This window comes from Taudactylus pleione, unplaced genomic scaffold (genome assembly GCF_031769625.1).
Source record: "Taudactylus pleione unplaced genomic scaffold, aTauple2 ptg000352l, whole genome shotgun sequence".
Taxonomy (NCBI): domain Eukaryota; kingdom Metazoa; phylum Chordata; class Amphibia; order Anura; family Myobatrachidae; genus Taudactylus; species Taudactylus pleione.
In genome coordinates this window covers 12,308,481-12,452,659 of record NW_028284753.1, presented here as the reverse complement: position 1 = coordinate 12,452,659, position 144,179 = coordinate 12,308,481, and the positions used below count along the sequence as shown (strand labels likewise).

Here is a 144,179-nt window from a genome sequence, read left to right as displayed (position 1 = left end):
AGATGCGTGCTGTAGTGTGGTATAAAGTCAGTAAGCTGCGTGCAGTAGTGTGGTATAGAGTCAGTGAGCTGCGTGCAGTAGTGTGGTATAGAGTCAGTGAGCTGTGTGCAGTAGTGTGGTATAGAGTCAGTGAGCTGCGTGCAGTAGTGTGGGTGAAGAGAGAGACAGAAGGGGGTTTAAAAACAGCAATAGAGCCCTTGGGGTGCATGAAGCAGTGTCAGCTACTCCAGGGGAGTCTATCACAAACATTTAATACTTCCACAAGTTAGTAGTAGGGTTAGGGGTTAGAGTTAGGCACTAGGGGGAGGGTTAGGTTTAGAGTGCGGGGAGGGGAGGTTAGGTTCAGGTACTGGGGAGGGAGGATCAGGACACCGGCGAAAGGTGTCATTATCCTAAACCTGTCGGGATGCTGGGATCCCGTACTCATCCAAAATAAATACATAATATCTAGATACTTACAAGTTGGATCCGTGCAGGGCCTCTCCCTACAGCAACCAGCGCCGGACGTCTCAGGTCTCTGGAAATGCAGCAGCTGTCACTGATCCTGAAATGAGGGACAGGTTTTACTTGTGGCTGCAGGGGCATATAATAGTTCTAAAAGACTTAAATAAATAAAAGGGTTACGTTCAATATCTTTTGTGTGCTCATTGGAATACACACATGCAGTCTATGCAACTGAGGTTTGAGCAGTTATGTGGCTCCCACATCCCACTCAGTGCACACAATCTTCCCATTTGATCACCAAAACAATCTCACTGGCTTCCAACATCCTTCTCACTGCATACATTTATCTCATCTCATTCATTATACACGTTCAGCTCCCTTATTTTTAAAAATATCATACTCTGTCTATGCATGTACACTTTCTTCCCCTATATGCCTCCATGCTGCTATATATTCCCCAATCCCTACTGCTATGTGGTTTCCCAACTGTGATAGTCTGTGTTCCCTCATCCGCACCAATATTTTTCCCCAGCCGCACCGCCCTGCTGAATCTGCAGTTAACCACAGAGTGTGATGGCATACCATATCTGTATTGCGCAAGGAATACGTCCATTAAGGCGTCAGCCTTAATGATCGTAATTTTATTGCTTTTTGAAGTTTGAGTGGCAGAAAATCAATAGGTTTTGTGAATTTTCAGATCATGTCTAAGCAGCCTTAGTGGGACATGTGAAACTGTAAGTTTTTTTGTCTATGGAATTTCATAGCTTTTTTAAAATGTATTAACTATCAGGGTTTGGATGAGCAAACCGGGCCACCTGCAGGGGAGAAGGGCAACAAAATGGTACTCTAACACAGGTGGAAGAGGGGACAGCACACAGGAGGTTGGTTTGGGAGGTGCAGAGTGCGAGATGGCTGTAGGCGTGCGGGATAGCGGCAGCAGCGGTGGTGCAGAGCAGTAGCAGCGGTGCAGTGCAAAGGGGGCATCAGGGGGCTCATTGGTAGTGTGTATGCACCTGAGAAAATCAAATCAATAAGTCACAGATGCACGAATGCAGCAGTGAGATCCATCTACGCATCTGTTAAAAATTGAGTGTAAAAAAAACAACAACTTAGCCCCGCCCCCTAAAGGACAACCAGCATCGGGCTTTGGAGCCGCAGTGCTGGTTGTGCTACATACAAGGGACAAATTATGTAGGGGTCCCCCGTATTAAGAACAACCAGCACCAGGCTTTTCAGAACCTGTCCTGGTTGCCGAAATACGGGGGACAAATGACGTAGGGATCCCCCGTATTTGGTGCAACCAGCACAGGGCTCTGAGCCGGTCCTGGTTCTGGAAATACAGGGGAAAAAAAATGCATAGGGCCCTGCTGTATTTCCCAGAACCAGCACCGGACTCCTTCTAGCGGGGGGGGGTGATGCCACAGCCAGGGGAGCCCTTTCACTGGGCCCCCCAGCCGAAGCATCACCCCTGACCACTAGTCAGCCCAGGCCGGGGATCCCTGGGGAGTTGGGGACCCTCAATAAAGAGGTCCCCCCCTCCTCAGGGCACCCCAGGCCCAGGTTGATATCCCGGGGCTATCCCCAGCACCCCTGGGCGGTGGGTGCTGGGTTGATTATGTTAAGTGTGGTGAATTTGAAAATATAAATATTGGCTTTTGCTGTGGAACTACATTTCCCAGCAAGCCTCCCCCGCATGCTGGTACTTGGAGAACCACAAGTACCAGCATGCGGGGCATTATGAGCATGCTGGTAGCTGTAGTTCCACAACAAAAGCAATATTAAAAAAATACACAACACACACCGTAGAAAAGTATTATTAAAACATACATGCACACACACATGTACTCACACATGCACACACTATCTCACATACTCACCTAGTATTCCTGAAGCTAATCTGTCCTCTTCTCCAGTAGGTAATCCTATGGTGTACCTGTAATAAAAAATGTCACACTCACCTCCTGCTGTGCGTAGATCTGTCCTCTACGTTCCAAAGTAGGCAAATCCTGAGTCCTGGCAAAATAAAAAAATTAATTACCCGGTCCCACGGACATTAGTAGTGTCCTCTAAGGAAAAACACACACACACAAGGGTAGGGGGTACAGGGTGACACACACACACACCCCCCCAGGGGTAGGGGGTACAGGGCGTCACACACACAGAAGTAGTGGGTACAGGGTGTCACACACACAGGGGTAGGGGGTACAGGGTGTCACACACACAGAAGTAATGGGTACAGGGTGTCACACACACAGGGGTAGGGGGTACAGGGTGTCACACACACACAGGGGTAGGGGGTACAGGGTGTCACACACACACAGGGGTAGGGGGTACAGGGTGTCACACACACACAGGGGTAGGGGGTACAGGGTGTCACACACACACAGGGGTAGGGGGTACAGGGTACAGAGCAAGGTTGAAGTGGAAGAGCAGGGGGAGGGAGAAACAGAGGGTAAAAGTGGAAAAGCAGGGGAAGGGTGTGAGAGAGCAGGGGAAGGGTGTGAGAGAGCAGGGGAGAGCAGGTATAGGGTGGGAGAGAGGGTGAGAGTGGTAGAACAGGGTGAGGGTGGTAGAACAGGGTGAGGAGGGGGAGGAGGGTAAAGTGGGAAAGCAGGAGTCTTTCTACCTTGAGGGGAAGTAGGATCTCCTGTAGCCTCTCCTGCCTGTCTGTGCACTCTCTCTTCACAGCGGCTGTAGCAGGTAGGTCTCCCCTCACCACTGCTGCTTCCTCCCCCGCTGCTGCTCCTTCTGGCTGCTTTTCTCCCAGCCAGCCTCTTCCCGCTGGCTGCTGTCAGACTGGCTGCCGCTCACAGTCTCATCCGGACAAAGTCAGAGCTGTGGGGATGGGTGTTATAACATGTTAATCTATAATATGAGGGTAAAAGTGAGAGAGCACGGTGAGAGGAGGGTGAGTGTGTGAAAGCAATGTAAAAGTGGGAGAGAGCAAGGTAGACGTGAGAGAATGGGGAGGGTGGGAGAGAGGGTAAAAGTGAGAGAACATGCTGGGTGGGCGACAGGAGGGTGGGTATTAATGCAAGGGGTGGGCGACAGGAGGGTGGGTATTAATGCAGGTTTGGCGACAGGAGGGAGGATATTAATGCAGGGGGTGGGCGACAGGAGGGAGGGTATTAATGTAACCCTGGTTAGGGTTACGGAGATAATTCATATATACAATTGAAACAGGTATATATTTTCATTCATCTATCTACAGCAAAATGCCATTTATGAGGTAAATGTTAAATATACTGTAGGGATATATGTGATGTGATGTAAATATGTGGAAATGTATGTACCCTGTGCATGTTAGATATCTATGATGTCAGTGGACTTTAGTGCTTCATGCTGCAGATATACATTTCACAGACATTGGTGATAGTTGCAGAAGGGGGCGGAGTAATATAGATGGGAGTGAATTGGTTCCTGTCAGGAAAATAGGATCCGGTGAGAGGGAGGAGATATAACAGCTGTTAGTAGCAGCTGGGAGGCAGTCTCCTGATCCCTCCCTCCAGTGCCTGCCCTCCTGTGACCCGGGCAGCCAGTGAGCGGCTATATGCTGCTGGGCGCAGGGGGGCAGAGCCGGAGATGCAGCCCAGCCGGAGCTGGGGAAGAAGCTGGGACAGTGGCACCCACCCTGTCTACCTGATGATGCCAGAGAGGCAGCGTCGTGGGAGGTGGACCAGGCAGCGTGAGTGGAAGTGGCTAGGAGCCACTCAGGAAGTCCCGGCGTCAGCGGGGAGGCAGCTCCGGAAGTTCTGGCTACTGTCCAGTGACAGGAGGGCTGCCTGCTTGGTGGCAGGCTATGACAGAGCCCAGGGAGAGGGAGACACTGCAGCGGCGGGGGTGAGGCTATCAGTAGTCATCCCTGCACAAGCAGCTGGAGACCCTGTGTGCACACAGCCCCTGTCAGTGAAGCAGACTAGTGTCCTGCCGGGGCAGGCACTGAACGCTGACATGTGGTCATAAGGCCATCTATCTCCCTGGAAAGCACCAGTCATCTGCTGTGAGTAAACATAACTTGTGCCCTTACAGGATGCAGGACAGCTTATAGGCAGGCCAGTGTTAACGTGATATAAGTGGAGGAAGGAGCCGGGGAGTGTATTTACAACAGCAAGACATCACTTTAGGAGGAATCAGAAGTAATTGAAAGAGAGAGTAGCTGTACCTTGTATTAATTACCCAGGGATGCATACTGTATCCTTCTACATAAACTTGTGTCTGGAATAAAAAGTAACTAAAACAGCATATACCAAGTCCTACTCTGGCTTCTGCTGTATTTTAAAGTGACAGCTTAAATGCAGGTTTTGTTATAAATCATATTGCCTTGGCAAACTCTGGGCTAAAAGTTATCTCTGATATCCTAATATCTATTTATTGGTAATAACCTGCATTGAAGGAAACATCAGACCAGGAGATACTTCTAAAAAGTGGTATACGACTCTAATTATAATACAAACTGGAGGTCACCACTGGACAGCAACTAATAAACTTTATATCAGCCTGAAGGCATAAGAACTTGGACATTTCATCTTAGGACATACTACTTTCAGTAGGTGATATATAGTAGCATATATAAGAAGAGGTTATACCAGTTAATTGCATTATTTCATGTACACGTATGTAATGCATTGTATTGTGTGATCTGTAAGTGTTATGTATGTAATTTAACTGCAACTTTGCAGGATAAAATAAGAAAATATATGTGTACTGTATGTGACTTTACTTATCAGGAGGAGTGTCATTAGAAATCCTGAGCTGACCGGACCTGTGGAGAGGAGGAAAGTTGCTATACCATTATAAGGTGTATAGTAGATATTTATGCATTGGGAGTTGAGTTGTAAAACAATTGAATCATATATACCACCTATTTTAGAAACCGCACTAAGTTTAGGCTTACCCAAGCAAGCCTACCTACACAATAGCATAATTCATCATAATATAAGCTTGGGTGGAGGCACTGACAATGGAAAGGTACCGTACACCACCAATAGAGGGTAAGGGTGGGTACATTAGGAGTAACAAATGTGGTAGTAACCTGGTGACCCTTTAGTGGTAAAAAAGGGGGTTACATTAATGCAAGGGGTGGGCGACAGGAAAGTGGGTATTAATGCAAGGGGTGGGTGACAGGAGGGAGGGTATTAATGCAGGGTGGGCGACAGGAAGGAGGGTATTAATGCAGGGTTGGCGACAGGAGGGAGGATATTAATGCAGGGGGTGGGCGACAGGAGGGAGGGTATTAATGCAGGGGGTGGGCGACAGGAGGGAGGGTATTAATGCAAGGGGTGGGCGACAGGAGGGAGGGTATTAATGCAGGGTGGGCGACAGGAGGGTGGGTATTAATGCAGGGTTGGCGACAGGAGGGAGGATATTAATGGAAGGTGGGCAACAGGAGGGAGGGTATTAATGCAAGGGGTGGGCGACAGGAGGGAGGGTATTAATGCAAGGGGTGGGCGACGGGAGGGTATTAATGCAGGGTGGGCGACAGGAGGGTGGGTATTAATGCAGGGTTGGCGACAGGAGGGAGGATATTAATGCAGGGGGGTGACAGGAGGGAGGGTATTAATGCAGGGTGGGCGACAGGAAGGAGGGTATTAATGCAGGGTGGGCGACAGGAGGGAGGGTATTAATGCAAGGGGTGGGCGACAGGAGGGAGGGTATTAATGCAGGGTGGGCGACAGGAGGGAGGGTATTAATGCAGGGGGGCAACAGGAAGGAGGGTATTAATGCAAGGGGTGGGCGACAGGAGGGAGGGTATTAATGCAGGCCGGACATCTGGAAGGAGGGTATTTATGCAAGGTGGGCGACTGGAAGGAGGGTATTTATGCAGGGCGGGCGTCTGGAAGGAGGGTATTTATGCAGGGCGGGCGACTGGAAGGAGGGTATTTATGCATGGCGGGCGACAGGAGGGAGGGTATTTATGCATGGCGTGCATCTGGAAGGAGGGTATTTATGCAAGGTGGACGACTGGAAGGAGGGTATTTATGCAGGGCGGGTGACAGGAGGGATGGTATTTATGCAGGACGGGCATCTGGAAGGAGGGTATTTATGCAAGGTGGGCGACTGGAAGGAGGGTATTTATGCAGGGCGGGCGACTGGAAGGAGGGTATTTATGCAGGGCGGGCGACTGGAAGGAGGGTATTTATGCATGGCGGGCGACAGGAGGGAGGGTATTTATGCATGGCGTGCATCTGGAAGGAGGGTATTTATGCAAGGTGGGCGACTGGAAGGAGGGTATTTATGCAGGGCGGGCGACAGGAGGGAGAGTATTTATGCAGGGCGGGCGACTGGAAGGAGGGTATTTATGCAGGGCGGGCGACTGGAAGGAGGGTATTTATGCAGGGCGGGCGACTGGAGGGAGGGTATTTATGCAGGGCGGGCGACTGGAAGGAGGGTATTTAAGCAGGGTGGGCGACAGGAGGGAGGGTATTTATGCAAGGCGGGCGACTGGAAGGAGGGTATTTAAGCAGGGTGGGCGACAGGAGGGAGAGTATTGAGGTAAGAAAACTGACTAATAAAACAAGCTAGTGGCAGGGTAAGCAGAGACAGCAGCATGGAAGAGCAGGAGACCAATGCCGGCTGCAGGGATAGAGGTGAGTGTGGGCAGTGCTGCACTTACACACTGAAATACTGCATCCAGGCTGGCTCCTCCCAGCACTGTTGCTCTGAAGGCCCAGGGTCAATGCACTTACTGAGGCCCCAGTGGTGGGGTGCTGCTCCTGCCGGGTCTCTCTCCTCCAGCGCGGCGGGTCTCCCTCCTCCAGCGCGGCCGGGTCTCCCTCCTCCAGCGCTGCCGGGTCTCTCTCCTTCAGCGCTGCCGGGTCTCTCTCCTTCAGCGCGGCCGGGTCTCCCTCCTCCAGCGCCGCTGGGTCTCTCTCCTCCAGTCGGGGTCAACCCTGTCCAGCGCCGCCGCCGAGCAAGGTTACAGCGCTACACAGCGCATGCGCAGTAAAGAAGTGTAGATATCGTGATTGCGATGATGAAAGGAGACAGATTCGCCGGGACACAGCTTATTCGCAGGCTCAGTCCCGGTTTGAGAATTTTAATACATTCCTGTGAAAAGAACATAACTCGCAATGCGAGTTAAATCGTTATATTCGCAAAACACAACCACAATTGAAATGCGGATTGTGATAAATAGAGCCCAATGTCTTGGGCCTTTTACTCTAAAGACTAGAGGCAAATTTACACTTTAGATTATCTAATTTTTTTAAAACTACTTTATCACACAGTTCAGGGAAATTGTTCAGAGTTTCATTGAGTTTTAATAGGGGAAACTTTCTCTTAATAGTTCTTTTAATCCTATACAGTACGTTTAACTGTTATACTTAGTTATAAACAACATAGATCTATCTTTGCTCTCTCGCTTATCCTGCCTATTATCACTAAAGCAATATACTCCAATCTATATCTTTGATCTCTTCTAATGCCTTGTCCAACACCTTTGTCGGGTAATCCTGTTGTCAGGTTTCAGCCTAATATTGACCGTTAACTCACCACAGTGCCGACTTCCCCTGACTTCTCGTGCGGTCAGACATCAGTTGGTATGGTGGCGAGTGAAGCGCTGAGGATTATGCCTTAGGTGCACTGGAACATCCATGTGCTGCTCCGTGACTTGGTTACCAAGGTTGCCACCATGGGCGCAGCCATGACAGTCTTCATCACCTGACTGACTCTTCATCCAATGGTAGCATGGTTGTTGTCAGCTGACGCTGTCCTCCAATTGACTGCTACCTTGGGGTATATTACTGGGCTCTGGACAACAGGAAGTTGCCTGTACAATGTTGTTGCAACCATTTACACTGCATGGTTTCACGGGTTATTCCCGTGTTAATCCCTGCAAGTTACTAGGGTTGGATTGCTGGGTCACTCCACCCGAGAATCCAACCCTGTCCCCTTTTACACCAAGGAGCTACCCGGGTTAACCCTGCAATAACCCGGGTTTTAGCTCTGGCGTAAAATGGGTATTACTTTGCTTACTGGGGACTTGGACTGTGTTTTGTTCAGCTATTATAAGGAGCCTGTCAGAGATTGTTGTATATGACAGACTGAATGAAGTTTTAGAAAGTTACTAGATATATATATATATATATATATCTAACAAGTTGTGAAAAGGATCCTATTAACCAACTGAAATCTTTACGTTATACTACTTTTAGACCTTAATCCTGGGTCTGATCCGAGTTTTGGAACTCCAAAACAGGTCAGACCCAGGACATACCTTTTCTACTGCGGTGCCGTTCATACTGCACACGAGAGCAGCGGATCACTTCTCCCGGCGATAGGAGATTACATCAACTCCAGGCGCCGAGAAGCCCGGAAGCCCCCATGCTGTAAACGGGAACCCATTTACTGCAGGATTTCACGGGTTGATCCTCGTGTAAAATCCTGCAAGTTACCTGGGTTGGATTGCCAGGTCATTCGACCTGGGAATCCAACCCTGGCCCCTTTTACACCAAGGAGCTACCCGGGTTAACCTTTCAATAACCTGGGTTTTAGCTCCGTAAAAAGGGTATTACTAAGTGACTGTGTATAAAGGATTTTTTTATGAAACCCAAATAAGACCTTATTACTGTACTTGTTGTTTAATCAGAATGCTGTCAAGGTCAAAGCTTCTGAAATAACAAGTGTTTTTTATAAATGACAAATTGGCTGCTGGCTGCATACTAATAATTTATGCATGATTAACAAGTTGTGAAAAGTAATTAACAACCAACATGTTGTACTGTATAGTGAAATTGTCAGAAAGCAATTGCCTGCAAGAAAAATCTTTTTATTAAAAGGTTTATTGATTAATTATTGTGAAGTACTGTTTGTATATTGGATTCTGGAGGATTGCATTCAGAGTTGAATCTATTAATTATTGCTGATGTTTATGATTATTTTTATATATTTATTATGTATTATTATTTTTAATAAATTGAATTTTTTAATTCCAACTAATTGAATGGCACTTTCTTTTTATTGAAGTTTTTTTTATAAAGTTACTTCCTGCTGAAATAGATTGACCTTTAGCCAAATATGAAAGGTAGTGGTAGATTCTGCATACAGCAGCTTTCATGTAAAACACATTCGTATTCTGATTGCAGGACAAAATCATGCTCAATGTCCCCAGTACAGTACAGTACAGTGCATGTCTCTATACAATATATACTCAACATTATGTTCTTCATTTAGCTGTGAATGGGTTACTTACTTGCCACAATTGCAGAAAAGCGAATTTATAGAAATTTAATCTGGTTAATCTAATTCCTCTGTACTAGTAGCCCTCACAGCATCTGCCTGTTCTCTCTCAATCCTATAAAAGGTTTACAAAGTCAGAAGCTGTAGATGTCTCAGGAAACATAACTGACCTCTGTCATATGACATGATGTCAATGAAGTTGATTAGAAATGCCTTCCATTTACAGATTGGAGGCGTCATACTTATTTTTCTGTTATTATGACTGACTTTAAAATTTAATTTAGATTTTACAATATAGTATGTAGATATGACTTTCATTATTCTTAAAAGTATGTTTTGTAACGCTCTTTAAAGGTCAATAAGATAAGTGCACAATGTGTACTATTGAGCCAATAGCCCCAATCACAGGTGTACACCCTGATACTGCTTTTTGGGCTGCCTCTGGCAAAATGATTCTGCTCATAGATTTGCAGGCTTGCCAGATTGATTATAAAAGCACAATTGTAAATAGAGGGAAATCATCTCTATAAAGTCCTCCCTACTCCCACTGGATATCTACTGATACTAATTCCATAGCTGGAGATTGAACATGACATAAGCAAATAGCAAGATGAAACAATGGTTGCAAGCAGTGGTCATAGGTTTGGGAGGTCACTTCTAGGATTCCTGTGTAAGATTAAATATCATTAATTAAATATCATTAAGCGGATAATGAGTTTACCCAAGTGAAGAGTTCTGGCCATAAAGTCCACTGGAAGATTTTCCAATGGGGTCACCAGGTGCATGTTTTTATTTGGTCCTTTCTTCTTTTCTTTTGTCTCCTCCCATAGCAACCAATCATATAGTAGCTATCATTTATTTACTACATTATTTAAAATGATAGCAAGCATCTGATTTGTTGCCTTGGGCAACACCTCCACTTGTCCCCTTTAAAAAGTTTGATAAATCTCCCCCTGAGTCTGTTCTCAGGCCTCCTGACTGACATACAATAGCTTCACTGGCAAGCCCAGTGCTATCATTAGACAGCTGCCTAGTGCGCCAGGCTTTGGCATCACTGGGGTGGCTATCCCTCTCCCTCTCCCCCTTGCTCCTTGACCCTAATGATCCTGCAGGCTCCAGGTCAGCTCGCCTTGCTCTGTCTGCTGTAACTCTGAGGAGTGCCTTGAGTCAGATTACACAGCCTTTGTTGTGCTCTGATTAACTGAGTCCTACTACACAGTGACTCAGGAAATCGGAGCACAGACACCCCACCACCTACACTGCCAGGGGAAGGACTCAAAAAGTAGGAAGCTGAAGGCTACACAGGCAGCAGTACAGCAAGAAGAGGTACAGTAAATGTGTGTCATGTATGTCAGAGGCAGTGTGCATGTATATAGTATAAGAGGAAGGTAGTGTGTATCAATGTGGGAAGGAGAGGGGTTAAATTAGGAGAATCGAGTCAACAAGACAAACTTTGTTACATTTGAAATGAGATAACAGAAACATTGGTTTCACAGAGTCAGATCTTGACCCCCTGATACCCTAATAGTCCCGACTAATATTCCTGGTTTACCACTGTATGGCAATGCATTATCTATACCTTTTGCTCATCATTCACCCGCAACAAATTTTAACTGTCAAATTAAAAGGCACCATTCACTTCTACTCAGGTCATGGACGTGTAGCTGAAGCTCCATGCGATTCTGAGTCGTGTCTATGGAGAAGGGTGTTTTAGATGGATCATTATTATTACACACTTACTACTACTAGTATAGTGAAGACTGAATCTCGTTTCTTGCTCCCTTACCACTCCCAGGTAAGTGTGCAATGCCGGTGCACACTGTCTCAGTCACTTAGCTGTGGCTGGCTACACCAGGGCCTAGCCCGCCGCTTGGACTTTACACAGGCAACCATATTCCATTTAGTACACTGGGTCTGATTCAGAGGCGCTCGCAAATAGCGAGCGCTCGCGCTGAATCAGGGAGGCCTGGTTGCTCGCTAAGCTGTGGGTGACCACCCACAGCTTTAGCGGGCGGCCAGGTGAAGGTCGCGATGGTCGCGACCATCGGGCTTGCGACGAGACCCTTGTGGTAGGGTCTCTTCCACTGCAAGCCCCAGTGAACTCCCTGCTCTAATAGAGCAGGAAGTTCACTACTGACATGTGTGATGTCAGTAGGGCCGCCCCCAAACGGCAGGTGTCCATCGGGAACACCTCCGTTTGGGCAGCCATCCCCCGACCCGCCTACAAAATGGGGCAAGCTGTCGATCAACATCGACAGCCGCCCCGTTTTGTTGCGAGCCCTGAGCGAGTGAAGTTCTCACTCGCTCCGGGGCTCGTGCGTGCGCACTGCCCGGCCATCGACCCACTTGCGAGCGGGTCTGAATCAGGCCCACTGTACACAACACAAGGCCATTTATGGGTGGCCTAAAGCATGGCACTGCACCAACCATGGGCCTGGTGCAAGTGCTGATACTAATGATGACGGTTGCAGCAGTTGGAGTAAAATCAATGGGCAACATAGGTTTCCACTTACAGACGCAGGAACCCCAGCATTAGTCATACTGATTCTCGCATTAACATAAGGCAGTAGATCAGGCTTACATGGCTGGCCGCAGCTACAGCCATTTTGTGTGTGACTCAGAATCAGACCCAATGTGTGGCTATCTGGACAATGGCTTATAGTTGGGTTATGTAAATATAGAGGCATTGACTTTCAGCATGTTTAGTGGGTGATAGGTATAGATATATTGTAGACATCATATAGGGTTGTATAGCAGTGTTGTAGATTGTGTGAAGTTATGTTGTCATATTGATATTGGTATCTTGCATTGTTACATACACTGTAATGAAGATACCCTTGTTGCTTCCCTGCTGTTTTGTCTGTGTAATCCTGAACCCCAAGGTACCCAAGGTTACTTAGTGAGCCTTGCTCTAAATCTCAGATACCCTACCTATTATAAATATTCTGTTACACATTTGTGGGACCCTCACCCCATTCTCCTAACACTTTCTTCTTCAAATAGCCAGAATTCTTTATATTGCCGACACTCAAAACAGGTTACAAAAAATTAACCCACCAAATTCCCCACTTAGGGGGGTTTCCAATTACCTGCGATCAGTGAAAAATTGGGATTTTTCGCCTATTATCGCAGTTTCTCGACAATGTTTTTTTCCCCTAACTTATTATTTCTCCTGAGGGGGCGCCGCCAGCTGCAGTCCAGGGCACATGCGGTCTGCGGCTCTACACATTAAAACAAACACGACGGCGGTGTTTGTTTTAGCACTGCAGCCAATAAGAGTCAGACAGACTTTTATTGGCTGCTACACTCAGGGTCGAAGCTGCTCTGGAGCTCACTCATGAGCTCCGCCTTCTGGCTCTCACACTGGGTGAAGGGAAAGACATCAAGACGTCTCTCCCATGGTGCAGAGCGGGACAGGAGCAGCAGGCAGCGGGGGGCGCAGGAGCAGGAATTCTGGTAAGTATAATTTTGTCTGTCTGTGTGTCTCTGCGTGTTTTATGTGTAAAAGGCACTACTATTGGCCCGGGGGCACTGTATATTGGACACTAAATAGGGGGCACTATATAAGGGGCACTGTATAAGGGACACTATATATTGGGCACTACTGGGGGCACTGCATAAGGGCCACTGTATAAGGGGCACTACTGGAGCACTGTATAAGGGGCAATACTGGGGGCACTGCATTAGAGGCACTACTTGGGGCACTGTATAAGGAGCACTATACATTGGACCCTACTGGGGGCACTGTATAATGGGCACTACTGGGGCACTGTATAAAGGGCACTACTGGGGGCACTGTATAAGGGGCACTTTATAATGGGTATTACAATAGGGGCACTACTACTGGGGGCACTGCATAATGTGCACTACAACTTATGCAATGCACAATGTGCATTGCATAAGGGGCACTACTACTGGGGGCACTGCATAATGAGCACTGCTACTGAGTTATTTTGGAATATATACAGTATACATTTTTCATATAACTAATTGAAGTCCACTTTATGAAATTAACGTCAGCTTTATTTACTACATCAAAATCTCTTTTGAGATCCTTCAGTGTTCCTGAAACAATGTAGTGAGTTTTTAATATATCAGATCTATTTGGTTTTAGACCTTTTGACAAGGCATATATTCAGATCATATAAGGCATTCATAAAAATTTTTAGTCTCTCTTGAATATTTGCTCATGGGACATCAAGCAGAGCCGTATCTAGACTTTTGGGTGCCCTGTGCCAGAGAGAGCATTGGTGCCCTCCCTCCCCCAATTTTTAAATAAGCATATAAGATTCTGCACCTGAAAAAGGGCCATGGTCTCATGGGGAACAGCCAGGGAAGAGATAGGGGAGGCTAGGAGATGCTGGGGATAAGAGAAGAGGAAGCTACAAGTGAGAATGATAATAAACAGGAAAATTGATAGGCCCAAACAGCGCCCCCTGTCTTGCGGTGCCCTGTGACATGGCACTGATCGCACTACCCTAGTTACGGCCCTGACACCAAGGTCAATGTACAAAGCAGAATCAGATTTTGCAAATATGCAAGTACTGTACATTTGTTACTGTTGCAACTTTAGATAAGCAGTGAGTTTCACATATCAGTCTTTGAAGGTAAGGAACCAGACTGACTTACATAGAAATACTGCAACATTATTCATAGGGGCAAATGTATCAATCTGGTTTCAGACCCGATAACTGAAATCTCTTATAGCCACTATTCACCACAATCAGAAGTTTACATTGAATGTATCAAAACACACACGTAGCGGCAAGGAGATCATCACCGCAATGTGTTAGAAGTGAAGTGATCGCATTGCCCTCCGCAGCTCTACAGCACATGCGAGGTCTACTGACCATTCATGTGCATCGGTCATTGCTGGGGAGGAATCCGGAGGATTCCTTTACTGGTAATATTTGCAAAATATAGCCCATAGGCTACAGCGGCTAACGCCATCAGATGGTGTTAGCTGCTGCGGCCAAATGATCTTGAATGATTCGCATTCTGGAGCTGGTAAATCTGACAGCTTTGCAGCCATGAAGGAAATGATGTCGGAATTGAGCACAGCAGATATTGGAGATATCTGCTGCGACCCCTCCTTCATCGTACATTCGAGTGAAACTTAATATTTGAGGATATCCCCCTAAATATGCCACAAGTATTGAATGATAAATAGGCCCCTAAGTGTGAAAATGTATCCTGATACTGCCTGAAACATCAAGGAGAATGGTGGCTAGAGGAGACTGAAGTGGCTATACATCATCTACAGTCAGAAGTCCAACAACATTTGTCGGTTGGGGGGCTAAGATATAATTTCATTTTAGCACCCCTAATACGCTGAATGTCACCCCCTCAGGGGCAGTTGGAGTAACCCGCAGATGGAAAATTGCAGTACAGCTGCAGGTTGTCACATCTCAGTCACTCTATATACACCATAGAGGCAGCAGTATAGGGGTGAGCTGAGCTGCTGGACACCAGGTATGGATTCAGAATCAGACCCCCACAAATGTACTGTCACACTGAGTCTGGCACTAATGTAGTGTGCTGCAACAACTCTATCCCCAGTCAGATCACTGTGCACCGCACGGTGCCGGCCATCCCTGCCCCTGCCACTCATGGATGAATGATGGGGTGTGTAGTAGAAGCCGGAGACTGCAGCAAGGAGTATGTAACACCCAACCCTGGCCCATGCTGCTGCTGGGAGGCTGAATGAATGGGGGTGTAGTAGAACGAGACTGCAGCAGCAGTGTCTAATGTATGTGACACCCGGCTTCCACCCTCTCACTACTATCTCTGCTGCACACACCCTCACCCCTAGTGCCTTTACACTGTAAAGGCTGCTGTTGGCTGTATACCCATAGCACTTGCAGGGAGCCAGCATGCTCTGCGGTGGTAGCTCCAGACGGGGTATACAGCAGCAGCTCTATGTGCCCTGTGCTATCTCCAGCTCCCAAGTTCTGGTGCCCCAGTACAATGGCGCCTCTTTCAAATGTTGCAGGGAGGGCAACATTACACCCACCCAGTCGCAAGTGGTTCTATCTCCACTTGCGACATGGTGGGTGTAACTGGACTGCAAAGAAATAGATTTGCTATGACATGCTGATGGAATTGCAGGCAATGCTGACTGAAAGTGTTACTTATCATTAAGTAGTCCTTATTTCTTTATGGATTTGTTCACTTTGTAATTTATTGTTTCTGTAGTGGGAGAGAGTTCTATATAAGATCTTTCAGCTCCAGGTCATTAAGAAAAGGTATTTATTGTATGAACGGATCAGTGTAATATCTTGCCTAGGGCCCGGTGAAGTCTTAATGCGGCTCTACACATAGCAGACGACTTAACAAGGGTATAGGTGTATTACCCAGGTAGTGCAGATAGCATAAGACACAGGGTTAACACAGGCATAAGTAATCGAGATAAGGCACAATACCTCCGTATGCAAAGTCCCTCTTTCCTGGCCGGTCCAGCAGCCCACTGGTTACCGTTACAGCTTGAAAAAAGGGGTATCAGTGACAGCCGGACCGGAACAGATTCCTGCAGTGACCTCTGCCGCTGAGGAGCTGTCATCTGTGTAATGCACATCCCCGACTCCCCGTCCAGGGGGTATGTCAGGCTATCACTGGGGAGGGATAGAACACAGTGGCTCTCTGCTGGACCATAAGCCAGAATGACGGACCGGGAAGTGTGTTAGTGATATGCTGTTACTGGGGAGCTGGGTAGGGGGAGATTATAGCTGGCTCCCCACACCCTGCTGTTGCTGCTGCTGATCCCAGACTGCCAGCCCTGCACAGTGGCCATTCCGGGTGCTGGAACGGGATGCAGATCACATAAGATAGCCGGTTTGGGTGCCTGAATGGGACGCAGACCAAGATAGATATCCATTCCGGGTGCTGGAATGGGGCTCAGCAGTAAGTGGGTATTTTTAGAGAAAGAGGGTCAGGTGAGTGATGAAGGCTGAGGAGTAGGGGTGAGCGGGTTCGGATTTCTGAAATCCGAACCCCCCCGAGCCCCCCCGATCCGAGTCCGATCCGAGTCAGGCTCGACTTTTCCCGCCTGACTCGGATCTGACATCGAGGCAAAACGTCATCATCCCGCCTTCCGAGTCTCGCGGGTTTTGGATCCTATATAAGGTACCCGCGTCGGCGCCATTTTCTCACTCGGCTGTGGACAGTGAAGAGGGAGGGTGGGAGTTAGTGCTGTGTAGTGTAGTGTAGTGTAGTGCTGCTGTTGTCCACTACTTCAAAGTCCATAGGGGCTGGCTGTGTTGTGCTGTGCTGCTGTTGTTAATAGGGGCTGTGTCCACTACTTCAAAGTCCATAGGGGCTGGCTGGACTGTGTTGTGCAGTCAGTTCCAAAGTCCTGTGCAGTGTCCCAGTCCTAAAGGGGTGCTGTAGTGTTGTCCAGGGGGTGCTCTGTCCATCAGGGGTGCTCCCCCCAAGTGCTAAAAAAATAATATATTTTCTGTGTTTGTGAATTGTGTGCGCAGTAGCCGCACGTGCATCAACAAAGTAGTGCCAAGCGTGCGCCTGTGTCATAAGTAAAGGGCCGGCTGGCTTGACCGTTAAGGGTGCTGTAACCCCCGAAAGTACACTCCAGTCCAAACCAAAGAAAAAATTATTTTCTGTGTTTGTGAATTGTGTGCGCAGTAGCCGCACGTGCATCAACAAAGTAGTGCCAAGCGTGCGCCTGTGTCATAAGTAAAGGGCCGGCTGGCTTGACCGTTAAGGGTGCTGTAACCCCCGAAAGTACACTCCAGTCCAAACCTAAAAAAAAATTATTTTCTGTGTTTGTGAATTGTGTGCGCAGTAGCCGCACGTGCATCAACAAAGTAGTGCCAAGCGTGCGCCTGTGTCATAAGTAAAGGGCCGGCTGGCTTGACCGTTAAAGGGTGCTGTAACCCCCGAAAGTACACTCCAGTCCAAACCAAAAAAAAATTATTTTCTGTGTTTGTGAATTGTGTGCGCAGTAGCCGCACGTGCATCAACAAAGTAGTGCCAAGCGTGCGCCTGTGTCATAAGTAAAGGGCCGGCTGGCTTGACCGTTAAGGGTGCTGTAACCCCCGAAAGTACACTCCAGTCCAAACCTAAAAAAAAATTATTTTCTGTGTTTGTGAATTGTGTGCGCAGTAGCCGCACGTGCATCAACAAAGTAGTGCCAAGAGTGCCCCTGTGTCATAAGTAAAGGGCCGGCTGGCTTGACCGTTAAAGGGTGCTGTAACCCCCGAAAGTACACTCCAGTCCAAACCAAAAAAAAATTATTTTCTGTGTTTGTGAATTGTGTGCGCAGTAGCCGCACGTGCATCAACAAAGTAGTGCCAAGCGTGCGCCTGTGTCATAAGTAAAGGGCCGGCTGGCTTGACCGTTAAAGGGTGCTGTAACCCCTGAAAGTACACTCCAGTCCAAACCAAAAAAAAATTATTTTCTGTGTTTGTGAATTGTGTGCGCAGTAGCCGCACGTGCATCAACAAAGTAGTGTCAAGCGTTCGCCTGTGTCATAAGTAAAGGGCCGGCTGGCTTGACCGTTAAGGGTGCTGTAACCCCCGAAAGTACACTCCAGTCCAAACCAAAAAAAAAATTATTTTCTGTGTTTGTGAATTGTGTGCGCAGTAGCCGCACGTGCATCAACAAAGTAGTGCCAAGCGTGCGCCTGTGTCATAAGTAAAGGGCCGGCTGGCTTGACCGTTAAGGGTGCTGTAACCCCCGAAAGTACACTCCAGTCCAAACCAAAAAAAAAATTATTTTCTGTGTTTGTGAATTGTGTGCGCAGTAGCCGCACGTGCATCAACAAAGTAGTGCCAAGCGTGCGCCTGTGTCATAAGTAAAGGGCCGGCTGGCTTGACCGTTAAGGGTGCTGTAACCCCCGAAAGTACACTCCAGTCCAAACCTAAAAAAAAATTATTTTCTGTGTTTGTGAATTGTGTGCGCAGTAGCCGCACGTGCATCAACAAAGTAGTGCCAAGCGTGCGCCTGTGTCATAAGTAAAGGGCCGGCTGGCTTGACCGTTAAAGGGTGCTGTAACCCCCGAAAGTACACTCCAGTCCAAACCAAAAAAAAATTATTTTCTGTGTTTGTGAATTGTGTGCGCAGTAGCCGCACGTGCATCAACAAAGTAGTGCCAAGCGTGCGCCTGTGTCATAAGTAAAGGGCCGGCTGGCTTGACCGTTAAGGGTGCTGTAACCCCCGAAAGTACACTCCAGTCCAAACCTAAAAAAAAATTATTTTCTGTGTTTGTGAATTGTGTGCGCAGTAGCCGCACGTGCATCAACAAAGTAGTGCCAAGAGTGCGCCTGTGTCATAAGTAAAGGGCCGGCTGGCTTGACCGTTAAAGGGTGCTGTAACCCCCGAAAGTACACTCCAGTCCAAACCAAAAAAAAATTATTTTCTGTGTTTGTGAATTGTGTGCGCAGTAGCCGCACGTGCATCAACAAAGTAGTGCCAAGCGTGCGCCTGTGTCATAAGTAAAGGGCCGGCTGGCTTGACCGTTAAAGGGTGCTGTAACCCCTGAAAGTACACTCCAGTCCAAACCAAAAAAAAATTATTTTCTGTGTTTGTGAATTGTGTGCGCAGTAGCCGCACGTGCATCAACAAAGTAGTGCCAAGCGTGCGCCTGTGTCATAAGTAAAGGGCCGGCTGGCTTGACCGTTAAGGGTGCTGTAACCCCCGAAAGTACACTCCAGTCCAAACCAAAAAAAAAATTATTTTCTGTGTTTGTGAATTGTGTGCGCAGTAGCCGCACGTGCATCAACAAAGTAGTGCCAAGCGTGCGCCTGTGTCATAAGTAAAGGGCCGGCTGGCTTGACCGTTAAGGGTGCTGTAACCCCCGAAAGTACACTCCAGTCCAAACCTAAAAAAAAATTATTTTCTGTGTTTGTGAATTGTGTGCGCAGTAGCCGCACGTGCATCAACAAAGTAGTGCCAAGCGTGCGCCTGTGTCATAAGTAAAGGGCCGGCTGGCTTGACCGTTAAAGGGTGCTGTAACCCCCGAAAGTACACTCCAGTCCAAACCAAAAAAAAATTATTTTCTGTGTTTGTGAATTGTGTGCGCAGTAGCCGCACGTGCATCAACAAAGTAGTGCCAAGCGTGCGCCTGTGTCATAAGTAAAGGGCCGGCTGGCTTGACCGTTAAGGGTGCTGTAACCCCCGAAAGTACACTCCAGTCCAAACCTAAAAAAAAATTATTTTCTGTGTTTGTGAATTGTGTGCGCAGTAGCCGCACGTGCATCAACAAAGTAGTGCCAAGAGTGCGCCTGTGTCATAAGTAAAGGGCCGGCTGGCTTGACCGTTAAAGGGTGCTGTAACCCCCGAAAGTACACTCCAGTCCAAACCAAAAAAAAATTATTTTCTGTGTTTGTGAATTGTGTGCGCAGTAGCCGCACGTGCATCAACAAAGTAGTGCCAAGCGTGCGCCTGTGTCATAAGTAAAGGGCCGGCTGGCTTGACCGTTAAAGGGTGCTGTAACCCCTGAAAGTACACTCCAGTCCAAACCAAAAAAAAATTATTTTCTGTGTTTGTGAATTGTGTGCGCAGTAGCCGCACGTGCATCAACAAAGTAGTGCCAAGCGTGCGCCTGTGTCATAAGTAAAGGGCCGGCTGGCTTGACCGTTAAGGGTGCTGTAACCCCCGAAAGTACACTCCAGTCCAAACCAAAAAAAAAATTATTTTCTGTGTTTGTGAATTGTGTGCGCAGTAGCCGCACGTGCATCAACAAAGTAGTGCCAAGCGTGCGCCTGTGTCATAAGTAAAGGGCCGGCTGGCTTGACCGTTAAGGGTGCTGTAACCCCCGAAAGTACACTCCAGTCCAAACCTAAAAAAAAATTATTTTCTGTGTTTGTGAATTGTGTGCGCAGTAGCCGCACGTGCATCAACAAAGTAGTGCCAAGCGTGCGCCTGTGTCATAAGTAAAGGGCCGGCTGGCTTGACCGTTAAAGGGTGCTGTAACCCCCGAAAGTACACTCCAGTCCAAACCAAAAAAAAATTATTTTCTGTGTTTGTGAATTGTGTGCGCAGTAGCCGCACGTGCATCAACAAAGTAGTGCCAAGCGTGCGCCTGTGTCATAAGTAAAGGGCCGGCTGGCTTGACCGTTAAAGGGTGCTGTAACCCCCAAAGTACACTCCAGTCCAAACCAAAAAAAAATTATTTTCTGTGTTTGTGAATTGTGTGCGCAGTAGCCGCACGTGCATCAACAAAGTAGTGCCAAGAGTGCGCCTGTGTCATAAGTAAAGGGCCGGCTGGCTTGACCGTTAAAGGGTGCTGTAACCCACAAAGTACACTCCAGTCCGAACCAAAAAAAAATTTATTTTCTGTGTTTAGCCGCACGTATATATCAAATCGATATAACATAAATGGAGGACCAAACTTTCTCCGATAAAAATAAAATAGAGAAAGATCAAGAACCACTTCCTCCTAGTGCTGAAGCTGCTGCCACTAGTCATACCATAGACGATAACATGCCATCAACGTCGTCTGCCAAGGCCGATGCCCAATGTCATAGTAGAGGGCACATACAATCCCAAATGGCAAAGTTCAGGAAAATGACCTTGAAAAAGACATTTAAATCAGCTGAAGAGAAACGTAAACTTGCCAATATGCCATTTACGACACGGAGTGGCAAGGAACGGCTAAGGTCGATCCCTAGTATGTTCATGACTAGTGGTTCAGCTTCACATGACGATGGAAGCACTCCTCCCACTAAAAAAATCAAAAGAGTTAAGCTGGCAAAAGCACAGCGAAGAACTGTGCTTTCTAAGAAGATATCACAAATCCCCAAAGAGAGTCCAAGTGTGGTGGTGGTTGCGATGCCTGACCTTCCCAGCACTGGACGGGAAGAGGTGGCTCTTTCCACCATTTGCACGCCCCCTGCAAGTGCTGAAAGGAGCACCCACAGTCCACTTGCTGATATGCAAATTGAAGATGTCACTGTTGAAGTACAACAGGATGAGGATACTGGTGTAGCTGGCGCTGAGGAGGAAGTTGGCGAGGAGGATTCTGATGGTGATGTGGTTTGTTTAAATCAGGCTCCGGGGGAGACAGTTGTTGTCCGTGGGATGAAAAAGCCCATCACGGTCATGCCTGGGCAGAAGACCAAACATTCCACCTCTTTGGTCTGGCAATATTTCTATCCAAATCCGGACAACAACTGTCTTGCCATATGTACCATATGTAAAGGTGAAATAAGTAGGGGTAGGGACGTCAACCACCTAGGAACATCCTCCCTTATACGGCACCTGCAGCGCGTTCATAAAAAGTTACTGTCAAGTTCAGAAACTTTGGCTCAGACCGTAAGCAGTCCAGGGACACCTAAATCCCGTTGTCCTGTTGTATCCAAGCGCCTGCAAACCACACCGTCAACTCCCTCCTCGTCAATTTCCTCCTTAGTCAGGATCGGAAGTAGTCCTGCAGGCCATATCACTGGCATGACTGACTCTCCTATCCGGGATTCCTCCGGAGGATCCTGCATTGCTACGCCTACTGCTGCCGCTGCTGCTGTTGCTGCTGCTGCTGGGAGTCGTTCATCATCCCAGAGAGGAAGTAGGAACACCACTACTTTTACTAAACAATTGACCCTCCAACAGTCCTTAGCGAGGAGGATGAAGTACGACAGCAGTCATCCTGAAGCAAAACGTATAACTGAGGCCTTGACTGCTATGTTGGTGTTAGACGTGCGTCCGGTATCCGCCATTAGTGCAGTGGGATTTAGACAATTGATGGAGGTAGTGTGTCCCCGGTTCCAAATCCCGTCTAGATTCCACTTCACTAGGCAGGCGATACCGAGACTGTACAGAAACGTCAGAAAAAGTGTCCTCAGTGTCCTGAAAAATGCCGTTGTACACAATGTCCACTTAACCACGGACATGTGGACAAGTGGAACAGGGCAGACTAAGGACTATATGACTGTGACAGCCCACTGGGTAGATGTATCACCTTACGCAGCAACAGCAGCAGCGTCACCAGTAGCAGCATCTCAGAAACGCCAGCTCGTTACAAGGCAGGCTACGCTGTGTATCACTGGTTTCAGTAAGAGGCACACCGCCGACAACCTCTTAGAGAAACTGAGGGAAATCATCGCCCAGTGGCTTACCCCACTTAGACTCTCCTGGGGATTTGTGATATCTGACAACGCCACCAATATTGTGCGGGCATTACATCTGGGCAAATTCCAGCACGTCCCATGTTTTGCTCACACAATAAACTTGGTGGTGCAGAATTTTCTGAAAAGCGACAGGGGCGTGCAGGAGACGCTTTGGGTGGCCCGAAAAATTTCTGGCCACTTTCGCCATTCAGCGACTGCGTGCCGAAGACTGGAGCGCCAGCAAACACTCTTGAACCTGCCCCGCCATCACCTGAAGCAAGAGGTTGTGACGCGGTGGAACTCAACCCTCTATATGCTTCAGAGGATGGAGGAGCAGCAAAAGGCCATACAAGCCTATACATCCACCTATGACATAGGCAAAGGAGGGGGTATGCACCTGACTCAAGCGCAGTGGAGAATGATTTCCGTGTTGTGCAAGGTTCTTCAGCCCTTCGAACTTGCCACACGTGAAGTCAGTTCAGACACTGCCAGCTTGAGTCAGGTCATTCCCCTCATCAGGCTTTTGCAGAAGCAGCTGGAGAAAGTGAAGGAGGAGCTAAGACGGAGCGATTCCGCTCGGCATGTGGGACTTGTGGATGAAGCCCTTCATTCGCTTTGCCAGGATTCCAGGGTGGTCAATCTGTTGAAATCAGACCACTACATTTTGGCCACCGTGCTCGATCCTAGGTTTAAAGCCTATGTGGTGTCTCTCTTTCCGGCCGACACAAGCCTGCAGAGGTGCAAAGACCTGCTGGTGAACACACTGTCAGCTGAAGCGGAACGTGACACGTCAACGGCTCCTTCTTCATTTTCTCCCGCAACTGGGGCTGCCAGGAAAAAACTTAGGTATCCTAAGCAACCCGCTGGCGGTGATGCAGGGCAGGCAGGACCAAGTTTGGACATCTGGTCCGGACTGAAGGACCTGGCAACAATTTCTGACATGTCTACTGTCACTGCATATGATACTGTCACCATTGACAGAATGGTGGAGGATTACATCGGTGACAGCATCCAAGTAGGCATGTCAGACAGTCCATACCTGTACTGGCAGGAAAAAGAGGCAATTTGGAGGCCCCTGTACAAACTGGCTCTATTTTACCTGAGTTGCCCCCCCTCCAGTGTGTACTCCGAAAGAGTGTTTAGTGCAGCCGGGAACCTTGTCAGCGAAAGGCGTAGGAGGTTGCTTCCACAGAATGTGGAGAAGATGATGTTCATCAAAATGAATTATCAGCTCTTCCAGGGAGACCAGCCTCCAGAAGGTACAGAGGGACCTGTGGTGGTGGATTCAAGTGGGGACGAGTTAATACTTTGTGAGGATGAGGATGTACACACTGAAGAGGGTGAGGAATCGGTGGATGAGGAGGATGAGGATGACATCTTGCCTCCGTAGAGCCAGTTTGTGCAGGGACACATTAATTGCCAGCTTGTTTTGTGGGGGCCCAAACGAACCAATGATTTCAGCCACAGTTGTGTGGCAGACCCTGGCGCTGAAATGATTGATTTGTTAAAGTGTGCATGTCCTGTTTATACAACATAAGGGTGGGTGGGAGGGCCCAAGGACAATTCCATCTTGCACCTCTTTTTTTCTTTGCATTATGTACAGTTTGGGGCCTAGTTTTTCTAACTGCCATCCTGCCTGCCACTGCAGTGTCACTCCTAGATGGGTCACGTGTTTGTGCCGCCCACTCGTGTCGCTTAGCATAGTCATCCAGCTACCTCGGTGCAACCTTTTGGACATAAAAACACTATTGTGAGGTGTGAGGTGTTCAGAATAGACTGGAAATGAGTGGAAATTAAGGTTATTGAGGTTAATAATAGCATAGGAGCAGAAAAACCTACAAATTCTGTGATTTTAGCTGTTTTTATGCTTTTTTTCAAAAAAATACAGATCCAAAACACAAAACCCAGAACCCAAAACACGGAAGGGTGGTTTTGGCAAAACCAATCCAGATCCAAAACACGAAGAAAGATCCAGATCCAAAACCAAAACACAAAACACGAAAAGTGGCCGGTGCACACCCCTACTGAGGAGAGGATCATCATGCATTAATAGTGACAGCCGTTGCTGTAGAGTCAAGGACAGAGGAAAGGGCTTGGCCATAGCGGGTAGACAGCTTGGTCTGACAGAAGAGAGTGGAGACTGTGGAGAGAAGAGAGACTAATGCTGGGTACACATTAGACGATCATGGATTGTGGCCAATGGGATAACCGATGTAACGATACATCGCCGGTACACACAAGTGATATGTTACGCGACCGCGCGATATATCGTTCAGTGGCTGCATCCAAAAGCATGTCGTCTCACATCTGCTGTGCAGAACAGCAGATGTGACAATGTCGCTGACAAACCGTGGTAGCGCAATCGAGGGTACACATTAGACGATGTGCCAAATATATTGTTCCGATCTACGTCAAAACGTTATATCGGAAGATATATTGTCTAATGTGTACCCAGCATAAGGATAAGGTAAAAATATATATTTGTCTTGCACTTGTATATATAAAAGGTAGCAGTTCATATATATATAATATCATAAATGTGTGAGAAAATGAGCGCTTATATGTATAGTTTATATAGCATAATAATCATACAATAAAATACAAAAAAAATGCAATGTTTATAGTCCTTTTTGGACAAGTTAGGAATGGTGATTGCAGCGGTGGCACCCTGGTGTGACCCGCAGATGTCTATAGTCCATGGAACAGTCCCCTCTCCCTAGCTATCCCTACCTCTACGGTTGTGGCCTCCTAGCCAGCCGTCTCCTCCTCAGCCTGATGAGTTCTGGCTAGTATTGGGTGCGGCGCTGTAAGATGACGTCAGACGCCGGCTGTATCCACAGACTTAGCGGTGGGTCTTCTCAGCTAGCAATACACTTCTCTTCCACTCTCCAATGTGTTTCGGACCTCCTCAGGCGCTGATTATGTAGATGACGCCAGCAGCTGCTGGGGCTCCGATGACCGGCGGGGACTGTTCCATGGACTATTGACATCTGCAGGTCACACCAGGATGCCACCGCTGCAATCACCATTCCTAACTTGTCCAAAAAGGACTATAAACATTGTGATATTTTTTGTATTTTATTGTATGATTATTATGCTATATAAACTATACATATAAGCGCTCATTTTCTCACACATTAATGATAAGGTAAAATTAGAGTGATCAATATTGCTGCTAATGAGATTAGTCTTAGAGGAGGTGTGGGGGGCAGAGTGAGGGAAGAGAAATGCTGAAGAAGTGGAGGTGGTGGTCAGAGGACCTGATTCACTACGGATCGCTATTGCAATTGCAGCTGCGATCAGGCACGCAGGTCTGCTGCCAAAAAAAGGTTATGTTTGCAATAGCAAAGATAGAGATTCCCACTTCCCCTATGTCACATCCGTAATACCTTGCAGTGCTGCGTTTACATCGGGAACATAAAGTAACATCGGAGCCTCATGCACAATTACAGCAGGTCAGACCTTACTCGGAAATTGCTAACCTCGTCGCATGCAGTAAGTACTCAAGCTGTGTATGCCGTCACAGTGGCTAATTTATGCACACCCATGTAACGGCATTCAAACAGACTGGCACGCTTGCATTGCTGCGACCCTCCCCTTCTTCACACTGAAATGCTGACTACCTGTCACTTACTCTGTGATGGCTTTCCATAGTCTGCTTGATCGCAATGTGAATGCAATGCTGCCATTGCACACTGTAGTGCATACGCAGTACTCAACAATCGTCCGTCTGTGTACACTGTTGTAGTTGCGATCCGTGCTGAATCAGGCCCAGATGAGGGAGAGGATGTTATAGATAGAACAAAGGTAAGTGAAAAACAAGTAGAGGGATTGGTTATTGTTATGGGAGGGGGTAGAAGCCCATTGAGAGAGGCCAAATGAGGAAGGGAGTGTGAGAAGTTTGAAGGTAGTAGGATTGGCGAAATCATCAATTGGAATATTAAAGTCACCTAGCATGAGGCCGGAGAGATTAGAAGAGAGAAAGTGGGGAGCCAGGTAGATAACTGGGAAATGGGAGACGGAAACAGGGGTACGACAGATAGTGGGTACAAGGAGATGGGCAAGATGGAAGAGGTGGATGGTGTACATAACTATAGCTACAGAATGTTGTACAAAAAATGAAAGGCCTGATTCAGAGATGTACACACTAACCCAATGGTTAGTGCACATATCCTATGGTGAGTGGTCTGTGCATGCCTTGGACTCATTCTGTGTATGTGCAGAATGGGTCCTGTGATACCACACGGAGTTCCCCATAGCCTCTGCATAATTGACAGGAAGCATTTTGGGGGCAGTGCGGGGGTGGGGACAGCATGTGTTACTGGAAATGGGAGTGTTTCTGGTAGGGCTGAGGCCATGGACACAGACTTCCTGGCCTTGCAAGCTGCAAGGAGCCAGACAGCCTGCAAAAGCTGAAGCTTATATAGCTGCGAACTTCCAGGCTGCAACCTCGGTCGCAGCTCTGGGATCGCAGATGCTGACAGGAGGCTTCTCTTAAGGCATCTCCTGCAACATTAGCATTTTAGATGGACGGTATTGCTTATGTGCAGCTCTGCAATTCCATCCATCTCTGAATCAGGTCCTAAATAAAAAAATACAGCCTCACATATATTAAACCACTTTGTTTATGTGTAATAATAATTGCATTTGCTATACAGCATTCATATATCTAAAACCTCTTTAATACTGTACAACAGAAACATATCCCGTCTTGTGGGCCTGATTCAGTGGTGGATGGAAATTGCAGAGCCGCACACTAGCGGCTGTGCAATTCCGTCCATCTAAAATGCTAATGCAGCAGGAGGTGTCTGTAGGGGATGTAGTTAATAGACTGGTGCACTACAGGCCGCCGGTCTGTATACCGACAACTAAAGCCTGATGGGGAACTTAAGATATTTGTTGAAATACAAATGCCTATCTTAATCCCGACTCCGGAATACAGAAGGATGCCGGACTGATCGAGGTAAGTCCAGGCATCTTAACACTTAGCCGTGGGGAAGGGGTGGTTTAGGGACTCCCGGGGGGATTTAGGGTTAGGCACCCTCCGGGCAGGGTTGGTAGGGGAAGGGTGGATTAGGCTTTGTGTACGGGAAGGGAGGGTTTGGTTTAGGCACCCCCTAGGGGGGATTTAGTGTGCGATGACATGCTCCTGCTACTGAACAATATATCACGCGGTCGCACAACATATCACTTTGTGTGTACCGGAGACCAATGTATCGTTACATCGGTTATCCCGTTGGTCACAATCTGTAATCGTCTAATGTGTACCCAGCATTAGTCTCTCTTCTCTCCACAATCTCCACTCTCTTTTGTCAGACCAAGCTGTCTACTCGCTATTAATGCCATCTAGTCGCTTATGAAAAATAATTGCTTTCCAATCTAGTCTTGTGGTCCCAAGCTAATCTTGTGGTCCCAAAAAGTTATTTTATATGAAAAGGGGTAACAAATAAAGTAGTTTAACAATTCAGATAAAATAACATAGAAAAATATATAGTACAGCCCATACATACGCTAGCGCACTGAATCCAGCATGCAGTCATTCAGTCCTGAAGAATGCAGTCACAAAATGGAGATGACTGAGTGCTGGACCCAGGACACAGGTATATATACAATTCAGTTTACATTGGAAACAAAGGAGACAGTTGGCAGGTTTTCATTGATCCCGGCTTTAAGTCATCTGGTACTATGCAGGTCATTGGTCAGTACATATGGTGTCATCAGGGGTATGGGTCAGTTCTCCAACAGTCTCTATTGTGCGTTTTCCCACCAAAGAATGAGTTTAAACTGGCTACAACACTACCTACAGAAAATGGCATTCTAATCAGTAACTCCCTATTATCCATAACTAGTATATGCATGATGCGATCTCTTTGCTGATAGAAATGGATGTCTGCAAATAAATAGGGATTTAGTATGATACCAAATATGACATGTCCACTGTATTCTGAACCTTAGATCTCTTTTAAATACATCTTACATCGTATTTATTAGCTAACAATACCTTTAATAACTCTGGTTATTAACTATAATGTATGGGAAACATTTTATAAGTGTGTGTGTGGGTGCTTATATGTGTGTGCATTCGCCTGTAATTGTGTTAAATTCGCACCAGCACGCAGTAGCGTGCCATTCACATACTATTAGACAAGGGATGATAGTGTCGACAGATAATAATTGTAAAAAATGATCCCATCCAATCATCTGACTTTGACAGTCCACCCTTTGATAGCAAACAAAACACTATCATATTCTGTTCTTATCATATTTTAGTCACACATAATAAATTATTATCTAATGTTCTATACGGTATAACACAAATAGGTAATTGAACCGTCAATAATGCGCCTCAGGAAAGGGTAGAACAACCTTTATACGCAATCTGCGGATCTATAGGGGACCATTGGTAGGATGTTTGGGGAAATTGAGACTACATTATCTATGATGTTTGATGTAACATTTGCAATACCTATAAGTATATATGACATTATTATCTGATGGTACTTTCAATTTCAGGATTATACTGCAGTTTATCATCATATTAGCGTATGTGTTATATATGTTGATCGTACAGGTGGTAAAAGAGAAAATTCAGTTTGGAGAGAATCATAACAATGTAATTTTCACAGTTCGAAATAAAAAGTAATGAAAGGGCAGAGAAGTAATGGTCCTCTCCTGCTTCGCATATGTAGATGGATAAAAACCTTGTTTGTGTGTATGTAAGGATAAATTAAAATCTTTCATATGTGAACCAAACCCTTTCCTAATTTTTTTAACATTTGGAATCAAAAGCCTATAGTTGTTCCCATGATGTTATCTTCGCCAACTGGGGTGAGGGCGCGCTTCTGGAGTGTTGTCATCTTGGACATCTGTTTTGGATGATCTGTATCTCATCCTCCCAATCTGTGTCCCATCCAATCATCTTAGGGTTTGTGTAGTCATCTGCCAGGAATATCGTCTGTCTGCAGTTAGGCCTCATCAGCACCTAAATAAGAAATTGGGAGATATCAGTACTTTTGAATGTCTCCATCTTTCCTACCAAATCTGACGTCTTGTCTTCCATCCGATCAGTCTGAAGTCCTGCTGTTGACTTGATTTGCCTATATGGATTAAAAACAGATTCTCCATGCGTTAGCGGGCCCTCCCCACCCATTGTGATAATTTAGAATTTTGTCTACTCCATATTGAAGCTTCCAAAAATCACATATTATTAATATTGACGAGTGTTACAGACTCAACTTTACATTGTTTCCTCCACTAGGTGGCATCCAAGATCCTACAACGCCTTTGTTTTTCTCATTTTCAATGAAAATCTCCAAAAAAAATATCCCTAATCTGGGAAATTCGAATTTTCCAACCTTCAAATACCCGTATAACACCCCCCCTTTTCTCCTGACAATAATCTGTGCATTAATTGTTGAGGAGAATCGGAGAAATCCTGGGCTCTTTGATACACTTTGACCTGCATTCCGATGTTCCAAAAAAAAAATTTGAAAGAAATGTTAGTATACATAATACAGGCATGTCAATATGTAACTAATTCCTATCCATTCTCAACATACAAACTGTTAATAGATATACCCAATTAATTTAGTAATAACAGAAAATCATCATGTGGAACCTGTTTAAATATAAGACCATCTTAAAACAATCTTAAATCTATTTTTTTTTTCTTTGAAAACCATAGTAATTCCATAGTAATTCCAGGCATTACCACCTCTGCTGGGAAATGGAAGTGTATTTCCCCTTCTACTACTCCTAGGACCTGTGAGTGTCCCTATGCCAGTGTTGGCTAACCTTGACACTCCAGCTGTTGTGGAACTATATATCCCAGCATGCCCTGCCACAGTTTCAGCATGCCCTAATAGCAAAACTGTAGCAGTGCATGCTGGGTTATGTAGTTCCATAACAGCTGGAGTGTCAAGGTTAGCCAACACTGCCCTATGCATATTTTTATGATCTATGTCAACCCCCCTGTTCTGGTGAATGAAACCTCCACCATTGGGTTATCCATAATACCTACATCACAATTTAACTAGATTTTACAGGGATTTATAAACACAAAAATATCACGTTTGTGCCTGTTACTAACAATCACTTGGGATCTTTAAAAACTATTTCTTATGAACTGTTGCCACTTACAACAGTTCCGATGTCATTTCACATACGTCACTTCATAGGATATACACAGTATTTTCATCTATATTTCCAAGATCCTACAAAAAAGACCTTGTACACCCATCTTCCAATTCCTATGAACTTGGTCAGGGGTTGCAATACTTACTTTCTACCACTAGGGGAATTTTGAATCCTTTACTCCGATATAAATATTTATACTATTATAGTTTACCTGTATACACCTGGGATTTTAAAATGAGCAGGATTTTATATCACCTGTCTGTTTTTAACCCATATTAAACCATATACAGTCTTAAGAACAATTGCATATACCATAAACATTGCTATAAGCATAAAGGCTAAACCCATTATCACCTGTAATCATAAGGACATCTCCTTATTTACTGCAGTAATGACAAACCTAGATTTCCTTATTCCTGCTTTTCATATGATATCCCTCCTTCTAAGGAATATCTCATGTCCAACGTTCTGAGTATTACATATATCACATTGTTCTTAATATCTATAATGTAATGTATATCGCTGTCTAAAATCATATTTCCTGCAGTTATATATATACTTACCACATGACCAGTTTACCTAAAGGAAAACAATTATTCAGACATCATAACATCTGTGGCATCTTAAATTAAATGATCCATTTTTACATTTATTACAGACTTCACCAATCTGTGATTCAGTTTTTATCAACCATTCTGCTTATCAGTATATATAGAACGATTATTACAGGACTCATTGCGAACCTGCTATATGATCCAATTAATCAAACCCTGCTTAGTAATACTGCACCTGATTCTAAGCTTCACCTTGGTGTTACCTATATAACTGTTGCAGAATTGAATAGCTGGGTCAAACACAAATACCTCCCTTTGCGAGTTCCTTAATCTATTTACAGAAATCAATATCTATCTGAGTTATGACTAGTATACAGGGTCAGACTGGGCCATAGGGGTATAGGAAGCCTGCGGAGGGTCCCACTGTTCCAGTCTGACACTGCTGGTGTATTACTTTTTCCAGTCTGTACCACTACAGACCCCAGACACCGGGTCATCATCGCTATTCTATATATGTATAGTGACTGAAGCTACATGTGAGCTAAACATGCCAGCTTTTGCAGGGCTAATATTGCCCTAAAATTCCTTGACAAAACACATCAAGTCCCTGATTATCTTAAACAATGTATTATGCATGTTACGCAAACCTTCAAATCATTCTCAGTTATAACTGCAATATTATATGTGGTTTACATGCGATCTAATACACAGATAATACAGTATAACACACCACATGTTATAACTTACTCAGAATTGAATTTCATAACTTAAAATAAATCTATAAATTGCTATACTGCAAGGATTTTTCAGAAGTATATACAAACTACACACAGAAATTATCGTATGCAGCACATACAAACTGCACACAGATGAGTACCTACAAACTATACACAGAAAACCAAGATCATGTGTATAGCACAAATACCTCAAAACTTCTGTATTGCAGCCATGTGTGTTCAGTAATGCTCATATGACACAGATCCCTGTTTTCTGAGATTGTGTGTAAACCTTCCCTTTGTGCACAACCAGACATTGAGAACAACGGAGAGTAATAAATGCAAATCATGATTCATATTTGGGTTTGCTGCGATTAATTATGAATTCTCTAGTACTTTAAAACATGCACTGTACAGGTGCCAATGTGTAATATGTGACCTTAATGCACAAGTTTCACTGCAGATATGCTGCAGGGTGAATTAAACAGAATAAATGGAGTGATATACCATGAATATATGTGTGGGAAGTGTACATGCATGTGTGTATGGGGGGATATATGATATGATGATATGTATCTTTAAGGGAATGTTAATTATTCACTTGCACTTCCAGCCCGACTACTGGTCTAGAGATAAATTGTGAAAAGCAATCTTATCAGAGAAAATAATTATTTGTGTATGTATGTGCATGTGTGGGTTGTTTGATTTGTGTTGTTTTGAATTGGGATGGTAGGGCCTCATGGTAATGCAGCCATGACAGTATAAACACATCTATTTTACCAAGTGTGAGTGTGTTTACATATTTTTTTATGGTTATGTAGTGTGTTATTGCAGATATGATATAGGCAGCACAGAAAGGGTTAACACAGGGTACCTTGAATAACCAGGAGCTACAATTTATTCAACAATAGAGCCTGCTGTTCAGTGTGACTTCAGTCTTGTAAAATACTCTTTTTGGAAAGAAAACTTAAAATTCATTGCTGGATTGCCTTTCTATTGAGACACCACCTTATAACCAAGTTAACATTCCATCTATTGTAACCTAGAATCCTAATTTTGGTCAATACCTGATCAAAGTGAACAAATGAATCTATTGTCTAAACCTCCAAGTAGACTAAAGAAAAACCTGTTCTTATTAACATATCCTATTTTCAATATTTACTGTAAACAAGGACACCTGATCTTCCCAAAATGCACAGTGACTAAAGCTGCATACACTTTACATATATAGTACATTCAAAATTGTTTCTGTGAAGTATTATGTATGTAAAACATCCACTGTGGTCAGAATCCTAACATTCCAAAATTATGACTAATTACCTAAATATCTAAAATTTTAACAATTGCCCCTTTATGGCCATGGTAAATTATTTTGATTGACAACACATTACACTAACGTAATTGTTCTCAATACTTTTTTAAATATTTCTTCAAACCATTACTTTCTACACTAATCTCACCAATTTCAGCCGCTGCTCCTGCTGGTGGGACCACCCCTTCCTTGCCTGCATGGTACTTCTTGCATGTTAATAGTATGGGGAATGGCTGAAATTACAGTGGGTTCATTATCTTCTTCAGAAACATTACCTTAAAAATGCCTTAACACAGGATATGAATTACTTATTACATTTTTTTGGGTTTTTGGTATCGGCTGTACTTCAACCTCCAACTGCATAGGGCGGCGGGAGGGCGCTTGCGCTCCCTTCTTTTTGCATAGTAGTGCTACCTTCCAGTGTGCGTTGGCTACCTTCCCACGTGTTCCCCTCGTGTTGCCACAGTTTTAAACAGTTATTATTCTTAACCCTTTTGTTCAGTGATTTAATTAATCATATGTTATCTCTAACATTACTTAAGACCTCTGAATCGAAACTGCCAACCTTGGGAAATGGTCTCATGCATCCTTTGGTCATCTTGACCCATATGTCGCAGTACGCCGTAGCGTACGCACCATGCTTCATTTACATTATATACCTTGCCAAACTAGTTGGCCCTTGCTTAAGCAGCACCTCATCGACCATCTCTAGCGTTTGCTTACCACCCATCTGGAAAAAGATTTTTTTCCAATGCTTTGCAACTCACCTCCTGCTAGAGATTTTGTTCACCCTACTTTGAGTAACCTACACTGGTAGAATTTAAATGTTTACCACACTTACCCTTGCCAGTGATTTACTCTCACACAACCCCAAGTCACAATCACAGTTTTATACGCAACCATGCGGTGTGTACACAACCGTGCGGTCCAATCACATTGCCTATAGATACTAACTACCAATAAGCTTTGCGATTACTATTGGGTGTGTCTGCCGAAAACCCCTTATTTTCGCCGAAAACAAAAATCCCTGTTTTCGCTGCCAGTATACCTACTGTGTATACCTACTCAGTTGCCCCTACTTTTACCTGCCTCGTCAGACAGCTAACCGCACTGTACTATTTCAACAGTAATCACAACTTCAGGCACACATTCCACATTCACACATACCATGTTTTCTGTGAAGAAAAATGCTTTCCCCAAATAATTGTAATAACTATTCAGAGGTTTTTAACAAGTGATCATACTATAAATACAACAAGACTATCTATCAGAACGATTGTTTAAACATGTGGCAACATTGCGGGAAGTACGCATACGCTATGCGAAATAAATCACATTAAATTGCAAAATGACAAAAAAAGAAACAGTTTTTTTCTCCTCTTGTCCCTAGGTCCTAATCAGCGCTCCATAAATCACACAAAAACGGAAATTCGGTTTCACAACACAGAATGATAAATAGGCTTTGAACACATTGCGTTCTTACCCGTATATGATGCGTCCCTCCACCCTTTGTTGAGGAACTGAAATCCGTATGCTCTGCGATCTTCCAGTAGCGTGATTCCACTGAAGAGCCCCCATCTATTAATGCCGTCTAGTCGCTTATGAAAAATAATTGCTTTCCAATCTAGTCTTGTGGTTCCAAAGCACAAAGAGTGATTTGATAAGAAAGGGGTAACAGATAAAGTAGTTTAACAATTCAGATAAAATAACATAGAAAAATACATAGTACAGCCCATACATACGCTAGCGCACTGAATCCAGCATGCAGTCATTCAGTCCTGAAGAACGCTGTCACAAAATGGAGATGACTGAGTGCTGGACCCAGGACACAGGTATATATACAATTCAGTTTACATTGGAAACAAAGGAGACAGTTGGCAGGTTTTCATTGGTCCCGGCTTCAAGTCAGTCTGGTACTATGCAGGTCATTGGTCAGTTCATACGGTGTCATCAGGGGTATGGGTCAGTTCTCCAACAGTCTCTATTGTGCATTTTCCCACCGAAGAACGAGTTTAAACTGGCTACGACACTACATACAGAAAATGGCATTCTAATCAGTAACTCCCTATTATCCATAACTAAAGTATGCATGATGCAATCTCTTTGCCGATAGAAACGGATGTCTGAAAATAAATAGGGATTTAGTATGATACCAAACATGACATGTCCACTGTATTCTCAACCTTAGATTTTTTATAAATACATCTTACATCATATTTATTAGCTAACAATACCTTTAATAACTCTGATTATTAACTATAATGTGTGGGAACCATTTTATAAGTGTGTGTGTTGGTGCGTATATGTGTGTGCGTTCGCCTGTAATTGTGTTAAATTCGCACCAGCAAGCAGTAGCGTGCCATTCACATGCTATTAGACAAGGGATGACAGTGTAGACAGATAATAATTGTAAAAAACGATGCCATCCAATCATCTGACTTTGACATCGCTATGGCCAAGCCCTTTCCTCTGTCCTTGACTCTACAGCAACGGCTGTCACTATTATTAATGCATGATGATCCTCTCCTCAGCCTTCATCACTCACTCTGACCCTCTTTCTCTAAATATACCCACTTACTGCTGAGCTCCTGTGAAGGAAATTGCGCTCTCCTGCTGATTTCCTCCACTTTATATTCATGTTCTCCTCCTATAGCTCTGCACATTAATGTGCCAAGCAGTCTAAGTTTAAAACTCTCATCTCCTCCCAATAATCCAACCCAGGGCATCTCTTCACCACATTGAACTTCCTTCTCTCCCTTTCCCGTCTACTCCTGCACTTATCCCTCTCCGCACTTAATTATTCCACCCACTTTTCTTCCAAAATCATTAGATCTGATATCTCCTCCTTGCATACTCCTTCTTTCACCCCCCACCCACACACACACTCTCACACACATACACACAGCTGCCAACTTTGTCTTCTTCCCCTTTGTCAGGTGTTGAAGTCCATAACATTATCTTTTCTTCTTCTTACTCCACCTGCCCTTTTGACTTTCCCACATCCACTGGTGCCTCTTCCTGATTCCTGCTCCCGCATGCTTAACTACTCAACTTATCCCTCTCATCAGGTACCTTCCCCTTTTTCTTCTGATGTACCATGGTCTCCTCCATTCTTAATAAACAAACCCCTAACTTATTCCCTCTCCAACTAACTCCTCATCTCTCTTCATCCTTAGGCCTCCAAACTTCTTGAGCAGATTGTTTACAACAGACTTCCCTAATTCCCCTACACGCAAGCTCTCCTTGACCCTCTATAATCTGGTTTTAGACCTCTCCATTCTACCAAAACCACTCTAAACAAAGTGAATATTAACAGCCTATCAGCTAAATCGAAGGGTCACTTTTCTCGCCTGATCGTTCTTGACCTAATCAGGCGAGAAACAGAGGTCCACCCCCTCCATCATTGAATCCTCTATTCTGTTGGCTTCCTTGACATGGCTCTCTTCCTGCATGTCCAAGCACTATTCCTCTGTCTACACACCTCCCACCACGCCCCCTCTTCTCCACTTAACTATTAATGGCCCTCAAGGCTCTGTCCTTGGCCTCCTTTTTTCTATCTACACCTCTTCCCTTGGTGGGCACCAGCTCCTTCAGCATGCAATTTCATCTGTATGCAAGTGACATTAAAATGTACCTCTCGTCCCCTGACCGCACCCCTCATATCCTCTCCCATGCCACTCGTTCCTCTTGGATGTCACACCACTTGTTATAACTCATCCTCTTTAAAACTTGTTATTGCATTCCTACCCCCTTCCAAATCCATTAACAATATTATAGCACAGCATATTACATTGCGCTTTACAATTTAAAACAACATTAACAGAAAAAGACTGTGTTATAAGAGACAGACATATCTCCCTTTCCTCTGTTCCCCAAGTTTGATGTATGTGTGTCATACTTGCTTTCACCTTCTCCTTCTCTCCATGTAGTCACGCCCTCTCCCAATCATGTCATTTTCAGGATCATGCACCTTTTTACTCTGGAAGCCACTCATCCTTGCCCTCATCCTGTCTCTCCTTGATTTCTGTAAAATTTACTCACCCACTGCCTACATTTCTCTGACTTTTTCACTATCTTTTTACCTCTGCTGTCTGACTTATTTTCCTCTCTCACTGATCCACCTGCTTTTTCAAACACTTCTGAAATACTGGTTAAGGTGATCAGTGCTCCATTCCGGCACCCAAAATGGTTATCTAAGGTGGTCAGCGCCCTATTCCAGCACATGGAACAGCTATATAAGGTGGCCTACACCCCGTTCCAGCACCCAGAATGGCTATCTAAGGTGGTTTGCACCCCATTCCGGCACCCAAAATGGCTATCTAAGATGATCAGCACTCTATTCCGGCAACTGGAACAGCTATCTAAGGTTGCCTGCAACCCGTTCTGACACCCAGAATGGCTATCTAAGGTAGTCTGCACCCCGTTTCCGGCACCCAGAACGGCAATCTTAGGTGGCCAGCTCCCTCTTCAGGTACCAAGAATGGCTATTTAGGCGGTCTGCGTCCCACTGCAACTATCTCAGGTGGCCTGTGCCCTGTTCTGGCACCTTGAACAGCTGTCTAAGGTGGTCAGCTCCCCATTCTGGCACATGTATCAGCTATTTAAGGTGGCCTGCACCCCATTCCGGCACTCAGAATGGCTATATAAGGTGGTCTGCGCCCCATTCCAGCACCTAAAATGGCTATCTAAGGTGGCCTGCACCCCTTTCCGACACCCAGATCGGCTATCTAAGGTGTCCTGCTCCCCGTTCCAGCACCTGGAATGGCTATCTAAGGTGGTCAGCTCCCCTTTCCGGAACAGCAATCTTAGGTGACCAGCTCCCTGTTCCGGCACACAGAATGGCTATTTAAGGTGGTCTGCATCCCATTGCAACTATCAACTATCTCAGGTAGCCTGTGCCCTTTTCTGGCACCTGGAACACCTATCTAAGGTGGTCAGCTCCCCATTATGGCATATGTAATGGCTATCTAAGTTGGTCTTTGCCCCATCCAGCACCCAAAATGACTATCTAAGGTGGTCAGCTCCGTGTTCTGGCATCCAAAATGGCTATCTTAGGTGGTCAGCACCCTATTCCGGCACTTGGAACAGCTATCTAAGGTGGCCTGCACCCCGTTACAGCACCCAGAACAGCTATCTAAGGTAGTTTGTGCCCCTTTCCGGCACCCAGAACAGCTATCTAAGGTGGCCTGCACCCCGTTCCAGGAACCCAGAACAGCTATCTAAGGTGGCCTCCACCCCGTTCCGGCACTCGGAACAGCTATCTAAGGTGGCCTGCACTCAATTCCGGCACCCAGAACGGCTATCTAAGGTGGTCTGCACCCCTTTCCGGCACCCAGATTGCAATCTAAGGTGGCCTGCTCCCCATTCCAGCACCCGGAACGGCTATCTAAGGTGGCCTGCACCCCATTCTGTCACACAGAATGGCTATCTAAGATGGTCAGCGCTCTATTCCGGCATCTGGAACAGCTATCTAAGGTGACCTGCACCTTATTCCGGCACCCAGAATGGATATCTAATGTGGTCAGCGCCCCATTCCAGCACCCAGATCGGCTGTCTAAGGTGGCCTGCTCCCTGTTCCAGCACCCTGTAATGGCTATCTAAGATGGTCAGCTCATCCTTCCAGAACCTGAAACGGCAATCTTAGGTGGCCAGCTTCCTGTTCTGGCACCCAGAATGGCTATTTAGGGTGGTCTGCGCCCCACTGAAACTATCTCAGGTTGTCTTAACTCTATTCTGGCACCTGGAACAGCTACAGATGTGTTCTCATACACCTTTCCCTTTTTGCTTCATTTGGCACGAGATGCCATCATGGCTAAGATGCACCACGATGAGTAGCAATTAGATAAAAGCCTAAATTTTTTTTCCTGCAAAAGTATTTGTTTAGAGTATGGCACATTTGGCCATATGGCTCAATTTAAGGAAATGGTATGTGGGCACATCTGTATCTAAGGTGGTCAGCTCCCCATTCTGGCACAAGTAACGGATATATAAGGTGGTCTTTGCCCCAATCCGGCACCCAAATGGCTATCTAAATTGGTAAGCTCCCCGTTCCAGCACCCAAAATGGCTATCTAAGGTGGTCAGCACCCTATTCCGGCACTTGTAACAGCTATCTAAGGTGGCCTGCACCCCATTCCGGTACCCAGAATGGCTATCTAAGGTAGTCTGCGCCCCTATCCGGCACCAAAATCGGCTATCTAAGGTGGTATTTGCCCCATTCTGGCACCAAAAATGGCTATCTAAGGTGGTCAGTTCGCTGTTCTGGAACCCAAAATGGCTATCTAAGGTGGTCAGCACCCTATTCCGGCACTTGGAACAGCTATCTAAGGTGTTCTGCACCCCTTTTCGCCACCCAGATCGGCTATCAAAGGTGGTCAGCTCCCCCTTCCGGAACCTGGAATGGCAATCTAAGGTGGTCAACAGCCCATTCCGGCACCCGGAACGGCTATCTTAGGTGGTCTGCTCATTGTTCCGACACCCAGAATGGCTATTTTAAATGGTCTGTGCTCCATTGGGCACCTGGAATGGCTATCTAAGCTGATCAGCGGTCCATTCCAGCACCTGGGACCAGTGCCAGATTAAGGCCCAAATGGGCCTGGAGCTGAAATTTATGAAGGGCCTATTGTATTCTGCCGCAGGGGTGTGATCAGTGTCACAGGGGTGTGACTAATGATGTGGGGGGCGTGACAAGTGTTGGGGAGTGGTCTGTACAGGGGGTGTGACTAGCACCATGATGGGCATAGTTAGCGCCTACCTTCCACCACCCCAATGACTCTCTCCTCTTCACATATATATTTGTGACCCCCCCTCCACCCCACAGACACGTATTTTAGTAGGCCAATAGTACTCACCTATCGCATCACCTTTGTGCAGGCACAGGTGTAGGTATTGCTCCCTGTATACACTACCTTACCCACCACCCACTGAAATACCTTTCGCCCATCAATCAATGCTGTATATCGAATTCATACCATTCATAGAGACCACCTCTCAAACACTGAAGTACCCATCGTTCACTATCGCTCATTGATTTCATATTTCACTATCTTTAATTCCTCTCACCACCACTCCCTGACCCTAATGCTAACACACTGATATACCCCTCACTCACCATCATGCCCATACCACATAACAGACACACAAATACCCCTCACTCACATCATGCCCAGACCACATAACAGACACACAAATGCCCCTCACTCACATCATGCCCTGACCACATAACAGACACACAAATACCCCTCACTCACCATAATGCCCTGACCACATAACAGACACATGAATGCCCCTCACTCACATCATGCCCAGACCACATAACAGACACACAAATGCCCCTCACTCACATCATGCCCTGACCACATAACAGACACACAAATACCCCTCACTCACCATAATGCCCTGACAACATAACAGACACACAAATGCCCCTCACTCACATCATGCCCTGATCACATAACATGCATACATACTCCTCACTCACATCATGCCCTGACCACATAACAGGCACACATACCCCTCACTCACCATCATGCCCAGACCACATAACAGACACACAAATGCCCCTCACTCACATCATGCCCTGACCACATAACAGGCACACATACCCCTCACTCACCATCATGCCTAGACCACATAACAGACACACAAATGCCCCTCACTCACATCATGCCCTGACCACATAACAGGCACACATACCCCTCACTCACCATCATGCCCAGACCACATAACAGACACACAAATGCCCCTCACTCACATCATGCCCTGACCACATAACATGCATACATACTCCTCACTCACATCATGCCCAGACCACATAACAGACACACAAATGCCCCTCACTCACATCATGCCCTGACCACATAACATGCATACATACTCCTCACTCACATCATGCCCAGACCACATAACAGACACACAAATGCCCCTCACTCACATCATGCCCTGACCACATAACATGCACACATACTCCTCACTCACCATCATGCCCTGACCACATAACAGACACACAAATATCCTCACTCACCATCATGCCCTGACCACATAACATGCATACATACTCCTCACTCACCATCATGCCCTGACCACATAACAGACACACAAATACCCCTGACTCACATCATGCCCTGACCACATAACAGACACACAAATACCCCTCACTCACATCATGCCCTGACTACATAACAGACACACAAATGCCCCTCACTCACATCATGCCCTGACCACATAACAGACACACAAATACCCCTCACTCACCATCATGCCCTGACCACATAACAGACACACAAATACCCCTGACTCACATCATGCCCTGACCACATAACAGACACACAAATACCCCTGACTCACATCATGCCCTGACCACATAATAGACACACAAATACCCCTGACTCACATCATGCCCTGACCACATAACAGACACACAAATACCCCTGACTCACATCATGCCCTGACCACATAACAGACACAAATATCATTTTCAAAATCTGACATAAAAAGAAAAACACCAAATGAAATTTATAACAATTTAATTTCTTAAATTAAATTGTCCTACCTCTCAATTGGCCTGTTGTTATTCACTCCTCCTCCCGCTGGCTGCATTACGCAGAAGCTTCTCTATGGATGTCTTTCTGTCACTGGCCTGGGACACAGGGGTTTCCCGTTTTAAAAGGGGGTTCACAAAATACAAAAGAAATAATGGCACAAATACAGTATATAAATAAATACACAGGTAAATAGAATATATATTATGCTTGTAATAATAATGTTAGTGTAAATGCTATCTAAATATATTAACCTCAAAAATTCTCATAGACAAGGTGAATGGGGTAAAGTAATAAAAAGTAACTGACAATTATCTATTCTGACGAAGCCCATTTACCTTCTCGGCTTTATATATTCAGATAGACAGCCTTTATTCTAATATTACTATTGCAGTCATAATATCCATTTTATTTAGATTATTCTTTCCATCTAATATTTTTTCTTTGTGTTATCCTCCGTCCTTTGATATGTCTGATTGTACCTCTCTTGGTCTGTATGTCCTTTATTGTTTACCCCCTCACCCCATAGCTATATGTTCTGTCTGGACCAAAATTGCAATAGATAGCACCTATCCTTGTGTATCAATGCCTATTTCCCTATAGATTGTAAGCTTGCGAGCAGGGCCTTCCTACCTATATATCTGTGTGTTATTACCCAGTTTTGTTCTATTTATGATTCCAATTGTAAAGCGCAATGGAATATGCTGCGCTATATAAGAAACTGTTAATAATAATAATATGTGTTGCACTAAGCTCCCAACCTCATCTGTATGTTCTGTCTTGTGCTACCTCCTTATCTGTTTGTTTTGTCTTGTGCTACTCTGTGTCCATAATGATGGACACAGAGGAGGAGGAAGGGGGACACAACACAGAACATACAGTTGAGGGGGTCATCTGTATGTTCTGTGTTGTGTCCCCCTTCCTCTTCCTCTGTGTCCATCATTATTTACTCTAAGCCTCCTCTGTGTCCGTTATTATGGGCCTGATTCAGACCCACTCACGAGCGGCTGTCCGCTCGCAAGTGGGTCGATGGTGTGCACTAAGCATGCGCACGACGGAGGGAGCTCCGTCGTGCGCATGCGCGAGACGCGACGAGCAAAGGACTTTCCTTCGCTCGTTGTGTCTGATCAAAGGGGGCGTGCTGTCGATGTTGATTGACAGCACGCCCCCTTTGGTGGGCATGCCGGGGGCGTGCCTCCCAGACGGGGGCGTTCCCGAGGGAACGCCTACCGTCAGAAGCCGGCCCACTGACATCACTAGTGATGTCAGTGGGAGTGATTTGGGCTCTAATAGAGCCAAAATCACTCCGGGCTTGTGGTCGAAAAACCCGGCCACAGGCTTCTGGTCGCACTGGCGATGGTCGCGATGGTCACCATCATCCTGCACGCACGTATGTGCTGTGGGTGGTGACCCACAGCTATACGAGCGTCCAGGAGGACGCTCCATTTTTATGGAGGATGGCCCTCATTCAGAGCGAGCGCTCTGCTCAGAGCGTCCGGCTCTGAATGAGGGCCTATGTTCTCTCCGGCTCCTCTGTGTCCATTATTATGTCCTCTCCTCTGTAACTATTATTATGTCCTCACTTATGTCCATTATTATGTCCCCCCCACATCCATTATTATGTCCTCCCACCCTTTGTCCATTATTATGTGTCCCCCTTTGTCCATTATTATGTCCTCCCTGTGTCCATTATTATGTCCTGCCCCTCTGTGTCCATTATTATGTCCCCCTCCCTCTGTGTCCATTATTATGTCCCATGTGTCCATTATTATGCCCCCCCGTGTCCATTATTAAGCCCCACCTCGGTATCCATTATTATATTTCCCCGAGGCCATTATTATGCCCCCCCCTAATGTGTCCATTATTATATTCCCCCGAGTTCATTATTATGCCCCCTCTCTGTGTCCATTATTACCCCCCTCAATGTCTATTATTATGTCCCCCCGTGTTCTTTATTATGCTCCCTCTCTGTGTCCATTATTGCCCCCTCAATGTCCATTATTATGTCCCCCCGTGTTCTTTATTATGCCCCATCTTTGTGTCCATTATTACCCCCCTTTTATGTCCATTATTATGCCCCCTCTGTGTCCTTAAGTATATGCCATCCCCCTCTGTATCCATTTTTATATCCCGCTGTGTGCATTATTATGCCCCCCCTCTTTGTCTATTATCATGTACCATCAGTTGTGCATCATTATGTCCTCACCCCTCTGTGTCCATTAGTATGTGCCATCCCCCTCTGTGTCCATTACTATGCTCCCCTCCCTGTGTCCATTATTATGCTTCCCCTCTGTGTCTATTGTTATGTCCCCCCCTTGTGTGCATCATTATGTCCTCTTCCCTCTGTGTCCATTAGTATGTGTCACTGCCATCCCCCTCTGTGTCCATTACTATGCCCCCTCTCAGTGTCCATTATAGTGTTCTCCCCTTCCCACTGTCTGCACACGTTTCCCCCTACACGTAGTTCACTTACCTTCTCTATTGTCTGTTCCTCTGCCTCGGCTCCGGTCTTCTCCCCACTGGCACTGACAGGAAGATCAGGTCACGAGCTGTCGGCGTCAGGTGTGTCTCCTCCTTAGTCCACCACGAGAGCCCGGCGCAGGCCGCGTGGTAGCATCTATGTGACGTCACGCGGCTTGATATCACATGGTGTTGAGGAGGAGCTGAGATACCCTACGCGGCGCAGGAAGGGCTTGTGAAGTGAAGCCTTCCACTGCGCCGCTCAGGCAGCCAAGACTCGTTCTCCCGGGTGGGCGGGATTGGGAGGGGGTGTGGACTGGAGGTGGTGGTTGGGGGTGCGGTTTGAAAGAACAAGCGACCGTCCGAAGTCCTCCCCTAACAGGAAAAAAAATTGTTCCTGTCTGCAGCGGATCCTCCTTGGTGGTGTGGGCCTATTTTCATGGGAGGGCCTGGAGCTGTAGCTCCACCCGCCCCATTGTTAATCCGGCCCTGCCTGGGACGGCTATCTAACTTGGCCTGCTTCCAATTCCGGCATCCGAACTGGCTATCTAAGGTGGTCTCCGTCCCGTTCCACCACCCGGAACGGCTATCTAACTTGGTCTGCGCCCGGTTCCGGCTATCTAATGTGGTTTGCATCCCATTCCGGAACCTTGACTGGGTATCTATGGTTGCCTGCACCCCATTCCACAGACCAGGAACAACTGTGTTCTGTGCCACCTTCCAGCACCCGGAATGGCTGGATAAGGTGGTATGCGCCCTGTGTTGGCATCCGGAATGACTGTAGAACATTTTGCACAATAAATGGAGGTGTCTGACTGGCATTGGCATTACTAATCACTCATCTTAGGGCTACACCCTTTAACCTCCAGTTTCAACCATTAACATTTATTATTGATTATATCTAATACAGACAAAATTGCAAACATCTGACACCCCCGGTCTGGCATTCCGGCATCTGGCCTGGCAGGGAGCCACTATAATTGCTCCCTCCCCGGTGACAGCCTGACACACCCCCCGGATGGGGAGTCGGGGATGCGCATTACACAGCTGACAGCTCTGCAGAGGTCGCTGCAGGGAGCTGGTCCGGTCCGGCATTCCGGAATCTGGTCCGGTCTGGCTTTCACCTAATCCCTTGAAAAAGTCCAGAGAACTGAACAAAATGCATTGCTGTGTGCCTTTTTGGAACTCAACTTAAAACATCACTGTAACTTAATTACAATCGAACTGTTAAGCAGTAGTAATTGGTGACTTTGTCCACATTATCCGCATTTACCTGCATGTTTCCAACTAACGGCCCCTGTCTCTGCACAAACAGGTGAGATTGAGAGCGAGGTTTAATCCCTCAATAGGCAAGTGCAAGGAACTGGACACGTACACTTTTGTCCACCCCGGATCCATAATCGTGCCGCACCAAGCATCCAGGGGCCAACACGGTAACTGGTGGGCTGCTGGACCGGCCAGGTGAAGATGGTAATGTCTAAATCCCCTTCACGGAGAGGACCCTGACGTCATCAGTTAGTTTCCAACATCATTCCCTACCATCCAAGTGGGTATAGAGGGGGAATACAACCTTGTAGCGAGCATAGCGAGCCACCGAGCCCGCGAGGGGACAAATTTCTTCTTTAGGTGGCCTTAATGGGCATGAAACTGCACTTCCACCCTCACTCATGTCACTTCCAGGTCCCTAGCATGAAGGGGAAATAAGCTCAACCAGGAAAGAGGGACTATGAATATAGAGGTATTGTGCCTTATCTCGATTACTGTGACTTTCCTTCCATATTGCGATTTAGTTTAATATAACTTGAGGGAGTACAGTGCTTATCGGATGAAACTAATAGCAGTTTATGCAAAAGGAACTCTTTTTACTACAGCAGTACGGATATAAATACATCTGAGCTCTATCAACCTGAGCCTCTTTCAGTTCCTACTCTAAGCCAAACAGGACATTTATACATTGTTACTATTGCTATGGTTCTGATTAATGTGAAGTGGCATAATTGTCTCCGATGTTAACAACCTGAGAACCATTAGTAGATTCATTTTTACTGGAATAGTTTTTAGGTGCCTTTATTTTTGATTTTGGTTTTATGTATATGACAGAATACATATTTTTATTATTGAATAGTAAATGTGATCTAGATATTTTGCTTACCAGCACATTCTCCTTCTTTTCTACCCCCTTTAAATTAAATATATATGCAGTTAGGATGGGTAGCAGGGGTAGCTTCATTTATTCATACATTTTCCTTTTACAGCCTAACACAGGAGATATCTGAGATCTCTTCTACAAAAGATGGATTAGAGCTGCAGAATTCAGTCCACATCATTCTGAAAAGCATACGGCATCTTCAGATGGCATTAGCTGCTTTGTGCCTGTGGTCCCCCTGCAGCAACCTCCATCCTCCTCAGGATTAGGTTGTTGAGGTAGCAATACCAAGCTCTTCTCCAGGACAGCAAATTATGGGAGCTGCTATCCCCGAAATAGATTTTTGATAAACAGCTACAAAAACTGCCACATGCAATAAATAGGCCCCAAAGAACATTACCTCCAGTAGGTCAAGGACTGATGTTTAAGATTAAATATTCTCATTACAGTACTCCGTAATATGATTATATTATCAGTTTTTCATATAGCGCACACATATTACGCAGCACTTTATTATTATTATTATTATTATTATTATTATTTGTTTATATGGCATCACAAGTGTTCCACAGCACCTTGCAAAGTACATAAACAAATAGGTGAACAAGAAACCAGTGACTTACAGTACAATACAGTGCAGGACAAGGACATGGTTTATACACATTGCTGCATAAGCAATCATAACACTCAAAATAAGCAGCGGGTGGTAAGTAATGAGGAGTTAGGAGCCTTTGAGGGGAGTAAGGAGTAGATGAAAGTATAAGTAAAGAGAAGCACATGAGGGAAGAGGGCCCTGCTTATGAGAGCTTACTGTACATTCTAAAGGGGAGGGGCAGACAAACAGGCGTGAAACAGATGGGGTAGACAGGGAGGAAGAAGCATGTAGCAGTGGGTTAGTAAGATAGCTAGAAGGCTTTGATGAAGTAGTGGGTCTTGAGAGACCATTTGAAGATTAGTTAGAGAGGTGGAGAGTCTGATATGGAGAGGGAGAGAGATCCAGAGGAAGGGAGCAGCACGGGCACAATCTTGGAGGTGCTGGACTGGGTCATGAAGGGCCCACCAGGGAAATGCAATCATAGGGGCCCACTAAGTGGTGTGGCCAGTCTCTAGAAGGGGTGGCTCGGAAGGGGTGTGGCCAACCACAGAGGAGTGGCAAGCCATTATAGGAGCATTATAGTATGGATGGGCAACCGATAGTGGCATATAAGGATGCACCAATCGGTATCACAGCATGCTAAAAGTGGTCACTCGGCCACATGGATGTACACAAAGCAAGGGGTTTGTAGTGTTTATTTGACAACTATGGAAGGTGATAGTAATAGGGAAATATATGACAGTTGGGGATGGAGGTAGTAGTATCGATATACTGTACATGATAGCTGTAAAAAGTAGTAGTAGTAGTAGGGACTGGGTGGAGGTAATAATGACACAAAGCAACAGAGCGCGGTGGTGGTGGTGGTGATTATAGTAGTATTAGTAGGGACTGGGGACCTTATTTAGAGTCGGACGCAAGCGCCAAAGCGCTCGTAACCGACTCAATCGTTTGTCCTGCGCACGTGCAGCAGCCGCACTGCGCATGCTCGCTACCAAAGGGGCGGCTGTCGATGTTGATCGACAGCTGCCCCCGTTTGGTCGGTGGGCCCGGGGGGGTGGTTTCCAAAATGGAGGCGTTCCTTTACGAACTCCTACCGTTTTGTGGGCGGCCGCACTGACATCATCAGTGATGTCAGTGGGGAGCTTCCTGCTCCATCAGAGCAGAAAGCTCCCTGGGGCTTACGAGTGCCCAGACCCAACCTTAGGGTTGATCGTGATCACCATCGCGACCATCAACCTGGTCGGATGTTAAGCTGTGGGTGGTAACCCACTGCTTAACGATCGACAAAGAGGAGGCCGTTCAGGATGCAAGCGGCCGCCCTGATTCAGTGCGACTGCTTGCAACTAACGACCGCCTCTGAATGAGGTCCTGGGTGTGGGAAATTGCAGTGTCACATGGCAGCTGGGAGAGGTGGGGTGGGTGATGGCGGTATTCATAAAAGGGGCTAGGTGGGGTAGTAGTAGGGACAAGGAGGTCATGTGGATTTAGCACAGTTGATGAGATAGAAGCACAGAATGACATATGACCCCCCTCTCCCCTCCTGAATCCACAAATGCCCATTATACCTGTAATAATGGCTGGCTACTGGGTAGCTTCTCTGCATTCTCCCTGCCTTCAAAAGCTCATGCTGGGAGCAAGTGGCAGTCAGCAAACTACTTCTCCCAGTGTAAAGGCCCCCATACATCAGCAATTGATTGCAGCAATCCTGCAATTTGCAATCGATTGTGTAAAAATCTTTCCCTTTTTCAATCGATTGTGGCAATTCTGCAATCTGCAATCTATTGAAAAAGTCAAAGATTTTTATACACAATCGATTGCAATTGCACAATTGCTGCAATCAATTGTTGATGTATGGGGGCCTTAAGCTCTCACAGACAGGGAGAGGGTAACCTGACTCACTACAGAGAGGAGCCAAAGCCATCAATGCTCAGCAGCAGCAGACTCCTGAGAGTTTTAACAGCACTGGCACCCCGTGGCCATGTTACCCATTCCCATCAGCCATGCAAACAGCCTCCAGTATTATGCTTACCTTTTACTGGCCCCAAGTCCATATCCCGTCTACTGATTCAACTGGTGACCTTGACTGTCAGCTGATCTCCCTGTTGGTGTGGTGGATGAACTGCGGGATGCTGGACCCCTTCCACCAGTGGCAGTGGCCGGGACCAATGGGTGTGGGTGGAGCTAAAAGTCAGGGGCAGCCTTCAGAGGAGAATTGAGCTGACACTTCATTCACCAGCCGACGGCAGCTAGCACCAATTTATTAATGTAAAGTGCAGCTGTTTCCCGGCCGGCTGTGTTGTGAATGAAGCGAGGCAGGCCTGGCCATGCCCACCAACAGATGTGGGCGGAGATACAAGTGGGGGGGCAGGGGACAACCCACAGAGCAGAGTGGAGGTGAGTGACACTTCTTTCACTGGCCGGCGGCAACTTGCACCATGCAGCCGGCCAGTTGGGTTGCGAAAGATGTGAGACAGGCTTAGCCCCACCCATTCACAGGAATGGGTAGAGCTAGAAGTCCTGGGGGATTACCAGGGTTTTCCCTGACTCCCCGGCGGCCCAGTCCGAGCCTGGATCTGAGTATCATCCACATAGAGATGATATTGGAGGTCTTTACAGAGAGTATTTTAGTGGTGCTGGATGCACAGTGGAAATGGAGGTTAGCCCACACAGTCAGAGCCAAATTATGCACAAAGCGACACAGGTAGGACTGTGAGGCCCAACTGCCGCTGAGGAGGGGGACCCAGTTGCGAGCATGGAGTCACTGAGCAGGGTTGGGTGGGTCTGGACGCGAACTGGATCTGGCCCAGAGCAAGAGAGGGAGGTCAGGCTGTAGATGGGGAAGGGAAAGGTCCGTCTGTGAACAGGGGAGGGGGGGTTTCCCCGCAAGTGAGGCAGGGGATGCTCATGAGCAGGGGAGGGGCTGACATGAATGGGGGAGATGGTATACACTATGTGACTCAGAGTCTGTGACTGTCTGTGAGTGACACAAACAGTCTCTCATTCTGGGCTCCGGGAGGGATATAGTGGAAGTTGTGTTGCACTACTGGTTAAATCCCATGAGAATCTGCAAAGGGGTCAGAGAAACATGTGATGGAGGGGTCTATCACATGGTGCTATGACCCATGGAGATCAGCAGAAGCCTTATGGGAAATATACAGTGAGAAGGATAGCAACAGGTAAGTTGAGCTGGTATCACTTAGGATAGTTTAAAAGTTGTGCATGGTTTTTAATATGAGGGTGAGTTAAGATGAGGGGGTTAATGCTTTTTGGGGGTTAATTAATTTTATTATATGGCAGTCATTCATATGCTCTGTATTATATGGCAGTCATTGACATGCTCTCTGTATTATATGGCAGTCAGTGCTCTCTGTATTATATGGCGGTCATTCACATGGTCTCTGTGCTATAAGGTGGTCAGTGTTATATGACAGTCACAAAAATGATATCTGTAGAGTCTGGCGGTCACAAAAAATTATCTCTGTAGCGTTTGATGATGACAAAAAGATCTCTACAGTGCCTGTCGGTAAAAAAAATGCTCTCTGTATTGTAAAAGCAGTCACAAAAACATTCTCTGCAGTGTATGGCAGTCACAAACATGCTCTAGTATTATATGGTAATCACAAAAAAGCTCTCTGTAGTATATGATAATCACAAAAATGCTCTTATGGTGTATGGTGGTTATAAAAATACTCTCAGGATTGCATTGCAGCCACAAAAATGCTCTCCGAATTGTATAGTAACCATGAAAATGAGAAGGGGGCCTTGCATACTGTATCAGAATTGTATGTATCTCAGTCCTATGTGGAACTATTTCTATTTGCAAATCTAGGTTGGGAAACCACAAGCCTAATGTTCTTGTCTTTCTGGGCTGGCAATGCACGAACCTTAGCATTTGGCTTTTGCTAGATTGCACTGCCTTCACTTGCATTATAATTATAACACATACGGATGCGCCCAGTTACATTGTGGCTGATTGGTCCACAAACGTGCGCATGCATCGCGCCATGCGATTCCCCGCACCTGTATATGCTATGGTACGCTATGGTGCGCACTGTGATTACACCATACATTCCTATGGAGGAGCGATCGTGTACACAGTGCAGATATCCGCTCTCGGGGCGCACTTCTCGCACTCTGCGTTGCATGATTTGCCACGCCAGCGGCAAGAATATAGCCGGGCATATCTGTAGTCTGCCACAATGGACAATAATTATCTACTTGCAGCAGTGCAGCTCAAGTGATATGCATGGTCCTCCTCTGATATTAACTCTAGTAATACTATTCCACCCACACAGCAGCTCCCTATCTTAGCAGAGCCAGCAAATCCACAATCAGGGAATTAACCATCTCTACAACTAAGAGCCGTATACAATATGAGCCAAGCCGCGATACTTTTTCGCGGCCCGCACTTTCCGCCTACTTCGCCTGTTTTGTAGGCGGAAAAGTATCGTGCCCGATTTACCCCGTATTTAATTTCAAAGTACGCGAAAACAGGACCCGGCGAAACTTGAACAGGCGGAAAGTACTGTCAGTTTTAGGGAAATCAGCCCCCCAAAAGATGCTCTGACATGGTAGTTCCCTATGGTACCCCCTGATTTGGCTTTGCTGAAGGTATTTGGTGTTTTTAAATGGGCTCAATAGCTGCTAAATAGCGTTTTTCTATACGTGATGTAGAATAGTATTCTGGAGTATTTTTTCCAGAAAATAACTTATCCCATCAAATTTGGGGTACTTGTCAATGGGGGTCAGTATATTTAAAAGTTGCTAAAGTGAATTTGAAAAAATTTAAAAAAATCCACCTGCTGCAAACACCTGCAATAAAAAAAACACCTGGGGTATACTTGGGGACCCCCACAGAGTCAAGTTCGCAAGTTTTTAACTTTGTACAATTTTTTTTTTTGCCCCCTTTTTCAAAGTGATTTTTTGGGATGTCCTTAAGTATTTTTTACATTTTTTTGACACAGTTTACCTTTGGGGGACTGTCTGAAGGCTGCACGGGGGTTCCCGAAATGTTGCACCCCAAAACCCCAATTCTGCACTTTTTTCCGCCTGCTATTCATAGGCGAACTTTTCCGCCTATTACATTGCATTGACTTTTCGCCTAGGCGGAAAGTCTTTCAAATTGAATACGGGGTAAAAGCAAAACAGGCGAAAATTACGTCATCGGCGAAAAAGTATCGCGGACCCTGACTTTTCGCCTCAAATTGAATACGGGCCTAATTGTTGGTTATTAATTCCTGTAACTGAAAGATAAGAAGCTCATTCAGATTTATGATTTATGAAGAAAATCTCAAAAAGTTACATAGCATTATATATTTGCATTGCTAATTTAGAGGTACTGGGGCGTTATGGGGTTCTATTCATGAAGAAGTAAAAAGCCCTGTTTTACAACCCACGTGTGATGACAGCGCTTTTCACATCTTCGTCCTTTTCAGAAAACAGGATTACCATGGAGAAGTCTAAAGCCCCATACACACTGGGCAATATTTATATATTTATTAACGATATGGATGATAACGACATTTCTGGATGATATGTCATTTAAATCGTCCAGTGTGTACGCACTATTCGATCAATAATGTGCGTTCCCATGGTTCTTCTGTCATCTGTACACACAGATCAATTTAGACTATGTTGTTGTTTAGTTTGTATGCAATGAATGGTGAACGATAAACGTCATCACAGCCACTCCCCGGACACTCCCAATCCTCCAGTTTCAGCTGTATATGTGGAGCTGCAGGAGCCTGAAGTGCCACGGAGCTCCTCACCATCAAAAAATCAGTAAGTACAGTGCTGCCACCCATGTATCCCACACCACTTCCCAATTTATCCCCTCCTGAAGTCCTGCCCACCCCCCCCCCCCCTGAAATTCCTGCCCAGTATTTCCATTAGCAGAAAAACCCTAGTGTTGGAAGAATCCTGTATATCGTTTGGTCATTTGTAATATCGCTCAGTGTGTACACACAATATTGTTTGTCCGGGAAGTTCAAGGGAAAGCATTGAACGATATCGCTCCTGGAGCATATCATCTAGTATGTATGGGGTTTAAGATTTCTCTAGTTCTGCCCCTTATGTTAAAATCAGTTCCCCCATACAATAGTATGGGGAGAACAATTCGTACAAGGACAGAAAGCTCTGCTTTCTGTTTCCCTTCACAAAAATAATTTGCCATCTCCCTTCCATACTGTTAATGCGTGAGCCGGAGAAATCAGAGCTTTATCTTGCCTTAACTTAATTACCATCACTTACTGGCATCCCCATGGACCTCTGTGGGATAAAGTAATTTATCTTGAGGTGAGTTGCCTGTACCCGGTATTGGGGACTAGCAAAGCCAGAGAAGTTTCGCTGGATCCTTGCTGGGATAAACAATTATGTGCACTTGCAGATGTCAGCTGCTCATGCTCATTTTACATTCACCATTGACCGAGAGAAGGCAGACGAGGGAGATAATACTGCACATCACAGAACAGGTAAGAATTGTTGAATACAGGCTGTAGCAATGTATGTTTTGCTACTAGGGGTGTGCACCGGCCACTTTTCGTGTTTTGTGTTTTGGTTTTGGATCTGGATCTTTCTTGGTTTTGCCAAAACCACCCTTCCATGTTTTCGGTTTTGGATCTGTATTTATTTGGAAAAAAAGCATAAAAACAGCTAAAATCACAGATATTGTTTTTTTTTGTTCCTATGCTATTATTAACCTCAATAACATTAATTTCCACTCATTTCCAGTCTATTCTGAACTCCTCACACCTCACAATATTGTTTTTAGGCCAAAAGGTTGCACCGAGGTAGCCGGATGACTATGCTAAGCGACACGAGTGGGCGGCACAAACACCTGGCCCATCTAGGAGTGACACTGCAGTGGCAGACAGGATGGCAGTTTGAAAAACTAGGCCTCAAACAGTACATAATGCAAAGAAAAAAAAGAGGTGCAAAATGGAATTGTCCTTGGGCCCTCCCACCCACCCTTATGTTGTATAAACAGGACATGCACACTTTAACAAACCAATCATTTCAGCGCCAGGGTCTGCCACACGACTGTGGCTGAAATGATTGGTTCGTTTGGGCCCCCACAAAACAAGCTGGCAATTAATCTGTCCCTGCACAAACTGGCTCTACGGAGGCAAGATGCCATCCTCATCCTCCTCATCCACCGATTCCTCACCCTCTTCAGTGTTGTGTACATCCTCATCCTCACAGAGTATTAATTTGTCCCCGCTGGAATCCACCACCACAGGTCCCTCTGTACGTTCTGGAGGCTGGTCTCCCTGGAAGAATTGATAATTAATTTTGATGAACATCATCTTCTCCACATTTTGTGGAAGCAACCTCCTACACCTTTCGCTGACAAGGTTCCTGGCTGCACTAAACACTCTTTTGGAGTACACACTGGAGGGGGGGGGCAACTTAGGTAAAATAGAGCCAGTTTGTACAGGAGCCTCCAAATTGCCTCATTTTCCTGCCAGTACAGGTACGGACTGTATGACATGCCTACTTGGATGCTGTCACCGATGTAATCCTCCACCATTCTACCAGTGGTGACAGTATCATATGCAGTGACAGTATACATGTCAGAAATTGTTGGCAGGTCCTTCAGTCCAGACCAGATGTCCAAACTTGGTCCTGCCTTCCCTGCATCACGCACGCAGTCGCTGAATGGCAAAAGTGGCCATAAATTTTTCGGGCCACCCAAAGCGTCTCCTGCATGCCCCTGTTATTTTTCAGAAAATTCTGCACCACCAAATTTATTGTGTGAGCAAAACATGGGAAATGCTGGAAATTGCCCAGACAAAGCCCACACAATATTGGTGGCATTGTCAGATATCACTAATCCCCAGGAGAGTCTAAGTGGGGTAAGCCATTGGATGATGATTTCCCTCAGTTTCTCTAAGAGGTCGGCAGCGGTGTATCCCTTACTGAAACCGGTGATATACAGTGTAGCCTGTAGCCTGAGATGCTGCTACTGGTGACGCTGTTGTTGTTGCTGCGTAAGGTGATTCATCTATCCAGTGGGCTGTCACAGTCATATAGTCCTTAGTCTGCCCTGTACCACTTGTTCACATGTCCGTGGTTAAGTGGACATTGGGTAGAACCACATTTTTTAGGACACTGAGGACACTTTTTCTGACGTCTCTGTACATTCTTGTTATCGCCTGCCTAGTGAAGTGGAATCTAGACGGGATTTGGTACAGGGGACACACTACCTCCATCAATTGTCTAAATCCCACTGCACTAATGGTGGATACCGGATACACGTCTAACACCAACATAGCTGTCAAGGCCTCAGGTATCCGCTTTGCGAGAGGATGACTGCTGTCGTACTTCATCCTCCTTGTAAAGGACTGTTGGACGGTCAATTGCTTATTAAAAGAAGTAGTAGTGTTCCAACTTCCTCTCTGGGATGATGAACGACTCCCAGTAGCAACAGCAGTAGTGGCAGCAGTAGGTGTAGCAATGCAGGATCCTCCAGAGGAATCCCGGATAGGAGAGGAGTCAGTCATGCCAGTGACATGGCCTTCAGGACTAATTCCTATCCTGACTGAGGAAGAAATTGATGAGGAGGGAGTTGACGGTTTGGTTTGCAGGCGCCGGGATACAACAGGACAAAGGGATTTAGGTGTCCCTGGACTGCTTATGGTTTTAACCACAGTTTCTGAACTTGGCAGTAACACTTTATGAACTCGCTGCAGGTGACGTATAAGGGAGGATGTTCCTAGGTGGTTAACGTCCTTACCCCTACTTATTACACCTTTACATATGCAACATATGGCAAGACAGTTGTTGTCCAGATTTGGACTGAAATATTTCCAGACCAAAGAGGTGGAATGTTTAGTCTCCTGCCCAGGCATGACAATGGGCTTTTTCATCCCACGGACAACAACTTTCACCCCCGGTGCCTGATTTAAACAAACCACATCACCATCAGAATCCTCCTCATCAACTCCCTCCTCTGTGCCAGCTACACCAATATCCTCATCCTTTTGTACTTCAACAGTGACATCTTCAATTTGAATATCAGCAACTGGACTGTGGGTGCTCCTTCCAGCACTTGCAGAGGGTGTGCAAATAGTGGAAGGAGCCATCTCTTCCCATCCAGTGTTGGGAAGATCAGGCATCGCAAATGCCGTCACACTTGGACTCTCCTTGGAGATTTGTGATATCTTCTTACAATGCACAGTTCTTTGCTGTGCTTTTGCCAGCTTAACTCGTTTCATTTTTCTAGCAGGAGGAGGGCTTCCATCATCATGTGAATCTTACTCTCTGTATCGTAAATGGCATATTGGCAAGTTTATGTTTCTCCTCAGATGATTTAAATTTATTTTTTAAGATCATTATCCTGAACTTTGGCATATTGGATTTTATATACCCTCTACTATGACACTGGGCATCGGCCTTGGCAGACAACGTTGATGGCATTTCACCATCTATGTCATGACTAGTGGCAGCAGCTTCAGCACTTGGAGGAAGTGGTTCTTGATCTATCCCTATTTTATGTTTATCGGACAAATTTTTGTCCTCCATTTATGTGATATTAATATGTGCGGCTAAGGCGCACACAAACACAGAAAAATATAATTTTTTTATATTTATTGCACTTTGGGGGTTACACCACCCTTCAACAGATGAGCCAGACAGCCCTTGACTTATGATACAGGCGCACGCTTGGCACTGCAACTTTGTTGATGCACGTGCAGCTAAGGCGCACACAAGTCACAAACACATAAAAATAATTTATTCTTATTTTTTTCTGGCACTTTGGGGGTTACACCATCCTTCAACAGATGAGCCAGCCAGCCCTTGACTTATGACACAGGCGCATGCTTGGCGATGTTATTTTGTTGATGCACATGCGGCTAATGTGCACACAAACATAAAAAAAATTATTTTTTTTGCACTTGGGGGGAGCACCCCTGATGGACAGAACACCCCCTGGACAACACTACAGCACCCCTTTAGGACTACAGCCTTTATGGGACAACAGCACTGCACAGCACAGACCAGCCAGCCCCTATGGACTTTGGACACAGCCCCTATGGACAACAGCAGCACCAGCACAGCAACCCCCACCCTACCTCTATGGACAACACAGCCTTTATGGGACAACAGCACTACACAAGACAACCCAGAAATCCCCTTTGGACTTTGGACACAGCCACTATGGACAACAGCAGCACCAGCACAGCAAACCCCCAGCCTCCCTCTTTACTGTCCACAGCCGGAGTGAAAAATGGCGTAGACGCGGGGACCTTTTATTGAATCCAAAACCCGAGAGAAACCGACAGCGGGCTGATGAAGTTTTGCCTCGATTCCAGATCCGAGGCAGGCGGGAAAACTCGAGCCGGACACGGTTTCCGGCTCGGATCGGGGGGAGGGGGGTCGGGGGGATTCAGATTTCAGAAATCCGAGCTCGCTCATCCCTAATTGCTACAATAAGTAGCGATACAAAACACAAGGTACCGCCGGTTGTGGACCATATTGATAAATAGAGCCCTCTTTCCCCACTTGCTTGGTTTGTTGCTATTATTATACCCAGGCCTCAAAATCTCAAGGTGTCAGATGTTGGACTGAGCACCAAGACGTATGAGACACATTGATTTTGCCTTTCCGCACACCTTAGAATCAAAATTAAAGAATAGTGTTGCTAAGCTTTTCATAGGAAGTGGTCTCTATAGACAACCACAAAATGTGGTTGCCTGTAAATGCAGTCATTATTTATTAATTTGTTTGAATATCTATGATAATAAAATCCCATGAGGAATCTCAATGAACTAAGGGGCCTACTGACATGATATTTAATATTTTATAGAGAAGATTTACAACAGTCCAAAATAAAAATAAATATGTTTTATCTCTTTGACCAGTTGACGATGTTGCCTATGTGGAGTCATTTGCAGACAAAAGTCTTTTCACTGTGGAATGAAAGGTGCTTGAAGTCACAAAAGTTTGGAAAGGTTGGAAAAGAAAGAGCTGTATTCTCTGCATTCTAGGTTCTCACACTGTAAGGTAATTTTAAAAATATAAAAATGCTGCTCTATAATGCAAATGCTCTTTTGATATATTATTATCTTTTATATGTTAGGCACCAAGAGGTGTTCGCAGAGCAAGGATGGCCAATCCACAGTTTCATAACGATCTTTTTGCTTGATTGGCCTCTCTGTATTTAATACAGAGAACAATCGTAAAAATAATATCAATCTTTCCCGGGATTGATCTCATTCGCATGCACATGCAGTTAGGGAGTGTGAAAGGTGTGCTATTGAAAAAATAAAAAGTTACAGTGCATTGGAAGAAGCAGGGCCGGATTTACCATTGGGCAACCTAGGTGCCCGCCTAGGGCCAGTGGCTGGGCCCGAGCCTGCCCCCCCTCCCTGATATCTGGCCAAGGAGATAACCTGTTGCTCTGTGTTTGCACTGCTGCTGCTGGCATTGGCCTAGGAGAGGTCACAACACAAACAAGCAAGGCAGCAGCAGCAGCACAGTCAGAGGCGGAGTTGCAGTCCTTCAGCTGGGAGCCCAGGGAACCAGAGTCACCACTGCAGTGCAGCACCGCTGATCACCACCTCCACCCATGTGATGTGCAGTGTGAGGCTGCTGCAGTCACAGTATGTTCTCTGCCCAAACCCCGCCCCACCTCCCCACAGGAGGCACTGATGTCAGCCCACACTCCAGACTCCCTCCCCACAGCCTGCATAGCTGTAGAAAGCCCCCGCACTCCTCCCCCTCCACAGAGTAGCTAGCTCCCCCTCCACAGCATGAGCAGATCTAGTCAGCATATTCCAATCAACCCCCTACGTGCCTCCTTTAAAAATAATGCTTTAGCTCTATCACCACCACAAGGGGATTCTGGCACTGATCAATGACCATATACTTTAAAGAGGATAGTGCATGACTGAAATGTTGATGTATATCAATGCACATTTTTTGCATCATTGATTGTGTCCTTGGAGTTCCGTTTATTGCTTGGGAATTATATATATATATATATATATATATATAGAGTATATATATGATGAGGGGTGTTTTTCCTTCTTTCTTTTTTGTACCCGCAGGCCATTGCCAGCCTGTTTAATCCCAATATATCTGAAGCAAATATTCTATTCATTATTTAAATAACTAATATCAGGTTATATGTAACAGAAATATATAAACTCGTAACGTGTTTAACCAGAATTATATACCCTTTAAATCATTTGGATAATTTTCTTTCATAAGGATAACGATGCACACAAAATGTTATAAGTAAAATGTTTTTATATTCATCAAATCAATCTTCATAAAACAGTGTTTAAACTTAACAATACTAGACACGAGAGAGAGAGAGAGAGAGAGAGAGAGAGAGAGAGAGAGAGAGAGAGAGAGAGAGAGTGTTGTTGGGGCCCGTGTCCTATTGTTCAAACCGCATGGTCCCTGAACACAAACTCCATTTTGAATGTCAGAAAAACCCTCATTGAAATCTTCCATAATGCCATAATTAATTAAATATGCAAGCTGAATATCATGCCAACACATCAGGCAAACACTGCACTATTTTATATTCCAACATGTACAACAATACCATCCTACAACAAACCTCATCCAGTACCCACTAGACTGTGGGGAGGGGGAAGGGCCAAAATACATGTTCTTCCTTTGTTTACAAGCCTCATGATCCCTAGGCAAACTCCATTTTGAAAACTCACATTGAAGACTCCCATAATGCCATGTTCTGTAATACCAATATTCTCACACACCACAACTGTGTGATATCTTTGGACCAAAATAGTACATTATATTGTATACCAGTGTCTAATATTTTCAACTTCCATGATGTAACACTGATACTAGCCTATGATTACATCCACTATACTATACAAGCTTTTCAGATACTATAAAGTTATATATAAGTTACATATAAGCTGATTCCTCTGTAATAGTTAAAATACCAGTATACAACTCATAGTACACAATTCTATCATAATACTGAAATAACACCAAAACTATGATAATATTATAACTATGATCACACATGAAACTGAGTATGTATGTATATCTCTGTACACAATTCTATCATAATACTATAAAGCATCCACCAACCACATGGATCAACTTCAATTTCCATTAAACACATGGTTCAATGGTGGAAGGGGGAGAGCACATGGAATTTCCTTTGTAACTTGAAATCTACACCATGTTACGAAACTGTAGCTTCCATTAAACAAGACAACGAATACACTACAAATCCACTGTATGCATTGCTACATATTCTACATTACAGAGTCACCCATATAGCTTGCTGTTAGAAATTCACTTCACTATTGAATGTTAACCCAGCCTTTTCCGAAACTACAATACAAACGTGTTACACATATAGTCTACTACAGATTGATTACTACATAAATCACTACAAACTATCTATATAAGCTATAAACAGATTAATACAAACTTGTTACAAATACTCATATAGGCTATCTAATGTACAGTTTTATTTAGCCATTATGAGTAGATATCTCCAGGCCTCCTGGGGAATGAAGCTGCATTTTGTCCTCCTTCTGGGGGGGGAGTCTGCTCTGCCTGTGTCTCTAGTGTCTCCTTGCAAGAATGTGTGTTTCTCCAAGTGTGTGTGCCTGCATCTGTGTGAGACCCTTTGTCTGACCTCTGTGAGAATCCAACCGTTTTTCTATTACCTGATAGGTGTGTTCAAAAAGGGGGTGTTTCAATCCTTTACTTTGAAACTCATGTCCAATCACCTGTGAGGAGGCTTCAAGACAAAAAAGCCTCTTGCCGGGGGTATGCTGTGAAGTGTGAACACCTTAACAAATGTTAATTGATTGTAGTTTCAGTTAGCCATCTCTATTGATTGGACTGGAATAACCAGCTCTCTGGGCTCTGGGATGACTGATTATCTAATTGTATAAGGATTTATTATTATTCAGTCAAATGCTTCAGAACTCATTGGACGGCGCTTCACAGTGCAGATGGACAATGACCCGAAGCATACTGCAAAAGCAACCAAAGAGATTTTTAAGGCTAAAAAGTGGAATGTTATGCAATGGCCAAGTCAATCCCCTGACCTGAATCCAATTGAGCATGCATTTCACTTGATGAAGACTGAAGGGAAAATGCCCCAAGAACAAGCAGGAAGACCAGATTAGAGTTTGCCAAACAACATCTAAAAAAGCCATTACAGTTCTGGAACAACATCCTATTGACAGATGAGACAAAGATCAACTTGTACCAGAGTGATGGGAAGAGAAGAGAAGGAAAGGAACTGCTCATGATCCAAAACATACCACTTCATCAGTGAAGCATGGTGGTGGTAATGTCATGGCGTGGGCATGTATAGCTGCCAATGGAACTGGTTCCCTTGTATTTATTGATGATGTGACTGCTGACAAAAGCAGCAGAATGAATTCTGAAGTGTTTCGGGCAATATTATATGCATATATATATATATATATATATATATATATGTAAACAAAGAGAGAGTGCACTCGTAAGTAATGAATAGCAAAACACTTTACTGAACTGTAATTGTTCACATACATTGGTCGATCAACGCCTGTTCTGGAAAACAGCGGGTGACGCTCACACACGTCCACATAACTGGCCACGCCCAATGCGTTTCATCATTGATTGACTTCGTCAGGAGGTGTGGCTAACTCTTGTTACTGCTCTCTTATACAAGTCAGCGATTATTCAATTAGGTTCAATTGTAACACAGAATAACACATTGGGCGTGGCCAGTGACGTGGACGTGTGTGAGTGTCACCCGCTGTTTTCCGGAGCGGGCGTTGATCGGGCTGTGACCTGCAAGTGGCTGACTGCTATGTACTGTATGGTGGACAGAAATTCATCCACAGCTAAGATCATTACTTTTAACTTCAATGTATGTGAACAATTACAGTTCAGTAAAGTGTTTTGCAATTCATTAATTACGAGTGCTTACGAGTGCGCTCTTCCTTTGTTTACATATCTCTGGGACTTTTCTGCTCTGTGGCTGGAGACGGGGATGTAGCTGCACTGCATGTGAAAAAGAGCTGATTCATCTGGATACACCCATAAGAGACTACTGTGCATATTGGATTTGTGTGATATATATATATATATATATATATATATACATACAGTACCAGTCAAAAGTTTGGACACACCTTCTCATTGAATGGTTTTTGTGTATTTAAATTATTTTCAACATAGTAGATTAATACTGAAGACATCAAAACTATGAAATAACACATATGGAATTATGATGTAAACAAAAAAGTGTTAAACAAAATAAAATATGTTTTATATTTTAGATTCCTCAAAGTAGCCCCCTTTTGCTTTGATGACAGCTTTGCACATTCTTGGCATTCTCTCAGTCAGCTTCATGAGGTAGTCTCCTGGAATGGTTTTAAATTAACAGGTGTGCCTTGTCAAGAGTCAATCTGTGGAATTACATATATATATATATATATATATTCATATACAGTGCTCGAAGTGTGTCGGCATGCAACGGTATGACATACCGGCACTTCATGCACTAAACTTTTTTTTTGTTGTTGCAAGTTTCAAGGAGGAACTATGTGCTGAGTGACAGTCTCACACAGGCACGATCTGCGTGTGTATGTATCACAAAGTTGTGAGTACGCACTAGTAATACAATTGAAATGAATGGAAAATTGCTATTGCATAATTGATACCAACATCATGGTTCATCACAATAAAACATTTTTGGATGACTCTAAGTTGGTGGTGCACCCTAAAGGATTGTGCTAAACACATATAAAAGAACTTTCTGCAAAGTCCTCCCAAGCACAATCCTCTTAGTTATATGGGGACACAGACTTTATCACTATCAGCAATGTCAATATAGGTATACTGATATTTAATTACAATATATATCCCTCACTCATCTACAGGGGACACAGATTTCAAAGCTGCTGGATTATCCTAATAATACCCCTTTTCCACCTAAATTCCGGGTCTGACCCAGAGTTGGAACAAAGTTCCTATCCGGATCAGACCCGGAATTTTGCCGGCGCTGACTCGGGATATTCCCGAGTCAGCGCCGCTCACACCGCAGTCGGGTCTGCATAGACCCGGCTTTTGCGGAGTGAAAGTGGACACTTGGAGATGACGTCATCTCCAAGCGCCACTGAAGCCGGACCAATCAGCCGGCTAGCAGCGTACTCCAGGTCATCGTGACCCGGAGTGCGCTGTTCCCATAGCAGGGTTTCACGGGCTACGCCCATGTTAAACCCTGCTAGTTACCTGGGTTGGATTGCCGGGTCACTCGACCCGGCGATCCAACCCTCTGCCCTTTTACACCAGGGAGCTGCCCGGGTTAACCCTTCAAAAACCCGGGTTTTAGCTCCGGTGTAAAAGGGGTATAAGTCATCTTTCCTAGTTATCATAGTGTGGTTCCTTACAATATATAATTGTTTCTGACCAACTATCATTTATGTATATGTCGATCACAACAGAGATCTAACTAAAAACTACTATAGTTCGCCAGATATGTACTGTAAAGTTGCATACACACACAACGATATAGTTAATGAACGATTTTAGTAAACGATTTTTTCCCTTGAAAAAATTAACTAAAATCGTTTACTAAAGTTGTTCATTTACTAAATGTAATGAACAATTTTTTTAGAACTACAAACGATTTTTGCATATTAACTTACTGAAAATCGTTCAGTTGACAAGTCTGACTGAACTACAAATTACAAACTACAAACTACAAACGTGAACGCGCAAGAACGATAATCGTTCATCGTTTGACTAAGAAAGTGAACGATTTTTTCAAACGATTATCGTTAAACGATATCGTTTAACGATAATCGTTCAAAAAATCATTGTGTGTGTATGCACCTTATGAAGTAATCATATGTGCCTCCCTGTAGATTGAATTAGGGTTAATTAGAATATTCATTACCCTTAACAGGAGCTGATTACTCATTGAATTTTTATCAATAATAAATAATAATACTCATTTACACTTCAAAGGACGTTTATATTGTTCTTTTTTGTCCTTAGTAGATTTCTATATTATATCTACACATCACCCTCTGGGGAGAACTTCATTTTAAAGGTGTATATTAAATGTTAAGTTTTATTCTTACTAATCATTCCATCATCATCCATATATAAACAATTATCTGTCATAAGAGTGCCCCTACAAAGGCATATTTGTCCTTTTCCTCTGCTTCTTGCAGAAAGTACTTTTACCCCTGCGTGTGTACCCTGACACTGCTGACTGCTGTCAGTGTAATACCCCGATGGGGGTATTCTATTTTTGCAAAGTTGTGGGGCTTGTGCTATGTAGGGTTTTCTTACCACTTCTCTGTCTCTGAGAGGCCCGGATTCCGACCAGGAGGTAAGTATTAAATATAGGCAATTGTATTTCACACAACTTGAATTTATTCCAACAAAAGAATATGCAAGATAAGACAAATGCAATTTAGCAACTTTACATTGAAACAATTATATCACCATCAAATTGACACTTTTTTAAGAATTGAAACACTCCGTCGTTCATTTATTTATCTGGAACTCTGGAATCTCGAATCCGAATACTAGGAGAAGGGTTAATCGGTGGATATGCAAACAGGCAAATATCAATATGCAATGTCAATACCGGATAGAATATAACTATTATTTTGTGCACAAAACAAGGAATAGTTTTACGTCACTAATGCATGCAAGTGAATGACTAGTCAATGAAAGGTTTGCAAACGGTGCCCGGGTTTTGAGTCACAGTAGTTACAATCCCCAATGTACTGCAGGCTGCATTAAAGTGTATTTGAGTTTGAAGAACGGATGTATAGCTCCCTGTCTCCTTATTTTCCTTCCCTTATGCTTGCAGCGGTAAGACGTTATCTCTGTCAGATTATATGTGTTCTAGCCGGATGTTTAATAGGATCCAATTCCTCTCAATTTTATATACTGACTTTTGCGGTAGGGTTCTATACTGAGGCCACTTTGTTTAACGAACGGTTAATGTGGGAAAGTCTGCAGCAGATACGGAGATTTACTGCTATTTTCACTTTTGTCTTCTGCAGATTTTAGCTTTAACACTGAGGCGGTTATGACCTGAAGAATTATACTGCGCTGAAAGGATTTATCTGTACAAGCTGACTCCTCACTGGTACTGCAAATCTTGTGGTCATGAATGTAACTAATAAAGCAGTCCATGACTATATATATTGTTGTATTACAGTCCCAGTAACTAATTCTCTAGGGGGAGGCTGTGGTATGTCCCAAATGCTGTCTACAGATTGTCCCTGAACTTAGTAATCAGTGAGGGGTGTATGTCCAGACAGGGGTGGTGATGGTACTCACTGCTCCGCCTCCAGGGCCGGTTCAGCCACAAGTGATGGCTCCAATCTCCTCCCCAGGGCTGCTCCCTCAGCTCCCAGCTGTCAGTCAACAAGCCGGGGGAAGAGGCAGGGCGGCTCCACTGACACCGCTTCCTGCCGGCAACGTCAGTCACTGCTCTCTGGCTGTCCGTTCAGCATGTCGCGCTCCGGTCAACAGTAGGTGCTGCAGCGCAGGTCTCCTCACCCCACCGGCCCCTTCAGGACTCCAGCGGCACTGCTCAATACCACTCGGCAAGTCCCGCTCTCCCCCTTTACTACAGCAGGACTTAGCCCCGTGTCACCGTCACTGTAACTCCTGAGGTAACGGGCCACTCGTCACAGGGGCTCTCCTCCACACCACAGGCTCGAGCCAACCACTAACGGTCCCTGCAGGTGCTCCCTATATAAGCAGCGGTCGCGTGCGGGTCCGCTTCCCGCCGACCGCACGCGCCGCTCTGCCTGACTGTTGTAGGTTTCCATGGGGACAGTGTTCCCCTATTGCTGGCTGCATACAGTGTCCTGTGTCGCGTGCCCCTATGGTTCCTATAGCTCAGTATGGCCAGTCCGTTTCAAGGGCCCCTCTGTGAGGGATGTTGATATATATATATATATATGGGCAGCTTTCTGCTATAGTCATGTAAATAAATGAATTAATCGGTTATCTTAATTATTCACATACAGTATACATACATCAATTAAATACCAACATTTAGAAAATGGTAACCACTACAGGGGTGTCACATTCCTCCCCGCTAGAATGATGCATGTCCCCATGCATCTGTCTTTCCTAGCAAATTTTAACAACCATTTCTCTTAGCAAAACTTTTAACTGCTTTATAACAATTAGAACACTAACACTTATGCTTTATAAGTTTAAAGAGCTAAACATTCAATTGCCAAGATGGTTCAGCAGTGGCTTACAGATTATTGTCTAAATCTAATCGGAAGAGTTCCTTTGTTGGGTCTGGTAGACCGTCTTAAACTGGAGATTCTGACTGTTTCTTCAGGGACTATTTCGGGTTGTAGTCTTTCCAACTGTTCCCCTACTTGAGGGATTTGACGATCATGGACTACTGGCCAGTATAAGCTCATTGTTAGTTTTAAGGCATTGTCCGGCGGCTTATCAGCCCCTACCTTCGAAATAGTTGTTGGCTCTTGCTGTCTTATTGCTGGCATAGAGTCCGAGGCTGAGTATAGCTTTAGTTGATCTCGATGGACAATTTTTTCCAAGTATTCGTTCTCCCGCCTAATTTTATAAATTGGAATCTCAGAGTTGGGTATTTCAGTCACTGTGTGCGGAATTGTCCCCCAACGTGGATCCAACTTACTACGTCGCTGGTTGTTCCTTTTTAGCACTTGATCTCCTACTTTTAAAGGTCGGGCATGGGACTTCTGGTTATAGTATTCCTCCTGTCGGTTTCTTTCTTTTTCCATGTGTTTATCGACCAAGGCCTGAGCAGTTTTTAATCGGTGTTGGTGCTCTTCTACCCAATCAGTCTTGGGGTGAGTCTCTGAGACAAAGGATTGAGGTAGTTCCAACTGTAAATCAACGGGTAGTTTTCCAGGCCGGCCAAATAGTAAATAATAAGGGGTATATCCAGTGGAGCCATAAACGGTGTTATAGTAAATGAACATAGGTTCCGCCAGCAAGGTGGGCCACTCTAGGCTCTGAGACGGCGGAATGGCACGTAGCATGTTGATGATGGTCCCATTCATTCTCTCACAGACTCCATTTCCCTGTGGATGATAAGCCGTAGTCTGCATCTTTTTACATCGGTATAGCACACACAATTCGTGAAACAACTGGGACTCGAAAGCTGCACCATAGTCTGTTAGAATTTTAGAAGGATACCCATAGGGGCGTACAAAAGCTCGCCAGAAAAGCTCTGCGGTAGTCTTGGCTGACAAGTCTCTTATGGGCAAGACAACTGCAAATTTGGTGTAATGGTCGATCATTGTAAGAGCATACTGGTAGTATCCCAATCGACTGGTCTCTAACTTGACGTGGTCAATGGACACTAGCTCCAGTGGTTGCCGACTGATAATGGGATGAAGAGGTGCCATTTGTCCTGGAGAAGCCGGTTTGCGAATAATACAGGTCTTACAAGTTCGGCACCAATCTTCTACATCCCGACGTAAGTTACTCCAATAAAATCGTGCTCTGATATTTGCTTCCATTTTCTGACATCCGTAATGTCCTGACTCATCGTGATAAGCACTCAGCACTGTATCAATCTTTGTTTTGGGTACCAATAGTTGAGTGATCGGCAAATGGGTTTTAGGATCGGTACTTTGTCGTACGATTAGATTCTCTTGTATTTTTAGTCTGTCACGGTGTCGCCAGAGCTGGATCAATTCGAGTTCCGCTGTCTGTCTTTCATGTCTAGTCAACCCCTGGCGAGTATTCAGCATTCTCCTCAATTGCTTAAAACAGGGATAGTCTCTTTGCCATTGTGCCCATTCACTTTCACCCCCTACAAGTTCTTGTGGGTTATTTTCTGCAGTAGCTGACATCAGTGTATTCTGTTTAGGCGTGCCAACTGGGAGATTGAAGTTCAGTGTTTCAATTATTTCCCATGGATCATCTTCCTCAGTCTGTTCCTCTATGTTAGGTAGCCGTGATAAGGCATCTGCATTTGCATTGCTACGACCACTCCGATATCGAATACGGTAGTTGTAGTTGGCCAAGCGGGAAGACCACCTCTGTTCCAGTGCGCCCAATTTTGCAGTATCTTGGTGTGACATAGGATTACAATCAGTGTAGGCTATGAATGGGGTCGTAGCCAGGTAATCTCTAAATTTTTCTGTGACGGCCCACACCAATGCCAGGAACTCCAGCTTGAAGGCGCTGTAATTCGCATCATTCTGTTCGCTCTTTCACAGGCTCCAGCTTGCGTAGGCTATGGTCCGCTCCTTGCCCTCTTGTACCTGGGACAAAACCGCCCCCAATCCGTACTTGCTGGCATCAGTGTATAACCGGAAGGGTTTGCTATAGTCGGGATACGCCAGTAACGGTGCTTGAGTCAAGTTTTTCTTCAACTGGTCGAAGGCAGTCTGCTGTTCATCGGTCCATTGTATGTAAATTTGTCTCTTGTACTGATCTCTTGAGATCCCTTGAAGTGACTCTAGCAGTGGTGCAGACACCTTAGCGAAGTTTGGGATAAATCTCCGATAGTATCCAACAAATCCAAGGAACCTGCGGATATCCTTCACAGTCCGAGGTTGTGGCCAATCCATCATCGCCCTAATCTTTTCCGGGTCCGGAGACACTCCAGTTGAACTCACGATGTGTCCAAGATACTGAACTTGAGGCTTTAGCAAGTAGCATTTAGACGGTTTTAACTTTAGGCCAAATTTGATCAACTGATGGAAAACTTCTTGGAGATGTTGGAGATGCTCGGAATAGGTTTTTGAAAAGACGATGATGTCGTCTAGATAGAGTAGGACAGTCTCAAAATTTTTGTGGCCCAGGCAATGCTCTATTACTCTCTGAAATGTGGCTGGGGCGTTACATAGCCCAAAGGGCATCTTCAAAAACTCGAACAACCCCATGGGGGTGATGAAGGCCGTTTTCTTCCTGTCTTCTTCTGACATTTGTATCTGCCAGTATCCACTAGTGAGATCGATCGTGGAGAAGTACTGGGCTGATTTTAACGCTGTGAGTGACTCTTCTATTCGCGGAAGAGGATATGCATCCTTGTGAGTTAGACCATTTAATTTCCTGTAATCGACACAGAAACGGAATTGCCCATCTTTTTTCCGGACCAGTACCATTGGAGCTGCCCAGGGGCTATGGCTTTCTTGGATGATCCCGGAGGTCTTCATATCTTCCAACATTTTTCGCACAGTTTGGTACATTCCTGGAGCTAATGGTCGGTGTCGCTCTTTCACAGGTAGATGTTCTCCAGTGAATATCCGGTGTTGAATATTGGTCACTACTCCGAGATCTGTTGGGTATTTACTGAAAGCTTCTGAACTTTCTCGAGCCACGCGAAGAGCCCCTTGTCGTGGCTCCTCTGGGGTGGCGCTGTCTCCGATCTGAAGTTCATTCCACCAAGCTGTTTCAACTTCCGGCTCTACTTCAGGATTAGCTATTATCTCTTTTTGTCGGTTGTTGAATTTGGGATCGATCACGTTCTGAAAGGTAGTCCAGTTCAACTGTGCCATGGGTTGGTGTCGATACAATTTGACTTGACAATTATGAGGATTGAGGACCCGAAGGGGCACTCTACCATTTTTGACGGTCACCAGAGTACTGGCCACGACTACATCTGGATTGGCTGAAATGACACAAGGTTCAATAAAGGCCTCAAACTCTTGACCACGTGAGCCATGACAGGCTTTTCCCCACACTATGGTTTCTGAATTTGGTTGGAGTTTAATGGGTTTACCATCGGTTAATCTCACAGTACCTACTGCTACCTGCGCCAGCCTTTGATGACCCTGAATAATCTTGATAACCTTCTGTAATGTTTGTTGAATGGGTAACACGGCTTTGGGTATCTCTCCCCTCAAGATAGAGACTAATTCTTCTGGGCATTGTTGCAGGATGTTCATTCCCAGTATGACTGGAGCTACTTTCGCGTCATTTGTTTCTGTGACCAGGCATCCTTGTTTGGCTAGGAGGGTTTGCCCAATCCGTACATCGGCCTCCCAATATCCTACACAAGAAATGCCTAATCCATTACTGGCGATCAACTGTAGCCACGTTGGCAGTGGTCAAAGTAACTGCCCACCTTTCCAGTGTTGGTTAAAGGCAGACAATTGTATCGTAGTGATCTGCGACCCTGTATCCACCATGGCCAAGGTTTCAATTCCATTGATGGTAATGTGAATAGTGTCCAACATATTGGGGCCACCAATCTTCCGGCTTGGGATCTACTCGACTGGATCTCCCCGAGGTGCGGCCCCTATCCTCAGGATTTCGGAGTTTAAAGGCTCCATACGATCACAATTCCGTTCCACATGACCACTCCTCTCGCACCTTCTACAGATGGGTCTCCCCTGGGAATCAAATCTGTCGGTGGGTCTCCTTCCATCTCTTCGGGGGGGTTCCCACCAGTCATCTCTTGTACTCCTCTAACCAGAATCCCTCCGCACTCTGGGGGAAGAGGTAGACTTTGAACGGGCTAACTGCTTCATCTCCTTGCGCATTTCCGTTAACTCGATAGTTAAATCCGCCAGTTGCTCTTTTAAGACTTGAATTGGATCTTGGGTAGGCACTTGAGCGCTCTGTCCAACTAGATCTTTTCCAGAGTGGTTTCCTGCTCCTGTGGAGTGAAAGGTTTCCTGATACCCCGGCATTTCCGGGAATGTAACTCCATGTTTAACGTGACATCCTATCACTTTGATAGCAGCCTCTTTGAAGTCTAGAAAAGTATATTCCTCAAGTTGCATCCTTAACATTCTTAGTTGACTGCGAACACTCTCTTTATTGGCGCCCTCTATGAATTGTGCAATCAAGGTTTCGTCAGGATTCCTTATTTCATATTTATCCAAGGCCTGAATGGCTTTCAAAGCTTCTTGAAGACTTAAAGCATAATCTCTGAGTGTTTTGCCAATTCTTTGGTGCCGGCCATAAAATTTCATTTTCAACTCAGAAATCGTCTGGGTTTCAAAGATGGCAGTCAATCGTTCCAGTATCTGTTCGACCTGTTTTCGCTCCGCTCGCGGCCATGATGAGACCTCCCTTAGAGCAGCTCCCTTCAACTGCCCCATCAGTATCTCTATTTGTTGCTGCTCGTTCACAGGGTATAGGCGGAACATTGCTTTGATCTTTTTCTTGAATTCCAGCAATGTTGTTCCTTCTTCTCCCCTATTGTCTCCACTATAGGTCAGAAGCCAAGGGGCCCTGAAATAATATGGCATCGTGATAGGTGACACCAGTGTTGATGGTGTTTCTCCCCTGGGTGATGCATTTTCTGATGATGAAGGTCTCTGACCCGGTGAAGTAGGTAGAAATCTCCGGCCTGGGGTGGATGTAGGGTTCTGGGGTTCCGGCATATTTTATTTTTGTTCGTCCTGTTCGTATGACGCCAAAATGTAATACCCCGATGGGGGTATTCTATTTTTGCAAAGTTGTGGGGCTTGTGCTATGTAGGGTTTTCTTACCACTTCTCTGTCTCTGAGAGGCCCGGATTCCGACCAGGAGGTAAGTATTAAATATAGGCAATTGTATTTCACACAACTTGAATTTATTCCAACAAAAGAATATGCAAGATAAGACAAATGCAATTTAGCAACTTTACATTGAAACAATTATATCACCATCAAATTGACACTTTTTTAAGAATTGAAACACTCCGTCGTTCATTTATTTATCTGGAACTCTGGAATCTCGAATCCGAATACTAGGAGAAGGGTTAATCGGTGGATATGCAAACAGGCAAATATCAATATGCAATGTCAATACCGGATAGAATATAACTATTATTTTGTGCACAAAACAAGGAATAGTTTTACGTCACTAATGCATGCAAGTGAATGACTAGTCAATGAAAGGTTTGCAAACGGTGCCCGGGTTTTGAGTCACAGTAGTTACAATCCCCAATGTACTGCAGGCTGCATTAAAGTGTATTTGAGTTTGAAGAATGGATGTATAGCTCCATGTCTCCTTATTTTCCTTCCCTTATGCCTGCAGCGGTAAGACGTTATCTCTGTCAGATTATATGTGTTCTAGCCGGATGTTTAATAGGATCCAATTCCTCTCAATTTTATATACTGACTTTTGTGGTAGGGTTCTATACTGAGGCCACTTTGTTTAACGAACGGTTAATGTGGGAAAGTCTGCAGCAGATACGGAGATTTACTGCTATTTTCACTTTTGTCTTCTGCAGATTTTAGCTTTAACACTGAGGCGGTTATGACCTGAAGAATTATACTGCGCTGAAAGGATTTATCTGTACAAGCTGACTCCTCACTGGTACTGCAAATCTTGTGGTCATGAATTTAACTAATGAAGCAGTCCATGACTATATATATTGTTGTATTACAGTCCCAGTAACTAATTCTCTAGGGGGAGGCTGTGGTATGTCCCAAATGCTGTCTACAGATTGTCCCTGAACTTAGTAATCAGTGAGGGGTGTATGTCCAGACAGGGGTGGTGATGGTACTCACTGCTCCGCCTCCAGGGCCGGTTCAGCCACGAGTGATGGCTCCAATCTCCTCCCCAGGGCTGCTCCCTCAGCTCCCAGCTGTCAGTCAACAAGCCGGGGGAAGAGGCAGGGCGGCTCCACTGACACCGCTTCCTGCCGGCAACATCAGTCACTGCTCTCTGGCTGTCCGTTCAGCATGTCGCGCTTCGGTCACCAGTAGGTGCTGCAGCGCGAGTCTCCTCACCCCACCGGCCCCTTCAGGACTCCAGCGGCACTGCTCAATACCACTCGGTAAGTCCCGCTCTCCCCCTTTACTACAGCAGGACTTAGCCCCGTGTCACCGTCACTGTAACTCCTGAGGTAACGGGACACTCGTCACAGGGGCTCACCTCCACACCACAGGCTCCAGCCAACCACTAACGGTCCCTGCAGGTGCTCCCTATATAAGCAGCGGTCGCGTGCGGGTCCGCTTCCCGCCGACCGCACGCGCCGCTCTGCCTGACTGTTGTAGGTTTCCATGGGGACAGAGTTCCCCTATTGCTGGCTGCATACAGTGTCCTGTGTCGCGTGCCCCTATGGTTCCTATAGCTCTGTATGGGCAGTCCGTTTCAAGGGCCCCTCTGTGAGGGATGTTGATATATATATATATATATATATATATATATATGGGCAGCTTTCTGCTATAGTCATGTAAATAAATGAATTAATCGGTTATCTTAATTATTCACATACAGTATACATACATCAATTAAATACCAACATTTAGAAAATGGTAACCACTACAGGGGTGTCACATCAGTGTCAGTCTCAGGACAGCCACAGTTATGTTGCTAAGCCCTGCAGAATTCTGCCGGCCACCCACTAGTGTACAGTATATATGTTTCTTCTCTGTCTGCACCCCCCTCACAGCAGCATTTTTAGTCTCCCCTGCCCATACCTCCCTCCCATGATCCACTCTCCACCCCTGCAATACACACCCACAGCTGTACATTCAGGTTCCCTTGCCCGCATCCCCCTCACGATCAACAGCCGCACATTCAATCTTCCTTGCAGCTGCCCACACACTCCCCCGTGATCACACGCCCCAGGCACAGCCGCACATACCATCATCCCTGCGGCTGCCCACACGCTTCACCGCGATCAATCCCCCCAGTCACAGCCGCACATACCATCATCCCTGCGGCTGCCCACACACTTCACCGCGATCAAATCCCCCAGTCACAGCAATGCATTCAATGTTCCCTGCAGCTGCCCACACGATCACCCCCCAACCCCCTTCAGCATTGTTTCCCCTGCCTAGAGCTGAACTTTCAGCCTCCTTTCCCCATACCTTCATCCTTTAGATTATCACCTCCACCATTCACAATCACCTTCCCCACAGCAACACATTCAGTCTCCTGCCTGCACCCACCCTTCCTGCGATCACACCCCAAATAGCTGGAATTCATACATGCAGATACCAGCTTCCCCTCACACACACAGACACCAGCAGCACCTTTCATACATGCAGACACCAGTAGCACCTCTCACACACACAGACACCAGCAGAACCCCCACACACACAGACACCAGCAGAACCCCCACACACGCACACACCAACAGCACCCCTCATACATGCATACACCAGCAGCACCTCTCACACATGCATACACCAGCAGCACCTCTCACACACAAAGACACCAGCAGAAACGCCCACACATGCTGGCACCATCAAAACCCCACACACACGCAACCACCAGAAGAAGCTGGTTGCCATGGTTACAGAGTACATATAAGCTGTTTGCCTTAATAACGGGCTCGCCAAATTAAGATGGTTGATATGGTTACGGTCCATTACCTGACAAATTAGGATGTTGCCATGATTATGGAGTCAATTTAAACTGGTTGCCATTATAATGGGCCATTGCTAGGCAATTTAACATGGTTGCTATGGTTACAGGCCGTTGCCTGGCAAATTAAGATGGTTGCCATGGTTACAGAGTCAATCTAAACTTGTTGCTATGATTACTGGCCGTTGCAAGCAAATTAAAATGGTTGCAATGGTTACAAAGTCAAATTAAGCTGGTTGCCAAGGTTTTGGAGTCAAATTAAACTAATATCCATGGGCACAGGCCGTTGCCTGGCAAATTCAGATGTTGCCATGGTTACAAAGTCAATTTAAGCTGGTTGCCATGGTTATGGAGTCAAATTAAACTGGTTGGTATGGTTATGGGCCATTGCTAAAAATTAAGCTGGTTGCCATGGTTACAAAGATGGTTGCCATAGTTATAGACTAAAATTAAACTGGTTGCTATAGTTATGAGCCATTGCTAGGCAAATTAAGCTGGTTGCCATGGTTACGGAGTCAATTTAAGCTGGTTGCCATGGAAATGGCCTGTTGTTAGCCAATTTAAGATAGTTACTATGGTTAAGTGCCGTTGTGTTGCAAATTAAGCTGGTTGCAATGGTTTCGGAGTCAATTGAAGATGGTTGCCATGGTTACGGAGTCAATTTAAACTGGTTGCTATGGTTACGGGCCATTGCTATCAAATTAAGCTGGCTGTCATGGTTATGGTGTCAATTTAAGCTGTTTGCCATAGTAATGGGCCACTGCTAGATATTTTAAGATGGTTGCTATGGTTATGGTTTGTTGCTAGAAAATTAAGCTGGTTGATATGGTTATGGAGTCAATTTAAGCTGGTTGCCATGGTTTTGGAGTCAAATTAATCTGGTTGCTTTGGTTACGGGCTATTGCTAGGCAAAGTAAGCTGGTTGACATTGTTATGGAGTCAATTTAAGCTGGTTGCCATAGTTACAGACTCAAATTAAACTGGTTGCTACAGCTATGGGCCAGTGCTAGGCAAATTAAGCTGGTTGCCATGGTTACAGAGTCAATTAAAATTGGTTGCCATGGAAATTGCCCATTCCTAGCCAATTTAAGATTGTTGCTATGGTTAAGTGCCATTGCCTTGCAAATTAAGCTGGTTGCGATGGTTATGGAGGCAAACTGGTTGCTATGGTTATGGACCATTGCTAGGCTAATTAAGTTAGTTGCTATGGTTATAGGGTCAATATAAAATGTTTGCCATAGTACCGGGCTGTTGCTAGCCAATTTAAGATGGTTGCTATGGTTACGGTCTGTTGCCTGGCAAATTAACATGTTGCCATGGCTATAGAGTCAAAATAAGATGGATGCCATGGTCACAGTGTCATTTCAAACTGGTTGCTATGGCTATGGGCCACTGCAAGCAAATTAAGATGGTTGCCATGGTTATAGAGTCAATTTAAGCTGGTAGCCATGGTTTTGGAGTTAATTTAAACTGGTTGCTAAGGTTATGGGCCATTGCTAGGCAAATTAAGATGGTTTCCATGGTAATGGAGTCAATTTAGGCTGGTTGCCATGGTTACTGAGTCAAATTAAAATGGGCTGCAATGGTTATGGAGTAAATTTAGGCTGGTTGCCATGGTAATGGGATGTTGTTAGCTAAATAAAGATGGTTACTATGGATACAGGCGGTTGCCTGGCAAATTAAGCTGGTTGCCATGGTTACGGAGTCAATTTAATGTGGTTGCTATAGTTACGGGCCGTTGCTAGCAAATTAAGGTTGTTTTGCAATGGTTACAGAGTAAATTTAAGCTGTTGCCATGGTTACGGAGTCAAATTAAATTGGTTGCTATGGTTATAGGCTGTTGCTTGGCAAATGAAGCTGCTTGTCATGCATACTGAGTCATTTTAAACTGGTTGCTGTGGATTTGGCAAGATGCTAGCAAACTAATCTGGTTGTCATGGTTACAAAGTCAATTTAAACTGGTTTCCATGGATACAGAGTCAAATTAGATGGTTGCCATGGTTAAGGAGTTAAAATAATCTGGTTGCTATGGTTACAAGCCATTGCTTGCATAGTAAGCTTGTTGCCAAATTTATAGAGTCAATTTAATATGGTTGCCATGGTTATAGAGTCAAATTAAACTGGTTGCTATGGTTATGGGTCATTGCTAAGCAAATTAAGCTAGTTGCCATGGTTATGGAGTCATTATAAGCAGTTTGGCATAGTAACGGGCCGCTGCTAGCCAATTTAAGATAGTTGCTATGATTATGGTCTGTTGACTGGCAAATTAAGCTTGTTTCCATGGCTATGGTGTCAATTTAAGCTGGTTGTCATGGTTATGGAGTCAAATTAAACTGGTTGCTATGGTTCTGGGCTGTTTCTTGGCAAATGAAGCTGGATGCCATGCTTAGAGAGACATTTTAAACAGGTTGCTATAGTTCCAGTCCATTGCTAGGCAAAATAAGCTTTATGCCATGGTTATGGAGTCAATATAAGCTATTTGCCATAGTAACAAGTCATTGTTAGCCAATTAAAGATAGATGCTATGGCTCGGTCCATTGTGTGGAAAATTTGGGTATGGAGTCAATGTAAGCTGGTTGCCATGGTTATGGAGTCCAAATAAACTGGTTGCTATGGTTACGGGCCTTTGCTAGCAAATTAAGCTGGTTTTTATGGCTACAGAAGCTATTTAAGCTGGTTGCCTTAGTTGTGGAGTCAACTTAAACTGGTTGATATGGTTATGGGTCATTGCTAGCAAATTAAGCTGGTTACCATGGTTATGGTGTCAATTAGGGCTGGTTGCCATGGTTGCGGAGTCAAATTAAACTGGTTGCCACGGTTACGGAGTCAATTTGAATTAAACTTGTTGCCATGGTAACGGGCTGTTACTAGCCAAATTAAGATGGTTGCTATGGTTATGGGCCGCTGCCTGGCAAACTAAGCTGGTTTCCATGGTTATAGAGTCAATTTAAGCTGGTTGCCATGGTGATGTAGTCAAATTAAATTGGTCGCTATGGTAATGAGCTTTTGCTTGTCAAATTAAGCTGGTTTTAATGGTTATGGAGTCAATTTAAGATGTTTGCCTTGGTTACAGAGTCATTTTAAACTGGTTGCTATGGTTAAGGGCCATTTCTATCAAACTAAGCTGGTTGCCATAGTTATAGAGTCAATTTAAGCTGGGGCAATGTTTTTGGAGTCAACTTAAAATGATTGCTAAGGTTGTTGCTAGACAAATGAAGCTGGTTGCCATGGTTACGTAGTTAACTTAAGCTGGTTGCCGTGGTTACAGAGTCAAATTAAACTTGTTGCAATGGTTGCGGGCCATTGCTATAAAATTAAGCTGGTTGCCATGGCTATGGTGTCAAATTAAGCTGTTTGCCATAGTAACGGACCACTGCTAGCCAATTTAAGTTGGTTGCTATGGTTATGGTTTGTTGCCTGGCAATTTAAGATGTTTCTATGGTTACGGATCAATTTAAACTGGTTGCCATGGTAACAGAGTGAATTTAAGCTGGTTGCCATGGTTTTGGAGTTAACCTAAACTGGTTGCTATTGTGATGAGCTGTTGCTAGGCAAATTAAGCTGGTTGCCATGGCTACAGAGTCAATTTAAGATGGATGCCATGGTTACAGAGCCAAAATAAACTTTTTGCTATAGTAACGGGTCGTTGCTATCAAATTAAGCTGGCTGTCATGGTTATGGTGTCAATTTAAGCTGTTTGCCATTGTAATGGGCCACTGCTAGCCATTTTAAGATGGTTGCTATGGTTATGGTTTGTTGCCTGGCAATTTAAGATGTTGCTATGGTTATGGAGTCAATATAAGCTGTTTGCCATAGTAACAGTCCATTGCTTGGCAAATTAAGATATTGCCTTGGTTACGGAGTTAATATAAAATGGTTGCAATGGTTAGTCATTTTAAACTGGTTGCTATGGTTACTGGCTGTTGTAGCAAATTAAGCTGGTTGCCATGGTTATAGAGTCAATTTAAGCTGGTTGCCATGGTTCTGGAGTAAACTTAAACTGGTTACTATGGATACAGGCCATTGCCTGACAAATTAAGCTGGTTGCCATGGTTATAGAGACAATTTAAGCTGGTTGCCATGGTTACGGAACCAAACTAAATTGATTTCTATGATTATGGGCAGTTGCTAGGCAAATGAAGCTCATTAATTTTAAACTGGTTTATATGGTAATGGTCCATTGCTAGCAAATGAAGCTGGTTGTCATTGTTATGGAGTCAATTTAAACGGATTTCTATGGTTATGGGCCGTTGCTTGCAAAATAAGATGGTTGCCATGGTTACGGAGTCAATTTATGCTAGTTGCCATGGTTATGGAGTCAAATTAAACTGGTTGCTATGGTTATGGGCTGTTAATGGTAATGGAATGTTGTTAGCTAAATAAAGATGGTTACTATGGATACAGGCTCTTGCCTGGCAAATTAAGCTGGTTGCCATGGTTACAGAGTCAATTGAGGCTGGTTGCCATGGTTACAGAGTCAAATTAAATTGGTTGCTATGGTTACAGATAGTTGCTTGGCAAATTAAGCTTGTTGCCTTGGTTATGGATTTATTTTAAACTGGTTGCTATGGTAATGGTTCGTTGCAAGGAAATTAAGATGGTTGCCATGGTTTCTGAGTCAATTTAAACTGGTTACTGGAATGGGCCATTGCTTGGCAATATAAGCTGTTTGCCATGGTTACTGAGTCATTTTAAACTGGTTGCTATGGTTACGGGTTGTTGCTTGGCAAATGAAGCTTGCTCATGCTAATGGGATGTTGTTAGCTAAATAAAGATGGTTACTATGGATACAGGCCATTGCCTGGCAAATTAAGCTGGTTGCCATGGTTACAGAGTCAAATTAAATTGATTGCTATGGTTACGGGCATTTGCTTGGCAAATGAAACTAGTTGCCTTGGTTATGGATTTATTTTAAACTGGTTGCTATGGTTAAGGCCAGCTGCTAGCAAATTAAGCTGGTCACCATGGTTACAGAGTCAATTTAGCTGGTTGCCATGGTTATGGAGTAAAAATAATCTAGTTGCTATGGTTACTGACCATTATAGGCAAAGTAAGCTGGTTGCCATATTTACAGAGTCAATTTTAACTGATTGCCATAGTTACAGAGGTAATTTAAACTGGTTGCTATGCTTATGGGTCATTGCTAGCAAACAAAGATGGTTACCATGGTTACATAATCAATTTAATCTAGTTTACATGGTTATGGAGTAAATTTAAACTGTTTGCCATAGTATTGGGCCGCTGCTAGCCAATTTAAGATGGTTGCTTTGGTTATGGTCCGTTGCCTGGCAAATTAAGATGTTGCCATAGTTATGGAGTCATTTTAAAGTGGTTGCTATTGTAGCCATCTGTTGCTAGCAAATTAAACTGGATGCCATGGTTATGAAGTCATTTTAAAGTGGTTGCTATGTTTACGGGCTGTTGCTAGCAAATTAAGCTGGTTGCTATGGTTACAGAGTCAAATTGAACTTGTTGCTATAGTTATGGCCCATTGCTAGCAAATTAAGCTAATTGCCATGGTTATGGAGTTCATTTAAGCAGTTTGACATAGTAATGGGCCAATGCTAGCCAATTGGTTGCTATGATTACAGTCCATTGCCTGTCAAATTAAGATGTTGCCATGGTTACGGAGTCAATGTAAGCTGGTTGCCATGATTTTTTAGTCATTTTATACTGGTTGCTATGGTTATGGGCCATTGATAGCAAATTAAAATGGTTTTTATGGTTACCAAGGCAATTTAAGCTGGTTGCCATGGTTTTGGAGTCAACCTAAACTGGTTGCTATGGTTATGGGTCATTGCTAGCAAATTAAGCTGGTTACCAATGTTATGGTGTCAATTTAGGCTGGTTGCCATGGTTATGGAGTTAAATGAAACTGGTTGCAATGGTTACAGAGTCAATTTAAGCTAGTTGCCATGGTAACAGGCTGTTGCTAGCCATTTAAGATGGTTGCTATGGTTACGAGCCAGTGCCTGACAAACTAAGCTGGTTGCCATAGTTACAGAGTCAATTTAAGATGGTTGCCATGGTGACAGAGTCAAATAAACTGGTTGCTATGGTAACAGGGCTGTTGCTTGGCAAATGAAACTGGTTGCCATGGTTACATAGTCAATATAAGGTGGTTGCCTTGGTTATAGAGTCATTTTAAACTGGTCGCTATGGTTAAGGTCCATTGCAAGCAAATTAAGCTGGTTGCCATGGTTACAGAGTCAAATTAAACTTGTTGCTATAGTTATGGGCCGTTGCTAACAAATGAAGCTTTTGGCTATGGTTATGATGTCAATTTAAGCTGTTTGCCATAGTAACAGGCCACTGCTAGCCAATTTTAGAAGGTTGCTATGGTTATGCTCCATTGACTGGCAAATTAAGATGTTGCCATGGTTACGGAGTCAATTTAAGCTGGTTGCCATGGTAATGGGCTGTTACTTACCAATTTAATATGGTTGCTATGATTACGGGCCATTTCCTGGCAAATTAAACTGGTTTCCATGGTTACGGAGTTAATGTAAGTTTGTTGCCATGGTTATGAAGTCAAATTAATCTGGTTGCTATGGTTACGGGCCATTGATTGGCAAATTAAGCTAATTGCCATGGTAATGGAGTAATTTTAAACTGGCTGCTATGTAACGGCCTGTTGATTGCTATAGTCATGAAGTCAATTTAAGATGGTTGCCATGGTTACAAAGGCAAATTATACTGGTTGCTATGGTTACGGGCCATTGCTAGAAAATTAAGCTGGTTGCCATGGTTATAGAGTCAATTTAAAATGATTGCCATGGTTTTGGAGTCAAATTAAGCAGTTTGCCATAGTAACGGGCCACTGCTAGCCAATTTAAGATGGTTGCTATGATTACAGTCCGTTGCCTGTCAATTTACGATGTTGCGATGGTTACGGAGTCAATTTAAGCTGGTTGCCATGGTTAGCAAGTCAAATTAAACTGGTTGCTATGGTTTTAGGCTTTAGGTACGGTCCGTTGCTAGGCAAATTAAGCTGGTTGTTATGGTTACAGAGTCAAAATAAACTGTTTGCCATAGTAATGGGTCTATGCTAGCCAATTTAAGATGGTTGCTAGGGATACGGTCATTTGAGTGGAAAATTTAGATGTTGCCATGGTTATGGAGTCAAAGTAAGCTGCTTGCTATTTTTGCAGAGTCATTTTCAACTGGTTGCTATGGTTACTGGCCATTGCTAGCAAAGTAAGATGTTGACATGGTTACAGAGTCAATGTAATCTGGATGCCATGGTTACGGAGTCATTTTAAACTGTTTGCTATGATTACAGGCCATTGATAGCAAATTAAGCAGGTTGCCATTTTTATAGATTCAATTTAAGCTGGTTGTAATAGTTTTGGAGTCAACTTAAACTGGTAATCCATGGTTAAGGGTCAATGCTAGGCAAATGAAGCTGGTTGCCATGGTTACGGAGTCAATTTAGGGTGGATGCTATGGTTACAGAGTCATAATAAACTGATTGCATTGGTTATGGAGTCAATTTATGCTAGTTGCCACAGTAATGGGCTGTTGCTAGCCAATTTAAGATGGTTGCTATGGGCCGCTGCCTGGCAAATTATGCTGATTGCCATGGTTATTAAGTAAATTTAAGATGGTTGCCATGGTTACAGAGTCAAATTAAACTGGTTGCTATGGTAATGGGCCGTTGATTGGCAATTGAAGCTGGTTGCTATGGTTAGAGTCAATTTAAGCTGGTTGCCATGGTTACGGAGTTAATTTCAGATTGTTGCAATGGTTACAGAGTTAAAATAAACTAGTTGCTATGGTTATGGGCCATTTCTTGGCAAATTAAACTAATTGCCATGATAGCGGAGTAATTTTAAACTGACTGCTACAGTAACGGGCTGTTGCTAGCAAATTAAGCTGGTTGCTATGGTTACTAAGTCAATTTCAGCTGGTTCCCATGATTAAAAAGTCAAATTATACTGGTTGCCATGGTTACATACCATTGTTAGGCAAATTAAGCTGGTTGCCATGGTTATGGAGCCAACTTTAGCTGGTTGCCATGGGCCATTGCTAGCCAATTTAGGATGGTTGCTATGGTGCCATGGTTATGGAGCCAATTTAACCTGGTTACCATGGTTACAAAGTCAAATTAAAGTGATTGCTATGGGTGCTGACCTTTGCTTGGCAAATTAAGCTGATTTTCATTGTTATGGAGTAATTTTAAAGTGGTTGCTGTGGTAACGGTCCGTTACTAGCAAATTAATCTTGTTGCCATGGTTTTGGACTCAATTTAAACTGGTTGCTATGGTTATGGGCCATTGCCTGGCAAATTAAGCTGGTTGCCATGGTTATGGTGTCAATTTAAGCTGGTTGCCATGGTTATGGAGTCAAATTAAACTGGTTACTATGGTTTCAGGCTGTTTCTGGGCAAATAAAGCTGGTTGCCATGGTTATAGAGTCATTATAAACTGGTTGCTATAGTTACGGTCCATTGCATAGCAAATTAAGCTGGTTGCGATGGTTACGGAGTCAATATAAGATGTTTACCATAGTACCTGGCCTATGCTAGCCAATTTTAGATGGTTGCTATGGATACGGTCCTTTGCATGGAAAATTTAGATGTTGCCATGGTTACGGAGTCAATGTAAGCTGTTTGCCATGGTTACAGAGTTATTTTAAACTGGTTGCTATGGTTACGGAATGTTGCTAGCAAATTAAGCTTTTTGCCATGGATATGGTGTCAATTTAAGCTGTTTACCATAGTAACGGGTGACTGCTATGGTTTCAGTCCGTTGCATGGCAAATTCAGATGTTGCCATGGTTATTATGTCAATTTAAGATGGTTGCCATGGTAATGGGCCATTGCTAACCAATTTAAGCTGGTTGCTATGGTAATGGGCCATTGCCTGGCAAATTAAACTGGTTTTCATGGTTTTGGAGTCATTTTAAAGTGGAGTTAATTTAAGATCGTTGCCATGGTTACTGAGTCAAATTAAACTGGTTGCTATGGTTTTGGGCTGTTTCTTGGCAAAGAAAGCTAATTGCCATGGTTACAGAGTCATTTTAAACAGTTTGCTATAGTTACGGTCCATTGCTAGGCAAATTAAGCTTGATGCCATGGTTATGGAGCCAATATAAGCTGTTTACCATAGTAATGGACTGTTGCTAGCCAATTTAAGATAGTGTCTATGGTTAGGTCCATAGCGTGGAAAATTTGGTTACGGAGTCAATGTAAGCTGGTTGCCATGGTTATGGAGTCCAATTAAACTGGTTGCAATGGTTACAGGCCATTGCTAGCAAATTAAGATGTTGCCATGGTTACGGATACAATGTAAGCTAGTTGCCATGATTATGGAGTCATTTTAAACTGGTTTCTATGGTTATGGGCCATTGCTAGCAAATTAAGATGGTTTTTATGGTTACCAAGGCAATTTAAGCTGGTTGCCATGGTTTTGGAGTCAACCTAAACTGGTTGCAATGGTTATGGGTCATTGCAAGCAAATTAAGCTGGTTGCCAATGTTATGGTGTCAATTTAGGCTGGTTGCCATGGTTACGGAGTTAAATTAAACTTGTTGCAATGGTTATAGAGTCAATTTAAGCTAGTTGCCATTGTAATGGACTGTTGCTAGCCATTTAAGATGGTTGCTATGGTTACGGGCCGCTGCCTGGCAAACTAAGCTGGTTGCCATAGTTACAGAGTCAATTTAAGATGGTTGCCATGGTGACAGAGTCAAATAAAACTGGTTGCTATGGTAACGGGGCTGTTGCTTGGCAAATGAAACTGGTTTCCATGGTTACGGAGTCAATATAAGGTGGTTGCCTTGGTTATAGAGTCATTTTAAACTGGTCGCTATGGTTAAGGTCCATTGCAAGCAAATTAAGCTGGTTGCCATGGTTACTAAGTCAATTTCAGCTGGTTCCCATGATTACAAAGTATAATTATACTGGTTGCTATGGTTACATACCATTGTTAGGCAAATTAAGCTGGTTGCCATGGTTACGGAGTCAACTTTAGCTGGTTGCCATGGGCCATTGCTAGCCAATTTAGGATGGATGCTATGGTGCCATGATTATGGAGCCAATTTAACCTGGTTACCATTGTTACAAAGGCAAATTAAAGTGGTTGCTATGGGTGCTGACCTTTGCTTGGCAAATTAAGCTGATTTTCATTGTTATGGAGTCATTTTAAAGTGGTTGCTGTAGTAACGGTCCGTTACTAGCAAATTAATCTTGTTGCCATGGTTTTGGACTCAATTTAAACTGGTTGCTATGGTTATGAAGTCAAATTAAACTGGTTACTATGGTTTCAGGCTGTTTCTGGGCAAATAAAGCAGGTTGCCACGTTTATAGAGTCATTATAAACTGGTTGCTATAGTTACGGTCCATTGCATAGCAAATTAAGCTGGTTGCGATGGTTACGGAGTCAATATAAGATGTTTGCCATAGTACCGGGCCTATGTTAGCCAATTTAAGATGGTTGCTATGGATACGGTCCTTTGCATGGAAAATTTAGATGTTGCCATGGTTACAGAGTCAATGTAAGCTGTTTGCCATGGTTACAGAGTTATTTTAAACTGGTTGCTATGGTTACGGAATGTTGCTAGCAAATTAAGCTTTTTGCCATGGATATGGTGTCCATTTAAGCTGTTTACCATAGTAATGGGTGACTGCTATGGTTTCAGTCCGTTGCATGGCAAATTCAGATGTTGCCATGCTTTCTATGTCAATTTAAGATGGTTGCCATGGTGATGGGCCATTGCTAATCAATTTAAGCTGGTTGCTATGGTAATGGGCCATTGCCTGGCAAATTAAACTGGTTTTCATGGTTTTGGAGTCATTTTAAAGTGGAGTTAATTTAAGATCGTTGCAATGGTTACGGAGTCAAATTAATCTGGTTGCTATGGTTACAGGCTGTTGCTAGCAAATAAAGCTGGGTGCCATGGTTACTGAGTCAATTTTAGCTGGTTGCCAAAGTAACGGGCCATTGCTAGCCAATTTAAGATGGTTGCAATGGTTACGGGTCATTGCTTTGCAAATGAAGCTGATTGCCATGGTTATGGAGTCAATTTAAACTCTTTGCCATGGTTATGGAGTCAATTTAAACTGCTTGCCATAGTAACGGAGGAAATTTAAGCTGGTTGCCATGGTAATGAAATCGAAATAATCTGGTTGATATGGATACGCGCCGTTATAGGTAAACTAAGATGGTTGCCATATTTACAGAGTCAATTTAAGATGGTTGCTATGGTTACAGAGTCAAATTAACCTGTTTGCTCTGGTTACAGGTCGTTTCTAGGCAAATTAAGCTAGTTGCCATGGTTATGGACTCAATTTAAGCAGTTTGCCATAGTAACGGACCGCTGCTAGCCAATATAAGATGGTTGATATGATTACGGTCCATTGCCTGTCAAATTAAGATGTTGCCATGGTTCCGGAGACAATTTAAGCTGGTTGCCATGGTTACGGAGTCAAATTAAACTGGTTGCTATGGTTTTGGGCTGTTTCTTGGCAAAGAAAGCTAATTGCCATTGTTACAGAGTCATTTTAAACAGGTTGCTATAGTTACGGTCCATTGCTAGGCAAATTAAGCTTGATGCCATGGTTATGGAGCCAATATAAGCTGTTTGCCATAGTAATGGGCTGTTGCTAGCCAATTTAAGATAGTGTCTATGGTTAGGTCCATAGCGTGGAAAATTTGGTTACGGAGTCAATGTAAGCTGGTTGTCATGGTTATGGAGTCCAATTAAACTGGTTGTAATGGTTACAGGCCATTGCTAGCAAATTAAGATGTTGCCATGGTTACGGAGACAATGTAAGCTAGTTGCCATGATTATGGAGTCATTTTAAACTGGTTGCTATGGTTATGGGCCATTGCTAGCAAATTAAGATGGTTTTTATGGTTACCAAGGCAATTTAAGCTGGTTGCCATGGTTTTGGAGTCAACCTAAACTGGTTGCAATGGTTATGGGTCATTGCAAGCAAATTAAGCTGGTTGCCAATGTTATGGTGTCAATTTAGGCTGGTTGCCATGGTTACGGAGTTAAATTAATCTTGTTGCAATGGTTACAGAGTCAATTTAAGCTAGTTGCCATTGTAACGGGCTGTTGCTAGCCATTTAAGATGGTTGCTATGGTTACGGGCCGCTGCCTGGCAAACTAAGCTGGTTGCCATAGTTACAGAGTCAATTTAAGCTGGTTGCCATGGTGACAGAGTCAAATAAAACTGGTTGCTATGGTTACGGGGCTGTTGCTTGGCAAATTAAACTGGTTGCCATGGTTACGGAGTCAATATAAGGTGGCTGCCTTGGTTACAGAGTCATTTTAAACTGGTTGCTATGGTTAAGGTCCATTGCTAGTAAATTAAGCTGGTTGCCATGGTTACAGAGTCAAATTAAACTTGTTGCTATAGTTACGGGCCGTTGCTAGCAAATGGAGCTTTTGGCTATGGTTATGGTGTCATTTAAGCTGTTTGCCATAGTAATGGGCCACTGCTAGCCAATTTAAGAAGGTTGCTATTGTAATGCTCCGTTGACTGGCAAATTAAGATGTTGCCATGGTTACAGCAGTCAATTTAAGCTGGTTGCCATGGTAATGGGCTGTTACCAATGTAATATGGTTGCTATGATTATGGGCCATTTCCTGGCAAATTAAACTGGTTTCCATGGTTACAGAGGTAATGTAAGTTTGTTGCCATGGTTACAAAGTCAAATTAATCTGGTTGCTATGGTTACGGGCCATTGCTTGGCAAATTTAGCTAATTGCCATGGTAATGGAGTAATTTTAAACTGGCTGTTATATAACAGGCTGTTGATTGCTATGGTCATGATGTCAATTTAAGCTGGTTGCCATGGTTACAAAGTCAAATTATACTGGTTGCTATGGTTACGGGACATTGCTAGAAAATTAGCTGGTTGCCATGGTTATAGAGTCAATTTAAGATGACTGCCATGGTTTTGGAGTCAAATTAAACTGGTTGCTATGGTTTACAGGTCATTGCTAGGCAAATTAAGCTAATTGTGCCATGGTTGTGGAGTTAATTTAAGCAGTTTGTCATAGTAACAGGCCGATGCTAGCCAATTTAAGATGGTTGCTATGATTACAGTCCATTGCCTGTCAAATTAAGATGTTTCCATACTTATGGAGTCAATTTATGCTGGTTGCCATGGTTACCAACTCAAATTATACTAGTTGCTATGGTTCTAGGCTGTTTCTTGGCAAATGAAGATTGTTGTCATGGTTACAGAGTCATTTTAAACAGGTTGCTATAGTTATTGTCCGTTGCTAGGAAAATTAAGCTGGTTGTTATGGTTACGGAGTCAATATAAGCTGTTTGCCATAGTAATGGGCCTATGCTAGCCAATTTAAGATGGTTGCTATGGATATGGTCATTTGAGTGGAAAATTTCGATGTTGCCATGGTTATGGAGTCAAAGTAATCTGGATGCCATGGTTATGGAGTCATTTTCAACTGTTTGCTATGATTACAGGCCATTGATAGCAAATTAAGCTGGTTGCTATTTTTATAGATTCAATTTAAGATGGCTGTAATGGTTTTGAAGTCAACTTAAACTGGTTACCATGGTTAAGGGTCAATGCTAGGCAAATGAAGCTGGTTGCCATGGTTATGGAGTCAATTTAGGGTGGTTGCCATGGTTATGGAGTCAATTTAGGGTGGTTGCAATGGTTACAAAGTCAAAATAAACTGATTGCCTTGGTTATGGAGTCAATTTAAGCTAGTTGCCACAGTAATGGGTTGTTGCTAGCCAATTTAAGATGGTTGCTATGGTTATGGGCCACTGCCTGGCAAATTATGCTGGTTGCCATGGTTATTAAATAAATTTAAGGTGGTTGCCATGGTTACAGAGTCAAATTAAACTGGTTGCTATGGTAATGGACAGTTGATTAACAAATTAAGCTGGTTGCTATGGTTACAGAGTTAATTTTAAAATTTTGTTGTAATGGTTACAGAGTTAAAATAATCTAGTTGCTATGGTTATGTGCCATTGCTTGACAAATTAAACTAATTGCCATGGTAACGGAGTAATTTTAAACTGGCTGCTATAGTAAAGGGCTGTTGCTAGCAAATTAAGATGGTTGCTATGGTTACTGAGTCAAAGTAAGATGGTTTCCATGGTTACATTATACTGGTTGCTATGGTTTTTTACCATTGCTAGGCAAATTAAGCTGGTTGCCATGGTTATGGAGTAAATTTTAGCTGGTTGCCATGGTAATGAGCTGTTGCTAGCCAATTTAGGATGGTTGCTATGGTGCCATGGTTTTGGAGCCAATTTAAGATGGTAACCATGGTTACAGAGGCAAATTAAACTGGTTGCTATGGGTGCAGGCCATTGCTTGGCAAATTAAGCTGATTTCCATTATTATGGAGTCATTTTAAAGTGGTTGCTGTGGTAATGGTCCGTTGCTAGCAAATTAAACTGGTTGCCATGGTTTTGGACTCAATTTAAACTGGTTGCTATGGTTATGAGTCATTGCCTGGCAAATTAAGCTGGTTGCCATGGTTACGGTGTCAATTTAAGCTGGTCGTCATGGTTATGGAGTCAAATTAAACTGGTTGCTATGGTTTTGGGCTGTTTCTGGGCAAATAAAGCTGGTTGCCTTGGTTATAGAGTCATTATAAACTGGTTGCTATAGTTACTGTCCATTAGATAGCAAATTAAACTTGTTGTGATGGTTACGGAGTCAATATAAGATGTTTGCCATAGTACCAGGCCTATGCTAGCCAATTTAAGATGGTTCTATGGATACGGTCCTTTGCGTAGAAAATTTAGATGTTGCCATGGTTGCGGAGTTAATGTAAGCTGGTTGCCATGGTTACAGAGTCATTTTAAACTGGTTGCTATGGTTATGGGCCATTGCTAGCAAATTAAGCTTGTTGCCATGGATATGATGTCAATTTAAGCTGTTTACCATAGTAACGGGTGACTGCTAGCCAATTCAGGATGGTTGCTATGGCTTCAGTCTGTTGCATGGCAAATTAAGATGTTGCCATGGTTACGGTGTCTATTTACGCTAGTTGCGATGATAATGGGCCGTTGCTAACCAATTTAAACTGGTTGCTATGGTAATGGGCCATTGCCTGGCAAATTAAACTGGTTTTCATTGTTTTGGAGTCATTTTAAAGTGGAGTTAATTTAAGATCATTGCAATGGTTATGGAGTCAAATTAATCTGGTTGCTATGGTTACAGGCTGTTGCTTAGCAAAATAAGCTAATTGTCATGGCCTTTTTATACAGGCTGCTATAGTAAAGACTGTTAATAGCAAATAAAGCTGGGTGCCATGGTTACTGAGTTAATTTTAGCTGGTTGCCAAGGTAACAGGCCATTGCTAGCCAATTTAAGATGGTTGCTATGCTTACAAGCAATTGCCTGGTAAATGAAGCTGGTTGCCATGGTTATGGAGTCAATAAAATATATATAAGAGTACCACTCCGGCGCATGGTTACAAAGGTAAATTTATCCACCAGATGATTCTTTCAACTCTTTATCCACAATTGTTCTTTTCCTCCTCAATTTCTCAATAGGGCACACCAAGAGCCTTTATATTCAATATTCCTCACAAAAAGAAAAAGGAAAACATAATGCAATAACGTATGATGCACAAAAGAATTATTTTAATAAATCATCACACTCACATAAGAATAAAATCACAAAGCATATAACACCACACAGGGTGCATAATCCACATGGGAGATATACTGGACCCGGATGCCAGGGACATAAAGATGTAAAACGCCCAACACCGGGGGTCCCAGACACCAACCTGAATTCCCACTCAGTTCACCTGGTCACCAGTCCATAAAGTTCTCTCCCTTAGCATTCACCCGCTTAGCGCTTTTTGGACAATGATGTCCTTCATCAGAAGCGTGGTGATCACACAACCTAATAGGGCTTAAATACCCCTTTTAGTGGGTCATGTGACAACATTGATTCCCGCACTTTCCATAAGCCACTCCTTCCCCAGGAGTAATAAAAGTGATGTCCTCTGGATATCCTGCCTATCTATTGAACCGGAAGTCGTCATTGACACGCATCGTACACAGTTCCAGCGTCATGACGCACTTCCGGTTTGCGGCTGGTGACAGGAAGTTTACAGATGGAAACCGCCCATCCAGCATTGCGTTCCAAGTCCAGGAAGTGTTTCAATCATGATGGATTTAAATAGTAAAAGTCCCGAATAAGGTGCAATACGCGAGGATATGTAAAAAAGAAAAGAAAATCTGCATAAAAATCTAGAATACAATATAAATAATGAGCAGCAGAGGAACATTAAGAAATGAGCAGCAGAGGAACATAAAAAATTATGAGCAGCAAAGGCACATTAAAACTTTAAAAAAGAGAGGTGTATAAAAAACAAAGATAAAACATAATTAATAAAAATCATCATATAAACAAACATCGGTATATAAATATTCATAAAAACCACTTAAGTTCAAATTCACCATTCAGACCACCAGGTACCAGGGTTTTAAGTTTATGGATCCACCTCATCTCAGATTTAGAAAGTCTCACTTCTAAATCTTTGGTTCTCCATGTAGCATATAACTGTTGGATCCCCCAAAAAGATTTTAAATGGCAAGGATTTGACCCGTGGATAAGTTTAAAATGTGCAGATACAGTATGGGTCTCCAAACCCTTTTTAATATTATATAAATGTTCTGATAATCTCGTTTTTAAATTATGACTGGTTTTGCCAATATATATAAGGCCACATTTACATTCCAGTCCATAAATCACGTTCTTAGAATTACATGTTATAAATTCTTTTATTGGGTATTCAACCCCCTTAACATTAAAATGTTTAATTTTAGATGGGCCCATAACTGTTCTACACATATTACACATTCCACATCTGTGGAAACTCAGGGGGTCATTCAGACCCACTCGCGAGCAAAGGACGCTCACAAGCGGGTCGATGTTGGGTGAATGCGCATGCGCACGATGGAGGGAGCTCCGTCGTGCGCATGCGTGAGACCCGGCGAGCGACGAGGAATACGTCGCTCGGGGTCTCGCACCAAAGGGGGCGTGCTGTCGATGGTGAGTGACAGCACGCCCCCTTTGGTGGGCGTGCCGGGGACGTGGCTGCCAGATGGAGGCATTCCCATGGGAATGCCTACCGTCTGAGTCCGGCCCCACTGACATCAGTAATGATGTCAGTGGGAGTGATTTTGGCTCTGATAGAGCCAAAATCACTCCTGGGCTTGTGGCAGTCTCGTCGAAAGCCCGATGGTCACGATGGTCAAAGACCATCGCGACCATCATCATGGCCGCTCGCTATAGCTGTGGGTGGTCGCTCCATTTTTAGGGAGGAGGGCCCTGATTCAGAGCGAGTGCTCTGGTCAGAGCGTCTGGCTCTGAATCAGGCCCTCAAACTCCTAATGCTAACTCTCGGATTTATTTCTAAAGAACTTTTCACCAATTTGTCCTTTAAAGATGGAGCTTTCCTATATATATATAAATGATGGTTTATCAGGTATCTTATCACCAATAATGGAATCTTGTTTCAAGATCTTCCAATGTTTTCTAAACACTGCTTCTATTTCTTTATACTGGGAATTAAAATGACTTAAGAAAGACCATTCAAATCTATTAACCTTTACATCTTCCTTTCTCTTATTGACTAAAAGGTCATGTCTATCTATGGTATTTAGTCTATCCTGAGCTTTCTTTAGGGATTCTTCATTATAACCTTTATCTAGGAAACGTTCAGTCATTTCCTTTGATTGCACATCACAGACTTCTTGTTCTGTGCAATTACGTTTCACTCTTAAATATTGACTGAATGTAATCCCTTCAAGCCAATTATCATGATGTTGGCTGTCCCTCATGATATAACTATTAGAGTCAGAGCTTTTTCTATATGTTTTTGTATGTAACTTCCCATCTTTAACATAAATATTTAAATCTAAGAAAACAATTTCTTGTTTACTTATAGAGAAAGTAAATTTTAATGTTAAAATCATTCTCATTAAGGGACCTACAAATATAGCCAATTCTTCATCCGTACCTCTCCATATAAATAAAACATCATCTATAAAATGTTGCCATGATACCAGGCCCGCCCCCAGCTGATCACCATGCCAAACCGTCTAATCCTCCCAGAAGGCCATAAAAAGGGTGGCACAGCCATGGGTACCAGATTCGCCCCCAGCTATGCCAACCTTTTTATGGCCTTCTGGGAGGATCAGTGCGGGAATCAACATTGTCACATGACCCATTAAGAGGGGTATTTAAGCTCTGTTAGGTTGTGTGATCACCATGCTTCTGATGAAGGACATCATTGTCCGAAATGCGTTAAGTGGGTGAACACTAAGGGAGAGAACTTTTTGGACTGGTGACCAGGTGAACTGAGCGGGAATTCAGGTTGGTGTCTGGGACCCCCAGTGTTGGCCGTTTTCCATCTTTATGTCCCTGGCATCCGGGTCCAGTATATCTCCCATGTGGATTATGCACCCTGTGTGGTGTTATATGCTTTGTGATTTTATTCTTATGTGAGTGTGATGATTTATTAAAATAATTCTTTTGTGCATCATACATTATTGCACTATGTTTTCCTTTTTCTTTTTGTGAGGAATATTGAATATAAAGGCTCTTGGTGTGCCCTATTGAGAAATTGAGGAGGAAAAGAACAATTGTGGATAAAGAGTTGAAAGAATCATCTGGTGGAATTACCTTTTATCTTTATGTAAGGAATTGATCCCTTTTAATATATAGATTTGTGACTGCGCCGGAGTGGGACTCTTATATATATTTTATTGTACATCATTTAGGGATTTATAAGGAGTCTCTAGAGTCCAACTGGCTGCAGTCTCTGCGCAGACTCATCACTTATTATATTTTGATATTCCTATGGTTATGGAGTCAATTTAAGCTGGTTGCAAAAGTTATAAGGTCAAATTAAACTGGTTGCTATGGGTAAAAGCTGTTACTTGGCAAATGAAGCTGGTTGCTATGGTTACGGAGTCATTTTAAACTGTTTGCTATAGTTACGGGCTGTTGCTAGCAAATTAAGCTGGTTGCCATCATTACAAAGTAAATTTAAGCTGGTTACCATGGTTACAAAATCCAAATAAACTGGTTGCTATGGTTTTGGGCCGCTGCTTGGCAAATTAAGATGGTTTCCATTGTTATGGAGTCATTTTAAACTGGTTGCCATAGTTACGGCCAGTTGCTAGCAAATTAAGCTAGTTGCTATGGTTAAAGAGCCAATTTTAACTGGTTCCCATGGTTCTGGAGTACATTTAAGATGATTGCCATGGTTACAGAGTTAAAATAATCTGATTGCTTTGATTATGGGCCATTATATGCAAAGTAAGCTGGTTGCCATGGTTACAGAGTCAATTTAAGATGGTTGCCATGGTAACAGAGTCAAATTTGCCTTGGTTACGGAGACAATTTAAGCTGATTGCATGGTAACGGGCTGTTGCTTGCCAATTTAAGATGGTTGCTATAGTTATGGGCCATTGCCTGGCAAAGTAAGCTGGTTGTTATGGTTATAGAGTCAATTTAAGCTGGTTGCCATGGTTACAAAGTCAAATTAAAGTGGTTGCTATGGTTATGGGCCACTGCTTGGCAAATGAAGCTGGTTGCCATGGTCAATTTTAACTCATTGCTATGGTAACGGTCTGTTGCTGTTAAATTAAGCTGGCTGCCATGGTTTACGATGTTAGTTTAAACTGATTGCTATGCTTAAGGCCAGTTGTTAGCAAATTAGGCTGGTCACCATGATTACGAAGTCAATTTAGTTTTTGCCATGGTTACAGAGTCAAAATAATCTAGTTGCTATGACTACGGGCTGTTATAGGCAAAGTAAGCTGGTTACCATATTTACGTAGTCAATTTAAACTGGTTGCCATGGTTATGGAGTTAATTTAAACTGGTTGCTATGGCTACAGGCCATTGCTAAAAAATTAAGATAGTTGCCATGTTTACGGAGTCCAATTAAACTGGTTGCTACGGGTATGGGTCATTGCTAGGCAAATTAAGCTAGTTGCCATGGTTATGGAGTCAATTTACGCTGTTTGCCATAGTAATGTGCCACTTCTAGCCAATTTAAGGTGGTTGCTTTGGTTACAGTCCACTGCCTGGCAAAATAAGATGTTGCCATGGTTACAGAGTCAATTTCAGCTGGTTGCCATGGTAATAGGCTGTTGCTAGACAATTTAAGATGGTTGCTATGGTTATGGGCCATTACCTGATAAATTAACCTGGTTTCCATGGTTACAATGCCAATTTAAGCTGGTTGCCATGGTTACAGAGTCAAATTATTCTGTTTTCTATAGTTTCTGACTGTTTCTTGGCAAATAAAGCTGGTTGCCATGGTTTACAAAGTCATCTTAAACTGGTTTCTATAGTTATGGTCCGTGTCAAGGCAAATTAAGCTGGTTGCCATGGTTACGGATTCAATAAAAGCTGTTTGCCATAGTAATGTGCCGTTGCTAGCCAATATGAGATGGTTGCTATGGTTACAGTCCATTGCCTGGCAAATTAAGATTTTGACGCCATAATCATGGCAACCAGTTTAAATTGGCAAGTCAATGTAAGCTGGTTGCTATAGTTATGGAGTCATTTTTAACTGGATGCTTTGGTTACGGGCCATTGTTAGCAAATTAAGATGTTGCCATGTTTATGTAGTCAATGTAAGCTGGTTGTCATGGTTACGGAGTCATTTTAAACTGGTTGCTATGGATAAGGGTCATTGATAGCAAATTTAGCTGGTTGCCATAGTTACAGAGTAAATTTAAGCTGGTTGCTATGGTTTTGGAGTCAACTTAAACTGATTGCTATAGTTACGTTGCTAGTCAAATTAAGTTGGTTGCCATGGTTACGGAGTCAATTTAAGCTGGTTACCATGGTTACGGAGTCAAATTAAACTGGTTGCCATGGTTATGGAGTCAATTTAAGCTGGTTGCCATGGTATTGGGCTATTGCTAGCCAATTTAGGATGATTGCTATGGTTGCAGGCCATTGCCTTGCAAATTAAGCTGGTTGCCATGGTTTTGGAGTCAATTTAAGTTGATTGCCAAGGTTATGGAGTCAAATGAAATTGGTTGCTATGGTAATGGGCCATTGCTTGGCAAATTAAGCTGGTTGCCATGGCTACAGAATCAATTTAAGCTGGTTGCCACAGTTTTGGATTCAAATTAAAGTGGTTGCTATGGTTATGGGTTTTTGCTATGCAAATTAAGCTAGTTGCCATGGTTATCAAGTCAATTTAAGCTGTTTTCCCTAGTAACGGGCCGCTGCTAGCCAATTTAAGATGGCTGCTATGGTTACGGTCGTTGCATGGCAAATTAACATTTTGCCATGGTTATGGAGTCCATAATCCATTGAATTGTGGATGATAGCCTAATGACAGGCTGATATTAATACCCAGGTCAGCACAAAAACAGCTCCAAAAATGGGAAATAAATTGAGTCCCTCGATTAGAGTCAATATCTAACGGAAGTCCATGATGTCTATAGACATGTTGAATGAAAAGTACTGATATTTCTTTAACTGAAGATAGCTTGGTGAGGGGTACAAAATGAGACATCTTACAGAAATCGGTCAACAATGGTCCAGATGACCGAACAGCAAGAAGATGATGGAAAATCTACCACGAAATCCATAGCAATATGAGTCCAGTGTTTCGAGGGAGTTGGAAGTGGAGATAGCAGACCTGAAGGCGTAGTCTGGAGAGTCTTATTCCTGGAACAGATGTCACAAGCCAACAAAACTCACGAACATCCTGAGACATGGACTGCCACCAAACTGAATGGGAAAGTAATTTAGAGTTCTAGAGATGCCTGGATGACCAATAGACTTAGATGAGTGAAAGTCCTTCAGGACTGCTTTTCATGAGGAGCTTCAGATCTTTTAAAGCTCTAGTCAAGGCTAGATGAATACGGGAAGCCAGAATTAAGGTTTCTTCTGAAAGAGGAAGTAGTGAACAAAACTTTGTGAGAGGGCATCCGCCTTCAAATTCTTGGACCCAGGTTGAAAGGAGATAACATAGTTGAAACAGGTGAAGAACAGGGCCCAATGTGCCTGCCTAGCATTCAGCCTTTTGGTGGTTTCTGTATAGGACAGATTATTATGGTCCATCAAGACTTTAATCACATGATTAGCTCCCTCTAACCAGTGTCTCGAGTCCTCAAAAGCCCACTTAATAACCAAGAGCTCCCAATTTCCAACATCATAATTTCTTTCATCAGTGTCGAATTTTTGAGAAGAGAAGGTACATGGATGTAACTTGCCATCTTTAAGATCCTTCTGAGAATGGATGGCACCCACTCCAATCTCGGAAGAATCCACCTCGACCACAAACGGAAGATCTGGATTAGGATGTCGCAGAACAGGAGCAGAAATGAAAGCTGTCTTGAGCAAATGGAAAGCTTGGATGGCGTTAGTTGATCAATTACTGTAGCTACATCAGCCCATTTCTTGGTTAATTCAACAATGAGTGAGACAATGGAAGAGAAGGATTTAATAAATCTGTGGTAATAATTTGCAAAGCCAAGAAAATGCTGAATAGCCTTCAGCACAGTGGGTTGCTCCCATTCCAGGACGGCCTTCACCTTGTTTGGGTCCATGGTGAATCTTTGAGAGCAAATGACGTAACCCAAGAAGGAGACCTCCTCAACTTCAAATTCGCATTTCTCCAACTTGGCGTACAATTGTTCTCCAAGAGCCTCCATAACATCTGCCTCACATGCTGATGATGCTGCTCTAGGGACTTAGAATAGAACACTACCTCTGCGGAAATGGCCAGTTTGAGACCGAGAAACACGTTAGATTCGCTCACCCATTATTGCCTCTTCATAGAACTATCTACTGGCAATCAGCCCACGAACACTCATTTGGATCTCCAATTCCGGAGTACCATACGGTGACATACTACATGAACAGTATTGACGGCAAACACCACTACAGCCGCGCCCTACTCGGAGCTCATTAGAGCGGAATACAAATTGCAGTTCTATACTTCTTTCCCAGCCGGGACCAATCCACTAAGACATGTCGAAGCTGGAAAATTGGCTGAGACAATATCAGTTTAAAATTGAATCGTGGCGACGCCATCTTGCGTCTGGCCGCAAGAAGCCATCTTGGAAATGAGATCGCAAGACGCCATTTTGCGAATGGCCACCCAAGCGCCATTTTAGATAAACTCACATTTAAGTACATATGGCAATATTACTAATAGCATCATTTTACACCGTAATACACACAATTGCGCTGTTGACTAGTCGCATATTAGCAAATGACTAAATTCCTATATGAAAACACAGTTTAGTAGCTAAATGCGCACGCACCCGCACCAAGTTAACTAGTGTCTTTATATCAAACCCCGCAAACTCACACATTAAAGCTTATGAAACCTTGTATGGGAATATGTAAAGTATAAGATTTAAGTTAGTTCAGTTAGTATAAATGCTGTGAAATAAAGATATTTGATAACTAGGGTTTTATACATGCTAAGAAAGCCGTGTTTGGCTTCATACTGATGCGTACTCTTTCAACAGAATTCCGGTACTATCGGTATGGAGATCGCGTCATGCATTCTCAACTTATGGACCGCAGAGACTTCAAGCAACAAAATGTATAACTGTTAGGATTTTGCATGGGGGCGGGAGGGCAGAGACCCCCAGTTGTTGGAGGCTGGGTGAGTCTATTTGAACCAGCCTGTTAAACTCTCTGTAACAGATGCTTCCTCCCTGGGAACCAATGACATCAGCAACAAACTTCTCTATTGTCCAGTCTATTCTGGGGGGTATAAATATGTGTGCTCCAACACTGGGTCTTTAGTCTTCATGCTGAATGCTCATAGACGAGGGGTTTCTTGCTGATGCCTAACATCTGGTCCGGAAGCACTGTGTATGTATAGTGTACTTGGGTCTGTATAATTCCTTTGCACCGAATTGTGTCTGGATAAATAGCGTGTAACTGACTGTACTTTTACTTGAATAATACTTGTGCTTTGGAACCACAGATTCCAGGTCTTAAGTCTTTATTTACTGTATGACTGCGTACGCAAATTAGCGTCATCTTTAGAAGGTATAGGCAGGATATTAGAAGGTATAGGCAGGATATTAGAAGAAATAGGAAGGAGTGTATAGAGGTTCTGATCCAGTATCGTTAGTTGGGTGCTCGTAGTGAAGTCACTTACCTGCTCACATGGTACATATGTCTATCGATATTTCAGCAAAGGGTGGAGTGGCTACATGTAGGGTTTACCTGCAACCACTTTGTGCTGAAAGATCGCTATCCGTCTCCGTGTGAATCAAGGAAGCTGACTAGAATCCAGGGACAAGAGAGGAAAAAAGTTTGTTTTCCTCTGTTGATAGAACCTTACGTTTAAAGGGGTGCTGCAGTACTGAGTACGTGGCTGAGTCGCAGGTTTGCGCACAGCAAAGATGCACTTTTGTGTACGCAGCTAAAGGTTGTCATACAGTTGTGTGGTAGTCGCATTATTGTGTATGCGACTGGTCGCACAATAGCGTATACGTACTTCCGGTTGTGCTGCAACGTGTTTTAGATAAAGCCGTTGAGGTTTACATTTTTCAATTATTATCAATATCTGGGTTAACTTGTATTTTTCTGCGCAGGAAAAAAAAAAGTGTGTAACAGTGAGTGTTTGTTGGTAGGGGTAAAGTTAAAGGTACCATATGACCTTTAAGGGCTAAGTGCTAGTCGTTCGGTAAGCTGCTTTACCGTTCTATACACAGTAGCAGGTGTACATGTTGTCTTTGTTGTAGAGAGGTGCGTGGAAGTGGCCGACATACAAACTTCCATAGGTGTGGAAGTTGCCTTACTAAATCTTATCTGGGTGTGGAAGTTGCCTTTTTCAAATCTTATCCAGGTGTGTGGGCGCCGCCGACTTAAATCATCCACAGGTAAGTGAAAGTATCTTGATAGTCTTTCACCAGTTTAAATCTTCATTGAAAAGCGTAGGATTTTGTCTCAGAATGGGAGCCACAAATACAGTAGAGATGTTAGACAGTGATGTGCTGCTAATGGAGGAGCCAATCGGATCGGCTCGTCGTATTATGCATACTAAGTACGGTACTTATGCGATAAGGTATTGTGATGTATGGTTTAAAATGACGATGAAGAGTGTTAGACCGTTTCCCAGAATTGGTAGGTTTGATAAAAATGTATTAGATAATGTCCGGGATCACATCAGTCTGATGCACTCCCAAGAGAAAAAGGTTAAATATTATGAAAGTTTAAAATTGTGGCAGCATGAAGGGGATGCGTGGCTTAAAAATGTGCAAACGACGCAAACTAGCGTTGCAAGCACGTTGCCAGAGAATACTTTTGCGACGCTAAATTGCAATACGGGCGAGCCGCAAAATGGCGCACATGCGGCAAGGTAGCATTGTGGAGAGTATTGCCAGCAGTTCACGCTCACCTCCCCCGCCTTATGTGGATGGAGGTGCAAGTACAGTTACCAAAAATACTCATAAAAATGTAACAAGCAATTTGTACCCTCTCTTAAGCAACCATAAAGAAAATGTTTATGATGTGGATGATGAGCCTATTGTAATGTCTGGCATTTCCCATGCTGTGCAGATGATTGATGCTGCATCACCACAATCACGAGTGGTGCCGCCATCTCCATCGGTAACAGCAAGGGAAGTGTTAACACCCTCTGCACCCATACGTAGCAGCAGCAGACTAAACCCCCAGCCAGGTAACCAGGTCAACGGTAGCAGCGCTACCGGTCTGCATCCCATTCGGACAATAACCGTTCCAAATGGAAATGCAGATGCGAACGGTATAGTGGCCACGATGGAAGTGGTAATGCATTGTACTTGGACAAGAGCAGAACTAAATTCCATCATAAATGATTTCCCCGATCCCAAAAAGGAACTAGCCAAATGTCAGAGATTTTTGAGAAATCTGGGTAGTTTGCATGAGCCCACTAATAAAGATTGGCGTGTGGTGTTAAGGGCCTGCCTACCACGCAATACCGACGTTACAAAATTTATCACGGATTGTGTATTGGATGGTGACGTTCCCTTAACCGACCAAGTAAACCAAGGCAACATTTCCCGCATTGTAACTCAATTGGGTATATATTTTCCAGTAGTAGTTAACTGGAACAAAATTTTCACCATTAAGCAGAAAGAGAGTGAGACTGCAGAAGATTATTGCAATCGGCCTCTGCAGGCTATCACCTAGTACACTGGGATAGAGGATATTAAAGATAGCACTCACCACAGGGGAATGATAGTCACGGTACTCGTGGACGGTCTGAAAGAGAGTTTAAAAACCTTGGTTCAGACCTCACAGCCTGGCTGGCGGGGACTCACAATAGATACCCTCTTAGAAACTGCCATCAAACATGACAAAAACATCTCAAAGAAGAGAGAAGCCCAGAGCGAAAAACTAATGGCTGTCAGTATCCAAGCTCTGGAAGGAATGACGGTAACATCACAGCCAACAGACACACTTGCACTTGCACACACACTTACATCTGAACAAGTATGTGCCCTCACTAACCCCACGCAACAACAAACACAACTCTATCCCACTAACCTGATACAACCACAGGTCCCATACTACTCACAAACTTCTTATACCCCACAATACCCTTACCCTCCCTATCCTTACCCATATCCACCACCTTTACCCTCTGCTCATACCTCACCACAACACATGTCTTCACCCGACACACGAACATGTTTTAACTGTAAACAAACAGGACACTTAAGTAGAAACTGTACAGTAAAAACAGTAGGAACCCCAACTCAGGGAAGACCTGGATATCCTCATAAGGGATATGCACAGTGACCAGCAAATGTCTAACAGGCCCCAGCTCCAATTGTGGCCGTAAATGCTTTATTGGAGAATGGTAGCCAACGCTAGGGGTCAGGTCATACCTGTAGTCTACAGATAGTCAGATTAACAGTAAGTACTAGGGAAGAACCGGTCATGATGGTTGATGTAGCTGGTACTGAATATCCTTTTCTTATAGACACAGGAACGACCAGGTCAGTGATAAAATCTCCCGTTAATTTACAGGTGACCAACGAGACAGTACCAACAATGGGTGTAACAGGTAAAGTGGCACATTATCCTTTAACAAAGTCCACAGAGGTTACTATTGGGCCATTGCATACCAGGCATTCTTTCCTCCTGGCTGCTGCGGCTCCTACTAACCTGCTGGGAAGAGACTTGTTATGTAAGATGGGATGTGTTATATACTGCACCCCTGATGGTGTATTTTTAGATATCCCAGAGAGAGTTGCACACGAGGTGCGGGATATATTGAACACTCCCCAAAGGATAATGTATCATTCTACAGGTTTAAATGAAAATCCATCCCAGGTAGATGAAATGTTGTCCCAAATTCCAGATTCCCTTTGGACTAAGGATGGACAGGACACTGGATTAATGGCAAACATAAGCCCTGTAAAGGTGAATTTAAAAGGCGGTAGGCAAGCTCCAAAAAGTCACCAGTACCCACTAAAACAGGAGGTAGAATTAGGGGTTTTTCCAATAATTGAGCGATTAATGCAACAGGGAATTTTAGTTCGTACAGCTAGTATAGCCAACAGTCCAATCTTTCCAGTGAAAAAGAGTGGTGGGAGGGGTTATAGGCTGGTACAAGACCTTAGAGGTGTTAATAAGGTGGTAGAGAGCCAATTCCCTGTAGTGCCAAATTCAGCTGTCATTCTGATGCAGATCCCACCAAATGCAACCCATTTCACTGTCATTGACCTCTGTTCTGCTTCCTTCTCTGTGCCTCTCCACCCTGACTGTCAGTATCTATTCGCATTTACATACAGAGGTTTACAATACACATGGACACGGTTACCCCAAGGTTTCATAGACAGCCCCAGTATCGTCTCCCAGGCATTGCACGACTGTTTACAATCTTTCCAATCTGCCAATGGATCTGTTCTAATTCAATATGTGGATGATTTATTGCTATGTTCTGACTCGTTTATGTCGTTTAAATGATACTAAACTTTTGTTACTTCATCTCTCGCATACAGGACACAAGGTGGCTAAGGACAAACTACAGCCGTGCCAATCCAGAGTAAAATATTTGGGACACTGCCTAACCCAGGGTTTACAACATCTTACAATGGATAGAATCCAGGCCATACAACACATGACACTGCCGCAGAATCAACAGCAAATTCATACCTTCTTGGGCATGTGTGGATACTGTAGAATGTGGATCCCAGGTTTTTCTATTTTGGCCTTACCTTTACAGGAATTAGTCTCTTCCTCAAAGCCGATCGTGTCGTACACATAGAGGAATCAGAGCAGGTTTTCCATAATCTTAAGGATAGTCTCGCAAAAGCTCCTGCATTGGGAATACCTGATTATGAAAAACCTTTTGATTTGTATTGTTTGGAAGCCGATGGTTGTGCTGCAGGTGTCCTCACACAAAAACATGGTGATGCCAGTAGGCCCATAGCATACTACAGTGCCCAATTGGATACTGTGGCAAGATCACTCTCCACCTGTTTGAGAAGTATAGCAGCTACCGCTCTATTGGTGAGTAAAAGTGAGGACGTAGTATTTGGTCATGATATGATTGTCTACACTCCCCATGCTGTATCTGCTCTGTTGAATTCAGCTCAAACCAGACACGTCTCTTCAGCTAGGTTTGCCAAATGAGAACTAGCTCTAATCGCATCCGCAAACATTATTGTTAAACGTTGCAGCACGCTGAATCCAGCAACGTATTTACCATATGTACAACATGATGTACAAAGAGTGGAAGGAGAGGAGTTGCTGCGGGAGGTGAGTTCAGCAGACATAATGATACGCACGATTGTATGATATATCTGAATTAGACCTTTACTGCTAGACCTGACATACATGACACACCTTTAGAGAATGTGGATGTGACATTTTATACGGATGGGAGTTGTCATAGACAAACAGACACAGGTGAATTATGTACAGGTTATGCTGTTGTAAATGACACAGACATCATAGAATCTAAGCCTCTTGGTCCTCCTCACTCAGCCCAGGTGGCAGAGTTAGTAGCACTAACTAGAGTGTGTGAACTGGCAGCAGGCAAATCTGCTAACATTTACACTGACTTGAGGTATGCGTTCGGGGTGGTGCACGATTTTGGAGCTCTATGGCGTCTGAGAAATTTTATGACAGCAGCAGGCACACCAGTTGCACATTGCCGACATATAAAACAGCTTTTAGAAGCAATCCAACTGCCCAAAGTGGTGGCAGTAATTAAATGTAAAGCCCACAGGAAGACCTGAAGGGTAACAACGAGGTAACTGTAAAGTATCTTATATCAATGAGTAAGAAGTTAAAGCAACAGCAGCAGAACCTGAAATTGTTGTCTAATGATATGCCTGAAACTAACTGTCATGATATTGAACCAGGAGAATATGTAATGATCAGAAATTTCTTGCGTTCAGGTTGTTTGATTGACCGGTGGGAAGGTCTGTACCAGGTGCTGCTGATGAGAACTACATCTTTGAAGGTGGCCGAGAGAGATACCTGGGTCCATTCCACTCGCTGCAAAAAGGTCAATCAACCGGTGGAGAAACAAGTCGGAGACAAGGCTGATAGTGTGGACCTGTCACTCGCAAGCTTGTTCCGGGAGGATTGAAAAGGTTGTAGTGAGATACCTGAACTAAAAGAAACTTGCAGGTTTTGTTGTGACAATGGATGGGCCTGCTGTGTTCATTTTCATATTCTCTTTTAGAGTGTTCACCATCTTGGTTGGTTCGGGGATATCCAGTTTCTGTGATGGGAGACCGATCGAGGAAATGGGCGCTGATGGCAGTGCTGATGGAGTGGAGTCAGGAGGAGTGCAATGCCAATCAGGGGAGTGTCTGACCAATCTTAGTACTGTTATTGTTAAGAGAGCTGTCATTCCGGATACTCGGGGAAGGTGTGGAGGTTTATCGTCTGAAGATTCCTGTATTTGTGAGCTACGTGGGTCCCTAGTTGATGAGAACTGTATCCAACGGTGCCAACCTAAATATAGCCCGTACTGGAGTGGGTATCCTTTAGAGGATTATCATAGTATGGTAGGCAAAGTATTAAATCAAACTGATTGCTGGGTGTGTTCACATGTGCCACAGGGACAGCATAATGTAGGGTTGGTGCCATTTCCACTGAATATCACGGAAATTTTAGAATTACAGAAAGGGAAAACATTGGATGGAAAATTCCTCTCTTCCAAACCACCTCACTTCAAACTCTATCAATTCCAAGTAGGTAGATCACTTTTGTGTTTAAACATAACCAACCCCAATAAACCCGGGAGTTGGGAAGTGACAGGGAATAATCAGACGATGACCTTCTCACAAAGAGATGATAATGAGTCCATATACCATGATCTGTTACTCTCAATAAAATCTGGTGGGAAACATTTTAGGTATAGGTATACATTGAGTTCCACCAAAGAAATTATTGGTAAGGTGCCAAATGGTTATTGTGCTAAAATAATACAGCCAGAAACTTGCATGTACCAGATGGAAGACCCAGAAATAGGATTGTTTGCAAGGGAAATGTGTTTAATGATAATGATGCATACCATTCCTTATGTTCTCCCTGATAATGTATATTTCATATGTGGAAGAAAAGCGTATAAATGGCTCTCCCCGAGTTCCGAAGGTTTGTGCTACCTGGGAAGAGTAGTCACAGAAGTTATGACCCTCACACATGTTGAAATGCTTGGTATACATAAAAACACACCGTCACCATATCTTCACACACAATATGAACACAGAGGCAAAAGAAATATGATACCTGGTGAAGTGCATAAAGCCACTCAGTTAATCAGTGAGACAACTGGCTTTCAAGTTTTAGTTGCACTGGATCCCACCAGGATTGCTCGGGGTACATTAAATTTTAGATATTTTCAGGAACTTGCTAAATTGATAGATAATATCACCGAGATGTACGATGACACATTCAGGTATCCGGTGAGAGAATTGCAAGCGTACAAGAAAGAACTGTTGCAACACAGGTTAGTGTTGAATTATTTAACTGCTGTTACTGGAGGGTATTGCATAACGTTAGCCACCCAGTTTGGAGTAAAATGTTGCACCTATGTCACCAATGATACCAGCGACCCCAAGGAGGTGATAGACCGAAAGATGGATGAAATTCTGCAGCTAAAATGGGAGTTTTGTAAGAACCATAACGCTTCAGTGGCTGAAGTAGGGGAAGAGATAGAAGGATGGGTTTCATGGCTGAACCCAGTAAAATGGTTCTCAGGTCTAGGGGAATGGGTCCAGGAAGTGATCGCTAGCATAGGCAAATTCTTGATCCTTATACTAATTGTCATCATAATAATTGGCATATGTGTCCGATGTGTTCCTATTGTATTGAAGTGTGGAAAATGTAAAAATAGAATAAAACACATGAACAAAACTATGATGGTGGTCAGTAATGACAATATGAATACCGTGGTAAATATAGAACTGCATTACAACCCTGAACTAGGAAATACCATCATTTGATGTATTATATTTAGACGTGCATAGAATGTATTATTGAAATGTTATTTTTAACACCTCAGATAATGTAAAGTCTCAATTCCCCTTCAAGACTGCTTTTGTAAGACTGGTGCATTCCCACACCTTTCACATGATCTTCCAAGATCCGCAGTGTACGTATCATAGTAGTTTTATATCCTCACCCAGAGACACATTATTGATGGATTAAGAACCACCTTCTGCCATCCCATAATAACACGAAATAATATGTAAATGTAAGCCTAAATTAAAACTCAGAGAATAGATTGTGATAGCATGTTGTTTGCTATCAAAGGGTGGACTGTCGAAGCAGGAAAATTGGCTGAGACAATATCAGTTTAAAAGTGAATCGCGGCGACGCCATCTTGCGACTGGCCGCAAGACGCCATCTTGGAAATGAGATCGCAAGACGCCATTTTGCGAGTGGCCGCCCAAGCGCCATTTTTGATAAACTCACATTTAAGTACATATGGCGATATTACTTATAGCATCATGTAATTGCATCTTTCACCATTTCTCATTTACACCTTAATACGCACAATTGCGCTGTTGACTAGTTGCATATTAGCAAATGCCTAAATTCCTATATGAAAACACCATTTAGTAGCTAAATGCGCACGCACCCACACCAAGTTAACTAGCATCTTTATATCAAACCCTGCATACTCACACATTACATATTCCCATACAAGGTTTCATAAGCTTTAAAGTATAAGATTTAAGTTAGTTCAGTTAGTATAAATGCTGTGAAATAAAGATATTTGATAACTAGGGTTTTATACATGCTAAGAAAGCCGTGTTTGGTTTTGTACTGATGCGTACTCTTTCAACAGAATTCCGGTACTATCGGTGTGGAGATCGCATCATGCATTCTCAACTTATGGACCGCAGAGACTTCAAGCAACAAAATGTATAACTGTTAGGATTTTGCATGGGGGCGGGAGGGCAGAGACCCCCAGTTGTTGGAGCCTGGGTGAGTCTATTTGAACCAGCCTGTTAAACTCTCTGTAACAGATGCTTCCTCCCTGGGAACCAATGAAATCAGCAACAAACTTCTCTATTGTCCGGTCTATTCTGGGGGGTATAAACATGTGTGCTCCAACATTGGGTCTTTAGTCTTCATGCTGAATGCTGATAGACGAGGGGTTTCTTGCTGATGCCTAACATCTGGTCCGGAAGCGCTGTGTATGTATACTGTACTTGGGTCTGAATAATTCCTTTGCGCCGAATTGTGTCTGGATCAATAGCGTGTAATTGACTGTACTTTTACTTGAATAATACTTGTGCTTTGGAACCACAGATTCCAGGCCTTAAGTCTTTATTTACTGTATGACTGCGTACGCAAATTAGCGTCATCTTTAGAAGGTATAGGCAGGATATTAGAAGGTATAGGAAGGAGTGTATAGAGATTCTGATCCAGTATCGTTAGACACAACACTGTGTCCTCCACTATACCCCTAACAGACATGTCCATCGAGTGGGTAAGCAAGTGGGACTATTGCAGATATCCCATAGAGGGACGTGTGCACACATATATATGTTGATAAGGCCATAGCTAACTATGTTACAATAAGAACTCCAGCTCCATTCCAATTAAACATCTCCAAATGTAGAGACTCAAATTCAATCCTGCATTGTAGAATTTCCATTCTGTTTGCAGATATTGTCTCTGTTTAATTTCTTATGTTCATTTTGTTATTTGTTTTATGTTTATCTTTCATATTGACATATATAAGACCATAATCAATATTATAGTATTTTAAGTATTTTACGATTCATTAAATTAAGGGTTATATATCCTTTACATTTGAATCTGCATTTGTATTCATATTAATTCTATCTTTATTTCTAGTTAGCACTCCCACATCTTTAGATACAAGATTTACATTTTTGGGGGTAAGCCATTTCCACTTAGTGATGAGCTGCTTTTAGAATTATCCATCAGTCACAGTTGTTTGGAGTGCCTAGTTTGGGTTTTTCCCTTTGGTTGTGACTTAGAATAGATGAGTATATCATTAAAAGTAAACCACCACAGAGACTCAAAAAAAATGCCTTAGTACCACATTTATGAAGTCTTGGTAGACAGCTGTGGCATTTGAGATACCCAATGGCATGAAGAGGTTTTCATAATGCCCTATGTCTTTGATTCAGATTAGATTATAGGCTCCTCTTAAATCAATTTTAGAAAATATAGAAGCCTACCGAAGCTGATCGAAAAGAACAGATAAGCGGCAAGGGATACAAATTCTTGATAGTTATCATGTTAACCAACATAAATCAATGCAGGGATGGAGTGAGCCTTCCTTTTCTGGACAAAAAAGAAGCCTGACCCACCGGAGACTTGGATGGCCGGATAAATCTCTTCTCCAGGGCCTCTTGGATGTATTCCTGCATCGCTTTGGTCTCACGAATAGACAGGATGAATAATTTGCCTTTGGGAAGTCTAGTACCAGGAAAGAGATCAATTGCACAGTCATATGATCAATGAGGTTGCAGAATGTCGGCCTTGTTTTTAGAAAATACCTCAGCCAGATCATGATATGGAGCAGGGATAGATGATGGCGAGTCTGACTGGATGGCAGCAGCAAAACAAATTGGTTGAGAGAGACACTGTGAGAAACAGAAGGATCCCTACTGAAGTATTTCTCCAGTTTGCCATTGAATCACTGAGTTATGGCTCTTAAGCCAGGGTAGTCCAAACATCACCGTTGCAAGTGGGCATTGAAGCAAGAGAAAGGTCAACTCTTTGAGATGCAAGACACCAACAGACAATCGTATAGGAGGAGTATGGAAGCAAATCGGATTCTTGGACAGATTATCGCCATCAAGACCAAAAACTGAAACTGGATGTGGTAAGGGCTCAGTAGTTAGCCACAATGTATTTAAAAAGGACACTTCCAAAAAAATATCTGCGGCTCCACTTTCCAGAAAGGCAGGAATGGGGATATGAGCATCTTTTAATTGAATTACTGTGGAGATAAGGACTGAATTTTCTGGAGAGATCGATCCAAGGCCTAGATTTAACTCTCCAAATACACCTAGACTTTGCCTTTTCGCTACTAAACAGAACAAACCTGGGCTACATGTCCTTTTCCGCCACAGTTGACAAAGGCCCAATGAACATCTCCTGTGCTTCTCCTCAGATGGAAGGCAAAAGGCTCCCAATTGCATTGGCTCTTTCGGTTCAGGTGAAGACATCGAAACTGGAGATTGTGGTGCCAGAGAAGGCAAGTTCTTTTCTACTCTTCACTCCCGAAGTTGTCGGTCGATGCGAATGGCCAGGTTTGTAAGGCCATCAAATTTCTCCTGAGAAAGATATTGGACCAGGATATCCTTTATTTGGTCAGAGAGTCCCCAACTAAATTGACTCCGGAGAGCAGAATCATTTGACAGCCCATTTACGGAATTCCGTACAGTAATCCTCAGCTGCCCTGTTCTCCTGCTTCAGGGACCTGAGGCTAGCCTCCACCATAAATGCTTTATCCAGATCATCATAAAGCAGACCAAGTGCTGTGAAGAAGGCATCCACGGTCTGAAGCGTATTAGTAGATGGGAGACCCAAGTCTGAGGGTCTCCCTGTAACAAGGAAATAATGATCTCGACTCATTGAATCTCTGAGCCAGGGGATCTGGGCCGGAGTTTGAAGTAGAGTTTACAACTCTCTTTGAAATTTAGAAAGTTTTATGGTTTACCTGAAAAATGGTCAGGCATGTTTAATTTTGGCTCGACTACAGCTGCTTGGATAGGAGCAAGCCGATTCTCTTCTACACATTGTGAAAGTTCCTGCAACTTTTGGGTAAGAACCTGAATCTGGGCTGCCAATGATTTGAGCAGGCTTCATGACAGGCTAGGACCCAAATGAGTGTAAATACCCCTATTGTCTTTTGTCTTTTGGCCGGTAATAATGTTATGAATGGAGGGGTATCTCTTAAGAGCAGAGTCCAGCAACAGCCTTGGGGGCTGGTAAAGCTTGGCTTGATGCAGCCATGTAACAGCCTTGAGGGCTGGTAATGCTTGGCAAGGTGCACCCCTTAGGGCCGTGTAGCAGCCTTGAGGACTGATGATGCTTCACAAGATGTGGCCGTGTAACAGCCTTGAGAACTGGTAATGCTTGGCAAAGTACAGCCTTAGGGCCGTGTAGCAGCCTTGAGGGTTGGTGGTGTTTTAAACAAGATGTGGCCTTTGGGCTGGGTAGCAGCCTTGAGGGCTGGTGATGCTTGAGCAAGATACAGCCTTTGAGCAGTGTAACAGCCTTGAGAGCTGGTACTGGAGTGTGACTTGTGCAGCCGAGTTGACATTAGAGGCAGTACACTGGATTGCATGAACAGGAGATGCTGGCGTGCGACTTGTGCCGCCGAGTTGACACAAGCGGCAATAGACTGGATTGCGTGTACAGGAGACACTGGAGTGCATCTTGTGCCACTGGGTTGACACAAGCGACAGGATGCTGGGGTGCAGCCGGTGCCGCCTAGATGACAGAAGCAGCTGGACGTTGAGGTACGGCCTATACCGCCTAGATAGAAATGGAAGGAGATATTCTAGACAGGCAAAGGCACTGGACACTCGACTGAACAGGAACTAACCACCAGAACCGGAAACACGCGTAACGCTATCTCCGGCATCAACCTACAGACAAGATAGAAAAAGCCACAGGAGCCAATCCAGTTAGTTCAGGAATGACAGGCAGGAGTTCAGTGATTGATCACCCGGCGTTCACATCTCCTAGCAATGTAGCAGCTTTTGACAACTGCCCATTCAGACGTTAGGGGTAAGCAATTTACCAAATGTCTATTAACATAGTTCCCTACTAGTGTCCAGAATCTCCGTATTTTTGGACATCCCCATACACAGAGCATTAATTCAGCTCAACATCTATTGCATGAGGAGTCCTCTAACAATCCCATAGCATGTCTGCGATGGGGAGATAGATATGTCCTGTGTAATATATTCAGGAACAATTCTGTATATGAAGTTGCAGGTAACAATTTGATAGATAATTCAAATTATCGCAACAATTTTTCTGTATTTAAAGATGGAAAATACTCCCTCCATTGTGCCAGACCAGTTTTCTGCTTATCATATTGTATAGGAGTGTGTAGGAATGAGTAATGTATTGAAATGGCCATATAGTGAGGATCTTCTCCCAGTAACAAATCATCTAGCCTGTTATTATAATCATCTGGTGAAAGTTTTCTAGAAAACTTGGCTACATAGTGTTGGGCCTGCAAATGAGCCAGGGGCGAAGAGCCAAGTATTGGATATTTTTCTACCGCCTGGACAAATGTCAGTGGTTTCTTTGAGTCACAATTTATAAATTGTCGGGTCGTAGTGATTCCTTGTCTGTGCCACGAGGTTGTCCTGCAGCTCCATTTTGAAAGTTTGGATTGCTTATGAATGGGAGATGTAGAGATACATATGGGTTCAGTGAGTGTTTGTGACGCAATATATGCCACATTCTTCTAGTGGACATCATTAATGGATTAGCCCGAATTGTTTCAGATATCTCATCATCATGTAGATGCAAAAAGGGAACAATACCAATATTATCTAGGAAAGCTGTTTCCAATACAGTATTCATATACAGATTTTTATTGTGTATCCAATCTCGTAAGAAATGTAGGTGAGCAGCATGACTATAGGCACTAATATTGGGTAGATTAATGCCACCATTAGATCTATGTTGCTGGAGTTTTACAAGTCCAATTCTCGCTCTCCTGCCATTCCAAATAAATGTGCGCATCATCCTCTCAATCAGGGGCGTTTTAAGAGAGTAGGGGGCCTGTGTGCACTCCTCGTGCAGGGCCCCCTCCTCTCTCCCTGGTGGCTGGCAGCCGACTGATGCCGCTGGCCAGCCACCAGAGCATTAGTAGACTCCGAGCACTAGAGTATGCCCAGAGTCTACTGCTCATGTGCAGAACGCCGAAAAATGGCCGTGGCGGCCATTTTCCAGCGTTCTGTGCATGCACAGTAGACTCCGGGCACACTCTAGTGCCCGGAGTCTACTGTGCATGCGCAGAATACCGGAAAATGGCTGCGGCAGCCATTTTTCCGGTGCTCTGAGCAGCAGTGACACCCGATGCGAGACCTCAGACAGGTAAGTTTAAAAAAAATATGGGTGCAGTGTGTGCGGTGTGGGGCCTCCCTGGACCCAGGGGCCCGTTTGCCCCACACACACTGCACCCATTATAGATACGCCACTGCTCTCAATCTCCATCATGTCTTTTTTAGTCAATAAAATGGTTTGCTTGGCCTAAATAGGAAAGATGAAGGTGTCACCATCTCTCTGTATCTTCCTTAATATTGCGCAAAATACTTTTCATGTATAGAGTATATAGATTATTTAGATATTTTGGTAGTTATATCCCTAATTATGAGATTGATTTAGTCATCCATTCGATGGGGATCTCCCTACACTAAACTGGGCGTGATGGGGATCTCCCTACACTAAACTTGCCAAATAAAGTGCTGCTGATTTCTCAAAATTTACTTGAAACCCTGATACTATTCCTATTTATTTGTGTTATCAGTGGCCAATGGCTCCTTGGGTCTGAAATAAGTAAAAGAACACCGTCTTCAAAAGTAGAAATCTTTATGGTTTCCACACCAATCCCAATCCCCTTAAACTGTGACCAATTTTCCTAAATTCTAAGCATGGGGTCTAATGTCAAATTAAAGAGCAAACGGGAAAGCGGGCAACCCTGTCTTGTTCCCCTGGTCAATGTAAAGGTGCCCACACACATACCGATGTACTCATGATCCGATTTCTTGTCCAATTTCCTCATGAACTTTCACGGGAGCTCCCTTGCCGTCGTGATCATGATTTTGGAAAAAAGACACCCAATCTGTTTTGCGATCTCACGATCTATCGGATCGTACGCATCGTGAGATTGGACATAACAAATCATGAGTTTAAAAAAAAAAAAAAAACAGGCTCTTGACTATTGCTGGGAAATGTAAATAGCCATAACAATGGGAGGGGCTATCTAGGGAGTATAAAAAGCAGGCACCCTTTAAAATGTGTGTACATTCTGCTCTGCTACTAGATGAGGCTACGTGTATTCCTGCTGAATCCTGTACATTGCTACTGTGCTCTTTGTATTTGGCTTGCCTTTTACAAAGTTTATTCTACCTGCAAGTGTGTGCTACCTACCCGCATTCTATCCTGTTCCTGAATTCTGTACTGATGCATCCCTATCGGTATAGAGTGTTGGTTGCTGAAGCCGGGGTCCGGGAGATTAGGAAGAGGGCCCAGCGAAGAAGGACGAGAGCATGCTGGACCAAGGAGTGGCTTCTACAAAGGGATACCCACAATCACATGTCCCTGCTGATGGAGATCAAGGAGAACAACCCGGATGACTATCGGAACTACCTGCGCATGGATGACGCCACTTTCCAGGAATTGCTGCATCTGGTGACTCCCCACATCCAGACAGGACACAAGGTGGCGGAGGGCAATCCCTGCTGAAGACAGACTGGTAGCCACCCTGAGGTACCTGGCTACAGGAAGGTCATTTGAAGACCTGAAGTTTGGAACACTCATCTCACCTCAGTCCTTGGGCACCATCATTCCAGAAACCTGCAAAGCCATCGTTAAAGTGCTACAGTACCACTATTGCAAGGTAAGTTAAAAAAAACACACCACACATTGGAAATTTTGTTTTTATTATTTTTTACTCGCTATGAAGCAAAAATTTGAATTAATTTAGTACAATGTGCACTGACCTGCAGGCAACTGAATGTGTGCACTAAACTGTGTGCAATATACTTTTTTTGTAACAATTTCACAAAAGAACATTATCACCAAATTTTATGAATCCCAATAGGTAGCTGGCTGTATGTGATAGGGTGGGTCAGATGCCAGTTTGAACAGGCCAATACACACATGGCACAAGTACACATTGTGGCCCCGGCTTCCAGCAATGTGTACTTGTGCCATGTGCGTAGTGACCTTGTCCAAATGGCGTCATCACCACCCTATCCCATGCAGCAAGCACCTATTAGAATTCATAAAATTTGGTGATATTAAAAGCAAGAAAAACTTGACATCCTGTATATTGGGGCGACTCATCCGCTGCATCCAGCAGAGCATTATACAAGGTCGTGCTGGTGCTTGGGGTGCTTGGTGGGGGAGTAATGTCTAACTTGGCAGGGGGGGACGGACATACCTATTTGGGGCAGGGGAAAATAGCATTGGGTCTGCTATGTAAGTAGAATTTGAGATATTTTTGCTCATACAGCGACTCAACACGTTGTAGTTTAACCTGAGAAATTTTCTTTGGATATCTGTATCCATATTTCTCAATGTGCTGTTCACATGAGCTGTGAAATCATCTATTGCATCTGGGGGTTTCTGCAGCAGCCGTTCTTCATTTTGGAAAAAATTGTCGTCACCTTCAGTAAGGTTCTCCTTTCTCCCTTGTTTTTTTTTCTTTTTTTGGGGTTGTTGAGAAGATGAGGGTCCAGGTGGAAGTGTAGTTTCCACTTGTGTGGTATTCTCTAGCTCACTGTCACCACCGACCAGACTGAGGTCCGGTGTGGATGCTAAATCAGGGTCTTGGGTGGGAGTCTATATAGGGAAAAAATATATAAAAAATATTATAGTCATGTTTTAACCACTTTTTTACTATTTTTACAGTTTCTTAACACCGTGGAGGCGTGGACCAGCATCACGGAAGATTTTGAACAATGTTGGAATTTCCCTAACTGCAGAGGAGCATTGATGGGAAACACATCCGCATCAACCCACCTGCCAACACTGGATCATATTACTACAACTACTTCAGCATCGTTCTCATGGCAGTGGTGAATGCCAACTAAGAATTTCTGTTTGTGTATGTCGGCAAGAATGGCCGTGCTTTGGATGGTGGGTCCTTCAAAAAGACAGCTTTCTACCAGAGACACGCCAACAAAACCCTCAACTTGCCCTCACTGGACCAGACAAAGCATGGCCTAAATTACATTTTCCTTGCAGACTAGGCTTTTGCTTTACATGAACATGTGATGAAGCCATTTGCACAGAGGGGCCTGACCAGAGAGAAAAGGATCTACAGCTATCGTCTATCCGGGCACGGTGCATTGTGGAAAATGCGTTTAGAATAATGAGCAACCGCTTCCGCATTTTCCACACCACCATCAATCTACGTGTGGAGAAGATAGACTGGGTCGTGATGGCGTGCTGTCTGCTGCACAACTTTCTGTGAAGAAAATCTACTCAACGAGGACCAGTCCCAGCTAGACCAGAAGATGTAGGACCCCTGGAGGACATTGAACATCTGACATCTGTGTTTGTACCACCAACTACAACAACATCCACCGCACATGCCAAAGAAGTGAGGGAGGAGTACATGACCTATTTCAATGGACCACGTGCTGTACCATGGCAGGAGGACTGTCTGTGAACTACTGACTAAATTGGATATTTGGGATTTAACAACAAAAACATTAAGGATTTTGGTTTAAACTGTGTCACTACTTACCAAGACTTCTGCAACCTCCTCTTCTCCCTCACGCTCAGTCATCAAGACGATAGATTCCCTTTGAGGCTCTTGTTCACTGATGAATGACATCATATGGTAGTACCACAGTGCAGGACTATATATTTCATCTGTGCCCACTCCTGATTTTTTTGGAGTCATCCACCTTCTTTTTTTCTTTGATGTACACTGTCCTGAGCTTTTGAATCTTTTGCCGTACAGTTTTCAGGTCTGCATCAGATATGTATTTTTTCGTATACTCCAAAATTTCCTCTAGTGTGGCCAACTTGTGTGACTTGTTGTGGTACTTCTGAGAACTGATCTTCCACAGACACTCTTTTAAGTGCAGGTTTTCAATGAATCCTGTAACGAATTCACGTTCAGAATCCATGGACATTATCTATGAAGAAGAAAAAAAAGGACATTTAAATATTTGTGTATATAGTTTTGTTAAATGTAATGTTGTTATAGTTCACATTTTTATGTTTTAATATTTTCTTTTTTACAGGTTATAAATATGCAATGTTGTTGTAGTTCACATTTTTTATGTTTTAATATTTTCTTTTTTACAGGGTATAAAAATGTAATGTTGTTATAGATCACATTTTTTATGTTTTAATATTTTCTTTTTTACAGGTTTTTAAAGGTTTGGTATGGTATTGTAATTGTGTTTTCTTTAACAGGAATGTCATGTGTTCATTTATTGGTAATATAATGTTTTTCTTTGTTTGACAGCATGGGTCTTCCACTTTTGGGCCTGTCGCTGTTGTAGAACTACAGATCCCAGGATTCCCTAAAAAAATTTTTAACATGCTATTTCCCCAAGGGTGGGTGGCAGGGCATCCTGGGATCTGTAGTTCCACAACAGCTGTAGACCAAAAGGTAGAAGACCCTAGCTTTAAATGATGTGTGTTTTTAAATATAATGTATGGTGATTATTTTGTTAAATATGTGTTTATTTTTTTTTGTATTATTACTTAAAAAAAAATTTCTGTATTCAATTGATTTTATACATGATTATTATTAATATAATATGTTATTTCAATATGAATAGTCTTCTTGGAATGTATTTGTTTATCTTGATTAAATATTTTTGGCTATTAATTTAAAAAAAATTGATTGGTTTTCTAATTAATTATTAGGTGGCCCCATTAATTTGTTTGCAAGTTAGTGGTTAGGTAGGGGGCACACATTGGTGAGTAGTGGGAGCTTAATGCATGACCCAGCCACTGCCCGCCTCATTATGGTGGGCGGTGGCTGGGTCATGCATTTATTACCTGGGGACACACATTGGTGGGCAGTGGGAACTTAATGCATGACCCAGCCACCGCCCGCCTCATTACGGTGGGCAGTGGCTGGGTCATGCATTTATTACCTGGGGGCACACATTGGTGGGCAGTGGGAGCTTAATGCATGACCCAGCCACCGCCCACCTCATTACGGCGGGCAGTGGCTGGGTCATGCATTTATTACCTGGGGCACACATTGGTGGGCAGTGGGGAGCACATATTGGTGGTCAGTGTGGTTGTATTTAAACTATACAAATACTCACCAAAAATTGTCCAAAACTAGAATCCAGTGTTTGGGCTCCTCAATGTGCGACTGTCTTGCTCCATACACAATGCTGCACAAGATGGCGATGGGGCATGCCCAGGCTCCTGTCAGTCAAATTCCGCATTGTGCGATGAATTGTACGATTCGTCGTGAGGGAAAAAAACCCTCACGATTGGCTACCATCGTGTTCATGTTTGGCTAATCTGCCCTACAGCATGGCAGATCAGAGGATGCGATGTACGGCGAGCGGGGACGTGCATCGGCATCATGCTTGTGAGTATAAACTCACGATTTTTACTTTTTTTACCCGATTCGTCATCACGATTTGTCTAAATCGGCCTAATTGGATGAAAAGTCGATATGTGTGTGGGTACCTTTAGTCTATCTCCTACATTCCCATTAACCAATAATGAAGTAGTTTGGAGTGTATAAAAAATGTATTCATGGATTGGAAAATCGGTCCGAATCCTCGTCTATCTAGTAGCTCATAAATTGCGAATGCCTTGGTAGCATCTAGGCTTAAGAGCATGGCCGAGGAGTCAGGATGAAGATTAGCCACCATTATGGCTGCAATGACTGTGTGGATGCCTTTTACTGAGTGTCTGCCTTTAGTGAAACCCAGTTGGTGGTTCTTAAGCAAGGAGGCAAAAAATTTCTATAAACGATCTGCTAATATTTTGGCTAATATTTTAAAATCAACATTTAGCAGAGTGATTGGGCGATATGATGAAGGGAGAGTCAAATCTTAATTTGGTTTTGGCATTAGGGAAGTGATGGCTTGATTGAAGTTAGGGTAGTGAGAACTGTCTGTATTTTACCATAAAGAGCACAAAGTGTCGGCATCATATTATGTTGTAGAATATTGTAGTATTCTGTTGAGTAGCCATCAGGTCCTGGGGTTTTGTTAAGACAAGATGCATAGAGGCTATTTTACCATAAAGAGCACAAAGTGTCGGCATCATATTATGTTGTAGAATATTGTAGTATTCTGTTGAGTAGCCATCAGGTCCTGGGGTTTTGTTAAGACAAGATGCATAGAGGCTATGGCATTAGCAATTTCTTCCTCAGTTATATTATTTTCTAACGCCTCCCGTTGTACAGTGCTGCCTTGTCCAATATTTTAGCCATTAAAGTAGGATTGTGTTTGGTGGCCATATAGATTTGCATGAAATAGTCCTGGAAATTCTGAGATGTAGGTTTTAGTAAACAAAGTCTGCGTGTGGGTGTCTTTCAGAGCAGCTATATGGTGATGTTTCCTAAAACTTTTTGTCATATTTGCAAGTAGGGTACCAGTTTTGTTACTCAACAGAAAATATTTTTATTTAGTGTAATCCAGTTTCATCTGGGCAGGGCCGTAACTAGGGTAGTGCGACCTGTGCCATGGCACAGGGCACTGCAGGGCAGGGGGCGCTGTTTGGGCCTGTCAATTTTCCTGTTTTTTACCATTCTCACTTGTAGCTTCCTCTCATTTCATCCCCAGCATCTCCTGGCTCCCCCTATCTCTTCCCTGGTCCTTCCCCAGGAGGCCATGGCCCCTTTTCAGGTGTACTCTCACATGTCCCTATCTAAAAAATGGGGGGGTGCACCAATGTCCTCTCTGGCACAGGGCACTAAAAAGTCTAGTTACGGCTCTGCATCTGGCCCTGGGCTAATAAAAAACTGTATAGCAGTTTTTTTAATCCTTATATTTAACATGATTATCCTCAGTAGGGTTCCTAATATAAGCCTCCAAAGTGGATTTCGTAGTTTGTTGTAATTCAGTAGGTTGAACCCTAATATGCTTGTTTATTCTAGCAACATATGAAAGAATGTGCCCCTTCATGATGACTTTAGACGTTTCCCAAAACAAGACAGGGTTGTCCCAATGCTCTAAATTGTCATCCAGAAATTCCATCCATTTTAACCACTTGCCTGGCACGTTCGTATCAAATACGACCATACCAGAGTGGGCTTACCCTGACATGGTCGTATCTGATACAACCAGTCAGAAACACACAGTGGGCGGCTTGCAGGAAGTTAACTTCCAGCAGCCGCCCACCTCAGAGGGACCTGCTGGTCCCTCTACACTTGTGGCTCCCCTTCCTTTGTATCCCGATCACTGCTGGCCACAGTGATCGGGTGCCGGTGGCACCCCCCTAGAAGCAGCAGCCACGTCTCATGTAGCCGCGGCTGCTGCTGTGACCCGATCACTGTGGCCAACAGTGATCGGGCAGCAAGACCGTCAGAAGCAGTAGTGGCGGCTCTGGTAGCCGCCGCCGCTGCTATGTCTCCGGGCCACTAGCGGAACACCCACCCGCTGCGGCTTCAGAACACAGTCATCAGTAAGATCACTGTGTACGAGCAGCAGCAGACATGGCTCTGGTGGCCGCCGCTGCTGCTATATCTCCGGGCCGCTAGCAGGTGTCCCACCCGCTGCAGCTCTGGAACAGTGAGATCACTGTGTGTGTGTACCAGGAGCAGCGGCGGCTCTGGTAGCCACCACCGCTGCTATGTCTCAAGGGCCGCTAGCGGGACACCCACCTGCTGTGGCTCCGGAACACAGTCACAGTGATCAGTGAGATCACTGTATAGGAGCAGCAGCTGCAGTAGGAGCAGCAGCACCACCCCCGCCCACTCTTTTCTGGCCTCAGCTCCGCCTCCCCAAGTGCCCATGTGTCCCGATCACTGCTGGCCACAGTGATCGGGCAATATATAAACAGTTGTAAATAAAATATATATATATGTGTATACATATGTATGTATATATATATATATATATGTATATATATATATGTGTGTGTGTGTATATATATATATATATATATATATATATATATGTGTGTGTATATACGGGTACGAAGAGGTCTAAGACACTTGAAAAATCCCACATTTGGGGTGGATGATCCAGTATTTATGGAAAAATGGGACAACACCCTACATAAATGCTCCATAGACCTTATGAAACTGATTATAAATGAAAAGAAATTGATTCTCTCTGAATTAGAGACAGAAATTAAAAACAAGGAGACAAAAATGGAGGCTTTCAAAGATAAAGAGGACTATAGAACAAATGATGTGGTACTAGTACGTAAACTAGAATGGATTGAGGAAGATGTCATGAAAGGTAAAGAAAAAAAGTTCATCAGGGACAAACAAGACTATGAATTAAACAAGGTGAAAAACTGGAGTAGATTTCCTAAACTTTTAGGACAAGCACAAACACATCATCCTGGTCATGTAAGAACTCCATGGAGAATGGTGCCATATAGAAGGAGAAACAGTTTCAAAAGAGATGATGACCATACAGAATTCAATCAACATAAAACCTATCATACGAAGAATCGATTTTCTACACTTCAGCGGTATGAGTCCAATACTGATGCTGATTTTTTATCTCCGGGCCCAGAGTACAACAGGACGAATCCAAGAAAAGCTTTCTTCAAAGAAACCACGAGGTTACCATCACCCATGAAAAGAAGAACAAGAGAAGAAGAGGAACTAGAGGGGGCAATAGGAAGAAACTACAAAAGAAGGAATGTGCAATAGACCCTAAGGCGAAGGGGATTTTTAATTTATCTAAACACATATTAACACAATCTGAAGTGTCTCTTCTGAGTAAAGGATTATCTTTTGCACCCTCTAGTAACATGAATACATTTCAAAACCTTTATCGACCTGAATAAATTTGTGAGGAATCTCACACTAAAACGTCATTTCTTGAGAAAAGATAATGCAGTTATTAAGAACTATACTGAAAATGAGTCAAAATCATGTTTGAAAAATAAATCTAAATACTATCCAATAGAATCTAAAGGTAACTACCTCAGCATCTTCTATGAATTGGTGAAAAAAGACTTGAAAACATTGAGGCTCCCATTGAACAAAATTTGAAAAACAGGGAGAAAGAAGCACTTAACTATTTCTTGATTCTTCTGAAGATTCTTATCAAACAAGCTGACAAAGGGGGGGGATTGGTAATAATGGATCAATCTTACTATCTTGAAGAATCTAATAGACTCATAGGAGATACTCATACGCTATATTGAATGGAGATCCCTTAGAAGAGTAAGTTGATGAATTGAGAATATTACTTGTATATGGATTACGTAATGGTATCATCACAAAAGAAGAATTCCAATATCTCCTGGTAACCAATCCAACTACCCCCATTTTTTACTTCCTAAAGTCCATAAATCAATGATCAGTCCACCAGGGAGACCAATTATTGCAGGGATTGACTCCCTGACATCACATTTATCGGAGTATGTGGACATATTTCTATGAAAATATATCATACAGCTACAATCAGATCTCAAGGATACTACTAACGTCCTAGAAATTATGGAAGGAATAGAGTGGAAAGCATCCTATTCATGGATAACAATAGATGTACAATCATTATATACATGCATCGAACATGATAAAGGAATCAATGCCTGTAGAGAATTTTTGGACATGGATTCATCTATTAGCACCCCACATAGAGAGTTTTTATGTGATATTATGGCTTTTATCTTGAACCACAACTATTTTAAATTTTGAAATAAATTTTATAGACAAATTTGTGGGACTGCAATGGGGACAATATTTGCCCCAAGGTTTGCTAATCTTTTTATGGGGTGCTGGGAGAATAATTATATTTATAACAACAATCCATTTAATAATAATGTTATATTATACAAATGCTACATAGTTGATATCCTTATAATATGGGAAGGTACGGAGGATCTTTTTAAGTCATTCCTAGATTTTATCACTGATAAAAATATGAATCTTAAGTTCACGTCCAACATCAATGCGGCTTCCATTGAATTTTTAGATTTGGTTTTAATTAGTGAAGGTAATCAGATATCTACGAAGAATTATATAAAAGAAGTTGATACCAACAGCTATCTACACTACAAGAGTGGACACTTACAGAAATGGAAAGAGAATATACCACGTTCTCAATTCCACAGAATAAAAATAAATTGTAGTGAGCAAAATACATGTGATGAACAGATACAGCTGTACACCAATAGGTTCCTAGAAAAGGAGTGTCCTGCTAACATCATACTGGAAGCAGAAAGTAAGACCAACCAACTTAAAAGATGTCATCTACTTAAGTACAAGGATTCCAAGAAACGAGAGAACGACATCATTCTGTTTATTACTACTTATAATGCACAGGAAAAAAAGATAAAGACTATACTTAATAAACATTGGAAACTCTTGTTAATGGATCCAATCCTGAAAGAAGTCATTCCTCCTAAACCTCCAGTTGTGTTCAGAAAAGCCAAAAGCCTGAAAGATACATTGGCCCCAAGTATGTTAAGGATAGGCAATTCTACAAAGACACCCCTTTCCATAGTTGTCCGGGTTCCTATAAATGTGGAAAATGCAATGTATGCAAATTGGTGCATCGACAAAGAAGGACTTTCATGAATGCTGACAACACTAAAGAGTACAAGATTAAACATCACATGAATTGCAATTCCACTTCTGTGATTTACATATTAGAATGCAGTTGTGGGATGAAGTACATGGGTAAAACTAAGAGAACCCTGAAATTGCGGATACCAGAGCACGTACGCAACATTAAAAACAAGATAGAAGAACATATAGTTGCTAGACACTTTACTTTACATCACAACTCTGATCCAGAAGATCTAACTTTTCAGGCAATCGAGCATGTTGAATTGGGAGAGAGAAGAGGAGACTTAGCGAACAAACTTTCAAGACGAGAGATGTACTGGATCTTTGAATTGGATACCATGACTCCCCGAGGCTTCAATGAGAGTTATGAGATAGCTCCTTTTATCTAAGTACTGTGGCAAACACAATTGGGTAGATATATTTTGTACTAATTATCTTAAGCCATACCCATGTTTAAGCACCCAATCTCATCTGATCTTGGAAGCTAAGCATTTGGGGCCTGGTCAGTACTCAGAAGGGTGACCGCTGGGGAAGACCAGGTGCGGTAGATGCACATTGGACATGTATGTATATCCCCTAACAGTGTTCAGACATGGTATGTGCATCATGTCCCAAGAATTGGAGGATCCATGTACTATGGATAAGCAAAAGAAAGGCAAATTTTACCTTTTGAGAGACTAATTATAATTTGTACATTGAAAATATCTATACAAATGACTGAGAACATATGCCTTTGGATTTTCTTTTTTGTTCTTTGGATGTTTTATTAACTTATTTTTCAACATCTCCTCCAAAAGCTCCCAATTTTTTTGGATCTCTTTTTTGGATCTCCCCTGTGTTTTGATATATATCAATTGATAACTATCTCATGGTTGAACATTCCTTATTAAGCGTCATAATATTTATAATAACAATAACAATAATAATACTTTTATCAGTTCATTTATATGATTTATTGCTGAGAGTTACATAAGTAGGTCATGCTTTTAGACCACTTCATTAGTAATATTCATCAAGCATTTTACTGAAGTCTTTTACCTATAGAAGAATTACTAATATTCTGTGGATTATGTTATCCTTGTTTTTTAACATAAGACTAGATCAAACTTTATATACTATTTCTAAGAAAAAGATGCCTCTAACCACTTTGTTTCAATTATTAGAATATAATGGCCTGGATCGTGAATTAATAAGAAGTGGGTGGACAAAGATGGCAGTGAGGACAAAGATAGCCGAGACATGTTTGTGCTTAAGGGCGGAAGTGATGTGACGACTAAGAGTCAGAACATCCACAGCAAGGGCGGAAGCTGCACGCTGAGTTGAGATGATGAGTACCATGAAGAATCGCGAGGAATAGTACATCACGAGGAGGATTCGGGTGGATAAAGATGGACGCGACTTACTTAAGTGAGGACCAAGATGGCCGCAACCGGGATTAATGAATGGGCGGAAGTGACGCACCTTAAGGGCGGATGTCGGAACCAGTCAGTGATGATGCTTTCTAATTGATCCGAGGAGAAGGGCGGAAGTGACGCTCTGAGAGGTCTCAGGATGGGCGGATGTACTACAGTGCGCTGAAAAAGTTTATTAATGTTAAATTACTACTTATTTTAGCCTTATCCATATTAACTTACATATTCAGTTCCTTGGATCCTGGTTACTGAATTTATTATTATCCAGGAACCGGAAATGACCTAATTAACTTGAAATTGAGGCTAGTTTGTCCCTATTAAGGGGGTTTATAAACCAGACACCCCACAGGAGCTTTTATTCCTTGAAGAAGTCTGATTGGCAGATGAAACGCGTTGGATGCTCCTCTTACCTTTCATGAACTCACTACTATTATACCAGATAAGCCGCAGAAATCCCTTTTTTTTTTTTTTTTAAATATATTAATTGATATGTCTTTTTTATAGTGGTTATTTATTTGTGTATGCTCTAATATATTGGTCTATAATGGATATGTAATTGTTGTGCACAGCACGTGACTTTTGCACAGCATTATTTATTTATTCTATCTTTATATAATTTTAATTGCTTTAAAATAAACTCTGTATATTTTTTATGTATATGTTTTAGTCAGAATACAGTTTTTACTCTTACATCACTTGCACTTTATTAGGAGGTAATATTGATTTACATTTATTACCAAGGAATTTCTTCATTACTGCACTATGCACATTCTGGTTTAACTACCACACAATAACCTTACCTACCTTAAATAGCTGATTATTAGTATTTATTTATGTATGCACAGCACTTTGTTTAGCACATAGGTGCTTTTAAACAGATTCAATTTTTTCACAATTTTAATAACAGCAGATCACCACTGTTGTATTTCTTCTGTTGGAGCTGACACCCACACTATAGGGGAGTGCTATATACACATGCTCTTTATACTTAAAAAAATATATATTTTCAAGAAATATGACTTAAATATGTTTGTTTGACTGTACAGTTTTTAATGAGAAGAAATTCTCTATTAAATCTAGTAAGGGTGCTTATTATCTTTTGGCGCTGTGTTCTTTAATTTATATATATATATATATATATATATATATGTGTATATATATATACATACACTTGTGTGTAAGCAGGAGCAGTTGGTCTGGCTGAAAACAAGTGGTTTGCCATTGCTGGTGGCCATCAATGTTGCACCATCGATGGTAACTCTTAATCGATGTTTATGAAACATCGGAAGTTGTGGTCTACACAGATCTCCTCGACCAATCGCGAAACAATTGATGGCTTCTAACGATGGTTGAACCATCGATGGTACAGCTGTCAATGGCCATCACTACAGTATAACATAAAAATTGCTTTTTTTATGTTATACTGTGTTTTAAAAAAATATTTTTTTAAAATAAATAGTGATGGATAAGTTTAAAATTATGTTCGTGACCTAATTCAATCATAAAAGAAACCGACAATTTTGGAGCGGTTTTTGGAAAAAGAATTAGTCAGTTAAGTGGTTAATGTAAGAAATTGTTGAAATTGTTCGGAATGGTAAAGATATGTAAGAAAGCACCAAAAAGAAGGGCTTCTGAGAGCCAATTGAGTGTGAAGGGCTACTGATACTGGAGCGTGGTCGTATACTACTATATCTCCTAGAGAACTTGACACAATTTCCGAGAGGAGTGTTGTTGAGAGAAGTATGTAGTCAATACTAGAGAGAAGGACCCATGGACCGCCGAATGAAAAGTATATGACCTGTCAGTAGTGTTAGGAAACCTTCCAGGGGTCTGATAAGGAATGACAACAGTACATAAAAGCAGCCTATGAATCAGAGGGTGGTTACAATTGACATATTCAATGGATACTCTGATGTGTATCAAAAATGAATTGTTTAATTATAAAAAATAACAAGTGATCATAAACAGTAGGTATCAAAAAGCATGTATAACACACAATGTGTACAATTGACACATTCTCCTCTCTCTGTAATGTAAATGACAGGCACAGCTGATTTCCAATGAACAACAATATTACTAGTTCAGGATAGATGTGGTATTTAGGAAATTTTAGAAAGTACAGTATATACTTGCCAACGGAATGTGTAAAACTCTGTGCCGCTATTCTGCTTGTTACTGAGGGTCTTCAGAGTTTGTATTGTTAGACTTAGGGAGCCGACAATATGGATATATAGCCAGGTACACAGAGGTCACGATGCAATAGCTCCACCCGCTTTGCGGGGAGCTTGGATCTCTGTGTAGCGGCTTTGTCTGACGGCAGCAGATTGCATATAATTCCAAGCAGTATTCTTCTTTGGGAAGTTAGCTCTTTATTCCCACAGTGGTAGGTTCAAGTAGCAGGCAATATGGATTTTAGTCCATGGTCACAAGGTGGTAATGTGATGGATCTACCCGTTGTAAGGGGAGCCTATTTCTTTCTGTTATCTGACAGTAGGTATCCGCTTCGTCAGGGGCTGTATCCAGATAATATAAGAGAGAATTTCTCTTAGTGTAGACTGTGTTCTTTTGCTTCAAGTAGCATCCAGATAGTACAATAGTGTCCGGTCAGTGAGGAGTAGTGTAAGGGACGTTCACCTACACATTTCAATGCTTCCTAGCATCTTTATCAAGGTGTCTGATAAGGAGTGATCTTTCAATAATTGGGGAAAATGGGTCCATGGGTCCATTGGGGAGCTAGGGGATCAGCTGGTATTGGGAATTTATCTACATAAGGGTCTGCAACTGTATTGAAATCACCTCCAAATATCAAATTATAATTGAATCTACTATGCAAAAGCTGGGTTATACTGTAGACTGATAAAAGGCTTGTATCTCATTATTAGGAGCATATATTTTGAGTAATGTATATATTTAGTTTCAGAAATTTGGACATCTAATAAAATATATGGAGCCTCTGGGTCCAAAACTGAATTCAGTGTAGTGTAAGGGAGGAGTCTAGCAAATACAATGGCTGCACCACAAGATTTGGAATGGTAGGAAGCCAAAATACACTCTCCAATCCAACGTTCACGTAAAGTAGAATCTTCTCCCGCTTTCCAATGTGTTTCTTGTATATAAACTATGTCAGGTTTTAGTTTTTTTAAGGGATGTAAGGACCAGTTTACACTTAATTGCAGGGTTTAGCCCCCAACATTCCAGGAGGTAATATTAATAGTTTGGGGCATCTGGACATTGGTATGATTTGGTGGTGGTGGTGGAACTGATGGTGTCATCTCATCTTATTTAGCAAAAGAGTTGTAAGGATATAATATCCATAAAAAAACAAGACTCCTCCCGTCCCAGCCTGCAGGGAGAGTCTTTAAAAAACCTAATATGTAGAGACCCAGGCTCACTTCACAGAATATTAATGTGCTTACATAATATATCAACAAGAAAACATGCCTCAAGTCATATTTCCCAGAAATTGGTGGAATTGTATAATCATATAATAAAGAAAAAAAAAAACAATAAGAACATAAAAATGAATTGAGATTCTCTATCTCCGTAGTGAAACACATCAAAACAATGAATCATTGTAATTAGAAAAATAGGTATTTTATGTCCTAGATGAAGGGCTTAAATGTGTGCGGTGTGGTGAGCACCTAGGAGAGCTGGTGGTAAGAAAATGATTATGTACTAGCTCTGGATCCTCAAAAATAGGCATTTGTTCATTCTCAGTGACCTTCAGTTTGACTGGATACAACAGAGCAAATCTCTTGTTGTTATTCACCAAAAATTTACAAACTACCGCTACAGAGAAATCTTGGAGAATAAGAATACGATGGTCGTCAATGATCAGGTCCCTTTGACGTTTAAAAGTCAGTATTTTTTCTTTAACACGATAATCTAAAAATGTAGCTATCACCGGACGTGGTCTCCCACTAAATCCCTCTCTTTCTGGGGCCCAGTCTGTGAGCTCTTTCAATTTGTGGAATCCCCAGATCACTTTGCAAGCCAAGTGCAGAGACCAGAGTTTTGTCTAAAAAATCAAGCACTGTGGACCCTTTAACCTGCTCTGGAATGCTTATAAAGTGCAAATTATTGCGTCTGTGACGATTCTCCAAATCATCCACTTTGTCAAGCAATGATTTATGAGAGATCAGATAAGTCATGTGACGTTTGCAAAGTATGTAAATTGTCTTCTATGTCACTAGTCCTCTGCTCCACTGCATCTAATCTATTAGTATATTCAGTTAATTTCGACAGTGCAGAATCTAAAGAGGATTGTATATATCTAATCTTTTATCAATCCTAGGAACAAGTTGGTCAAACTTGTCTTCCATTTTTGGTAGAAATTGGTGACATTTTTCGACAATCATAGGTATAAGTGGTTCAAACTTTTCATCAATTTTGGGCATTATAACATTTAGGAGCATAGTCGCCATATCTGGTGTAGGCGACGCGGAGTCACCTTTCCCCAATTCCGTATGCTCAGTAGAGGGGTCCCCAGTGGGCGAGGGTGGTGGTGCCTGCTTTTGCAGGTGTTTTATTTGGTTTGACCATATTGCGAGAAGAAAATCTCGGTGGTAATGGGGGCAGAGATTTGTAAAGGAATTTATCCATATACCGTATATAAAATCAAGAGAGAAACAAATCAATAATGAGCAAAATTGGTTCAAATCATCAATAGGGTCACCTAAGACGATGAGAAATATATATTTTAGTTATCCAGTTCAACCTAAGTGGCGTCACTGGGCCCTATAATCACTCTAGTGTAAAGACAAATGATATCAAATACAAAGAATTAAAGGAACTGTTACTAGACGGCAAAAGGTGTACCAATGTATCACCAATTATAAAATGAAGAACGATATCAGTAAACAGTATGTTGCCCACAAAGTAATGAAAATGTTAAGCAATATTTTACACGAACATACACTTAATATTAAAAGTGAACATAAAGTGTGTAATATGAGACAGAGATCGCTACAATATACGGGAGAAAAACTGCAACAACGTATATTCCCCTGTAGATGGTGACAAAAGCAAAGAAATAAAGTCCACTGATGAAAAAATACAGTCACTGTAATACTGCACAGTAGGTGTATTTCTGAGAAATAGTGAGAATACTCACTGGTCTCCAACTGCGGCTTCACACAGCCAAGGATAACCAGAGCCAGGACGGGCCACAGCGCGGACATGCTGCTTCAATGTTTATACACTCATTTTATTACTGACTATGCTTTTTATACCATCTATAAGTGTGGTCATTATTTTCACACTGTGACGCCAGTAGAGAAAGAACTATATTAACCAACGGAGCCTTGCTGTGGCTAGTATCTGTATGCGGAATTTGGTTTTATGCGCATAGCAATTGTTGCAAAATAATGACAATATAAACATCCTTCAGTGATTGGGAACTCTGTCTGAAATAGTTACCTATGTATCAAGAATACATTTATACAAAGTTTCTTAGCTAGCGATATCTCATTGGAATAAGCTCACTGTGATTCCATTCAGTTTTTATTGTCTGTTTGATTGTTGTATGTCTAGTATTAAATTGGTATGTGATCCATGCAATAAATATTGTATTTTATTGAAGCCTTCTGATTATTAACAGACAGCAAACCCTATTTCTATTATAAATTATCTCCTGATATCCACTGATATTAGAGCAGTAAAACCACTTTTTACAATTGATTTTTCTGTATAGAGATCGCGGTCTCTAGGGTTCTAACTAAGGACCTGATTCAGACCTGCTCGCTAAGGGCCGATCGCTCGCTGTGAGCGATTTTCCCCCATCTGCGCATGCGTATAATTCACAGTGCGCGTGCGTAAGCCATTCGGTGCAATCTGCTTTTGGTAGCTCATAGACCACTATCATGTCGCTGCTTGGAGTGACAGATAGTGCCGTTTGTGGGTGGTAACAGGGGAAGGTGCATGTGAACGGGGGAGTGGTGTTGCGAACGCAGGCGTGTCTGCCCGCCAAAACGGCGTTTAAAGGGCGTGCATAATTAGCAAAGTAGTGTCATTGTACATGTCACCTGCATGTATTTCAGCCCGCACTGATCGCTGTGCTTGCGGCAGGTTAAGGCAACCCCAAGGGCTGCAAGCAGCTCCGATGGCTCACGATGGTCCCGATTAATCATACATTTCCTGGAGATGACGTGTGTTGCGAGTGGCAAGGGGGCATCTTCAGACACTTGCGAGTGCACTTTGCCATAGCTAGCTAACACAGTGGGCGTCCTTATGTGACGCAGTGCGAGTGCTTAATTTACATATCCGGCTCCTTTCTGTAGGCAAGCGATCGCATCTTGCGAGCGGGTCTGAATCAGGCCCTAAATCCATAATACTTGCAGCAAGCACTGACTGTTAAACTAATTTAGTAAGAGCCAGGTGTTGTCAGTAGTTATACTGTTGAGTGTTTTTTCCTGTCCTAGGGGTAGGTCAGCAGTCCAGAGCAGCGGCAGAAGAAAGTCCCTCACTAACACTCCACAGCGTATCCTTCAAACTGGCCACAGATAATAGAAGGGACCCTTTAGATCTATTTGCGGATCCACGATAGATGTACTAGCACCCGCTGCTGTGTGTACAGAGGGAAGCAGCCTAGTAGCCGGGTGTAGTAGGTATTACCACCGGCCGCATGGCCGGCAGTTCAAATCCCGACAGCGGAAGCCCGGCAGAGGTGAAGATCCCGAGCGCTAAATAAGGTAAGTACTGCTAACCCTACTCCCTATCCTAAACCTCACTTAGGGGTGCCCAACCCTACCCCCCTCTAAGTGCCTAAACCTAACCACCCCTTCCCCGCTGCCTAAACCTAAGTCTCCGGGGGGTGCCTAACCCTAACCTCCCCCGGGGGTTCCTAACCCTAACCCCCCTTCCCCTAGCCTAAACCTAACCCTCCCGGGGGGTGCCTAACCCTAATTCCCCCCGGGAGCCCTAAAACCTAACCCCCCCATGGCTGTCCACACCCGGCTTACCTTTGTTTGGTATGCCGGGCGTCGGTCTTCCGGCGTAGATCTAATTACAGGTGCTGAGATTTCAACATCTCTAGTACCTTGCCGGTATTTGACAGTCGGGAAGCCGGCGGTCTGCATTTAGACCATCGGCTTCCTGACTACATCCCCAGCAGCCAATGTCAGAGATGAAGGTGGAGTTCTCCCAGGAACCAGTGATTAGATGAGAGCAAGGGAGCAGGCTGTGTCAAAGTAACCAGGAAAGTACCATTGGAGATAACAGCGCAATATTCCTGGTGTCTTGTGGTCAGAGTAGGACTCCAATCCAGGCTGAGTCAGGGTACCAGACGTCAGAGGAAGCGGCTGTGGAAGCATCGCCAGCAGACACAGCGGAGACCACCCAGGGTCACAGATACAATCTCCCAGTAGAGAAGAACCGAAGTGTAGATGGGAGGACAGCGCCGGGAAGCACTCAGATGGGGAACTGTAATAGATGCTCTGCAATCCAAAGCACCTCCTCCGTGCCGGTAGAAATGGGGGCAGTCGAGTCACAGGAGATAGGATCTGAACCAAGCAGTTTCCAGACACCTTGAAAGGTTTCACAGCCCGTTGAAAGGTGATCTGTCAGCGTCTGCTGCCTCAGGGGATCAGAGCAATGCTGTCCAGTAGAGAAGTCACTTACAATCACCAGGTTACCACTTGGAGGGACACAAAACACCTAGATAAGATGCCAAGCATGGAGTTAAGTTAAACTGCGGCCATCACGGATGCCACACCCACCGGAAGTCCCCTTAGGCTTTATTTAATCAGTGCACATAATTTTACAAACATTCATGAGCTATTACCTTAAAGATACTTGCAGTGTAGTTTAGGACACAAGGGGAGCAGTAACTCATACACACAGACTGCATGCTTCAGAGTTGCAGGGTAAAACGGGCGGGTTTTTTGCTGGGTGTGAAAATTAACTAAGCATGGAACTGGTAGCTCCTTGCAGACACAGCATGGCACAGCCACAGTGTTACAGCCGGGAATATCCACTGAGCAGGACGGCTGCTGTGCCATGTCCATGCCGTCCCGGCAAGGCAGTCAAGTATATAATACAATGTTTCCTTTCACACACAACGTACTGCTGCTGCTGCGCATGCACAATACATGAAGAAAAAAATAACAGAACATTAAAAACGGTTCAAAGCCGTTGCATGTGAAAGGCACTGAGTGCCTCAAACAAACGGACGGCTTTTGCCCTGTTTTTTGCCGGCCGGTGAAAACCGGCTGGTGTGAAATAGGCCGGGGTGAAGATTGGATGGTCATGGCTGTGAGTTAAGACATCAGCAATTCAATTTCTATTTATATCACCTTCCAAAGGCGAAATAGAAGCACCAAATCTATGCATATACAACCACATGCACATACAACTGTCCTACCACCAACAAAACTCACTTTTCCCCTTCTCTTACACCAGAGATTTTCAACTTGTGGCACACTGAGGATGCTAAAATGATCACTATCAGTTATATTGGAGAATGAGAGCTTAAAGGCCTGTCCAAGTATGTGCCCCTGAGGGTACCACATTCCTCAGTCCAGGACAGGACCGAGCTGTCCCCATGGTCCTTGAAGCTCCTTTTATACTGCAGTGAGCCAGCTGATGCCAATTCTCTGCACAGCCAAAGTGAAACAAGCAGAGTGCCCAAGAAAGTTCACCACTGATGAGCGAGTGAGGAACAGAAAGAGAAGGGACAAAGCAACCCTGTCTTGGCTGCTTCACAGAGTCTGGGGCAAGCGACGGGGGAGATTCAAGAGTCTCCCATCCCCACTGAATATGGCAATGGTAGGCAACTATTGGTCCAACAGGCTCTGTGTCAGAGGGGCCTATCGATGGTCACCCTGCCAGCACAGCACAATCCTCAGGGACCAGCCAGCATTTGCCCCTTGTGATGACTGATGGTAGTAGAGGCAGCTGGGGATGTCAAAGCAGGGCTGATGCTGGGAGGAAATGACTGAGTCAAGGTGCGGCAACTCATCTATAAATGGATGGGGACTGACAGAGCCAGATCTTATTGGCTGCAGTGCGTTCTACGTGACCCACTCATTTTGAAATAACGATTCGCTTGTCGCCCATATCACGTAAAAGATGTGCTATAGCACATAAGTACGAACTCTAACATGTGTGCGTGTACATATATATATATGTACACACACACATACCGTACATATCTATAAAAATATACATATACATATCTATTAATATATACAACATAATTGTGTTATACTGTCATGTCTCCTCAATGTACAAACCACAATGGCTTCAACTGCGAGAGGGACAGGACAGCCTTTGGAGAGGAGGACTGGCCACTGGTGTAAGTATGAGAGTGGTGGGGTGAAGGGGGTTTTGAGACCGAGCCATGATTGGGTGGGGGTTAGGACTTGGCTGCAATGGGGGAGGGGGGTGGAGGTGGAGTACATCAGAGAGGGGATGAGATAAGCCAGAGAAAACGCTTATCCCATCAGAGCAGGGGAGGTCTGTGAGTGAGTTGACCAAGCAGTTAAACCATCTACAGTATACTGTATATTAGTATATATACCCAGATACACACACATCACAGTGTCCACAAATATAAGTAACTAGAGATGAGTGGATTTGGATTTCAGAGATCCGAACCCACCCGAACTTAGATGATCCGAGCCAGATTCGAGTCGGCTCGGCTTTTCCCGCCTGACTCTGATGTCAAAACGAGGCAAAATGTCATCATCCCGCTGTCAGATTCTTACAGGTTTTGGATTGTATAAAAGGACCTGCGATCGCTGCCATTTTCATTCTGGCTGTGCAGAGTGAAGAGGAAGCAGGGGGCTGTGCTGTGCTGTTGCAACTTGCCGTGTGTTTAAGGGGCTGGCTACTGTTGTCACTTGTCAGGGGCTGGCTTCTTAATGTCCATACTGCTTAGGGGCTGGCTGGCTGTTGTCACTTGTTGTCATAGGGGCTGGCTGGCTGTTGTCCACTCGTCCATATCCAAATACTAGGGCTGGCTGTTGTGCTATGCCTGTTGTCCATAAGGGCTGTGTTACTGACACTGTACATATATATATATATATATATATACTAGGAGGAGCTGTGCTGCAGACAGAAGAGGGGGGCTTCAGTGGCTACTGTGTCACTGCAGTCCATAAGGGGTGCTGCTGTGTTGTCCAGGGGGTGCTCTGTCCATCAGGGGTGCTCTCCCCACAAGTGCAAAAAAAAATGTAAATTTTTTGTGTGCGCGCATAAGCCACACTTATCAGCAACATTGCGGCTTCAGGGGTGCTGCCTGTGCTGTTTATCAAGGGGCTGCTGCCTTGTTCAGGGGTGCTCTGCCCCCCAAGTGCCAAAACAAAAAATTCTGTGTGATGGTTAGCCACAGTTATCAGCAACATAGCTACGTAGGGGTGCTGCCTGTGACATTAATCAAGGGGCTGCTGCCTCATTCAGGGGTGCTCTCCCTCCAAGTGCAAAAAAAAATAAAAATAATTTTCTGTGTGTGCGCTCGCCCCGCCAAGTGGCAAAAAAATAAATTCTGTGTGAGCGTTAGCCACACTTATCAGCAACGTAGCTGCATAGGGGTGCTGCCTGTGTCATTTATCAAGAGGCTGCTGCCTCATTCAGGGGTGCTCTCCCCCCAAATGCCCCCCCAAAAATTAATCAATGTGTTTTTTTTTTTGTGTGTGTGCGTGTTAGCCGCACTTCACCAGCAACGTAGCTGCGCATGGCTGCTGCCTGTGTTTATCAAGAGGCTGCTGCCTCGTTCAGGGTGCTCTCTTCCCCAAGTGCAAAAAGAAAATTAATCCAACCAATCAATCGTGTTTTTTTTCTGCATGTGTGTGCGCATTAGCCATGACATCACAAACGCCTCAGCTGAGATTTGCATAAATATTTTCAAAAGGTGAAAATAGAAGATATGGTTTAAAAATGGAATAAAGCAGCTAAAACTGTGTTCTCTGATTATAGTGTCCCTACTCCCTACCCATGGCCCTTCTACCTGAAATTCAGCGAGTCAAAAGGGCAACTCCAGGAAACTGTATTCCAGAGTGCAGTTGCTCCTCCTGTAGCCCAGGTCAGAAGATGTGTAGGAGGTGTGGTGATATGGACTAAAATGGAGCTTACATCCACTAAAGTGGACAATGAATCCACAATCTAACAGGGAACGCAGCTGTAATTTATACACAACACAGGATGGAGTGACAATATAGGCTTGGGTGATGGTATAATCTTTGGTGATGTATACATCATCTTCTTCACACAATGTTAATTTTTCCCCGCTGGAATCCATCATTACAGGTGCCTCTGTAAATGTTAAGTAGAATCTGATTGTTTGCTATGGGCAACATCACTTGTAAAAACTCTCACTTTAGTAAATTAAATTTACCCCTTAATCTTAAATCTTGCGCTTGTCCACATATCTGTGCTGGTTAAGTGGCAGTTTGGAGGCCACTAACTAACTATGTTTTTTTTAATGTCCCTGTTCAGGTTGGGAAATGCTTTTTCATGTGGAAGCTTTGCAAATGATTATTTAACAGTCAATCATTATGGTGAGCACTACTAGAAGTCTTCCTGGTCCCCTTCTGGGATGAGAAAATCCACTCCCAGCAGCAGCAGCAGGCATGGCACTCAAGGATTCTTCTGGGGGCAAGGACTGATGTGAATGAGTAAAATATTTTTTAGTAATTGCCTTCCCTCCCCTTTTCACTCATAAATTTACTATGTAATCCAAAAAATAAATAAAATTTACTACCAATCAACCCTTCCTGTCTATGCCTTCAACTACATACATATTCCAAATCCAGCAGGCCTCTCTTAAATAATAAAAACATTTATTTCCTGATGTGCCATTTTGGAAGTTGAACTGCCACATGTTTGTGCCACCCACTGCTGCCGCTTAGCTTAGTCAGCCAGCTAGCTTGGTGCACATTTTGGGCCTAAACTGGATGAAAACAATATAGTGAGCTGTGACGTGGGAAAAATTGACAGGAAACGAGTGGAAATTATTGTTATTGTGATTAAAAATACTGTAGGAACAAAAACAGGTAAATTTTATGTGATTTTTAGCTGTTTTTATGATTTTTTTAAGAAAAAATCCAGGTCCCAAACCAAACCAAAAAACAAAACACGGAAGGGAGGTTTTGGCCAAACCAATCCAGATCCAAAACCAGGGGAGATACAGATCCAACACCAAAACACGGGGGTCGGCAGTCATCTCTATAAGTAACTGCTTCAAAAAATCTAATTTATGCAAGTGGCTCCATACCTTGTACAGATCAGTAGCAGCAGCCATCAGGAAACAACACCCCGATCAGCAGCACTGCAGGACTGACACTGGAGTCAGGATCAGTCATCCGGCTGGTCAGGAAGCCTTCACGGAGCTAAGGCTGAGCTCCTGCTTGGCTGCAGTGCTCAATTATGCATTTGTAGGGGCGTCACCTAGGTGAAGGCACGGGAGCTGAGACACTATGCGGTACATTGAGGGCTAGACATCACATAGCAGCACAGTGGAGTGGTAGACTTCACTAGGTGAAACCTTCCACTCCACTGTGCCGCTATGTGATGCCTTGTGTTTGAACTGTGGTTGGGTGGGAGGGAGGCACCACGGCGCTAGGGTTTAAGCGGGTGGGGTCGTGGATGGCCGCTGGTGAGGCATCAGAGGCAGGCTGTGTAGTGTATGTGTAGCAGGAAGTCATGTTACTGTGCATGCAGAGCACAGCTGCAGGTGGCCCTGAAACATCAAAATCACACCGGCCCAGGGGGCCGATGGCACCCTGCCCCCTGGCCCAGCCCAGCCCTGCTCCAGGGTTATTAAATATTAATAGTAATACTAATTCACAAAATGGTGCTTATACCTGTATTTTTATTTCTGGGATCACAAGAGGAAATGGCTGAAGAACCCAATTAACGGTGGGCGATATTAGGAAGGAAAGCCAGTATGGCAATCTGTCATTAATTAATGAATAAAGGAAAGGAATGGTGTGAGGTTTCAGTTGCAAACCAATCGGATAAATGATGCATTTCTGTGCCAAACTATATCTAACATGGAATAGACATTCAATGAAGGTCTACTACTATTTACATATTTAGTAGTCACACGCTCTAGCTGATATTATGGGGTATATTTACTAAGTTGCCAATAGTTATGGGCAGTGCTTTAACTAGCTGTGTCTTGCTAGTAAAAGCACTGTCCTTTTAAATATCGGGCATAAACACAAACAGAAGTGTCAGGTTCTACAACCCAACACTTCGTAAATATACCACTACATGTACATACAATACTGTGCAAAAGTTTTAGACAGGTGTGAGAAAAATGCTGCAAAGTAAGAATGCTTTCAAAAATAGAAGTGCTAATAGTTTATTTTTTTATCAATTAACAAGATGCAAAGTGAATGAATAGAAGTGACATCTAAATTAAATCAAAATTTGGTGTGACCACCCTTTGCCTTCAAAACAGCATCAATTCCTCTGGGTACACTTGTAGAAAGTCAGGGATTTTGTAGCATTATAGTCAGGTGTATGAATTACCAATCATACCAAACAAGTGATAATGATCAACATTTTCATATGTAGGTTGAAACACAGTCATTAACAGAAACATCTCTGTAGGAGACTTAAAACTGGATGAGGAACAGCCAACTCTGCTACAAAGGTGAGGGTGTGGAAGACAGTTTCATGTCACAGGTCATACACCATGGCAAGACTGAGCACAGCAACAAGACAAAAGGTAGTTATACTTCATCAGCAAGGTTTCTCCCAGGCAAAGATTTCAAAGCAGACTGGGGTTTCAAGATGTGATGTTCAAGCTCTTTTGAAGAAGTACAAAGAAACGGACAACGTTGAGGACCACAGACGCAGTGGCCAGCCAAGAAAACTTACTGCATCAGATGAAAGACACATCATGCTTACTTCCCTTGGAAATTGGAAGATGTACAGCAGTGCCATCAGCTGAGAACTGGCAGAAACCAGTGGGACAAAGGTATACACCCATCTACTGTTCAGAGCAGTCTGGCCAGAAGTGGTATTCATGGAAGAATTGCAACCTAAAAAGCCATACCTTCAATGTGGAAACAAGGCCAAGTGACTCAACTATGCATGAAAACATAGGAACTGGGGAGCAGAAAAAAGACAGCAGGTGCTCTGGACTGGTGAGTCAAAATTTTTAATATTTGGCTGTAACTGAAGGCAGTCTGTTACCTGGAAAGCAGTACAATAATGAGTGTCTGCAGGCAACAGTGAAGCATGCTAGAGGTTCCTTGCAAGTTTGGGGCTGCATTTCAGTAAATGGAGTTGGGTATTTGGTCAGGATTAATGGTGTCCTCAATGCTGAGAAATACAGGGAGGTACTTATCCATCAAGCAATACCATCAGGGAGGCAGCCGATTGGCTCCAAATTTATTCTGGAGCAGGACAACAACCCCAAACATACAGCCAGTGCCATTAAAAACTAACTTCAGTTTGAAGAAAAACAAGGAGTCCTGGAAGTGATGATATTGCCCCCACAGAGCCCTGATCTCAACATCATCAAGTCTGTCTGGGATTACATGAAGAGACAGAAGGATTTGAGCAAGCCTACATTCACAGTAGATCTGTGGTTAGTTCTCCAAGATGTTTGGAACAACCTCCCTGCCGAGTTCCTTCAAAAACTGTGTGCAAGTGTACCTAGAAGAATCAATGCTGTTTTGTAAGCAAAGGGTGGTCACACCAAATATTGACTAATTTAGATTTCTCTTATGTGCATTTACTTTGCATTGTGTTAATTGATAGAAATAAACTATTAACACTTCTATCTTTGAAAGCATTCTTATTTTGCAGATTTTTTTTCACACCTGCCTAAAACTTTTGTGCAGTACTGTATATACAAGGCCCACTTAAGCTTTAGTGGTTGGGCAGTGCAACTAAGTTGTCATGGACCTACTGTACATACAGAAAATGCAATTACATTCATATGACAAGCTGATATCAAACAAGTTCAAAGAAGTCAGTGCAGAGAGCTTTCCTTTGATGGCCTGGTACACAGGGAGGTTGCCTTTAGTGCAGATGTGGCTGTCACAACTGGTATGAAGTGTCCCAGGTGTATTTAATGATCAGAAATGAGATAAATTACAGCGGTGGCTTTCTGGCCTGTAGGGTGAGTTCATAATAACTAGGCTATGGCTCACCAGAACTCCAGAGAAACTTTGAGCACACTGTGTAGAGACTTATTGATGAGTGGGAATGGGGGGTCCAGATGCAAGCGTGTGAAGCAGTAAGACTGCTGGAGCTCATGAACGCTGCTTCTGCTTACTTTGTCTATCAAGCAATGCCACTGCTAATCTATGACTCAAATAAGAGGTGGCTAGCCTTTGAGGAGGAAGCAAGCCACCAGGTAACAGAATATTGGCAACATCCAAATACAATATATAACATAGCAAAGAATTTTTCCGCAATGGCAGATATGGGATAAAATGTTCTAAAAGGTTAAACTTGGGCAAAATAGTGGGACATTGTTTCCATTGCTATCCCACAGCTTTTTCGTCATGAGTTTAACTCAGGGTCCTGCTCTTCTATTTGCTGGGATTACCTCCTGGTGCCCCAGTTTCCTCCCACAGTCCAAAAACATACTGTGGGTTTTCTCACTCCTGGGCTGAGGCAATTTTAAAAAATTTTTGGCTTGTCCCATTCTGACATCAATATTATCACAAATTATTATATGCATTACACATTATACCTTGGTGGGTTTTTAGAAAATACCATTAGCCTTTAACATGCCAAATAAAATGCAACCAAAGTGGCCAACGCATTCTAGCAAATTGAACTAAAAGCAATGTGCTCGTATATATTTTTTCTTATTATATACACCACATAGAAATACTTTGTAGTTCTTACTTTTTCATTAATCGTCTTTTCAAAACAGAAAAATAGCAGCATTCTATGCGGAGGTTTTCAGAATAAAATTTGCTCTTGGAAATTATTTATATTGCTAGTTTTTGCTTCTATAATCTAACTGCATTTACAAAGAGTAGGAATGATAGGGAGGTAGTGAAATCTCAGCATTTGAAATTCCAGCACTCAGAATGCTGGTGCCGGAATCCCAACACCAGTCAGAATCCCGGTGTCAGCATCGCGTCGGTAAGTAGTGGGGTTAGGGAGATGGTTAGAGTTAGGGGTTAGGGTTTGACACTAGGGGGAGGGTTAGGGTTGGGCACAAGTGGGGAGGGTTAGCCACTATGAGGGTGGGGAGGTTAGGTTTAGGGTGCAGGGAATCCCGTGTCGGGATTCTGACCACCGGGATCCCAAGAGCCAACATCCCGTACTCTACACAAATAATATGGTTCTGCAACAAGGAATTTTTTTTTTTTTTTACATCAATAAATTTTTATTGAGTATAATGCAAAATATTTATGGGGGTACAGAAAAAAGAAAAAAGGGAAACATACATAAAATAAATTATAGGGAGGTGACAGTACATTCAAAGACATTAAACAAAAACTAAAAAACCACAATTACCAGAATAGATAATTAAATTAAATGTTTTGGTCCCCCTCTGGAATCTCATTCAGATCAAAAGTAGAGGCACTTTGAGGGATTGGAGAGGGCAGGGACAGGGGCGCCACTCCTCCATCTGTAACATACAGATGCCAAGGATACCATTTCACAATAGGGGATGAAGTAGCCGTAGAGTAATCAACCTCCCTCGTCTCCATTCCAAAATGGGATTGTGTTTTAGTTATAACTTTGGCAAATGGGGGAGGGGAAGGGGACTTCCAATGCAGAGCTATAGTGGCTTTGGCAGATATCAGAATGTGGGCGAGAATGTACCGGTCAGATTTGGGAACGGAGATTGGATACCAGTGGAGAAGGGCGAGGGAGGGATCTAGAGTTAAAGTGAGACCTAGGACATCTTTAATAAGAATTAATACTTCTTTCCAGAAGGGGCATAATAAAAGGCAATCCCAGAAGACATGAACAATAGAGCCTTCAGAATGACAGAGACGCCAACAGAACTTTGAGACTGTAGGCCAGATTTTGTGTAATCTAGAGGGTGTCAAATATAATCTATTTAAAAGTTTTACATACATTTCAGTGTGATTAGTACATTTAGATATAGAGAAGGTAGAGAGATAAATAGTCTCCCATTGTGAGAAGGTGAAGGAACTATCGAAGCTGGAAAATTGGCTGAGACAATATCAGTTTAAAATTGAATTGCGGCAACGCCATCTTGCGACTGGCCGCAAGACGCCATCTTGGAAACGAGATCGCAAGACGCCATCTTGCGAATGGCCGCCCAAGCGCCATTTTAGATAAACTCACAGTTAAGTACATATGGCGATATTACTATTAGCAAACAAAAATGGCAGCTGCTCAATCAATCTAGCAGTACTAATCAGGTGCATGAAAGGGAGGGGTCATACTAAGTAGAAAAAGGAGGGGGATTTAACCCCCTATTGTACCTCAGCACACTGAATAATACCTGCAACAATATATGAAGACTATATGGTCATAGAAATTCAGAGATATTAGTTGCATGCATTTGCAAATACATGGGAGGCTGCTGGGCCACGTCACGGCTTCTCTGTTACCAGCAGTCCCTAACACTAAGGGGTTCACGTCTGGGGTGCAGTGCACCCCAAAAAAATGTCCAGCCCAGGACCCCCCCAGGGCATCACACGAAAATGGAAAAAGAGTGACAGTGCAGTGTAAAGTATAGCTGTGTGTGAGTAATCATTAAGTGTGGAATGAGAGGTTAAAATATATGTGAAAAAATACATGAATAATAAACAAACATAAAAGGTGAAGTGAAAAGCAACTATGTGTATTAAGTGGTGATGCCCTGAGGAGGCCCAGCCAGACCAGCCCCTCCTTTTTCTACTTAGTATGACCCCTCCCTTTCATGCACCTGATTAGTACTGCTAGATTGATTGAGCAGCTGCCATTTTTGTTTGTTTGTTATGAGTTGCATGAAGGAGCCAGCATTAGTAGGGCATGCTGGTTCTAGTAGTGCTAGTTGGAGTTCCCAGGGGTGACTCCCAGGTAAGCTGGCTCTCAATTTGGATGCATTTATGTATGTGCCTTTATCATGAGGCCTTACATTTGTCAAAATTATATATGTGCCTTTATCATGAGGCCTTATAATTGGTATATTTTACATTTGGGGTGAGCGTTTGGGCGTAGGGCCCCCGGGACTGGTCTGGCTGGGCCTCCTCAGGGCATCACCACTTAATACACATAGTTGCTTTTCACATCACCTTTTATGTTTGTTTATTATTCATGTATTTTTTCACATATATTTTAACCTCTCATTCCACACTTAATGATTACTCACACACAGCTATACTTTACACTGCACTGTCACTCTTTTTCCATTTTCGTGTGATGCCCTGGGGGGGTCCTGGGCTGGACGTTTTTTGGGGTGCACTGCACCCCAGACATGAACCCCTTAGTGTTAGGGACTGCTGGTAACAGAGAAGCCGTGACGTGGCCCAGCAGCCTCCCATGTATTTGCAAATGCATGCAACTAATATCTCTGAATTTCTATGACCATATAGTCTTCATATATTGTTGCAGGTATTATTCAGTGTGCTGAGGTACAATAGGGGGTTATATCCCCCTCCTTTTTCTTCTTCTAGATATTACTATTAGCACCATGCGATTGCATCTTTTATCATTTCTCATATACAAAGTAATACGCACAATTGCGCTGTTAACTATTCGCATATTAGCGAATGCATAAATTCCTATATGAAAACACCGTTTAGCAGCTAAATGCGCATGCACCCGCACCAAGTTAACTAGTGTCTTTATATCAAACCCTACATACTCACACATTACATATTCACATACAAGGTTTCATAAGCTTTAAAGTATAAGATTTAAGTTAGTTCAGTTAGTATAAATGCTGTGAAATAAAGATATTTGATAACTAGGGTTTATACATGCTAAGAAAGCCGTGTTTGGTTTCGTACTGATGCATACTCTTTCAACAGAATTCCGGTACGATCGGTGTGGAGATCGCATCATGCATTCTCAACTTATGGACCGCAGAGACTTCAAGCAACAAAATGTATAACTGTCAGGATTTTACATTGGGGCAGGAGGGCAGAGACCCCCAGTTGTTAGAGGCTGGGTGAGTCTATTTGAACCAGCCTGTTAAACTCTCTGTAACAGATGCTTCCTCCCTGGGAACCAATGCCATCAGCAACAAACTTCTCTATTGTCCAGTCTATTCTGGGGGGGTATAAATGTGTGCTCAAACACTGGGATTTTTAGTCTTTGTGCTGAATGCTGATAGACGAGGGGTTTCTTGCTGATGCCTAACATCTGGTCCGGAAGCACTGCGTATGTATACTGTACTTGGGTCTGTATAATTCCTTTGTGCCGAATTGTGTCTGGATCAATAGCGTGTAACTGACTGTACTTTTACTTGACTAATACTTGTGCTTTGGAACCACAGATTCCAGGTCTTAAGTCTTTATTTACTGTATGACTGCGTACGCAAATTAGCGTCATCTTTAGAAGGGATGGGCAGGATATTAGAAGGTATAGGCAGGATATTAGAAGGTAAAAGAAGTAGTGTATAGAGGTTCTGATCCAGTATCGTTAGTTGGGGGCTCGTAGTGAAGTCACTTACCTGCTCACACGGTACATACGTCTATCGATATTTCAGCAAAGGGTGGAGTGGCCACATGCAGGGTTTACCTGCAACCACTTTGTACTGAAAGATCGCTATCCGTCTCCGTGTGAATCAAGGAAGCTGACTAGAATCCAGGGACAAGACAGGAAAAAGTTTGTTTTCCTCTGTTGATAGAACCTTACGTTTAAAGGGGTGCCGCAGTACTGAGTTCGCGGCTGAGTCACAGGTTTGCGCACAGAAAAGACACACTTTTGTGTATGCAGCTAAAGGTTGTCATACGGTTGTGTGGTAGTCGCATTATTGTGTATGCGACTGGTTGCACAATAGCGTATACGTACTTCTGGTTGTGCTGCCACGTGTTTTAGATAAAGCCGTTGAGGTTTACATTTTTCAATTATTATCAATATCTGGGTTAATGTGTATTTTTCTGCGCAGGATAAAATGGGTAACAGTGAGTGTTTGTTGGTAGGGGTAACCTGTTCCCTACAGTTAAAAGTACCGTATGACCTTTAAGGGCTAAGTGCTAGTCGCTCGGTAAGCAGCTTTACCGCTCTATACACAGTAGCAGGTGTACATGTTGTCTTTGCTGTAGAGAGGCCGACATACAAACTTCCATAGGTGTGGAAGTTGCCTTACTAAATCTTATCCGGGTGTGGAAGTTGCCTTTTTCAAATCTTATCCAGGTGTGTGGGCGCTGCCGACTTAAATCATCCACAGGTAAGTGAAAGTATCTTGATTGTCTTTCACCAGTTTAAATCTTCATTGAAAAGCGTAGGACTTTGTCTCAGAATGGGAGACGCGCAAACAGTAGAGATGTTAGACAATGATGTGCTGCAAATGGAGGCGCCGATCGGATCGGCTCGTCGTATTATGCATACTAAGTACGGTACTTATGCGATAAGGTATTGTGATGTATGGTTTAAAATGACGATGAAGAGTGTTAGACCGTTTCCCAGAATTGGTA

At 43.5% G+C, this 144,179-nt stretch overlaps 1 protein-coding gene and 1 long non-coding RNA gene across 2 annotated transcripts; one reads left to right on the top strand and one right to left on the bottom strand.

Moving 5' to 3' along the window:
• Positions 1 to 70,542: 70,542 nt before the first annotated feature.
• Positions 70,543 to 71,466, bottom strand: LOC148508666 (uncharacterized). The gene has a single exon (XM_088444237.1). The coding sequence runs from the start codon at positions 71,464 to 71,466 to the stop codon at positions 70,543 to 70,545; it is 924 nt and encodes a 307-aa protein (XP_088300363.1).
• Positions 71,467 to 72,678: 1,212 nt separating this feature from the next.
• Positions 72,679 to 124,316, top strand: LOC148508665 (uncharacterized). The gene is made up of 2 exons (XR_015869565.1): positions 72,679 to 72,848; positions 123,409 to 124,316. It is a non-coding gene; the product is annotated as an uncharacterized LOC148508665 (long non-coding RNA).
• Positions 124,317 to 144,179: the final 19,863 nt, after the last annotated feature.

Coding starts and splice junctions, on each gene's coding strand:
- LOC148508666 (XM_088444237.1), bottom strand. CDS start 71,466: ATGCCGGAACCCCAGAACCCTACATCCACCCCAGGCCGGAGATTTCTA.